The sequence below is a fragment of the Acinonyx jubatus genome, chromosome B3, assembly GCF_027475565.1.
Source record: "Acinonyx jubatus isolate Ajub_Pintada_27869175 chromosome B3, VMU_Ajub_asm_v1.0, whole genome shotgun sequence".
NCBI lineage: Eukaryota > Metazoa > Chordata > Mammalia > Carnivora > Felidae > Acinonyx > Acinonyx jubatus.
This window is the reverse complement of record NC_069386.1, coordinates 23,644,044-23,775,241: the sequence shown is the minus strand read 5'-3', so window position 1 is coordinate 23,775,241 and position 131,198 is coordinate 23,644,044. Positions and strand designations below refer to the sequence as shown.

General features: G+C 40.5%; 1 long non-coding RNA gene and 22 other non-coding genes across 24 annotated transcripts; all 23 read right to left on the bottom strand.

Annotated features, from left to right (window-relative positions):
* Nucleotides 1–62,060: 62,060 nt before the first annotated feature.
* On the bottom strand, nucleotides 62,061–97,957 carry LOC128315888 (uncharacterized). Of its 2 annotated transcripts, none has more exons than XR_008299019.1 (7): nucleotides 94,948–97,957; nucleotides 93,142–93,314; nucleotides 91,329–91,446; nucleotides 87,156–87,402; nucleotides 78,097–78,212; nucleotides 77,374–77,720; nucleotides 62,061–64,029 (listed from the first exon to the last, which is right to left on the bottom strand). It is a non-coding gene; the product is annotated as an uncharacterized LOC128315888 (long non-coding RNA). The 2 variants fall into 2 exon arrangements; XR_008299020.1 differs by having other exon boundaries at nucleotides 93,142–93,259.
* LOC113602117 (small nucleolar RNA SNORD109A) lies at nucleotides 63,292–63,358 on the bottom strand. The gene has a single exon (XR_003423492.1). It is a non-coding gene; the product is annotated as a small nucleolar RNA SNORD109A (small nucleolar RNA).
* LOC113602087 (small nucleolar RNA SNORD115) lies at nucleotides 77,960–78,039 on the bottom strand. The gene has a single exon (XR_003423464.1). It is a non-coding gene; the product is annotated as a small nucleolar RNA SNORD115 (small nucleolar RNA).
* Nucleotides 79,885–79,965, bottom strand: LOC113602091 (small nucleolar RNA SNORD115). Its single transcript, XR_003423468.1, has one exon. It is a non-coding gene; the product is annotated as a small nucleolar RNA SNORD115 (small nucleolar RNA).
* On the bottom strand, nucleotides 81,709–81,789 carry LOC113602086 (small nucleolar RNA SNORD115). Its single transcript, XR_003423463.2, has one exon. It is a non-coding gene; the product is annotated as a small nucleolar RNA SNORD115 (small nucleolar RNA).
* On the bottom strand, nucleotides 83,447–83,527 carry LOC113602093 (small nucleolar RNA SNORD115). The gene has a single exon (XR_003423470.1). It is a non-coding gene; the product is annotated as a small nucleolar RNA SNORD115 (small nucleolar RNA).
* On the bottom strand, nucleotides 85,256–85,336 carry LOC113602081 (small nucleolar RNA SNORD115). Its single transcript, XR_003423458.1, has one exon. It is a non-coding gene; the product is annotated as a small nucleolar RNA SNORD115 (small nucleolar RNA).
* Nucleotides 87,019–87,099, bottom strand: LOC113602089 (small nucleolar RNA SNORD115). Its single transcript, XR_003423466.1, has one exon. It is a non-coding gene; the product is annotated as a small nucleolar RNA SNORD115 (small nucleolar RNA).
* Nucleotides 88,830–88,910, bottom strand: LOC113602078 (small nucleolar RNA SNORD115). Its single transcript, XR_003423455.1, has one exon. It is a non-coding gene; the product is annotated as a small nucleolar RNA SNORD115 (small nucleolar RNA).
* Nucleotides 91,195–91,272, bottom strand: LOC113602092 (small nucleolar RNA SNORD115). Its single transcript, XR_003423469.1, has one exon. It is a non-coding gene; the product is annotated as a small nucleolar RNA SNORD115 (small nucleolar RNA).
* On the bottom strand, nucleotides 93,005–93,085 carry LOC113602076 (small nucleolar RNA SNORD115). Its single transcript, XR_003423453.1, has one exon. It is a non-coding gene; the product is annotated as a small nucleolar RNA SNORD115 (small nucleolar RNA).
* Nucleotides 94,814–94,891, bottom strand: LOC113602084 (small nucleolar RNA SNORD115). The gene has a single exon (XR_003423461.1). It is a non-coding gene; the product is annotated as a small nucleolar RNA SNORD115 (small nucleolar RNA).
* On the bottom strand, nucleotides 96,511–96,590 carry LOC113602085 (small nucleolar RNA SNORD115). The gene has a single exon (XR_003423462.1). It is a non-coding gene; the product is annotated as a small nucleolar RNA SNORD115 (small nucleolar RNA).
* A 494-nt stretch (nucleotides 97,958–98,451) lies between the features above and the next one.
* LOC113602090 (small nucleolar RNA SNORD115) lies at nucleotides 98,452–98,532 on the bottom strand. The gene has a single exon (XR_003423467.1). It is a non-coding gene; the product is annotated as a small nucleolar RNA SNORD115 (small nucleolar RNA).
* Nucleotides 98,533–100,262: 1,730 nt separating this feature from the next.
* On the bottom strand, nucleotides 100,263–100,343 carry LOC113602079 (small nucleolar RNA SNORD115). Its single transcript, XR_003423456.1, has one exon. It is a non-coding gene; the product is annotated as a small nucleolar RNA SNORD115 (small nucleolar RNA).
* Nucleotides 100,344–102,062: 1,719 nt separating this feature from the next.
* Nucleotides 102,063–102,143, bottom strand: LOC113602083 (small nucleolar RNA SNORD115). The gene has a single exon (XR_003423460.1). It is a non-coding gene; the product is annotated as a small nucleolar RNA SNORD115 (small nucleolar RNA).
* A 1,730-nt stretch (nucleotides 102,144–103,873) lies between these two features.
* Nucleotides 103,874–103,954, bottom strand: LOC113602082 (small nucleolar RNA SNORD115). The gene has a single exon (XR_003423459.1). It is a non-coding gene; the product is annotated as a small nucleolar RNA SNORD115 (small nucleolar RNA).
* A 1,672-nt stretch (nucleotides 103,955–105,626) lies between these two features.
* On the bottom strand, nucleotides 105,627–105,707 carry LOC113602080 (small nucleolar RNA SNORD115). Its single transcript, XR_003423457.1, has one exon. It is a non-coding gene; the product is annotated as a small nucleolar RNA SNORD115 (small nucleolar RNA).
* A 1,576-nt stretch (nucleotides 105,708–107,283) lies between these two features.
* LOC113602075 (small nucleolar RNA SNORD115) lies at nucleotides 107,284–107,364 on the bottom strand. Its single transcript, XR_003423452.1, has one exon. It is a non-coding gene; the product is annotated as a small nucleolar RNA SNORD115 (small nucleolar RNA).
* Nucleotides 107,365–108,496: 1,132 nt separating this feature from the next.
* On the bottom strand, nucleotides 108,497–108,576 carry LOC113602096 (small nucleolar RNA SNORD115). The gene has a single exon (XR_003423473.1). It is a non-coding gene; the product is annotated as a small nucleolar RNA SNORD115 (small nucleolar RNA).
* A 1,870-nt stretch (nucleotides 108,577–110,446) lies between these two features.
* Nucleotides 110,447–110,527, bottom strand: LOC113602094 (small nucleolar RNA SNORD115). Its single transcript, XR_003423471.1, has one exon. It is a non-coding gene; the product is annotated as a small nucleolar RNA SNORD115 (small nucleolar RNA).
* A 3,196-nt stretch (nucleotides 110,528–113,723) lies between these two features.
* On the bottom strand, nucleotides 113,724–113,804 carry LOC113602095 (small nucleolar RNA SNORD115). The gene has a single exon (XR_003423472.1). It is a non-coding gene; the product is annotated as a small nucleolar RNA SNORD115 (small nucleolar RNA).
* Nucleotides 113,805–115,482: 1,678 nt separating this feature from the next.
* Nucleotides 115,483–115,560, bottom strand: LOC113602097 (small nucleolar RNA SNORD115). Its single transcript, XR_003423474.1, has one exon. It is a non-coding gene; the product is annotated as a small nucleolar RNA SNORD115 (small nucleolar RNA).
* Nucleotides 115,561–131,198: the final 15,638 nt, after the last annotated feature.

Genomic DNA, 131,198 nt, shown 5'->3' with positions numbered 1-131,198 from the left:
TTAAGTTTTTGCTGAATGATAAATGGGTAGAAAGGGGAAGGGTACCTTTGGGAAAAAAAATGTTTGCTTTAATGAGGGAATTGCTTCCAATTTGTTTTCTGATCTCTTCAAGAATGATTTTCTGCTCTCTTCCTGCACCATGCATTCTGATTACTGGATCATGCAGTACTCCCTCACTTCCTGTTTCCAAGGGACTGCTAGAAGAATAATCTTGAAAAAGAAAATGTGTAGGCTGCAGCAGACTTTGGATTCTGTTCTCCAGAGACTTAGCTCTTTCATTCATCAGAAACTCTTGCCTTAAAAGGATTTGGATCTCGGTCAGCAGTGCTGACCACTTCTTGGCCATGAGGATTGTTCCTGGGTCTTGAAATTTTCTCATTGGGGTGTTCCACACTTCTGTCTCCATACACTATGTATTTAAGAAACTTGCCTTTTGATTTCCTGCCATTAGCTGGATCTTGGAGATGACTCTGCACAATGCTTGATGTCCTGCTGGAGAAGTCCCTCATCATTCCTTCCCCCTCCAGGGGTGGCCTGCTGTCTAAGGGAAGCTTTCTCTGCCTTGCTTCCTGCTGTGGGCTACCCAGAGACTCTAAAGATAAAACCAGAGCTGGCTTGCCCTCCTTTCTGGAAGGAGACCTACTGATTTTTACAGTTGCCCTTACACTCTCTTTCTTGGAGTCTGCCTTTAAAGTCACCCTGGAAGCTGGGTGGGCCTCCACCTTCTTCATCAGACTACTGCTGAGGGGTGGGTAGAGCATGTTTTTGTCCAGACTGAACCTGAAGAGCATCTTGTTCTTCTTCCACCCTCTCCTATTCTGGACTATTGCCTTCACTGCTGCCTCACTCTCATCCACCAAGGTAGAGGTGTAGTTGGACAACATATTCTTGGAGGTGAGCCGTTTGGCCAGGTCCTTGTTGCCCAGCAACTGGGCATGTGCCAGCTCTGACCTTTGGAGCTTCAAATGACATTGTTTATAAAAGACTTTCTGCTCCATTAGCTGGGCATTAGCTTCATATTTCTTCATGAACTCCAGAAAACTTAGTTTCTTTTTCAACAAATTCTCTTCTTTCCAGTTGAAAGACAGAATTGAGCAGGATTTCTCTCTTTCCATAAGTTTTATGTTCTCTCCAACTGTGGAATGGTGTTTGTTTCCCTGATTGCTGATGCTGTCCAACAAGTTATAACAGTCGCTCTGCTGGTGGTTTCTCCATAAGATACCCAGTTGGACTTGGGGATCAGACATTTCTCAGTCCATCGGGGACCTGGCAGCCAATATTCTGTCAGCAGATCTGTGAGGGTGCCTAGTGACAAGTGGGCACTATGATCAAAGGGTTCTATTCTGGGTTTTGGTGTTTGTTGTTAACTCCATAGATCATCAGGTTACACAGTCTGGTGGTCAACGCTCTTCCTAAGAACAGAGATTCTGGGAAACTTATTCATCAGCCTGTTTACTGCAAGCTCGGCTTCCACCTAAGAACTGTTCCTTTTCTAAGGGGGTGGGAGCTTGAAGGCCATCTGCTCTGTCTCTGTCTGATTGGACTGCATTGACAGGGACAGAGCTGAATGTGTTTACTTTTTAGTAATTTAAAGATGTTACAGATTGTTTAAATTTAGTTCCCTCTATCTCCCTGACAGGTAGGGAATGGCCAGTAGGGAAGTTTTTAATAAGATTATTAACAGAGATATGAGATTTAGAAGTATCATCTAATAGGAGAATGTTTATGTAAGTAAATGAAAAAGGTACTTTATATAGTCTTATTATGTGAACCTCTCAAGATGGAAGTGATCAGTTGGTTGAAATTGGACACCTTCATTAATTGTGATATAGAAGATTTTTTTTCAAAGATGAGACCTCCCAACAGCCAAACAAAAAAGGGGGGGGAAGTATGGGAGAAATGGAGAAGGAAGAAGAGAAAATATAAATGAGGATACTCTTCTTGAAGGCACATCAACTATTAACAGTCTGCACCTAGATGCTGAGCTCAAAAGATTTGGTCCTAACTGGATGTTAGACTTTCTCTAGACAGCCTCAGACAGGGTGACAGTAGGGTGGGCCACAGAATCCCCTAGATAGTGCTGGTGCCAGCTTGCAGAAGCCCTAAATTTTCAACCCCAGCTCTTATGCCTCAAACCATAGCCCCCTTTACATAAGTACCTTCAGATAAGCTGCTACATTTGTTCTACCAGGAATTTAATGTGTTTGTGACCCAGCCACTTTGCAACTCAAGACTGTTACTTATGAAGATTTCCTCCCTTCCTTCCTTCCTTCCTTCCTTCCTTCCTTCCTTCCTTCCTTCCTCCCTCCCTCCCTCCCTCCCTTCCTTCCTTCCTTCCTTCCCCTTCCCCCTTCCCTTTCCCTCTCCTCCTCCTCCTCCTCCTCCTCCTCCTCCTTCTTCTTCTTCTTCTTCTTCTTCTTCTTCTTCTTCTTCTTCTTCTTCATGACTGACCTTTTAACAACTATAATCCTCCTCTTCTTAGGTCCATTAATTGTCACCCATATAGTATGTAAATTATCTGTAAAAATATCCGTAAAATAATGTAAATTATTCTGTTTATTCCTATCCCTTTTATTCCTGTTTTCCAGGTCATTCTCAACTCTCCTCAAGAAATTAGACCCTGAGGTGCCCCGGGTGGCTCAGTCAGTTAAGCAACTGACTCTTGATTTTGGCTCAGGTCGTGGTTTCGAGTCCTGCATTGGGCCCCACACTGACAGTGCAAAGCCTGCTTGGTATTCTGTGTCTCTCCCTTTCTCTCTGCCCACCCACCCCCCATCTCTCAAAATTAATAAAAACTTTAAAAAAATGTAAAAAGCAGACACCAACTTCTTTTATCTAAACATTGTATTCCTAAAATAGTATGGAGTCTTCCTTTAGCCCAAGAAACCTTCTTGCAATCTTAAACTCTCCTGTTTGTTCTCCTTCTTTAACAGTTATTGATTTGCCAAACCCTACTGTGTAAAAGCACAAAGCTTTGATAGCTCCTTCACATACTTGGACCTCACCTTTTGCTTACATTTAGAGTAAAAGTGGTATTTATATTAGTAAAATGAAATATATAAAAGTGGCTTTTAAATTAGAAAATATTATATAAATCTAAATGAGTTTTTGCAAATCCAGATTGCTCTCAAACATCATACCACCTGTCTCCACTGAATGGCTACATGCAGTTTGGAGGCCTGACCCAAAAACTGTTTCCAGCCCAGAGGATAGGCAGGTTTGTCTCAGCCAATCAGGATAATGCAAAACCTGCCTTGCCACAGTGATTGATTTGAGTCTGGGCTGGCCAAAACCACTGTGAGACTGTAAGATATGGCAGGATGTTTAGTATGACTTGGGGGAAAGTATGCTTGCTCCTATAGGAGTTTTGGGATGCAACACTACCTAAACAAGGAAACTTGTTGCTCTAGTTTCTCTTGTCTCCACTTTCTACTGTCAGCCTTCTTACCACCAAGGGCATCCAGCCTTGGTATAATGCTGACTCATGGATAGCTTTGTGGAGGGACAGAACCCAGATTTTAAATCACATGTTTGAGTCATATCATCAAATTGTCCAAGAAGTTGTCAGCTAATAGTATCTTCACTGATAAATTCCTGTAACTGACATAAGAAAATTGTACTTATTAGCAAAGTATCAGAATTCCTTTGAAGGGAGAAGTGGCTTTGTGAAACTTCTATTGATCCCTGCACACTATACTGGAGGATCCTTCTTTGACCTCACCAACCTTAAATAGCAGGATAACCATCAGAATGGCTTGGGCAGTTTTGTTGTCTATACTGCAACTGGTAAAGGGGCTGAATTTACCCAGTTATGTCTTCCCCTCCCTCCTCATGGTAGTTTCTCTTAGTCTGATCCCATACAGGTCAGGTCAGAAATGCTAGTTTGTTTTACAGTCAATAGAGCCTAGCACTGCGCTTTAAAACATCCAAGGATAATCTCCAAAATTTGACAATGTGACATCAACAAACTGGAATAGATGCTAGATGTAAACAACCATAGCAGCAGAAAAACCATCTGCACCTGAAACCCTGCCTTTCATTATAGAGGTGTGCATATAATAATTTTACTATTGTAAGGGATCTAAGAGATTATTAGTTCAACATACTATTATATAAGGATTAGCTCTGCAATGATTTGCCAACTTTGGAAAAGAGAGGAAAGGGCCAAAAAGCCCTTCATGGAGGTCAGCACCAGCAAAATGTGGAACTGCACCAAGTTCTAGATGAATAACCAATAGTACTGTCCCACTGTGATTATGGTAGTAACATTTACACTTACCATTGACATAGCATGCCAATCTATGTTATTTTTTCCTAGAGTCATAGTATTGTTAGCTCAGAGAATCTGATCACTACACCCTTAAGGTCCATGAAGTATACACTTTGAAATTACAGTTTAGTTCAGTGACTACAGACACCTTAATCTCATGTTGATGTTTTCTTAAATAACATTAAGAAATATTACCTATGTTGAGAACCTCAAAGACATCTCCAACTCTTTGTTTCTGACTTTCCATATCTAGTTGTCCCCGAAGTCTTATACATATATAATATCTCAGAAATGATTTTCACATCATTTCTTCTCTTTGGCCACTACTCCAGTTATCTCTCACATAGACTAAGAGGGCTTTGTGACCCTATCCTGCTTCTGGGACCTAGGACCTGAGTGCCACAGGAAGACCACCCTTGATATTTCACCTCCATGTAGAATTTAGAAATATGGAAATGATATTACCTTAACAAGGGGTGCCTGGGTGGCTCAGTCAGTTAAGCATCTGACTTTGGGTCAGGTCATGATCTCACAGTTTGTGAGTTTGAGCCCTGCATCAGGTGAGCTTGAGCCCCTCTTCAGTTGAACACGAGTCCCACTTTGGGTGAGCCCTGCTTCTCTCTGTCTCTCGCTCTGTCTGCCCTTTGCTCACTTGCACCCTCTTTCCTTCTCTCAAAGCAAAACTTTACCTTAACAAGGCAGGATTCCCAGGCCTATAACCTGACACAATACCCTGACCCTTCTGTTAAAGCCTGTATCAATTAAAAGAATTGAGCAGTCTCAGAAATCTCTACAGAAGTACTGAAAAAGTCTAGTTCTGGGAGAATCCACTGACCAATAGGACAAGCTCATACCTATGAAGGACATAGCCCATCAATGCAGGAAATATATTCCTATATGGAACTGGTACTTTGAGTTAATAATACCTGATGACATCAGGCACTAGGATCTTCTGACTCACTCCTTTATACTCTAACTTCTTCAGTCTGTGGTATGTTTAACGTGAATTCTGATCCCATAAAAGTTGAGAACTTCCTTGTGGGTTACTCCTTACATTATTCAGTTTCTGAGATTACAGAATATAAAAATAGGAAAGGCTTCTGGGTGTCACAGAGCCCAAATGATGAGGAGTCTGAACGCCAGAGACGATATGGGAATTGTCAAGTTTTCATAGAGAGCTAAACCCAGGTATCAAATCTGGGACACCCATTCCAGGACTCTTTGTACTACACTGGGTTGCCTCTGCCTATTACCTTGGTGGGGTGATAGCTAACAAACGGCAAGTCTGAGGAGTGCTCTTTGTGAACACAACAGCAGAGAGCGTTCATGTCCCCTTCATTCAAACTGAATGGGCATGTTTTTTCCCTTTCACCATTTGCACAGGTGTTGCCTACTGTAGAGGGGAGTGGGCTTCTCCCCTGCTACCCCTTCTCTTGATGGACAAGTAGAGCCCTTTCTTTCAAACGACTTTTAGAGCATAAGCCAAATCAAAGTTTGTTTGAAAGCCATTTCAAAGACACAGGCAAGTCCTGTGTCTGAGGCTCTAAATGAGACCTGCAGCAATGCACAGGTCAAGACGGAAGGGTCATTGCTTATGGGGCTTTCTTTTCACAAGATGCAGTGTGGGTCCCCCCCCCCCACTCCATTTCTCTGGAGTATGCCTAGGAGTGGATTGTATGACATATGATAACTATGTTCAGCCTTACTGAAGTTGGAAAACTTATGTTTTCCAAAGTGCTGCACCATTTTAGAGTCCCACCAGTGGTATATGAATGTCTGATTTCTCCATATACATACTCACCAACACTTATTATTATCTGCCTTTTTGATGATAGTAAGAGCCAAGTGGTATCTCATGGCTTCAATTTTAATTTCCCAGGTGCCTAATAATGTCAAGCATCTTTTTATGTACTTATTTTTCATTAGTATAAAAAAGTGATGTAAGAATTAGCATACAAGGACATTTAAAACAGTTATTATAACTGTATTTCATATGTTCAAAAGTAAAGACATGGAAGATATTTTTAAAAGGACTTGAAACTTCTAGAGATTAAAACAATAATGTTTGAAATGAAAAATATGATTAACAGGATATTAGATATAGCAAAATAAAATATTGATAAATTTGAAGTTGTAGCAGTAGAAATTATCCAAAATGAAAGAAAGAAAGAAAGAAAGAAAGAAAGAAAGAAAGAAAGAAAGAAAGAGTGAGCTATGGAATAACTTCAATCAGCCTAGTATGGGTAGATGTAAATTAGAGTTCCCTAAGGACAGGAAAGGCAAAGGGAAAAGAAAAAAAAAATATTTAGAGAAATAATAGCCAGAGATTTCCAAATCTGATTTTTAAAAGCCCCTAAATTCACAGAATCAAAAATATCACTGAACTCTACATACAAGAAGGAAATAATACCAAAACACATAATAATGAAATGGCTCAAAAACAGTGATAAAGAGAAAAAATCTTATGCATAGCTTTCAGGCAGAAAGTACATATCAGGTAGGAATATGGATATACAACAGAATGAAGAGCATCAAAACTGACAAAATAAGATTTTTTCTTATTTAAATCTCTTTAAATGACTACTGACTTTTGAAACATAACTGATGTATTGAGGAGTTTATAACATAGGTGTAAATCAAATTATGCAAATTATAAACTAAAGGCCAGACAGAAGAAATGGAATATAGTATTATAAGGTTCTTAAACTGTACATATTCTTAAACCATACTGTGATAAAGATATATACTATAAACCCTAAAGCAACCATTAAATTAACAAAACAGAGTTGGAACTAATAAGCCAAGAAAGGACATAAAATAGAGTTGTATAAATCATTTATTACAGGTTGAATTGTATTCCCCAAAAGGATATGTTGAAGTCTTAATCCCTGATAATTGTGAAAGTGATTTTGGGGGAAATAAGATCTTTGCAGATGTAATCAACTTAAAGTGAGATTCATTAAGTTGGAACTGAATTCAATATGACTGGTATCCTTATTAGAAGAAGAAAACAGAGACACACAATGAGAAGATGGCCATGTAATGATGAAGGCAGAGATTGGAGAAATACATCTAAAAGCCAAAGAATGCCATGGATTCCTGAAAAACATCAGAAGCTAGAAGAGAAAAGGAAAATTCTCTCCTATAGGTTTCAGAGAGAACATGGCTTTGCTGACATTTTTATTTCATATGACTAGCCTCCAAAACTATGAGACAATGAATTTCTATTGTTTTAAGCTATTCTGCTTGCAGTATTTTCTTACCACAGCTCTAGGAAACTAATAAGCAATCCAAAAGAAAGTGAGAAAGGGGAAAAACAACTGATGAGACAAGTGGAAACCAAATAACTGGAGGATTGATTTAATATTAGACATGACAATAATCATATTAAATATAAATCATATAAAAACTACAATGAAAAGACAGAGAAGATCAGATTAGATTACAAAAAAAGGACCCAACCAACCATATGCATTCAACAAGAAATGAACTTTAAATCTAAAGACACAAATAGGTTAAAAGTAAAAAGATGGAAACAGATATACCATACTTAACACCAATCAAAGAAATCTAGAATGACTATTTTAATACCCACAAAGTATGTTTCAGAGCAAAAAATATTAGTAAAGATAATAAAGTTTACCTTGGAAATGTAAAGGAACCAATTTAACATGTGGCCTAACAATCTGAAGTGCTTTTTCACCAAACTGATCTTCGAAATATTTGAAGTGAAAATTGATAGAAATACAAGGAAAAATACAAATCCACATTTAAAGTCAGAAATTTTAATAAATCTCTTTCAATTATTGATAGACTAAATGGGCATAAAATCAGCAATTGAACAATACTATTAATCACCTTTACTTAAGTTAAATTGCTAAAACACTTCATACAACATCAGCAGAATACACATAATTTATTTTTTTTTAATTTTTAAATTTAAATTCTAGTTAGTTAACATATAGTGTAAAATTGTTTTCAGGAGTAGAATTTAGTGATTCATCACTTACATGTAACACCCCGTGCTTAACACAGTGCCCTCCTTAATACCCATCACCCATTTAGCCCATTCTCCACCCACCTCCCCTTCCAGCAACCCTCAGTTTGTTCTCTATAGGTAGGAGTCTTTTATGATTTACTTCCTTCTCTTTTTCCCCTTCCCCTATTTTCATCTGTTTTGTTTCTTAAATCCCACATGAGTGAAATAATAGGTTATTTATCTTTCTCTGACTGATTTATTTCACTTAATATTATACTCTAGCTCCATTCACATCATTGCAACTAGTAAGATTTCATTCCTTTTGATGGCTGAGTAATATTCCATTGTATGTGTATGTGTATATTCATTGCATTCATTAGCCAATGAACATTTAGGTTCTTTCCATAGTTTGGATACTGTTAATAATGCTGCTGTACCCATTGGGGTGCATGTACCCTTTCGAATCTGTATTTTTGTATCCTTTGGGTAAATACCTAGTACTGCAACTGCTGCATTGTAGGGTAGTTCTATTTTTCACTTTTTAAGGAACCTCCATACTATTTTCCAGAGTGGCTGCCACCCACCAAGAGCACAAGAGGGTTCCCCTTTCTCTGCATCCTTGCTGACACTTTTTGTTTCTTGTGTTGTTAATTTTAGCCATTCTGACAGGTGTGTGGTGGTATCTTGTGGTTTTGATTTGTATTTACCTGATGGTGAGTGACGTTGAGCATTTTTTCATGTGTGTCTTAGTCATCTGCATGTATTCTTTGGAAAAGTGTCTATTCATGTCTTTGGCCCATTTCTTAACTGGAGTATTTGGGCTTTGGGTGTTGAGTTTGATACGTTTTTATAGATTTTGGATACCCTTTATCAGCTATGTCATTTGCAAATATTTTCTCCTATTCCATAGCTTGTCTTTTAGTTTTGTTGATTGTTTTCTTCAACCGTGCAGAAGCTTTTTATCTTGCTGAAGTCCCAATAGTTCATTTTTTATTTTGTTTCCCTTGCCTCAGGAGACATATCTAGTAGCAAGTTGCTATGGCCAATGTCAAAGAGGTTACTGCCTGGATTTTGGTATTTTTCTGTCTCACATTTATGTCTTTCATCCATTTTGAATTTATTTTTATGTATGGAGTAAGACAGTGGCCTAGTTTCATTCTTTCTCATGTTGCAGTCCAGTTTTCTCAACACCATTTGTTGAAGAAACTGTCTTATTTTCATTGGATATTCTTTCTTCATTGTTGAAGATGAGTTCACCATATACTTGTGGGTCCATTTCTGGGTTTTCTATTTTGTTCCATTGATCTGTGTATCTGTTTTTGTATCAGTACCATACTGTCTTGATGATTACAGCTTTGTAATATAACTCAAAACCCAGAATTGTGATGCCTCCAGATTTACTTTTCATTCTCAGGATTGCTTTGGCTATTTAGGGCCTTTTGTGTTTCCATGCAAAGTTTAGGATTGTTTGTCCTAGCACTGTGAAAAACTCGTGGTATTGCATTAAATGTGTGGATTGCTTTGGGTAGTATAGATATTTTAACAATATTTGTTCTTCCAATCCATGAGAATGGACTGTTTTTCCATTTCTTTGTACCATCTTCAAGTTTTTCATCATTGTTTTATAGTTTTCATAGTACTGATTTTTTACCTTTTTGTTTAGGTTTATTTCTAAGTATCTTATGGGTTTTGGTACAATTGTAAATGGGATTGATTTCTTGATTTCTTTTTCTGTTGCTTCATTATTGGTGTATAGAAATGCAACAGATTTCTGTACATTGATTTTTATATCCTGTGACTTTGCTGAATTCATATATAGTTCTATCATTTCTTTTTGTGGTGTTCTTTGGGTTTTCTACATAGAGTGTCATGTCATATGCAAATAGTGAAAGTTTGACTTCCTTGCTGATTTGGATGCCTTTTATTTCTTTTTGTTGTCTGATTGCTTAGGCTAGGACTTCCAGGACTATGTTAAATAGTAATGATGAGAGTGGACATCCCTGTCTTGTTCCAGACCATAGAGGAAAAGCTTTCAGTTTTTTTTTTTTCCATTGAGGGTGATATTAACTATGGGTCTTTCATATATGGCCTTTATGGTGTACGAGGTATGTTCCATCTATTCCTACTTTCTTGAGGGTTTTTATCAAGAATTTATGGTGTATTTTCAGATGCTTTTTCTGCTCTGTTGACAGGATCATATTGTTCTTATCCTTTCTTTTATTAATGTGTTGTATCATGTTGATTGATCTGTGAATACTGAGCCACCTTTGCAGCCCAGGAATAAATCCCACTCGATCATGGTGAATAATTCTTTTAATGTATTGTTGGATTCAATTTGCTAGTATCTTGTTGAGAAGTTTTCATCCATGTTCACCAGGGATATTGGCCTGTAATTCTCCTTTTTGACGGGAACTTTGTCTGATTTTGGAATCAGGGTAATGCTGACCTTGTAGAATGAGTTTGGAAGTTTTCCTTCCATTGTTATTTTTTGGAAGAGTTTAAGAAGAACAGGTTTTAACTCTTCTTTAAATGTCCGGCAGAATTCCCCTGGGAAGCTATCTGGCCCTGGACTTTCGTTTGTTGGGAAATTTTTAATTACAGATTCAATTTCTTTACTGGTTATGAGTCTGTGTCAATTATCTATTTCTTCCTGTTTCAGTTTTGGTAGTTTGTATGTTTCTAGGGATTTGTTCATTTCTTCTAGATTGCCCAGTTTGTTAGCATATAATTTTTCATAATATTCTCTTATAATTGTTTTTATTTATGTGGTTAGTTGTGATTTCTCCTCTTTCATTTGTTATTTTATTTATTTGGTTCCTTTCTCTTTTCTTTTTGATTAGTCTGGCTAGATTTTTATCATTTATATTAATTCTTTCAAAGAACCAGCTCTTAGTTTCATTGATCTGTCCTAGTGTTTTTTGTATCTATATCATTTATTTCTGCTCTAATGTTATAATTTCCCCTATTCTTCTGCTTTCAACTTCATTTGGTCACACACAGGCAGAGTCAAGAAACACGCTCCGGAAAGATCTTGTTTTACCTCAGCTAACCCCTAAACTCAGAGCATCTCAGTAAATGACTCAGTAAATGACTTCTCTGACATAGAAACAGTCTACAAAGACTGGGAATGCTGAGTGTTTTTGCAATTGCCAATTTTCAGCAACAACAAAATCACAAGACATACATACAAAGAAACAGCAAAATATGGACAATTAAACAGAAGAAAGTAAATTTGGCAGAAACTATCTCTGAAGCAGCACAGACAATGGACATGCTAAATAAAGATTTTAAAAGAATTATCTTAAATATGTTCAAATAGTTCAAGGAAAACACAGACCAAAAAATAAACAAATAAAAGAAATCAGGAACATTATATATGAACAAAGTGAGAGTATCAACAGGGATAGAAATTATAAATAGGGACTAAACAGAAATTCTGGAGCTGAAAAATAAAATAAGTGAATTAAAAATTTTAATAGAGGGTTCAACAGCAGATTTGAGCAAGCATAAGAATAAATTAGAAAAAAATGAAGAGAGGACAAGTTAAATGATCAAACTGAGAGAAAAAGATTGAAAAAAAGTGAAGAGAGCCTAAAGGACATATGAGCCATTATCATGTAAACCAATATAGGCATTGTAGGGACCCCGATGGAGAAGGGAAATATTATTAAAAGATAATGTCTGAAAATTATCCAAACTTGTTGAAAGACATGAATGTATAAAATCTAAAAAACTCAACAAACTGTAAGCAAGATGCATCCAAAGAAAGAGACCAACATTAAGGCACATTATAATCTGTCAAAAAGCAGACAGAATTTTGAAAGCAGCAAGAGAGAAGCAACTTTTCATATACAACGGATCTTCAGTGAGATTATAAACTGAATTCTTTCAACAAAAATCTTGGTAACTAGATGGCAGTGGGATGATATATTTATAAATTTGAAAGAAAAATATCTGTCAACTAATATTTCTATAACCAGCAAAACTGCCCTTCAAAAATGGAGAGATTAAAGCATTCCCAAATAAACAAAAGCTCAGAGATTTTATTATCACTCAACTTGTCCTATAATAACTGCTAAAAGGAGTATGTCAGGTTGAAATAGAAGGACACAAGACTGTATTTTAAACTTTTATGAAGATAAAATATTTCTGGTAAAGGTAAATACATGCACAAATATAAAAATGTCTATTCAGAATATTAAAAAAAATTTAATAATTCTATAATAATGACAACTCAAATAATGACCAAAATATTTAAGTAGTTTTTTCCAAACAAAATATACAAATGGCCAATAGCCACATGAATGGATGCTCACCATCATTTTCATTAGGGGAATGCAAATCAAAACCACAATATTCCACTTCACACCCACAAGATGGCTATAATTGAAAAAATGGAAATTAACAAATATTGTTGGTGAAAATTTGGAGAAATTGGAACCCTCATTCATTATGGGTGGGAATGTAAAATGATACAGTCACTGTGGAAAACAGTTTGGCAGTTCTTAAACTAAATATAGAATTACCATATGACCCAACATTTCCTCTAATAGGTATATACACAAAAACATTGAAGTATTCAAGCAAAAACTTGCACACCAATGTTTATAGCAGCGCTATTCCCAATAGTCAAACTATAGAAAAAACCTAAATGTTTATCAATTTTGAATGGTTATACAAAACATTATCCATACAATGTGATATTCAATCATGAAAAAGAATGAAGTATGAATACATGCCACAATATGAATGGACCTTGAAAACATGCAACATGAAAGAAGCCGTATATAAAAGGCCATTTTATATTAATCCATTTCTATGAAATAGCCTGAATTGGTAAATCTACAGAGACAGAAAGAAGATTACTGGTTATCATATGCTGTGAGAAAGAGGAATGAGGATTGTCTATTTAATGGTTATGGGGTTTTCTTTTGGAGTGATAAAAATTTTTGGAAACTAGATAGAGGTAATGTTGCACAATTTTGTGAATATACTAAATGCCACTGAATTTATAATGTATAAATGTATAACCAATTATACATTTTAATTTGGTTAATTGTAGGTTAATGTGAATTTTACTGCAGAAATAAAAAATGACACTCAAGTCAAAGCATGTTCCCAGGCAAAAATGGAATTAAATTAGATATCAATAATATAAAAAATCTCTGGGAAACCATTGATATTTGAAATTAATTACCACACACACACATACAGCACAAAAGTTAAATTAGGATGAATTTTGAACTAAATGAAAATAAAAGCCAACATAAAAAATGTGTTGGATGTCACCAAAGCAATAATTAGGACAACATTTATAGAATTAAGTCATAAAAAAGGAATGAAATCTTGCCGTTTGCAACGACATGGATGAAGCTTGAGAGTATAATGCTAAGTGAAATAAGCCAGTCAGAGAAAGACAAGTACCTTATTATTTCACTCATATGAGTAATTTAAGAAACAAAACAAACAAGTTAAGGAAAAAAGAGACAGACAAACCAAGAAACAGACTCTTAACTACAGTGAACAAATTGGTACCAGAGGGAAGTTTGGTGGGCATAATAAGTAATGGGGATTGAGTGCACTTGTGATGGATGATGAGCACTGGGTGATGTATGGAATTGTTGAATCACTATATAGTACTCCTGAAACTAATATAACACTATGTGAATTATACTGAAACTCAGATAGATAGATGATGGATAGATAGATAGACAGATAGATATAGATGATAGATATAGATATAGATAAATGATAGAATACACTGTGTGGTTCCAATTATATAATATTCTATCTTAAAATATACAGACAGAAAGAAAGCCGGTGGTTTTCTTGGAAGCAGAGGGAAGAGAAAACTTAGTGGAAGAAAAAAGTTGAAAAAATGTAGTAGTGATGGATGTGCCCAGAATTAAATATGGGTAGTTTATGATCTGTCAATCATGCTTCAATTAAAAAAATACAGAGGTATACCTTGCACTATGGAACATCTGCATGTAGTACTCTTATGAGGCCCTCAGAACTTTATCCCTCAGTTTTTACCCCCAAATAGTAGGTAAGATGGCTACCAGTAACCCACATTTTACCCCAGGAGAGTTTCTTCCCTAATGGTTTTGAGAAAAAATCCCAGTGAAGACAACAAATGGTATACTTTGTGTTCTATGCCTATCTCTACACCAATTATCATGTCCACTGCAATGAGGAAGCTAAATAGCCTTCTAAATTCACTTTTAAGGCTGTGAACATAGGTTTTCCACTTTAATTCTGGTACACACCTATATACAACAAAATAACTATATTTGGAGATCAAGAAGAGGCACAGAACATATCAGAGGCAGCAGCATATCCTTCACCACACCCATTCCATCTAGAAGCTATGGACTCACTGCTACATGGCATGGAGTGCATTCTCTATATACTGTATTTGTTCATCACAAATGCTCCCTGTTTTAATGTTCAGTCTTGTAGGTGAACTGGACTGGATAATCCTCGAGCCAAAGACACCAGAAGCTCTTTTTTTCAATTATAGATGACTTTTGATTAAGTCACAATCAGAGATTACCTACATTCCCATTAGAGAATCTGTTTGCGTATTGACCATGTATATCAAATTTTATGTTAGTATACATAACTCAGTGAGGTATGAGTTTGAGAATTGTTTTGCCTATGAATATTTCTCCATTTAGAAAGTTTTTCAGGGATGTTTAATGCCTTGCTTGGCCTCTAGCAAAATAAATGAATGGCATTAATAAGTCATGACTATTTCTGGAGCTCAGCTTTATCTCCATTTCCTAAAGTGCCCATCCTCCAGAACGTGGTTGATTATATCACTTTTGGAGGCAGGTTCAGTGTCTGAAAATGAATGAGAACACTGTCAGTTCTCCCACATAGGGCCTTCAGTGGCATCTCTCTCTCTTGGCAACGAGAAGCATAAAAAGTAGGGGAGGAGGGATGGTGGCTGTCCTTGGAAATTCTGTGCCTTTTTCTCAGGATGCCCCTCTTTCCACCTTGTAACCAGAGGCCCTGACCTTGATGATCTATCCCGAGAATGGCTCTGAGGAACATTTACACAATAATGACACATGAACATCATGTGGTCATGGGAAGTGGGGTCAAGAATTATATTTATGTTTTAATTCCAGCTCCACTTTTCAGTTTGGCATGGCCTCTGTAAAGTTACTTATAGAATTTACAGAGCCTAACATATATCATCCATAAAGTACATTTTATTCGGCAGATGAATTTTTAGCAGATATTTATTGACCTCTTACCATTGCCTCATTGGGCTAGATGCTGTAGGCAAAGTATATTTGTCTTCAAGGAGCTTAGGTTTGAAGTTGAAGACAAATACGTCAGTTTAGAATTACACTTGAATGTGTCAAAGTGATTCAGAAGGTGTGTATATGTGGGACAATAAAAACATAAAAGCGGTGTTCAAATCTGCCTCAGGTAGTGGATGTTCAGGGGAAGCAATATCTGCCCTAGCTCTGATAGAATCAGAGGAACTGGAGAAAAGTTACTTCAGGTAGAGATCTGCATAGATGATCTTAGAAGAGCAATTGGTTCAAGGGTCCGGAAAAGATGCGTATGTCAGGAGGTATGGTGTATGAGAGGTACACAGAGACCAATTGTGAGCGGCTTCACATATTATTCTGCAGGATTCATATTTTATTTGAAGCAATGAAGAATCACAAAATGTTTTATTCGTTACCCTGGTTACAACACGTGGGACTACATCAGGAATGCAGAGATGGAATCAGGGATCAGAGGATGGGGTAGAGGGGAACCCTTGAAATTCTAAGAAAAGTTTCTTGTGAATGTTTATAAGCACAGTTTTCTGAGAGAGCATCTGGAGCCTCCATTAGATCCTACAGTGTCCTATCAGCTAATATTCGTTGGGCTAGAGGCAGGAGACCAGAGAAAATGCTTTTGTAATAACTCCAGTGAGACATGATGAAGCTGAGAATCAAAGCACTTTTACTGGGGTAGAAATATGCTCTGTGAACTGAAGAGTGTTATATGAATGTTAAGTGTTGTTAAACTGAATTATCTCATTATTTCAAACTTGTTGGGGAAAAGAAAAATTTAAATCTGTGCAAAATGCAAAATGAAAACAATTTCTCCACTTCTGTTGTGTGGGCATCCATTCAAACCTTTTAATTTTTCATGAGAAACTATTTGCTGGAATCTAACTTCTGCCCCAGTGAATAAGGAAGCATAAAACTTGACCATTGATTAGCAACAAAGAACAGCTGTGCTTTTTGTTGTTTGGTTTGGTTTGGTTTGGTTTGCCAGTTTATTTTGCCAGTAGTATAATCTTACTTTATCTGGTGTCTGTTTTTCTAAATCTTAATTTGGGGGATGGTAGTTAAGATTTTTTGAAGAAGAGAACATAGTCCAGTCACTCCACCAGTATCCTAAGTTTATCCTTAGATAAAACTAAACCAATAGAGAGTTTTGTGTTTGGTCCTTCATTGAAGTGTCCTTTTTACTGTGCTCTGAAATGATATAATTCATCTGCACTGAAAAAAAAATATGATAAGAAATGGGCATTTTAGCAGTACATAAGTAAAGATTTAGAGAGACCTAGAGAGCCAAATCCAAGGCCCAGGTCCAATGCCCAGGTGTAAGTTCCAAGGCCAAGACCAAAGCTTAATTCCAAGGTTTCAGTTTCCAAGGTCTATGGTCCAAACTTTATTTTTACAATCCAGATCCACATCAAAGATCTAAGCTTAAATCAAAGTTCCATATCCTGGTCCAAGTTTCATGTTAAAGATATGTCCAAGGAATTGGGCAAATCTAAGTGTAAGGTTCAAGTCCAAGGTTCATGTTCAGAAAGAAGGTCCATGTTTTACCTCTTTATTAAAATTCAGGTCCAGGCTTGGGACCTAGAACATAGAGCTGAACCTCAACATGACATTGGCCCTGGGAGTTGTTCTTGGACTTCATATCTAGACAGTAATGTTGGGACTTGACTTATAAGTTCTGGGTCTCAGACATGGACCTGGTCCTTGGCCTTGATTTATGGATATTGACCCTAGCCCTAAACCTACACTTGGACCCAGACATTGTACCTGGTTTTGGACATTGGATTTAAAACTTTCAACCAGATTTTTCTTAGACCTTTTACTTGGACTCCTGACAGGGACCTGGACCTTGGATCTTCAACCTGAAATTGGGTCTATATTTTGGATATTCTTCTCTTTTCCATCCCCAGTTCCCCATTCTGACATCTGCCAATTCATTTTCTCTCGAGTTCTTACCACTTCCTTCCCCTTATACCTGTGATTTTCCAAAATTTTTATCTTTTTCCTCTTCACCCTAATTCTATATTTGATGCCTCACAATTCTCCATAACTATCTCTGGCATTTCACATCCATCTCCCTTTTTTTTATTATTATTATTTATTTTTGGGACAGAGAGAGACAGAGCATGAACGGGGGAGGGGCAGAGAGAGAGGGAGACACAGAATCGGAAACAGGCTCCAGGCTCTGAGCCATCAGCCCAGAGCCTGACACGGGGCTCGAACTCACGGACCGCGAGATCGTGACCTGGCTGAAGTCGGACGCTTAACCGACTGCGCCACCCAGGCGCCCCCCATCTCCCTTTTCTAAACCATGCCAATTCTCTAAATTTTTTTCGAAAGTCAAGTTTCCAAATTTTTCTCCCTGCTTTTTCCACTTTAACTCTTTACCATTCCACTTCTATAAGATTTTATCATCATTTTTTCTTCTTTTCACTCTGGAAAATTCCCCATGATTTTCTCTCCCTTTGTCACTTTTCTCTAATCTCATCTCTGCCAGTCTCCATTATTTCTCCATTATGAAATATTCTGATTCTTGAAGATTTCAGGTAATATCCTCACTGGGAAAAACTGAGAGCTTTTTCTCTATGGTTAGGAGCAAGACAAAGATGTCCACTCTCACCACTGTTATTTAACATAGCCCTGGAAGTCCTAGCCTCAGAAATCAGACAACAAAAAGAAACAAAAGGCATCCAAATCACCAAGGGAGAAGTAAAATTTTCACTATTTGCAGATGAAAATCATTTCATCTATATAGAAAAGCTTAAAAATGTCACCAAAAAAACCCCTGCTAGTACTTAAACCCCAATTCAGTAAAGTTGCATGCTGAGAAATTAAGAAATCGATCACATTTACATTTGCACCAAAACCCATAAGATCCTTAAGAATAAAACTAACTAAAGTGGTGAAAGACCTGTACTCTGAAAACTATAAAATATTGATGAAAAAAGTTGAAAAGGACACAAAGAAATGAAAAGACATTCCATGCTCATGGATTGAAAGAAGAAATATTGTTAAAATGTCTATACTATCCAAATCAATCTATACATTTAATTCAATCCCTATCAAAATGCCAACAGCAGTTTTCACAGAGCTAGAACAAACAATTCTTAAATGTGTATGTAACAATAAAAGACCCAGAATAATCAAATAAAGCAATCTTTCTTTCTTTCTTTCTTTCTTTCTTTCTTTCTTTCTTTCTTTCTTTCTTTCTTCTTTCTTTTTCTTTCTTTCTTTCTTTTAAATTTTATAACGTTTATTTAGTTTTGAGTGACAGAGAGAGAGAGACAGAGCACGAGCAGGGGAGGAGCATAGAGAGAAAGAAACAAAATTTGAAGCAGGCTCCAGGCTCTGAGCTGTCAGCACAGAGCTGGATGTAGGGCTTGAACCCATTAACTGTGAGATCATGACCTGAGCTGAAGTTGGAGCCTTAACCGAACTGAGCCACTCAGATGCCCCACCGTCCCCCAAAGCAATCTTGAAAAAGAAAAGCTGGAGGTATCACAATTCCAGACTTCAAGCTATATTACAAAGCTATAGTCACCAAGACAGTATGGTACTGGCAAAAAGCAGACACACACAGATCAATGGAACAAAATAGAAATCCTATAAATGAACCCACAACTATATGGTTAATTAATCTTTGACAAAGCAGGTAATAATATACAATGGAAAAAAGACAGTCTCTTCAACAAATGCTGTTGGGAAAACTGGATAGCAAGGTGCAAAAGAATGAAACTGGATCACTTTCTTACACTTTATTAAAAAAAAAAAAGAAGAGAAAAGGAAAAAAACCCCTCAAAATTGATTAAAGAACTATTCTAGAGGAAAACACCGGCAGTAACTTCTTTGGCATCAACTGTAACAACTTCTTACTAGATATGGGTCCTGAAGCAAGGGAAACAAAAGCAAAAATAAACTATTGGGGCTTCACCAAATAAGCTTCTACACAGTGAAGGAAACAATCAGCAAAACTGAAAGGTAACCTATAAAATGAGAGAAGATATTTGCAAATGTCATATCTAATAAGGGATTTCCAAAGTATATAAAGAACTTATAAAACTCAATACCTGGGCAACTGGAAGACTTAGGCATCCCACTCTTGATTTTGGCTCAGGTCATGATCTCACAGTTGGTGGGATTGAGCCCTGTGTCAGGCTTCATGCTGGGCATGGAGCCTGCTTAGGATTATTTCTCTCCCTCTGACCCTCCCCTTCTCATGTGCTGTTTCAATAAATAAATAAATAAATAAATAAATAAATAAATAAATAGGGGCACCTGGTGGCTCAGTCAGTGAAGTGTCCGACTTTGGCTCAGGTCATGATTTTGTGGTCCGTGAGTTTGAGCCCCACGTCGGGGTCTGTGCTGACAGCTCAGAGCCTGGAGTCTGTTTCAGATTCTGTGTCTCCCTCTCTCTCTGACCCTCCCCCGTTCATGCTCTGTCTCTCTCTGTCTCAAAAATAAATAAACGTTAAAAAAATTAAAAAAAAAGAAATAAAACAAAAACCAAAAGCAAAAAACCTGAACAATCAAATAATCTCATTTAAAAATGGGCAGAAGACATTAATAGACATTTTTCTAAAGAAGACATCCAGATGGCCAGAAGACACATAAAAGGGTGCTCAATGTCACTCATCATCAAGGAAATACAAATCAAAATCACAATGAGATATTACCTCATAGCAGTCAAAAAGGCTAAAATTAATAACATAGGAAACAACAAATGCTGGCAAGGATGTGGAGAAAAGGAAACAGTCTCACACCATTGGTAGGAATGCAAACTGGTGCGGCCACTCTGCAAAACAGCATGGAGGTTCTTCAAAAAATTAAAAATAGAACTACCTTATGATCCAGCAATTTCACTACTATTTGCCAAAAGGATAAAAAAATACTAATTAAGAGAGATAGATGTATACATTTATAGCAACATTATCATTAATAGCCAAATTATAGGAAGAGCCCAAATTTCCATCAACCAATGAATGGATAAAGAAGAGATGGCATATATATAATGAAATATTACGCAGTCTTAGAATAAAATCTTGCCATTTGCAATGACATGGATGGGGCTGGGGAGTATTATCCTAAGTGAAATAAGTCAGCTAAAGAAAGGAAATGGGCACATGAGTGGCTGAGTAGGTTGAGTGTCAGTCTCTTGATTTCAGCTCAGGTCATGATCTTAGGGTCCTGAGATCGAGTCCCACATCATGCTTAGCATGGAGCCTGCTAAAGATTTTCTCTCTCTCTCTCTCTCTCTCTCTCAATTTCTCTCTCTCTCTGTGTCTCTCTCTCTATCTCTCTCTCTTTCTCTCTCTCCTCCAACCCCTCTCCCCAGCTTGCACAAGCACACACTCTCTTTTGCTCTCTAAAAACAAACAAACAAACAAAAAAGAAAGTAAGAACACTGGAGAATGAATAAGTGAACGTAAAACAAACACCTTCATTTTTCTTATCCTTAATTGATCTAAAGATTGCAGTTTGTTCAAAATAGTAGTAGCAACAAGGTATTTGATTATGCATGCTATGCTTATGTGTTTGTGTGTGTCTGTGCTTATGTATAAGTAAAATGAATAGCAGTAATTATATAAGGTACAGGAAGGAGGAATTAGAAATATTATAAAGTACTTACAATATCTGTAAAGTAGTATAGTGTTATTTGAAAGTGGACTTAGATCAATTCTAAATATATATTACAAACTCTAGGGCGATCACTAAAAAAATGTTTAGGAATAGGTTAAATGCCAAAAGGAGAAAAATAATTATATAAAATGCTCAGTTAAAACAATAAAAGGCATAAAAATTGTGGAAGGCAAGGATAGAAACAAATAACAAGGGCAAAAAGTAAAAATCAGTAACAAGTATGGTAGATATTAACACATCTTTGTAAATCACTTTAAACATAAATTATATAATCATATAGAGAAAATCCTCAAGATTCCACCAAAAACTGCTAGAAGTAATAAATGATTCAGTATAGTTGCAGGATACCAAATTAACACCAGAAATCAGTAGCATTTCCATGAGCTAATAATAAAGTTGAAGAAAGAGAAATTGAGAAAACAGCATCATTTACAATTTCACCAAAGAGAAAAAAATACCTAGGAATAAACTTAACCAAAGAGGTGAAAACTCTGTACTCTGAAAACTATGAAACATTGGTGAAAGAAATAGAAGATAACACAAAGAAATGGAAAGCTTTTCTATGCTCATGGATTGAAAGAATTAATATTGTTAAAGTGTCCATATTACCCCAATCTAAAGATTCAATGCAATCCCTATCAAAATACCTACATTTTTCATGAAACTAGAACAAATAATACTAAAATTTGCATGGAAAACAAAAGACTCCAAATAGCCAAAACAATCTTGAGAAAGAAGAATAAATGTGGAAGTATCACAATTCCAAATTTCAAGATACACTACAAAGCTGTAGTAATCAAACTTTATGGTTCTGGCACAAATGACACATAGATCAATGGAACAGAATAGAAAGCCCAGAAATTGATCCATGTGGTCAATTAATCTATGACAAAGGAAACATGAATATAGAGTGGAGAAAAAGACAATCTCTTCAATAAAAGATGTTGGGAAAATTGGACAGCTACAGGTTAAAAAAAATAAAACTGAACCACCTTTTAACAGCATACACAAAAAATAAACTCAAAATGGATTAAAGACCTGAAAACATAAAAATCCTAGAAGAGAACATGGGCAGTAATTTCTCTGGCATTGGATATAGCAGTATTTGTCTACCTATGTCTCCTAAGGCAAGGGAAACAAGAGCAAAAATTATTTTTTGGGACTACATCAAACTAAAAAGACTTGCACATCAAAGAAAACCATCAGCAAAACAAAAAGACACCCACTGAATGGGAGAGAATATTTACAAGTGATGTAGCTAATGAGTGGTTAATATCCAAAATATACAAAGAGCATACACCACTCAACACCAGAACAACAACAATCTGATTTTAAAAAAATGGGCAGAGGACCTAAATAGACATTTCTCCAAAGAAGACATACAGATAGCCAACAGACACATGAAAAGACAAATCATGATATATTCTTTTTTTCTTGTTGTTTCAAGTTTTTATTTAAATTTCAGTTAGGGGGTGCCTACGTGGTTCAGTCAGTTAAGTGTCTGACTCTTGATTTTGGCTCAGGTCATGATCTCGTGGTTCATGAGTTTGAGCCCTGCCTTGAGCCCTGCACTGACAGCATGGAGTCTGCTTGGACTTCTGTCTCTCTACCCCTTCCATGCTCTCTCTCTTTCTCTCTCAAAATAAATAAATAAACTTAAAAAAAAAAGTTGTTAAAAATAAATTAAATAAAGTAAATTTCAGTTAGTTAACATGCAATGTAATATTAGTTTCAGGAGTAGAATTTACTGATTTATCACTTACACAAAACACCCAGTGCTCATCACAAGAAGTGTCTATCACCCATTTAATTCATCCCCATGCCCACCCCACCTCTAACAACCCTCAGTTTGTTCTCTATAGTTGAGTCTGTTTTATGGTTTGCTTCTTTTTTCTCCCTATACTAACCTGTTTTGTTTCTTAAATTCCATATGAGTTCCATATGTTTCCAAATTCCATATAGTATTTGTGTTTCTCTGACCTATTTCACTTAGCATCATTTATTTTTTTTGGCTTTAAATCATTTATTGATTAGTAAAGCTTAACCAGTTTGCATAATATTTTCAGTACAATATCTGGGAATGATGATTGAGAAAAACCCAAGGCACTAGAGGAGAGCATCTGAACACAGAACGAGGTGGCAGAAGGTTAGTGAGGCATTGGAGAGTCTGGCTGGTGGGTACCAAGGAGGCCCTGAGCACCAGCCACCACCATATGTCCCATGGGTCTGAAGCCCCTGCCTTAGGAAGGGGACAGAGGTTGTGGGGCGGAGGAAGGGGTTGGAGAAGACATGAGGTCCCGGTGCCTGGGGACAGGGTTGCCAGGGTAGGGTTACTTCAGCTAGACCTTCACCCCCAGGGACAAGCCGCTGTGGAAGGAGGGTATCTGAGAAGGGAATTTTCAGGGTGAGGTGACTTGGTGACTTGGAAGCAGCAATGGCCAGGCCACAGCCTGACCCCAAATTCTCAGAGGGGCCACCTTATTTATACTCCAAGCTTTATTATTTCCCTTCTTCTGTTGCCTATAGGCTTCATTTGAAGTTTTTTTTTGTTTTTTTTTTTGTTTTTTTTTTTTTTGCTTATGTAGATAGAAGCTTAGGTTAGTTGACATTTTTCTTATTTATTGAAGTAGGCCTATATTGCTGTACACTTCCCTCCTATGACCATTTTTGCTGCATCCCAAAGGTTTTGGACAGTCATGTTGTCATTTTCATTAGTTTACATGTATTTTTTATTTCTTCTTTGATTCCTGGTTGATCCATTCACTATTTAGTAGTGTGATGTTTAACCTCCACGTATTTGTGGTCTCTCCAAATTATTTCTTGTGGTTGATTTCAAGTTTCATACCATTGTGGTCAGAAAATATGCATGGTATGATCTCAATCTTTTTGAACCTGTTGAGACCCTATTTGTGACCTACTATGTAATCTATTTTGGAGGATGTCCCACGTGCACTTGAAAAGAATGTGTATTCTGTTGCTTTAGGGTGAAATGTTCTGAATATATCTGTTAAGTTCATTTGGTCCAGTCTGTCAGTCAAAGGCATTGTTTTCTTGTTGATTTTCTGCTTAGACGATATGTCCATTGCAATAAATGGTGTGTTAAGTTTCCCTACTATTATTGTATTATTATCATTGAGTTTATTTAAGTTTGTTAGTAATTATTTTATATATTTGGGTGTTTCAAGTTGGGGGCATAAATATTTACAATTGTTAAATCTTCTGTTGGATAATCTCCTTTATTTTGATATATCACCCTTCTTCATCTCTTGTTACAGTCTGGTTTTAAAATTTAGCGTAAGTATTGCTACTCTGGCTTTCTTTTGACGTCCATTTGCATGACAAATATTTCTCCACCCCCTCACTTTCTACCTGCAGGTGTCTTTAGGTCTGAAATGAGTGTCTTGTTGGCAGCATATAGATAGGTCTTGTTTTTTTCTCCATTCTGTCACCCAATGTCTTGATTGGAGCTTTTCGTCCACATACATCAAAGTGATTATTGATAGATATGTATTTAATGCCATTTTATTACTTGTTTTATTGTTGTTTTTGGAGATTGTCTTTGTTCTTTTCTTGTGTTTGTCACTTTGGTCTTTCCTTCCTAAAGGGTCCTCTTCAATATTTCTTGCAGGGCTGGTTTAGTGGTTATGAACTTGTTTAATTTTTGTTTGGGAAACTATCTCTCCTTCTATTCTGAATGATAGCCTTCCTGGATAGAGTATTCTTGGTTGCCTATTTTTCCCATTCAGCACTTTGAATACATCATACCACTCCCTTCTGGCTTGCCTCGTTTCTGTTGAGAAATCTGCTTATAGCCTTACGGGTCTCTCCTTGTAAGTTAGGGATTTCTTTTATCTTGCTGCTTTTAGAATTTTTCTTTATCACTACATTTTGCAAATTTAATTACAATATGTCTTGGTGTCTTGGTGTTGGCATTCTTTTTAAAATTTTAATGGGAATTCCCTGTGCCTTCTCAACCAAGATGTCTGTTTCCTTCCCCAGTTAGGGAAATTTTCAGCTATAATTTCCTCAAATAAACTTGCCTCCTATTCTCTCTTCTTCTGGAATTCCTATGATATGAATGTCATTACATTTCATGGAGTCACTGAGTTAACTAATTCTACTCTCATGATCCACATTTTTTCTTTCTCTCTTTTGTTTAGCTTCATTATTTTACATAACTGTGTTCTATATCACTTATTTGTTCCTTTGCTTCCTCCTTGTAGTCATTACATCCACTCAATTTTCAATATCAGTTATTGCATTTTTCACTTCAGCTTGATTGTTTTTTTAGCTCTTTTATCCCTGTGGTAAGAATATCCCTTATGTCTTCCATGCTTTTCTTAAGCCCAGCTAGTATGCTTACGATTGTTGCTTTAAATTCTGGATTAGGTATATTACTTATATCTGTTATGATTAGAACACTGGCCATGGCCTTTTCTTGTTCTTTATTTTGGGATGAATTATTCTGTGTTGGCATATTGTCTAGATATCTGTCTTCTTCTCTGTTAGAAAAGCCTGTTATATTTCTTGCTCCTGAGAGTAATGGCTTTATTAAGAAGAGGTCATATAATGTCCAGGATGTGGAGCTTAACGGAATGTCTCTTGTGTGTTCTTGTGCACTCTGCTGCTATATTTTGGTGGTTTTATCCCCCAGGTCAGTCATCTGACAGAGGTATTCCTTGCCTGAGTGGGCAGTGTTTGGACAATGTCCAGAGTGTGGCAAGTTTTAAGTAGCTGTGTTCTGGTCTGCTTTTTAAGAGACTGAGAACTGAAGTTTTGCAGAACTCTATGGTCAGTAGATGTGGTGCATGTGGGTGGTTGTGAACCTTAACTGGGGAAGGGGCCTTCTGTGCTTGCCCTTAGGTACACTTGCCCAAGAAAAGCAATAACAGCAGAATGCAGGGAGACAAGACTTGGTGTAAGCAGGTTAGGCAGGCAGTGTCAGTGCTGTGTTGTTTACTGAAGTTGGTTTATGCTGAGGAGTGGAAAGGGAAATGGCATCAAGCCATTCCTTTGTATCCAGAAAGGGGAGTCCCTGCTTGCTACTCTCAGGGAAGCACTTTCAGAGAAGTGAATGATTTCCCTCATGAATCCCAGACACTTTTCATATTGCTATTTTCACACTATCTTCATGTTGCTTGCCTGCCTGGAGCAGCAAACCTTGAGCTCTATCCCAGTGAAGACTGATGACTTTTAAAATTCCAAACTTCAGAGACCTGATGTGGCAATGACCCAGGAAGTAGGGATAGAAGGAATATACTTCAACATGATAAAGGCCATATTTAAAAAAACACAGCTAATATCATCCTCAGTGGGAAAAAACTAGAGCTTTCCCTCTATGGTCAGGAATAAGACAGAAATGTCCACTCTCACCACTGTTATCTAACATAGTACCATAAATCTTAGCCTCAGCAATTAGACAACGAAAAGAAATAAAAGGTACCCAAATCAGCAAGGAAGAAGTCACTTTCACTATTTGCAGATGATATGATATACTATATTGAAAAACCTGAAAAATGCCACCAAAAAACTGTTAGAATTGATATATGAATCCAGTAAAGTTATGGGATACAAAATCAACATACAGAAATATGTTGCACTTCTATACACCAATAATGAAGCAGCATAAAGAGAAATCAAGGATTGGATCCCATTCACAACTGCATCAAAAACATAAGATATCTAGGAGTAAACCGAGTCAAAGAGGTAAAAGATCTAAACTCTGAAAACTGTAAACCACTGATGGAAGAAATTGAAGAAGAAATGGAAAAATATTCTATGCTAATGGATTGGAAGAGTAAATATTGTTAAAATGTCTACACCACTCAAAGAAATCTATACATTTAGTGCATCAAAATACCAACAGCTGTTTTCACAGAGCTAGAACAATCTTAAAATCCCCAAAGACTCTGAAGAGTCAAAGAAACCTTGAAAAAGAAAAGCAAAACTGGAGGCATAACAATTCTGGACTTCAAATATATTTCAAAGCTGTAGTGATCAAAACTATATGGTACTGGCACAAAAAACAAACACATAGATCAGTGGAACAGAAGAGAAAACCCAGAAATGAACCCACACCTATGTGGTGAACTAATATTCAAAAAATCAGGAAAGGATATCCAGTGGGAAAAATTTTCTTCAAAGAATGGTGTTGAGAGATGTCTGGGTGGCTCAGTTGGTTGAGCATTCGACTTTGGTTCAGGTCATAATCTCATCATTTGTGAATTTGAGCCCCGCATTTGGCTCTGTGCTGACAGCTCAGAGCCTGAAGCTTGCTTCAGATTCTGTTTCTCCCTCTCTCTTGGCCCCTCACTCACTCACAGTCTGTCTCTCTCTCCCCCCGCAAAATAAATAAACATTAAAAAATGGTGTTGAGAACACTGGGCAGTAACATGCAAAAGAATGAAACTGAACCACTTTCTTACACCATAAATATTTTTAAAATAAATTCAAAATGGATGAAAGACCTAACTTTGAAATGGGAAACCATAAATATCTTAGAGGAGAACACAGGCAATAACCTCTTTGACATTGGCTGTAGGAATTTCTTACTATGTTTCCTCAGATAAGGGAAACAAAAGCAAAAATAAACTATTGGGACTCCATCAAAATAAAAAGCTTCTATACAGCAAAGGAAACAATCAATAAAACTAAAAGACAACCTACAGAATGGGAGAAGATGTTTGCAAATGATATATCTGATAAAGGATTATTATCCAAAATCTATAAAAAACTTATCAATCTCAGCACCCAAAAAAGGAATAATCCAGTTAAAAAATGGGCAGAAGAGAAATATAGATATTTTTAAAGGAAGACATACAGATGGCTAAAAGACACATGAAAAGATGTTTAACATCACTCATCATCAGAGAAATACAAATCAAAACTACAATGAGATATCATCTCACACCTGTTGGAATGCCTAAAATTAACAACCCAGTGAACAACAGAAGTTGGTGACAATGTGGAGAAATTGGAATCCTCTTTCACTATTGGTGGGAATGCAAACTGGTGTATCCACTCTGGACAACAGTATGGAGGTTCCTCAAAAAGTTAAAAATAGAACTATGACCCAGAAATTGCACTACTAGGTATTTACCTGCAGGATACAAAAATACTGATTTGAAGGGATACATGCACCCTGATGTTTATAGCAGTAGTATTTCAATAGTCAAATTATGAAAAAAGCCCAGATGTCCATCAACTGATGAATGGTTAAAGATGTTGTATGTATATACAACAGAATATTACTCAGCCATCAAAAATAATGAAATCTTGCCATTTGCAATGATGTTGTTGTAACTAGAGAGTATTATGCTAAGTTAAACAAGTCAGTCAGAGAAAGACAAATACCATATGATTTCACTCACATGTGGAATTTAATAAACAAGAGAGATGAGCATAAGGGAAAGAAAAAAGAGAGAGAAGCAAACCTTAAAACAGACTCTTATTAAGAGAACAAACTGAGGGTGGTTGGAGGGAAGGTGGGTTGGAGGATAGGTTAAATTGATGAAGGGTATTAAGGAGGGCACTTCTTGTGATGAGCACTGGGTGTTGTATGTACATAGTGAATTACTAAATTCTACACCTAAAACTAATTATTACACAGTATGTAAACTAAGTGAAATTTAAATAAAAACTTGAAAAAAAGAATAGAAGGACAAATATCATATGATTTTACTTATTGCGAAATAGAAAAAAAATTAACAAGCAGAATTCGACCTATACATACAGATAACAAAATGATGGTTGCCACAGGTGAGGAGGGTGGAGGGTTACACAAAATAAGTAAAAGGGAGAGGAAAGTGTGAAGTACAGGTCTTCAGTTATGGAATAAATAAATCATGGGAATAAATGGCACAGCATAAGGAATACACTGAACAATATTGTAATAAAGAATGTATGGGGATAGATGGTAGCTCCATTAGTGGTGAACATAGAATAATGTATAAAATTGTTGAATTACTATGTTGTACACGTGAAACTAATGTAATATTTTGTGTCAACTACACTACAAAAAATCAATGATTTCAATACACCAATTAAAAGGCAGAGATTATCGGAGCAGGGGGAGGGCAGAGAGAGAGAGAGAGTGACAGAGACAATCCCAAGCAATCTCAGAGATGTCAGCATGGAGCTGATGTGGGGCTTAATGCAGAGCTTGATTCCAGGAATCGTGAGATCATGACCTGAGCCAAGATCAAGAGTCAGACATTTCACTGACTGAGCCACCCAGATGCCCTTATATCTTTCTTTAAAAATAAAAATAATAAGAACTTTTTTCTCTGACTGGAGAAGAAGCAGTCAGAGAAGTAGGGAGATCCTAATCTTGTCTCATCCCTTGAACATAGCTAGAGAGTTATCAAATCATTCTGAACACCAAAGAAATAAAGTGGAGGTATGAATGAACAAAAGCTGAAAGACTACATGTAGAAAAGGAACCATTCTTTGGAAGGTAGGAGGTGCAGAGAATTTACCAGGAGAGATATTTCTCTGGGCCCACACTGGGGCGGGGGGCGGGGAAGCTGGCTTAAAGAGTCTACTGCAAAGTAGTACAAGTAGCAGAGCAAAAAATCTGAACTTGTAGCAGTCCCCTACCATGGATAAAGAGCATAGCTGAAAGATGCTCAAGTGGTGAAGTGGGTAAGAATACCGGGAGTGACAGCATGGTCAGAGGATCCCTTGGGTTGAAATAGAGGTCACACAAAAGTTCTGTGCTCTTTCCAGGCATAAGAGAGAGGACTCATCCCAGCTGAGGGCTGCAAGGAGGTGTGCCTGCTTTCTGCTCTGTTTTCACATAAATTCTGAACAGCAGCAGAGTCTTACCACTGCCTTTTTAAACATGGGCTGGCAAAAGTACAGTGAGATCCTCCCCCGGGGGAACAGCATGGGTTCTCACAGTGGGAATCCCTAAAATTTGGAAGTTTGAAATTCAGTCGTGTACCTGAAATAAAGCTTGGACACAAGCTGAGTGAATGTGGGGTTCTAACAGAAACTAGAGACACAAGAGAAGTGATTAATTGTCCTGTGAGGTTTCCATGAAGAGTGGAGGGCAGGAACTTTCAGGTCCTGGGCTATAGAGCAGGGTGCATTCTACCCTTTACGGTTGAAAGTGTTCAGGGTGCAAAATAGCACCACCTAGTGGAGGCTGGAGCCACTTACAACAAGCTCTGCCCCTCTGCACACTTCAGGTGCACTTCCACTGAAACAAGTCAGGGCAGCAGGTCCCTCACCCAAGAAGACCAACACAACTCCTTTGCACCAAGTTAATAATTTTGGTGCTGCAAAGTTCCAGCTCTAGGAGAATTAGGCTCTAACTTCAGTTTTATTTAATTCGTTATTTTTTCTTTTATTTATTTTCTCATTTTTAATTCCTTTTTTTTACTTTTTACTACATTTTGTTTTTATATATACATATCCTTTTATTTTCTTAATGTTTTTATTTTTTTGTTTTGAGAAAGTGAGAGAGACAAGCATGAGCAGGGGAGAGGCAGAGAGAAAAGGAGACATGGAATCTGAGTAAGATCCAGGCTCTGAGCTGTCAACACAGAGCCTGATGGGTGGCTCAAACCTATGAACTTCGAGATCATGACCTGAGCTGAAGACATTTAACCTACTGAGCCATCCCCATGTCCCTTCTTTTATTTTTAATTTTTTATTTTATTGGTTTTGGGGTTTTATTTTATTATTTTATTTTATTTTATTTTATTTTATTTTATTTATTTTTGGATCTCGATACTTTTATCAAACAGATCAAAACATACCCAAGATCTTTTTTTTGTTGTTGTGTTTTGTTTGCTTTTTTGATTTTTGTTTCTCTCTTTGTGTGTTTTCTTTTCTTTTCTTTCTTTCCTCTTTTCTTTTTGGAAAAAAAAATGAGATAGAGAAACTCATCCCCAAAGAAAGAACAGGCAATAGAACTCATTCATGGATTTAATTGACACAAATATAAGTAAGATATCTGAACCAGACTTTAAAACCACAATTATAGGGGTGCCTGGGTGACTTAGTCAGTTAAGCATCCAGCTCTTGATTTCCACTCTAGTCATGATCTCACAGTTTGTAGGATTGAGCCCCTCATTGGGCTCTGTGCTGACAGCGCAGAGCTTGCTTGGGACTCTCTCTGTCTCTCTCTCTCTCTCTTTCTCTCTCTCTGTCTCTCTCTCTCCTATGCCCCCTCCCACTCATGCTCTCTTTCTTTTGCTCTCTCTCTCTCTCTCTCTCAGTGTAAATAAATAAACATAAAAAATAAATTTAATTAAAAACCCCCATGATTATAAGAATACTATCTGGGGTTGAAAAATAATAGAAGACACCAGAGAATCCCTTTCTGCAGGGATAAAAGAACTAAAGTTTAGTCAAATCAAAATTAAAAATGCTATAACTGATATGTAATCTCGAATGGATGCCATGATGGCAAGGATGGATGAAGTGGAGCAGTGAATCTGTGATGTAGAAGATAAAATTATGGAAAATAATGAAGCTGAAAAGAAGATGGATACAAAGTCCAAAGATGATGGTAAAAGACTTAAAGAATTCAGTGACCTATTAAAGAAGAATAACATTTGTATCATAAAAGTCCCAGAGATAAAGAGAGAAAAAGGGGAAGAAAGTTGAAGTGAACAAATTATAGCTGAAAACTTTCCTAATGTGAGAAGGGTCACAGACATGAAAACCCAAGAAGTACAGAAAGCTTTCATTAAATTTAAAAGAAGCCGACCATCACCAAGGCATATCATAGTGAAATTCACAAAATACTCAGGCAAAGGAAGAATCTTGAAAGCAGCAAGAAAAAAAGTCCTTAAACTACAAGGGAAAACATACCAGGTTTCAGCAGATGTGTCCACAGAAACTTGGCAGTCCAGAAAGGAGTTGCAAGATATTTTCAATGTACTGAATGGAGAAAATATGCAGGCAATAATTCTTTATCCAAAAAGGCTGTCATTCAGAATAGGAGAGATAAATAGATACCAAAACAAACAAAAACTAAAGGAGTTCATGACCACTAAACCAGCCCTACAAGAATTTTTAAGGGGACGTGTGTCTAGGTGGCTCAGTCAGTTAAGCATCTGACTTCGGCTCAGGTCATGATCTCACAGTTTGTGAGTTTGAACCCCACATCAGGCTGTCTGCTGTCAGTGCAGAGCCCACTTAAGATCCTTTGTCTCCCTCTTTCTGTCACTCCCCTGCTTGCACTCTCTCTGTCAAAAAGAAATAAACACTAAAAAAAAAAAAAAAAGAAATTTTAAAGGGGACTTTCTGAGTGGAGGGAAAAAAAAAACAAGACAGGACCAAAGGCAACAAAGACTAGAAAGGGCAAGAAAACATTACCAGAAACACCAAACTCTACAGGCAACATGATGGCACTAAATTCATATATGCTGATAATCACTCTGAATGTAAATAGATTAAATGTTCCAGTCAAAAGACATAACATAACAGAATGGTTAAAAAAAAAAGATCCATCTACATTCTGCCTATGAGAGACTCATTTTAGACTTAAAGACATCTGAAGATTGAAAGTGAAGTTATGGAGAACCATCTATCATGGTCTATGAGGTCAACAAAAGAAAACTGGAGTAGCCATACTTATATCAGACAATCTAGACTTTAAAATAAAGACTGTAACAAGGGATGAAGAAGGACATGACATTATAATTAAGGGGTCTATCCATCAAGAAGATCTAACAACTGTAAATACTTATTCTGCCAACTTGGGGGTCCCCAAATATATAAATCAATTAATAACCAACAGAAAGAAACTCACTGATAATGATACAATAATAGTAGGTGACTTTAACACCCCACTTACAGCAAGAGACAAATCATATAAAGCAGAAAATCAACAAGGAAACAATGTCTTTGAATACACAGATGGACTTAACAGATATATTCAGAACATTTCATCCTAAATCAGGAGAATACACATTATTCTCAAGTTCATATGGAATATTCTCCAGAATAGATCACATATTAGGTCACAAATCATGTCTCAGCAGGTACAAAAAGATTGAGAACATACCATGCATATTTTCAGATCACAATGCTATGAAACTGGAAGTCAACCACAAAAAAAATTGGAAAGCCCTCAAATACAGGGGGTTAAAGAATATCCTACTAAAGAATGAATGGGTTAACCAGGAAATTAAAGAAGAAATTCAAAAATACATGGAAGGCAATGAAAATGAAAGCACAACAGTCCAAAACCTTTGGGATGCAGGAAAGGCAGTCCTAAGATGAAAGTATATTGCAATTCAATATGAAAGTATATTGCCTCTCAAGAGGCAAGAAAGGTCCCAAATACACAACCTAACCTTATACCTAGAGGAGCTAGAAAAGGAACAACAAATAAAATCTATAGGTGTGGGGAATAAGTTTAGGAATTCCCTGAGCTTGCACTGATGAGTTAACAAGGTTTAGGATGAAAGCATCTGGGATTAGGTACACAAGGTGAAAACGTCCGCTAGTATAGAACAAGGCATAGAGGGATAGGAAGCCACAGGATGAAAACATCCAAGATTAGATATTCAGGGTGGGAGTGCCTCAACATAGTACAATAGCAGAAAGCTGCTTTCACAGGAGGGGAGGACCAGAATAGGTCAACTGGTAAACAGGGCTATACACCACAGCAGAATAGTTGCCCAGAGTGGAGCTAATTAGCAAAATAAAGGTGTCTTGTTGACCCTGAGGTATCATGCTCTATCTGTCTTATCCCCTAGGCAAGCTGAGATAAACAGAGGTGGTGCCTCCTGCTTGCCACATCATCTGCCTGGTGCCAGGTTGACCCAACCCCCTAACACCACATATCTTCAAAACCCCCTTTCTCTCACATACATGAGTTAATGTTCATGGTTCCATTGTCTCTTTCTGCACATCCATCATGCTTGTAAGCCTTCTGGTCCTAATAAAAATGGAGCAAGATCCACTCGGGGCTCTTGTCTCCTCCTGGACATTAGTCTCTCTCGCTTTTAATTCTGCATCTGCTCTCTTACTGGACAAGAGAGAACTCCAGACCCAGAGTCTACAACATATAGGCAGAAGAAGGGAAATAATAACTACTAGAGCATAAATAAATGATATAGAAGCAAAAAACACAGTAAAACATATCATTGAAACTAAGAGCTGGTTCTTTGAAAGAATAAACAAAATTGATAAACCCTTAGCCAGACCTATCAAAAAGAAAATAGAAAGGACCCAAATATATAAAATCACAAATGAAAGAGGAGAGATTACAGCCAACACCACAGGCATAATTATATGCCAACAAATTGGGCAATCTGGAATAAATGGACAAATTTCTAGAAACTCACAAACTACCAAAACTAAAACAGGAAGAAATAGAAAATTTGAACAGACCAATAAGCAATAAAGAAATTGACTCAGTAATTACAAATCTCCCAGAAAAAAGAGCCTTGGGCCAGATGGCTTCCCAGGGGAATTCTACCAGTGATTTAAAGAAAGTTAACACCTAATCTTCTCAAACTTTTTCCAAAAATAGAAATGGAAAGAAAACTTCAAAACTCATTCTAAGAACCAGCATTACTTTGATTCCAAAACCAGACAAAGACCCTACTAAAGAGGAGAATTACAGGCCAATATGCCTGATGAGCTGGGATGCAAAAATTCTCAACAAGATACTAGCAAATTGAAATCAACAGTACATTAAAATAATTACTCACCATTATCAAGTGGGATTTATTCCTGGGCTGAAGGGCAGGTTCAATATTTGAAAATCAACATGATATGCCACATTAATAAAATAAAGTATAAGAAACATACGATCCTGTCAATAGATGCAGAAAAAGCATTTTACAAAATACAGCATCCATTCTTGAGTAAAATCCTCCACAAATTAAGGATGGTTATATACACATAGCTAATATCATCCTCAATGGGGAAAAACTGAGAGCCTTCCCTTTATAGTCAGGAACAAGACAAGGATGTCCATTGTCACCATTACTATTTAATATAGTACTGAAAGTCTTAACCTCAGCAATCAGACAACAAAAGGAAATAAAGGGCATCCAACTTGGCAAGGAAAAGTCAAACTTTCACTATTTGCAGATGACTTGATACCCTATGTAGAAAACCAAAAAGACTCCACCAAAAAGTTGTTAGAAATAATACATGAATTCATCAAATTCTCAGGATATATAATTAATGTGTAGAAATCTGTTGCATTTTTATACACCAATAAGGAAGCAGTAGAAAAGGAAATCAAGAAATGAATCCCATTTACAATTGTACCAAAAACAATAAGGTGCTTAGTAATAAACCTAACTAAAGAGGTAAAAGATCTGTAAACTACAGACGATTTATGAAAAATATTGAAGATGACACAAAGAAATGGAAAAGCATTCCATATTCATGGATTGGAAGAACAAATATTGTTAAAATACCTATACTGCAATCTACGCAGTTAATGCAGTCCCTTTTAAAATACCGCCAGCATTCTTTATGAGCTAGAACAAACAATCCTAATATTTGTCTGGGATCACAAAAGACCCAGAAAAGCTAAAGGAATCTGGAAAAAGAAAAACAAAACTGGAGGCATCACAATTCCTGATTTTAAACTGTATTATAAAGCTGTAGTAATCAAGACAGTATGGTACTGGCATGAAAACAAACACATAAATCAATGGAACAGAATAGAAAACCCAGAAATGGACCCACAAGTATATGGTCAACTCATCTTTGACAAAGCAGAAAAGAATATCCAATGGAAAAAAGACAGCCTCTTCAACAAATGGTGTTGAGAAAACTGGACTGTAACATGTGGAACAATGAAACCGGACCACTGTCTTACTCCATACATAAAAATAAATTCAAAATGTATGAAAAACCTAAATGTCAGACAGAAATCCATCAAAGTTCTAGAGGAGAACACAGGCAGAAACCTCTTTGACCTTGGCTACAGCAACTTCTTTCTTGACATGTCACCACAGACAAGGAAAACAAAGGCAAACATGAACTACTGGGAATTCATCAAGGTAAAAAGCTTCTGCACAGCAAAGGAAACAACAAAACTAGCAGATAGCCTATGGAATGAGAGAAGATATTCATAAATGACATATCTGATAAAGAATTAGTATCCAAAATCTATAATTAACTAACCAAACTCAACACCCAAAAAACAAATAGCCTAGTTAGGAAACGGGCAGAAGACATGAATAAACACTTTTCCAAAGAAGACATCCAGATGACTAATAGACACATGAAAAGAGCTCAACACTCATTATCAGGGAAATGCAAATAAAAACCATGATGAAATATCCCCTAATACCTTTTAGAATGGATAAAATTAACAACACAAGCAACAACAGGTGTTGGCAAGGATGCAGAGAAAGGAGAAGTTTTTTGCACTGCTGATGGAAATGAAAACTGGTGCAGCCACTCTGGACAACAGTATGGAATTTCCTTTAAAAAGTTAAAAATATAACTACCTTACAATCCAGCAATTGCACTATTAGATATTTACCGAAAGGATACACAAATACAGATTTGAAGATGTCCATGCACCCTAATGTTTATAGCAGTTATGGCTATTATCAACAATAGTCAAACTATGGTGGGAGCCAAGTGAAATAAGTCAACCAAAGAAAGACAAATACCATATGATGTCACACATATGTGGAAATTAAGAAACAAGACAGATAAATATACGGGAATGGGGGAAAGAGAAAAGAGGAAAACAAACCACAGGAGACTCTTAACACAGAGAACAAACTCAGGGTTGGTGGAGTGAGGTGGGTGGGAGATGAGCTAGATGGGTGATGAGTATTAAAAAGGCCACTTGTTGAGATGAGCACTGGGTGCTGTATGTAAGTGATGACTCACTGAATTCTAGTCCTGAAACCCATATTACACTGTATGTTATGTTAACTAAAATTTAAATTAAAAAGACAGCTATTTTCAGAGTAGATAAAAAAGAAAAAAATGACCAATAATGTGTTCTTTATAGAAACCCATGCAACTCTAAATATACATATAGATTAAAAGTAAAGAAACAGGGGTGCTGGGTGGCTCAGTTACTTAAGCATCTGACTCTTGATCTTAGCTCATGTCTTGATCTTGGGGTTGTGAGCTCAAGCCTTGCATTTGGCTCCATGCTGTGCATGAAGCCTACTTATAAACAAACAAGCAAACAAAATAGAGAAGGGTGTACCAAACCAACACTAATCAAAACAAAGGTGTGCTTATGTTAATTTCATCAAATCAGATTTTAGATCAAGAAAAATGATCAGAGATAAAGAATGGCATTACAGAATGATAAATATATCAATATTGCTAGAAGACATAACAACTATTTTTTTAATGTTTATTTATTTTTAAGAGAGAGAGACAAAGAGAGAGAGAGAGAGACAAAGTGTGAGCAGGGGAGGGGCAGAGAGAGAGAGAGAGAGGGAGACACAGAATCCGAAGCAGGCTCCAGGCTCTGAGCTGTTGGCACAGAGCCTGATGTGGGGCTTGAACTCACGAACTGCAAGATCATGACCTGAGCCAAACTCAGACCTTAACTGACTGAGTCATCCAGGAATCCTAAAGACATAACAAGTCTTAATGTGCATGTACATAAAGTTAGAGGACACTAATATGTTAGGCAAAAATGATCAGAATTGCAATTAAAAATACATGAATCTACTATCATAGTAGATTTTACATTCATGTAATGGAAAAGGACAGATCCAGTAGGCAGAAAGTCAGAAAGCATCTAATGGACCTCAACAGAACCATCAACTAACTGGGTATTTTTGACATAGACTGCTTCATCCAACAACAGAAAATGACAGAGTCTTCTCAAGTCAGATAAAACACTCATCAAGATAGACCATATTCTGGGCCATAAAACACAACTTAACAAAATTTTATTATTTTTATTTGAAAAGCTTTTATTTTTTATTTTTGAGAGAGAGAGAGAGAGAGATCAGGGGAGGGGCGGAGGGGGGGGGCAGAGGATCTGAAGCAAGCTCTGCATTGACAGCAGACAGCCCAATGTGGGGCTCAGACTCACAAACTGTGAGATCATGAACTGAACCAGAGTCTGAGGCTTAACTGACTGATCCACCCAAGAGTCCCAACTTAATAAATTTTTATAAGTAGAAATAATACAGCATCTGCTGTGAAATTACAATGGATTTAACTTGAAATCAATTACAGAAAGATAGCTGAAAAAATACATGGATTTAACAACATACAAGCAACACATAGCTCAAAGAAGAAATTTTTTAAATATTTCAAAATATTTTAAACTAAATGAAAATAAAATACAACATATCAAAACTTGTGAAACACAGTGAAAGATTTGCTTAGAGGGAAGTTTAGAGTCTTGAATGCATATATCACATAAGAAGAAAGATCTAAAATCAGTAATCAAAGATTCCACTTCAGAAAAGTAGAAAAAGATGGGAGCACTTGAGTGGTCCAGTTGGTTGAGTGTTAGGTTTCAGCTTGTCATGATCTCACGGCTCCTGAGTTCGAGCCCCATGTCAGGCTCTGTGCTGACAGCTCAGAGCCTGGAGCCTGTTTCAGATTCTGTGTCTCTCTCCCTCTCTCTCTGCCTCTCCCCGGCTGTCTCTCAAAAATAAATAAACATTAAAAAAAGAAAAATAGAAAAAGAAGACCAAATTAAGTACAAAGTCAGCAGAAATAAAGTAGTAATAACTAAAGCAGAAATCAATAAAATTGGAAAAAGAAAATCAATTAAAAAATCAACAAAATAAAAAACCGGTTGTTTGACTACTGCAATACTTATTTCAAAACATATGTAAACTAAACCATATGCTGTGCACCTTAAACTTACGCAGTGACAAATATCAATTGTTTTCCAATAAAACTGGAATAAAGTGCTCTTTCGTTAAAAATATCAATAAACTTGAAAATCTTCAGGCAAACTAACAAAAGAGAGGACACAATTTACTAACATCAGAAATGAAAGGGAGGGCATCACCACAGATCCCATGGGCATTCAAAGGATAATAAAGATATGAACATCTCTATATCTACACGTATGAAAACTTAGATATAATTAATTCTATGAAAGACAGAATATGCCTGTCTTTAAATTAATCTTTAATAATTAATAGATATAGATCTATTAATTAAAGAAATTGAATCACTAGATAATAACTTTCCAAAAAAGAAAGCACCAGAACCAGATGGGTTTACTGGTGAATTCTACCAGACATTTAAGAAAGAAATTATATCAGTTCTCTATCATCTTAAGAAGATAGAAATAGAGAAAGTACTTAATACTTCCTAATTCATTCTAAAAGGCTAGGCTCATCCTAACACTAACACCAGACAAAGTTACTACAAAGAGAATAAAACTAAAACCCAAATCTCTCATAACCATAAAAGAAAAAATTCCTCAACAACATACTAGCAAATTGAATTAAAAATGTTTAAAAGTAATTGCATATCACAGCCTAGAGGAATTTATTCCACATATGCAAGGCTAGTTCAATATTTAAAAATTAGCAAACGTAATTCATCATGTCAACAAAAAAAAATTCATGATCGTATCAATAGATGCAGAAGAAAAAAACATATGACAAAATCCAATATTTATTCATGCTAAAAACTCAACAAACTATGGCTAGTGGAGAACTTTCTCAACTTGATAAAGAATACAAAAAATCTACAGCAAGCATCATACTTAATGGTGAGAAACCTGGTTTCCCAGTAAGACTGGGTACAAGGAAAGGATGTATACAAGATGCACTATGTAATGCAACAAAACCAGAAAAGTAAATAAAAGGTATACATATTTTTAAGGAAGAAACAAAACTGTCTTTGTTCATAGGTAACATGATTTTCTGTGTAAATAATATGAAAGGATTGATAAAAAATTACTAAATTACAGGAAAATTGAAGGATACAAAATTAATATACAAAGTCAATTATTTCCCAGCATACCAGCAATGAACATGTGGAATATTTAATTAAAAACACATCAGCATTTACAAGAGTATCCTCCTAAAATTAAATATCTAGATATAATTATTTAAAAAAAATTTTTTTTAACGTTTATTTATTTTTGAGACAGAGAGAGACAGAGCATGAACGGGGGAGGGTCAGAGAGAGGGAGACACAGAATCCGAAACAGGCTCCAGGTTCCGAGCTGTCAGCACAGAGCCCAACGCGGGGCTTGAACTCACGGACCGTGAGATCATGACCTGAGCCGAAGTCCGCTGCTCAACCGAGTGAGCCACCCAGGCGCCCCAATATAATTCTAATAAAATATGTGAAAGTTCTGTATGAAGAAAACTGTGAAATTCTAAAATATTGAAAAAGGAATTAAATAAATGGAGAGATATTTTATGTTCATTGATAGGAAGATTCAACATTGTCAAGATGTCAGTTCTTCCCAACTTGATCTATAGATTCAATGTAATCCGGCCCAAATACCAGCAAGTTATTTTGCGGATATAACTACATATAGTTTTTATGTAGAGGCAAAAGACCCAGAATAGCAAAGTCAATATTGAAGGAGAAGAATGCCATAGAAAGTTTCATATTAACTGTATCAAGACTTACTACAGGGTGCCTGGGTGGCTCAGTAGGTTAAGCATCCAACTCTTGATTTCAACTCAGGTCATGATCTCATGGTTTGTGAGATCAAACCCCATATCAGGCTTTGTGCTGGCAACATGGAGCCTGCTGGGGATTGTCTCTCCCTGTCTCTCTCTGGTTCCCCCCCTTCCCTCAAAATGAATAAATAAACTTTAAAAAAAGACTACAAAGCTACAATAATCAAGGTATCAGTGAAACAATAAAGGAATAGAGCCATGGGACAGAATAGGGAGCCCAGAGATAAACCCAAATAAATACAGACAACTGATATTTGATAAAAGAGAAAAAGCAATATAATACAGCAAAGATAGTATCTGCAACAAATAATTCTGGAACAACTGGACATGGACATCCATATGCAAAAAAATGAATCTATACACAGACCTTACACCTTTCATAAAAATTAATCCTCGAGTTAAAGATCTAAGTGTGAAATTCAAAGCTGTAAAATTCCTTCCAGATAATATAGGAGAAAATATGGCAAAAACTTTTGAAACAACACCAAGTGTACAACTGATGAAAGAGACCATTGATGTGCTTCATTAAAATTAAAAACTTCTCCTTTAAAAAGGACAATGTCAAGAGAGGGAGGACACAATCCACAGGCTGGGAAACAGCATTTCAAAAACCACCTCTAGTAAAGGACTGTTATCCAAAACATACAAACACTTAAAAATCAAGAAAAGAAAATGAACAACCCAATTTAAAAAAATGGGTCAAAGACCTTAACAGACATCTGACAAAACATATATACAAATGAAAAATAAGCATATGAAAAGATCATATGTTATCAGGGAATTGCAAATTAAACCATAAATGAATTACCACTACACACCTATTTGAGCAGCCAAAATCTAAATCACTGGCAATATCAAATTAGCTATTGATATTGGTGAGAATGTGGAACAATAGGACTCTCATTCATTGCTAGTGGGAATGAAAAATGAACAGCCACCTTGGGAGACAGTTTGGCAGCTTCTTATAATACTAAACATGCTCCTACCATACAATTCAGGTATTGTACTCCTTGATATTTAATCAGATGATTTGAAAACTTATGTCCACATGAATGCTTTTATAGAAGCTTATTCATAATTGCACATTTTGAAGCAATTAATATGTCCTTTAGTAGGTGAATTAATAAGCAGTGGTGCCTCTAGAAAATGCAATATTATTTATGACTAACAAAAGGAATCATAAAACCGTGAGTAGACCTGTAGGAAAATTAAATACATATCACTAAGTGAAAGAAACAAATGTGAGAAAGTTAAATGCATGGTCAGAGGATTATCGATTCAAACCATATGATATTTTGGAAAAAGCAAAACTATGGAGTTAGTAAAAAGATTGGTAGTTGTCAGGGGCTAGGGGGGGACATAGGAATGAATAGGCAGGGTATGGAGAATTTTTAGGGAAGTGAAAGTTTTATGTAATATACAATGGGACATATTTGTCATTGTACATTTGTCAAAACCAATAAGATATACAAACCAGGGGTGAATATAAACTATGGACTTTGAGTGGTAATGATGTCAATGTAGGTTCATTTTAAGAAATGTACTACTCTGGTAAAGGATGTTGATAGTAGGGAAGGTTGTGCATGTATGGAAACAGGGGATATATGGGAAACTCCTCTACTTTCCATTTAGTTTTTTTTTATTTTTTAAAATATTTATTTATTTTTGAGAGACACAGAGACAAAGCACGAACAGGGGAGGGGCAAAGAGAGAAAGAGACACAGAATCCAAAACAGGCTCCAGGCTCTGAGCTGTCAGCACAGAGCCCGACGCAGGGCTCAAACCCACAAACCAGGAGATCATGACTTGAGCCGAAGTTGGAAACTCAACTGACTGAGCCAGACGCCCCTCCATTTAGTCTTTATGATTTAAAAATAAAGTTTTTAAATTAAAAATGGTCATAATCAACTTGAGTGGAAATCTGGATTTCAGTAAAAAACAGAACACTCAGGAGAAGTCTTGTTGAAGATGAAATAACTGCTTTGGGGAGAAAGAGTGTCATGAAATTTCATTTGCCTATATATCATTATAACATTATGCCAGACTTTTAATGCTGTTATGGACTGAATTTTCCCAAAATATGTTGAAGCTCTAAGGCCCAGTTCCTCAGAATGTGACTTTATTTGCATATAGCTTTCAAATATGCAATTAGAGTTAAATGAAGTAATATGGATGGCCCCTGATCCAATATGACTTGTATCCATGTAAGAAGAGGAAATTTGGACATGTAAAAAACACCAGGGATGTGCACACGCAGAGAAATAGCCATGTGAGACCACGGTAAGAAGGTGACCATCTGCAAGCCAAGAGGAGATTTCTCAAAAGAAACCAAGCCACTTCCTTGATGACCTGAATGCCTTTTATTACTTTTTGTTGTCTGCTGTGGCTAGAACTTCCAATATTATGTTAAATAACAGTGATAAGAGTGGACATCGCTGTCTTGTTCCTGACCATAGAAGAAAAGCACTCAGTTTTTCCCCATTGAGGATGGCATTAACTGTGGATTTCACTATTTGCAGATGACATAGTATTATATTGCTAGAACTGATACATGAATTCAGGAAAGTCACAGTATACAAAATAAACGTACAGAGATCTGTTGCCTTTCTATACACCTATAATAAAACAGCTGAAAGAGAAACTAAGGAATCAACCTCATATACAATGGCAAAAAAAAAAAAAAAAAAAAGTAAGATACTTGGGAATAAACCTAACCGAAGTGGTGAAAGACCTGTGCCCTAAAAACTATAAAACAGTGATGAAAGAAATTGAGATGATACAAAGAAACGGAAAGACTTTCTGTGCTTATGATTGGAAGAACAAATATTGTTAAAGTGTCTATACTATCCAAAGCAACCAACACATTTAATGCAATCCCTATCAAAATGCCAACAGTGGTTTTCAAGAAGTAGAACAAACAATCCTAAAATTGTATGAGACCACAAAAGACTCCAAATAACCAAAGCAATCTTAAAAAAGCAAAGCAAAGCTGGAGGCATCACAATTCTGAACTTCAAGTCATATTACACAGCTGCAGTGATAAAGACAGTATGGTACTGGCACGAAAACAGACACATAGGTCAATGGATCAGAATAGAAAAGCCAGAAATAAACGCACAACTTTATGGTCAATTAATCTTTGATGAAGCAGGAAAGAGTATCCAGTGGAAAATAAGACAGTCTTTTCAGGAAATGCTGTTGGGAAAACTGGACAGCAACGTGCAAAAGAATGAATCTGAACCACTTTCTTTTACCTTACCCAAAAATTAACTCAAAGTGGATGAAAGACCTAAATGTGAGACCTGAAACTATAAATATCCTAGTGGAGAAGACAGGCAGTAACCTCTTTGACATCAGCCGTAGCAACTTTTACAAGATATGTCTCCTGAGGTAAGGGAAACTAAAACAAAAATAAACTATTGGGACTTCCTCAAAATAAAAATCTTCTGCACAGTGAAGGAAATACTCAACAAAACTAAAAGACAACCTGTGGAATGGGAGAAGATATTTCAGGTGAAATTTCTGGTAAAGAGCTAGTTCTCAAAATATATAAAGAACTTAACACTCAAAAAACAAATAATCAAATTTAAAAATGTGCAGACGACATGAATAGACATTTTCCAAAGAAAATATACAAATGGCTAACAGATACATGAAAAGATGCTCAACATTGCTCATCATCAGGGAAATGCAAATCAAAACTATAATGAGATATCACTTCACAGCAGTCAGAAAAGCTAAAATTAACAACTCAGGAAACAAAAGGTGTTGACAAGGATGTGGAGAAAGGGGTACTCCCTTATACTGTTGGTGGGAATGCAAACTGGCACATCCATTCTGGAAGCAGTATGGAGGTTCCTCAACAAGTTAAAAATAGAACTACCCTATGATTCAGTAATTGCACTGCTAGGTATTTACCTAAAGAATATGAGAAGTAATTCAAAGGGATACATGCACCGTGATATTTATAGCAGCATTATCTACAATAGCCAAACTATGGAAAGAGCCCAAGTGTCTACGGACTATTGAATGAACAAAGAAGAGGTGGTATATATGTACAATGGAATATTACTCAGCCATAAATCTTGCCATTTGCAATGACGTGGATGGAGATAGACAGTATTATGCTAAGTGAAATAAGTCAGTCAGAGAAAGACAAATATCATATGATTTGAATCATATGTGGAATTTAAGAAACCAAACAAATGAGCATAGGGAAATAGAGGCAAAGCAAGAGAATTTTAACTATAGAGAACAAACTGATGGTTATTAGAGGAGAGGCATGTGTGTGTGGGGGGATGGGTTAAATAGGTGATGGGTATTAAGGAGGGCACTTATTGTGATGAACACCAGGTGTTGTATGGAATTGCTGAATCACTAAATTGTACACCTGAAACTAATATAACACTGTATGTTCACTAACAGGAATTTGAATAAAAACTAATAATAATAATAATGGGAGGAACTAAACCTTCCAATACCTTGTTCATGGACTTCTAGCCTCCATAATGTAAGAAAATAAATTTGTGTTAAGCTATTCAGTTTCTGGTATTTTGTTATGGCAGCTCTATCAGAATAATACAAATTTTGGTGCAATTAAATGAGGTGCTATTATAACAAGTACTTAAAAATGTAGAAGTTACTTTGGAACTGGATTGTGCATAGAAGCTGGAAGAGCTTTGAGGTGCATGATAGAAAAAAAAACCTAGATTGTCTTGAAAAGACTTGGTAGGAATATGGACACTAAAGGTGATTATACTGAGATCTCAAATAAAAATGAATATATTATTCAATAACATTTCAAAATAGGAAGAAAGGTGTTCTCTGTTATTTTTTTTAATGTTTATTTATTTTTGAGAGAGACAGAGACAGAATGTGAGTGGGTTAGGGGCAGAGAGAGAGGAAGACACAGAATCGGAAGCAGGCTCCAAGCTCTGAGCTGTCAGCACAGAGCCTGACGCAGGGCTCAAACCCACAAACCAGGATATCATGACCTGAGCTGAAGTTGGAAACTCAACTGACTGAGCCACCCAGGAGCTCCAAGGTGTTCTCTGTTATAACATGGGAAATAATTTGGCCAAATTGCGTTGTAGTGTCTTGTGGAAAGTTGAAATTGTAGTGATGGTCATGGATATTTAAGGAGATTTCTAAGCAAAGTATTGAAAGCACATCCTGGTTTATCTTTGCTGGTTATAGTAAAATGTGAGAGCAGAATAATAAGTTGAAGAAATTGTTAAGGGAAAAAGAACCATAACTTGAATATTTGGAAAATTCTTAACTTATCCATATTGTGAAATACAAGAAAGCTTGCTCTGGAAAGAATACCAAAGTGTGGCTGGAAAACAGCTGCATAAAGAGATTACAGGTGTAACTCATTGACTTAACCAGCCATCTTAGCAGAAGCCAAGAATAGAGATGGAATTATATCAGAAGAAAAACTGCCAGGTTGAATTAAAGGGAATAGGGATGGGGCAAAATCAAGGAAAGCTGTTAGATTTCTGGGATTTGACAGGATGGGTCAATAGAACTATCCAGTTGTGAATATGAAGTTTTCTTCAAGAAAAGAGAATGACCTCCCAAATGACTGAATGATCAACAAGGCTGACACTCGGAGCTCAGAGCAATCACCATGATGAGTTGGAAGACAGAGAATTTAGCCAAAGAAGATTACTTTCTTTTAAGTTTTTATTTTAATTCCATTTAGTTAACAAAGGGTATTATATTAGTTTCAGGTGTACACTTGTAGTGATTGAACATTTCTATACATCACGTGCTCATCACAAGTGCACTCCTTAATCCCCATCACCTATTTCACCCATCTGTCCACTCACCTCCCTTCTGAAAACCATCAATTTGTTTTGTTTGGTTTGTTCTCTATGATTAAGAGTCTACTTCTTGATTAACTCTCTTATTTTTCTCTTTGCTTGTTTGCTTTGTTTCTCTCTGTTTGTTTTGTTTCTTAATTCCACATATGAGTGAAACCATATGCTATTTGTCCTTCTCTGAGTGTCTTATTTCACTTAGCATAATGCTCTCTAGGTCCATCAATGTCATCACAAATGGCAAGATTTCATTCTTATTTTTTATATATTCCACTTTATATATATACCACATCCTCTTTATACATTCATCAAATAATGGACACTTGGGCTCCTTCCATATCTTGGCTATTGCAAATAATCCTCCAATAAATGTAGGGGTGCATGTATCACTTTGAATTAGTGTTTTTGTATTCTTCAGGTAAATACCCAGGAGTGTGATAGATGGGTAATCAGGTAGTTATATTTTTAAGTTTTTTGGGGAAAATCTATACTTTTTTCTAGAGGCTGCACCAGTTTGCATTCTACCAACAGTGCAGGAGTATTCCTTTTTCTCCACATCCTCACCAACACCTGTTGTTTCTTGTGTTATTAATTGTAGCCATTCTGACAGGTGTGAGGTGTAGTTTTGATTTGCATTTCCCTGATGATGAGTGTTGTTAAACATCTTTTCATGTATCTGTTAGTCATCTGGGTGTATTCTTTGGAAAAATGTCTATTCATGCATTCTGCCTATTTTTAAACTGAATTATTTGTTTTTTGGGTGTTGAGTTTTATAAGTTTTTTATATATTGTGGAGATGAAACCTTTATCAGATATGTTATTTACAAATATCATCTCCCATGTAGGTGCCTTGTAGTTTTTTATTTTGCTGTGCAGAGCTTTTAATCTTGATGAAGTCCCAATTGTTTATTTTTGATTTTGTTTCCTTGCCTCAGGAGACTTATCTAGAAAAAAAAGTTGTTATGGCTTATATCATAAGTTGTTATGCCTGTAGAATATGCCTGAATTTTTATGGTTTCAGGTCTATTGAGGCTTTTTTTTGTAGGCTAACATGTTATCTATTCTGTAGAATGTTCCATGTACACTTGAAAAGAATATGTATTCTGCTGGGTTTTTTGGATGGAATATTCTGAACAAATCTGTTAAATTCATCTGGTACAATGTGTCATTCAAAGTAGTTTTCTTGTTGATTTTCTTTTTTTTTTAAGTTTATTTATTTATTTTGAGAGAGAGCGAAAGAGCACAAGTGGGGGAGGACCATACAGAGAGAGGGAGAGAGAGAGAATCCCAAGCATGCTCTGCCCTGTCATGCCCCAGTGGGGTCGAACTAATGAACCATGAGATAATGACTTGAGCTGAAACCAAGAGTGGGAAGCTTAGCTGACTGAGCCACCCAGGCTCACCCTGTTGATTTTCTATTTGGATGTTCTGTTCACTGATGTAAGTGTAGCATTAAAGTCCCCTACTATTATTGTATTACTATCAATTAGTTACTTTATGTTTGATATTAACTGTTATATGTATTTGGGTACTCTCACGTTGGGTGCATAAATATTTGCAATTGTTGTATTTTCTTGATGTATTATCTCCTTTATTATATACAGTGTCCTTCTTTGTTCCTTGTTACAATCTTTGTTTTGAAGTCTATTTTTCCAATATAACTATTGCTACTCTGGGTTTCTTTTAACATCCATTTGCATGCATGAGCAATATTTCTGCATCCCCTCACTCTCAATACACAGGTATCTTTAGGTCTAAAATGAGTCCCTTGCAGGCAGTATATATAGATAGGTTTGTTTTTGTTTTTTGTTTTTTGTTTTTAATTTAAATCCAAATTAGTTAGCATATAGGGCAACAATGATTTCAGGAGTAGGTTCCTTAGTGCCTCTTACCCATTTAGCCCATCCCCCCTCCCACAACCCCTCCAATAACCCTCAGTTTGTTCTCCATATTTGTGAGTCTCTTGTGTTTTGTTCCCATCCCTGTTTTTATATTATTTTTGTTTCCCTTCCCTTATGTTCATCTGTTTTGTCTCTTAAAGTCCTCATATGAGTGAAATCATAGGATTTTTGTCTTTCTCTGACTAATTTCACTTAGCATAATACCCTCCAGTTCCATCCATGTAGTTGCAAATGGCAAGATTTCATTCTTTTTGATTGCCGAGTAATACTCCATTGTGTATATATGTGTGTGTATATATATATGTGTGTATATATATATATATATATATATATATATATATATATATCACATCTTCTTTATTCATTCATCCATTAATGGACATTTTGGCTCTTTCCATACTTTGGCTATTGTTGATAGTGCTGCTATAAACATGGGGGTGCATGTGTCCCTTCGAAACTGCACACTTGTATCCCATGGATAAATACCTAGTAGTGCAATTGCTGTGTCGTAGGGTAGTTCTATTTTTAGTTTTTTGAGGAACCTCCAATCTGTTTTCCAGAGTGGCTTCACCAGCTTGCATTCCCACCAACAATGCAAAAGAGATCCTCTTTTTCTGCATCCTTACCAACATCTGTTGTTGCCTGAGTTGTTAATGTTAGCCACTCTGCCAGGTGTCAGGTGGTATCTCATTGTGGTTTTGATTTGCATTTCCCCAATGATGAGTGATGTTGAGCATTTTTTCATGTGTTGGTTGGCCATCTGGATGTCTTCTTTGGAGAAGTGTCTTTTGCCCATTTCTTCACTGGATTATTTGTTTTTTTGAGTGTTGAGTTTGGTAAGTTCTTTATATATTTTGGATACTAACCCTTTATCTGGTACGTCATTTGCAAATATCTTCTCCCATTCTGTCATTTGCCTTTTAGTTTTGCTTATTGTTTCCTTCACTGTGCAGAAGCTTTTTATTTTGATGAAGTCCCAGTAGTTCATTTTTGACTTGTAAGGTTTTTAGGAGTGTATTGTTTAATTTCCACCTCATTATGAATTCCCCAAATTTCTTTCTGTTATCCATTTATGATACAATATCTTAGTGGTCACAGATTATGAATTGAATGATTTCAATTCTTTTAAATATAGTGATGTGGATTTTATGGCTTAACAAATAATCTTTCTGGAGAATGCTCCATGGCATTTGGGCAATATGTATATTCTATTATTGTTGTATCTGTATTTCTACAGATGCCTGTTAGGTGTTAAGTTTTTTATTTCTTAATTAATCTTGCCTAATTGATCTATTTTTTAAGAGTTTATGGAGGTAAAATTGACAAATAAAAATTTTACATATTTAAGGTTTAAAACACAATGATTTCATAGAAGTATGCACTGTGAAATGATTACCACAATCAAGTTAATTAATACATCCCTCACCTCATATAGTTACCTTTTTTTTTTTTTACTATGGTGAGAATATTTAAGACATCTGTTTGCAAATTTTGAGTATACAATACAGTATTAACTACAGTCATTATGCTTTACATTAGATTCTTAGAAACTATTTTTAAAAATTTTTTTTTAACGTTTATTTATTTTTGAGACAGAGAGAGACAGAGCATGAACGGGGGAGGGGCAGAGAGAGAGAGGGAGACACAGAATCGGAAGCAGGCTCCAGGCTCTGAGCCATCAGCCCAGAGCCTGACGCGGGGCTCGAACTCACAGACCGCGAGATCGTGACCTGAGCTGAAGTCGGATGCTTAACCGACTGAGCCACCCAGGCGCCCCTAGATTCTCAGAAACTATTAATCTTAAAACTGAAGTTATTACCCTGTGACCAAAATCTGCTCACTTTCCTCACCCCTTAGCCCCTGAAAAGTACCATTCCACTGATTTTATGAATTTGACTTTTTAAGATTTAATATATAAGTAAATAGTACAGTTGGCATTTGAACAACATGGGTTGTAACTGTGCAGGTCCACTTATACATGGACTTTTTTTTTACAGTATAGTATTGTAAATGTATTTTTTCCTTATAATTTTTAAAGTTTTCATTTTAGTTCCAATTAGTTAACATACACTGTTATGTTGGTTTCAGGTATACAATATAGTGATTCAGCACTTCCATACATCACCCTGTGCTCATTGCAAGTGAACTCCTTAACCCTTATCACCTATTTAACTATCCCCCCATTTATAATCATCCCACTGGTAAACATCAGATTTTTACTTATAATTGAGGGACTGTTTCTTCTCTCTCTCTCTCTCTCTCTTACCTTTTCCTTTTCTTTGTTTTGTTTCTTAACTTCCACATATGAGTCAAATCATACTGTATTTGTCTTTCTCTGGTTTATTTTGCTTAACATTATACTTTTTAGATCCATCCACATCACTGCAAATGGCAATATTTCATTTTTCTTTTTTTATATATTCCATTGCGTGTGTGTGTGTGTGTGTGTGTGTGTGTGTGTGTGTGTATTCAAATTATGGATGCTATAACAATGATGCTATAAACATCAGGGAGCATGTGCCCCTTCAAATCAGTATATTTATATTGTTTGGTTAAGTACTTAGTAGTGCAATTACTGGATCCTAAGGTAGTTCTATTTTTAACTTTTTAAACATCCATGCTGTTTTTCAGAGTGGCTGCACCAGTTTGTATTCACCCCTACAGTGTAAGAGGGTGCTCCTTTCTCCACATCTTTGCCAACATCTCGTTTCCTAAGTTGATAATTTTAGCCATTCTGACAGGTGTGAGGTGGTATCTCATTGCGGTTTTGATTTGTATTTCCCTGATGATGAGTGACGTTTAGCATCTTTTCATGTGTCTGTTAGCCATCTGGATGTCTTCTTTGGAAAAATGTCTATTCATGTCTTTTGCCTATTTCTTCACTGGATTACTTGTTTTGTTTTGTTTTTGACGGGGCTTGTTGACTTTGGTAATTCTTTATAGATGTTGGATACTAACCCTTTATAGATATGTAATTTGCAAATACCTTCTCCCATTCTGTCAGTTGCCTTATAGTTTTGTTGATTGTTTCCCATGCTGTGCAGGATCATTTTATCTTCTTTTACAAATATTTTTAACATTTATTTATTTGAGAGAGAGAGAGAGAGAGAGAGAGAGCACTAGTGGGGGAGGGGCAGAGAGAGAGAGGGAGACAGAATCTGAAGCAGGCTCTAGGCTCCAAGCTGTCAGCACAGAGCCTGATGTGGGGCCTGAACCCACGAACTGTGAGATCATGACCTAAGCTGAAGTCAGACATTCAACCGACTGAGCCACCCAGGTGCCCTCAGAAGCATTTTATCTTGATGAGGTCACAATAGTTCATTTTTGCTTTTATTTCTCTTGCCTCCAGAGACACATCAAGTAATAAGTTGCTGCAGCCTGAATCAAAGAGGTTGCTGTTTTATCTTCTAGGATTGTGATGGTTCCCTGTATCACATTTAGGTCTTTTGTCTATTTTGACTTTATTTTTGTGTATGGTGTACGAAAGTGGTCCAATTTCATTCTTCTTAATGTTGCTGTCGAGTCTTCCCAGCACCCTTCATTGAAGACACTGTCTTTTTTCCGTTAGATATTCGTTCCTGCTTTTCAAAAGATTATTTGACCATATACTTGTGGGCCCATTTCTGGGTGTTCTGTTCAATTGATCTATGTATCTGTTTTTGTATCAGTACCATACTGTCTTGATTACTACAGCTTTGTAATATAACGTGAAGGCTGGAATTGTGATGTCTTCAGCTTTGCTTTTCTTTTTCAAGATTTCTTTGGCTATTCTGGGTCTTTTGTGGTTCTATGCAAATTTTAGGATTGTTTGTTCTAGCTCTGTGAAAACTGCTGATGTTTGTTTGATAGGTATTACACCAAAGGTGTAGATTGCTTTTGTATTATAGACATTTTAACAATGTTTGTTCTTCCAATCCATGACCGTGGAACGTTTTTCCATTTTTTTGTATCCTCACCAGCTTCTTTCATTAGTGTTGTATCATTTTCCGAGTACAGATCTTTTATCTCTTGGGCTATGTTTACTCCTAGGTATCTTATGGTTTTTAGTGCAATTGTGAATGGGGTTGATTCCTTGTTTTCCCTTTATGCTGCTTCATTATTGGTGTATAGGAATGCAACAAATTTATGCACATTGATTTTTTTTATCCTGTGGCTTTATTGAATTCATTTAGTAGTTCTAATATTTTTGGTGGAATCTTTAGCATTTTCTGTATAGAGTATTATGTTATCTGCAAATAGTAAATTTTTTACTTTTTCCTTACCACTTTGAATGTGCTTTATTTCCTTTTGTTGTCTAGTTTCTGTGAATAGGAATTCAAGTACTATGTTGAATTAAGGTGATGAGAGTGAACATGCGTGTCTTGTCCCTGACCTTACAGGGAACACTCTCAGTTTTTCCCCATTGAGGGTAATATTTGCTGTGGGTTTTTTTTGTATGTGGCCTTTATTATGTTGAGGTATGTTCCCTCTAAACTTAATTTGTTGAGGGTTGTATTTTTTCAAATGCTTTTCCTGAATATATTAAGATAATCATGTTTTTATACTTTCTCTTATTGATGTGATGTATCACATTGATTGATTTGAGAATTTTGAACCACCCTTGAAGCCCAGGGATAAATCCCACTTGATCATGATGAATGTTTTTTTTTAAATGTATTGGATTTTGTTTGCTGGTTTTGCATCAAAGTTCATCAGTTATTGGTCTGCTGTTACCTTTTTTTTAATGATGTCTATCTGACTTTGGTATAGAGTGATACTCACCTTAGAGAATGAATTTGGAAGTTTTCCTCCTCCTTCTATTTTTTGGGAGTTTGAGAATAATAGGTATTAGCTCTTCTTTAAATGTTTTGTGGAATTTCATTGTGAAGCCATCTGGTCCTGGGCTTTTGTTTGTTGAGATTTTTTTAAATTACCGATTCAATCTCCTTGATGGTAACCAGCCTGTTCAAATTTCTATTCCTTTCTGCTTCAGTTTTGGTAGGTTATGTGTTTCTAGGAATTTATTAATTTCTTCCCAGTTGTCAAATTTGTTGGCATAGTTTTTCATAATATTGTCTTACCATGGTTTGCATTTTTGTTGTGGTGGTTTTTATTTTTTCCTCTTTTATTCTTGATATTGTTTATTTTAATTCTCTTTCTCTTTCTCCTTGATGAATTTATCATGTTTTTTATCTTTTCAAAGAACTAGTTCTTAGTTTCCTTGATCTGCTGTATTGTGTTTTTAGTTTCTATACAATTTATTTCTACCCTAATATTATTTCTTTCCTTCTGCTGGCTTTGGGTGTTGTTTTTCTTTTCCTACCTTCCTTAGGTGTAAGTTTAGGTTATTTTCTGAACTTCTTTTTGCTTCTTGAGTTAGGCCAATGTGGTTACAAACTTCCCTCTTAGAACTGCTTTTGCTACATTCCAAAAGTTATGGACTGTTTTGTTTTCATTTTCATTTGTTTCCATGTATTTTTTAAATGTTTTTAAAAATTTATATCTAAATTAGTTAGCATATAGTGCAACAATGATTTCAGGAGTAGATTGCTTAGTGCCCCTTACCCATTTAGCCCCTTCCCCCTCCCACAACCCCTCCAGTAACCCTCAGTTTATTTTCCATATTTATGAGTCTCTTCTGTTTTGTCCCCCTCCCTGTTTTTATATTATTTTTGTTTCCCTTCCCTTATGTTCATGTTTTGTCTCTTAAAGTCCTCATATGAGTGAAAAAGAAAACCAAAGCAGGAGGCATCACAATCCGAAACTTTAAGCTATACTACAAAGCTGTAATCATCAAGACAGTATGGTACTGGCACAAGAACAGACACTCAGATCAATGGAACAGAATAGAGAACCCAGAAATGGACCTACAAACGTATGGCCAATGAATCTTTGACAAAGCAGGAAAGAATATCCAGTGGAATAAAGACAGTCCCTTCAGCAAGTGGTGCTGGGAAAACTGGACAGCGACATGCAGAAGAATGAACCTGGACCACTTGTTTTCCATGCATTTTTAATTTATTTCTTGATTTCTTCGTTTACCCATTCATCATTTATTAGTATGTTATTTAACCTAAATGTGTTTGTAGTCTCTCCAGATTTTTTCCTGTAGTTGGTTTTTAGTTTCATAGTGTTGTGATCAGAAAAGACACATGGTATGACTTTGAACTTGCATTTGTTGAGGCTAGTTTTGTGGGCTACTGTGTGATCTATTCTAGAGAATGTTCCATGTGAACTTGAAAAGAATGTGTATTTTTCTGTTTTAGAATGAAATGTTCTGAATATATCTGTTAAATCCATCTAGTCCAGTTTGTAATTCAAAGATATTGCTCCTTATTTTCTGTTCAGGTTATCTGTCCATTGATGTAAATGTGCGTGTTAATTTCCCCTACTATTATTATATTATTATATATTATTTCCTTTAGTTTATTATTAATTGTTTATGTATTAACTGCTCCTATTTTGGGTGCATAGATATTTACAATTGTTACATCTTCTGGTTGGATCATCTCCTTTAATATCACATAGTGCCCTTCTTAGTTTCTTGTTACAGACTTTGTTTTAAAGCCTATTTTGTGTGACATATGTTTGCTACTTTGGCTTTCCTTTGACATCCATTTGCATGATCAATGTTTCTCCATTTCCTAACTTTCTATCTGCGGGTGTCTTTAGGCCTAAAATGAATCTTTTGTAGGCAGAATATAGATGGGTCTTGTTTTCATGTTCACTCTATTATCCTATGTCTTTTGATTTTAGTATTTGGTTCATTTACATTGAAAGTAATTATTGATAAATATGCACTTATTGCCATGTTATTATTACTTATTTTGTGGTTGTTTTGTAGTTTTTCTCTTATCCTTTCTTCATTTGCTCTTTTATGGTTTGCTGTGTGTCTTTAGCATTATACTTGGATTTCCAACTATTTATTCTTTTTCCTATTATTGTTTTTTGATTTGCAGTTATCGTTCTGTTTATATCTAACATTTTCTGCATATAGCAGCCTATGTTAAACTCATGTCTGCTTAATTTTGTACTAATTTATTCCTCTCCATCCACATTTCAGATATTTGGCATCATATTTTATATCCTTTTGTTTTGTGCTTGTATTGAGTGATTTTTATAAGTATACTTAATATTTTTTTTGCTTTTGTACTTTCTATTTTTCTTACTCTTACTTATGATTTTTGTTTCCCACTGAGAGGTTTTTAATCTTTTTTGTTGGGCTGGTTTAGTGGTCATGAATTCTTTTAACGTTTGTTTTCTAAGAAACTATTCAGCTTTCCTTATATTCTGAATGATAGCCCTGCTAGAAAAGTATTCTTGGCTATAGATTTTTCCCTTTCAACACTTTGAATGCATAATGCTATTTCCTTTGGGCCTGCAAAGTTTTTGTTGAAAAATCATCTGATATACTTATGGGGTTTCCTTTGTATGTAATTGTCTTCTTTTCTCTTACAGCTTTTAATATTCTTTCAGAATCATTATATTTTGCCATTTTAATTACTATGTGTCTTGGTGTGGACCTCCTAGGGTTGAATTTGTTGGGGAACTTTATGTGTGTTGAATCTGGATCTGTTCCCCTCCCCCGATTCAGGAAATTTTCAGCCATTATTTCTTCAAATATATTTTGTGCCCTCCTTTCTCTCTCTTCTCCTGGAGTCCCTATAATGTGAATTTTATTACACGTGATGAGGTCAATGAGTTCTTTAGGTCTATTCTCATTGTGCAGTATTTGTTTGTCTCTCACCTATTCATCTTGATTGCTTTCTACTATTCTCTCTTCCAGGTCACTGATACTGTCCTCTGCTTCCTGTAGCCTATTCTTTATTCATCTGTTGTATTTTTTTATTTCATTTATTGAGTTCTTTATCTCTGATGTTATTTTTATCTGTTTGTCAAATTCTCACTGATATCCTCCATCCTTTTCTGAAATCCAGTGGGTATCTTTATGATTGTTACTTTAAATTATGTATCAGACATATTACTTATTTCTCTTTCACTTAGATCTCTTGCTGTGATTTTTCTCGTGTTCTTCCATTTGGCACATATTCCTCTCTCTCCTCATTTTGTCTACCTCTCTGTGTTTGTTTTTCTGTGTCAGGAAAGTCTGTTATATCTTCTACTCTTGAAAGTAGTGACTTTGTGAAGAAAAGGTCATGTAGTGCTCTGCAGTGCAGTGTCTTCCGTTCACTAGAACCTGGCACCCATGTATGTTGCTTGCATCCTGATATCGTGTCTGAGTCACTTTTCCTTTCATTTCAGACATCTATACTGACTTCTTGCCTGTTGTGGGTTTTTCTTACTGTCTTTAACGTTAGTGAGAACCAGGGAGGCCAGCTGAGGTGGTGTCACACCAGAAGGGCTCAGGGGTGTGGTGTTAGTGTTAGAAAATTTTGCACTGAGTCTATAGTCCTTGAACAGATCCCCAGAAGCATGTTGGCTGCTTGGCCATGGCACAGAGAGTCAGTGACTAGGCAGGGTGTGTGTGGCCTTAATAAAATGCATGCTGAGCTAAAGGCTGAGGCAAATAGGCTTGGAGTGGATGAGTTCTTGGGAGAACTTGTGGGTGGGGTGCACTGCTAGCAGATTATGTAACAATTGTCTGTGCAGTGCTATATCCTGCAGGTGTCTCTATGTTTATGTTGGGGGGTGGGGGAGAAAAAGGCATCCACCAGCTCCTTTGTTTCTAGAGCAGTCCCCCAGCACATTCTGAAATCAATATAAACAGACCTCCCTCACTTTATGCAAGCTGTCACTTCTATGTTGTCTCCCTTTGAGTTACTGTCTTTTTAATAGATAGAGATAGATAGAGACCAAGCTATCAATGGCCTTACCAGTTTACCCAGTGCTGAGTTGGCTGACTTTTAAAGTTACAGGCTCAAAGTCCTATTGGCTATACAAACTCATGGAATTCAGCCCCTCTGGTTTTCAAATCCAGACATTTTGGGGATTTGTTTTCCCCATGTGGGATCCCCGGTGCTTTTCCCTGTCTGCTATTGCGGCTCCCTCCTTTCTGTGAGCAACTCTTTTCTGCCCTTTCTACCCTTCTAACTTCTACTTTTTCTAACTTCTCTGATGTGCCTTTTTCCACACCTTTAGTTGTGGAGTTTGTTCTGCTAGTCTTTGGATAACTCTCTAGTTTATTTACTCAGATGTGAGTGATATCTAGTTGTAATCATGGAATGACGTGAGTTTAAGGTCTTCCTACTTTGCCATCTTCCCATGCCTCCTTCATAACTGAGTTACTTTCTTACAGGGTTGTTATTTATACTATATTAAGACAGTGAACATTTCAGCTTTAGTTTATTGAAGCTGACAGTATGGTAATTTCACAAGCTTCTTCATATCCACTTCTGTATGGTGATGGTTTAGCTAGGGATATGGCAATGTTGACACATACACACACACACACAGACATTATAACAGAGTAAATAATGTTGCAAAAATTGATTTTCAAAATTTACCACTTAGGTTATTCAAGCAAGAATTAATCCACACCAAAACAACACTTTATATAAACTTGATTTCAGAAACTTTGTCTCCCTTCTCTATCCTAAGCAACATTTTCCCACATTAGAACAATAATATTACTACTAAGTTCTCATCTACTGATTTAATCCCTAGATATAACTTCATATTTTTACCTGATCTGCACTTACAGTTCCTTCTTTAATTTTTTGTCTCCGTTAATACTAAAAACTAAAATTTTTCTATTTAGCGACATTATTTCTATTACAATTTCTATTACACACACGCACACACACACACACACACAGCTAAACTCTCTAGATAAAGGAGTCATATCAACACTTTCTCTATGTGTTTTTCCAATTTTCTCTTAAGTCATCTTAAGCCAAACCAACAGCATGATTACTAACACTTCAGTATCTATTCCATAATGCCAACTTTGTTATAATCTCTCAATGTGATTACAATTTTTTATAAATAAGACAGTAGGTAATAAGTTCACCACATACTTAGGCTGGCCTGGAGAAAAGACCTTGGATTTATTTTCACACAGTCTATTTAGAAAATACTGACAGAAAATAATTGTGAAATGTTATGTGCAAAGAGACTTTAACCTGCTAACCCTACTTGGAATACATGACCTGTAGCCTCACTCGAGTTGAATAAGGCATGTTTGATATGTAAATCTTACTCAACATTACTCTATCTGTATATATACAAAGTGCACTGACAAATAGATATTTTTGTTTCTCCGTATCAGGCGCACACACACACACACACACACACACACACCTAGGCTTCTATATGAATTAAGTCATAAAATATTTATAGGGTGGTTAGTGCAAAATAAAACTGTGCATGAGTAACTATTAGATCTCTCAATGATATGACATTAGTCCATTTTGCATATTACAGACTTCTATAAAGCTAAGTAAACATCATGCTAGATTAAAATTCTCTATATCCTGTGTGCTTAATTTACCACCTAACTCAGGTACCATAACTATACCTTTATATTTATTTTCTTATTCTTTCACTCTCAATTATGAATTGCCAGCACTAAAGACAAACACATGAAAAGAAAAATCCATACAACAAACATAAATCTGCTCAAATTCATCTGGAAAGAAACAAATAGAATGCCAGAATCTTAAAAATTCCTATTATAATCAGGAAGCTATCCTGATTATTTTTTATGGGAACACTTTTTTTATCAGTGTAATAAATTTTGTCCTCCATTGTCATTCTTGCATATATTATCAGAATGTAGCTTATTATAAATAAATATTTTATTAAAGCTGTAATTTATTCAATGGCTTTTTCAGAACATCTAAATCTTAGAATACTAATTTTGCTTTGCAATTAATAATAATATTTAAGTGATTAGTAATGAAAGTCTATCTTGGTATGACTGTCAGTGTAATGTTACAATTTACTGAAAATGTATGTGGCTTTTTATAAATATAATTTATTGTCAAATTGGCTTACATACAACACCCATTGCTCATCCCAACAAGTGTCCCCCTCAATGCCCATCACCCAATTTCCCTCTCCCCCACCCCTCCATCCACCTTTAGTTTGTTTTTTGTATTTAATAGTCTCTTGTGGTTTGCCTCCCACCCTCTCTGTTTAGAAGACCATGGGGGAAGCGGAGGGGAAAAATAGATGAAAATATATGTGTTTAAAAGAGAACACTCAACCTATCCTGAAAACATCAATCTTTAGGTACCAAGTAACACATTTACAAATATTAGACGATATTCCTAAGAAATGTGTTAGCTAATATTTGGGTTAGTTTGATGAGATATTTCATTTTATTTTGTTTCATTTTATTTTCATTTTTAAATGAAGTTTAAAAAATTTAAAAATGTCATTTTTAAATGTTTATTCATTTTGAGAGACAGAGAGAACAGGGAAGGGGCAGGGAGACAGAGAGAGAGAGGAAGAGAATACCAAGTATTTTCTGCACTGTTAGTTAGCACAGAGCCTGATGCAGGACTTGATCCCATAAACCGTGAGATAATGCTCTGAGCCAAAAATCAAAAGTTGGATGCTTAACCTACTGAGCCACCCAGGTACCCCTGAGATATTTTAAACTTTCTATTAAAATATAATATATGTGTAGAAAAGTGCATATATGAAAATTGTTTACATTAGGACTTTACATTAGGGACTTTAAGGACATTAAGGACTTTAAGTAATAATATATCAATGTAGGTTCAGTATACTACTCTAATGTAGTATACTGTAGTAAATGTAACTTCTAAAATTTGCACCATCCAAACCAATTAATCAAGACAGAAAAATCACAAATATTCCAAACATTGCAGAAACCACCCAGTTATCTTATTTCCATGACTATCTCCCATATGACTTTCCATGAGTAACTCATTTTCAGATCATAGATTAGTAAATATTCAAGAGATATAGATAAGATAATTTCAAAATAGAACTACCTGGCATGTAGAGAACACTGCATCCACAATGATATAATTACATGCTAGTGTAATTATAACTGTAATATTTATTAAATTGTGCCATACCCGGGGCCATGACAGAGATAAAAAATTATTCTAAAGTAATAACATCAAAGTATGTTTTTTATCATATGAAATTAGGTTAGGAATGAGTAATAAAAGTCAAAAGAAAAAGCCTAACTTCTTGGAAATTAACCAATGCCTTTATAAATAATCCATAATTCAAAAATAAATCAACATAGAAACTAGAAAATATATTTATATGAGTAATAGTAAGGATGTAAATGCTAAACTTGTGCTCATGAAACTAGAAAGTGCTTACAGGGAAATTTAGAGTGAAAAAAATATATTAGAATCAGGGAAGGCTAAAAAATCAATCAATTCTATTTTACAAGAATCTAGATAAAGATAAATAATAATCCAGAAGAGTATAAGGAAAACTTAAAGAGGTTGAGAGCAGAAATAAGCAAAATAAAAAGCATGCTTATAAAAGGAAAAAATAGCAAAAAATAATTTGAAATAATTAATATGATTGAAATCCTCCTAGCAAGATTAATCAAGAATGATAGATAACAGATATGAATGTCTGTAAGAAATACAAAATAAGAAGATATTACTAAAAAATTTACTGTAATGAATTTGATGTTTCAAATAAAATGTTCATCTAACTAGTAAGAATCTTGAGCAAATGATGCAGTCACAAAGAAAGCAAAATTATATAATCACATTTTTATAAACAAAAAAATAACAAAAAAATAAAAAAAGTGAAATACATTTTTAGAAGAATTGCATTTGGGGCTATGAGGCTGGATCTGGTCATAGGGAAGATTCTATTGCGTTATATTTTTCTTGTATGTCTGAGTTCTGTACTATTATAGCATACTAATATGGACAATTTACTGCATAGATATTATGCATCAATATGCTATTATACTGTTTGGATTGAGTTAGTAGCACCAATTCCATGAACCTGTGAATCTACTAATGGTAAAAAATAGACAAGTAGGGGCTTGCGAGAATACGCTTTTAAATAAAAACATGTCCTGGGGCGCCTGGGTGGCTCAGTCGGTTGAGCGGCCGACTTCGGCTCAGGTCATGATCTCATGGTCCGTGGGTTCAGGCCCCCTGTCGGGCTCTGTGCTGACAGCTCAGAGCCTGGAGCCTGTTTCAGATTCTGTGTCTCACTCTCTCTGACCCTCCCCTGTTCATGCTTTGTCTCTCTCTGTCTCAAAAAATAAATAAACGTTAAAAAAAATTAAAAAAAAAACAAAAAAACATGTCCTATTGGTCCTGATATCTGTATGCCTGTTCAAAGGTTTGTTAATGATTGAGGTTCTAGAGTCATTTCAATACCTGGCAGAAATAATTCCCTCTTTGATCTATGACTGAGTCCTTTAGAATTACCTCCTATTATTCTAGAGAATAAATATAAATAAAAAATCCATAATAAATTAATACAAAAATAAGTAGTACTTGATAGGAGTTGTGACAGAACTTTGTTAAGAAAAAATTGCCTTTTTTTTCAATATATGAAATTTATTGTCAAATTGGTTTCCATACAACACCCAGTGCTCATCCCAAAAGGTGCCCTCCTCAATACTCATCACGCACCCACCCCTCCCTCCCACCCCCCAAAAATTGCCTATTCATAAAGCATTAACCACTAGGTCCCAAGTAACACAAAATCCTCAACAAGGCATGCCAGGAAATATAGAAACCATTTTTCTTAAGGATGCATATTTCAAGTTTTAGTAAGAAATCATAATGATATGATATTTCCATATCTCTCCATTTGATGCTTTTAACATCATATCTTTTTAAGTACAGAATAGTATTGCAAATTGAACCATTTTGTGTTTCAAAATAATTATTGAGAATTTAATCATATAAAAATTTTATGGTCTTAAAGAGATCTAACAAAATTTCACATACGGCTTCTCATGTTGTAAAACTGAGAAACAATTCAAGTCAATCCTCAAAAATTAAGGTAGAAGCAGAAATGTAATGCAGTGTGACCACAAAAGCTTTGTGAATCATGGAGTCTCTCTTCTGAAATTTCAATAATTAAACAAATACAGAAAATCTGATAATATTTGGATTTCACTATAACAATTTTTTATCTGATCTGAAACTGCCAAAAAAATTCTCTTAAATTCTACATGTTTCCATCAAAGCAGAAAATAATTACAATGAAAAAACAAATTATAACGATAAAATAATGTAGATAACCCTGATAAGAGTCTCAATGAGGAAAATGACACATTATAAAAATATTCATAAATAAGCTTCTTAAAAGATGAACACAGAGACCTCAGGACCTGGCACACAGAATATGACATATGAACTTCAAAAGATCTTTGTTGTTACTCACCTCTATTCTTTGAAGTGGAAAACCTGGTTCCAATCCTATCTCAGCAAAAATTGACAGAAAGAAAAGCAAAAACAAGGTATCAAAAAATATTCAACAGCAAAATTAACAAAAAACTAAAATTGGTTCCATTGTCATTATTTAATATAGGCATACATTTTTTTCTTCTTTTAGTCCAAATGGGAATTTCAGTACCCACTACTATTGCTTCTCTCCTTATTAATTCATTCATTTTTATTCTCTTATTTGTTGGTTAAGAACATATTTTCTATATACAAGTATCTCTCTACAACTGTGTGTTCAAAGTGAGAAAATGGAGCAAGTCTTGGATTACTGATCATATCTAAATGTGCATAGTGCCTTATAAAATAGGACACAAATGCTCTTTTCTTAGAAAAATATAAATCATGCTAACAGTGGTATTGTGTTGGCACTGAGAGGTCACCAAAGAGAGCCAGGCCTTGAAAGTCTTTTTTGTTCTAGTAAAGGGCAATTCATCTGGACCTCAGATTGACATCTGGAATCAATCCCTCAGGATCTTCAGACAATTGTGCTCATCATTGATCTAGGCAGGCACCCTCCCAACAAATAATCATTTCCATAACCAGGATGATTTTGTGTAGGTTTGATTAAAGAACAGTAAACATGTAGTAGACATTTTATTTAGTATCTTAATAATATGATTCATATATATACCATTAAAATGCTACCTTTGTTCTAATAAATTAGATAAGATATATTGGGGACATATAAAACCCTTTAATCAGCTAAAATTTTAAGGAGCAAATGAGGTACCAAAAATAATATGATTATAGTATAAATATAAGTAGAAGCATCTATATTATGAATATTTCAGATAAATATAAAAAATCAGTATTTATCACAGTTGAATTTCACTACAAGATTATTTTTATTCAATACAAAATTGTGAAAAAAAGAAATATGGAAATGATTCCCCAAAGTTATTCAAGTTATTTTGAAAAGATATATTAAAAAGTGAAGAAACAATAATGAGGATTCCTTGATCCACGTAGGTATATTCATTGGGAAAAATATCTATCATTAAGATATTTTTCCTTGAACTTTTGAAAGAACTAACTCACAGATTTTGAAATACTGATATCACTGGCCAAAAACACATAAGAATTTCAAAAGTACCAGGATAGCAACTAACCTTTCTTTCTTGAAAGTAACTTGTTCACTTGAAAAAAAAATAGTAACCTGTTCTAGCTTTTGACCTGAAAAACATTACCAAAAAAGAAAATATGAGACAATGCATCAAATTAATTAAAAATAAGACATAACATTTGTTCTGTTTTAATCATACAGACACCCCTTGCCACAAACATCATAGTTGCTTGGTCCTTTGTTACTTCGTCATATCATTTATTCACTTATTTCCTTCCAGAGTTATTTACTTTCCAAATGGCCAATAATTTTCTTCAATGAGCTATTCAAATATGTACACAGCAGTTTCTCTAAAATGGGAAATTCTAAAGCTGTATTCCACCCAATATAGACTAAAAATACATTGTGATGTTAAAAATGCCCTGTGATGTGAAAAACTAAAAGCACATAGTAGGAGTATTATGAGATTATTTAGGAGTATTATGAGAGGGTATTATAAGGGGTATTCTGAAGATTATTGATGACCTCGTCAATTGAACAATACTAAAATTGTTACTTGTCTTATTAGAAGACCACTCAGCTGGACCTCAGCAACCCCAAGTACTTATGCTTATTAATGATCCAGACAGGACAAGTACCAACCAATAAAATTTCCTCACACCACATTAATGTTTTTAACAAGTTAACACATGCATTTGCCTTACAGTGAAAAACAGCACAGGTAGACATTTAACTTGACTTTAGTATATCTGGTTTTAATGGCAATTCCAGAAGCTTCCCAGAATCCTTCTCTTTAGAGTGATACATAAAGTGATATTGCAGTGGGTGAGTTTTCAATTCTGATATATTTATTCAATAAGATAGAACCAGAATCAAAAGTTATCTGTGAAGTTGGATTATATCACTTAAAATATTATTAAGTTATGTTAAGACCTGAAAACAGTATACAATGTGATACTACTTTCATTTGATAGGTCTATAGTCCCTGGCCAGAGAAGATACATGTTCATATTGAAAGCATAGTATCATTGTCCCCACACCATTCTGTTTTATTTCACTAGGAGCAACTTTATTTCAGTACACAACACACACAAGCCAAATGTATTCCATGACTTGCCCTCATTAATCTGGAAGTGCTTCCAAACATATGGATTTTTAAACACAAAATCCAGTTCTCCTTACTAATGTACAATATGCATTTCCTTTCAGAAGTCACAGAAAACATCCTACAAGAAGGATATTTTTGTCATTTTCCTGATATTGCTGATTTTCCAGCATCTGAATTAGGTTTAATGCACTATTATTTGCAAGAGCATCAAATATTAATAGCAAATAACTGAAAATAAGAAATAGATATAATAAATATATCTGATTAACACATGTACGATATATATTTTTAAATTTTTAGTTTAACATACAGCACAATAGTGGTTTCAGGAATAGAATTCAATGATTCATAACTTACATTCAACACCCAGTGCTCATCACAACACGTGCCTTCCTCAGTATCCACTACCCATCTAGCCCATCACCCACCCACTTCCCTCCATCAACCCTCAGTTTGTTCTCTATCATTAGTCTTCTGTGGTTTGTTTCCTTCTCTGCCCTTCCCATATTTCTCATGGATTCATCTATTTCATTTCTTAACTTCCACATATGAGTGAAATCATACGGTATTTATCTTCCACTGACTGACTTATGCTCAGCATAATACATTTTAGCTTAATCCACATCACTGCAAAAGGCAAGATTACGTTCTTTTTGATGGCTTAGTAATATTCCACTGTATGCAAAATTATTAATTCCATTGTTATCAATATTGGGCTGCATGTACCCCTTTGAATCTATAATTTGTATCCTTTCAGTGAATATCTAATAGTGCAATTGCTGGATTGTACAGTTCTATTTTTAGTTTTTTGAGGAACCTCCATACTGTTCTCTAGAATAGCTACACCAGTTTGCATTCCCACCACAGTGCAAGAAGGTTGTGCTTTCTCCATATCTTCACCAACTCCTGTTGTTTCTTGTGTTGTTAATTTTAGCCATTCTTACGTGTAAGGTGCTATCTCATTGTGGTTTTGATTTGTATTTCCCTGATGACGAGTGATGTTGAGCATCTTTTCATGTGTCTGTTGGCCATCTGGATGTCTTCTTTGGAAAAGTATCTATTCATGTCTTCTACTCAATTCTTACCTGGGTTACTTGTTTTTTGGTTGTTGAATTTGATATAGATTTTTGATACTAACCCTTAATCAGTTTTGTCATTTGTAAATATTTTCTCTCATTGGATAGACTGCCTTTTAATTTGTTGATTGTTTCTTTCACTGTGCAGAGGCTTTTTATCTTGATGATATTTCATGATTGCCTTTGTTTCCCTTTCCCATGGCGATGACATGTCTAGTAAGAGGTTGCTGTGGCCAAGGTCAAAAGGTTTTTGCCTATGTTCTCTTCTGGGATTTTTATGGTTTTCTGTCTCACATTTAGGCCTCTCATCCATTTGGAATTTATTTTTCGTATGGTGAAAGAAAGTGGTCCAGTTTCATTCTTCTGCATGTTGCCATCCAGTTTTCCCAGCACCATTTGTTGAAGAGACTATTCTTTCCATATGATATTCTTTCCTGTGATAATATTAGTTGATCATATACTTGTGGGTCCATTTATCAGTTTTTTATTCTGTTGCATTGAACTATGTGTCTATTTTTGTGCCAGTAATATACTGTCTAGATGACTACAGCTTTGTAGTACAGATTGAAAACTGGAATCGTGATGCCTCCAGTTTCATTTTCATTTTTCAGGATTGCTTTTGCTATTGAGGGTCTTTTGTGGTTCCATACAAACTTTAGGACTGTTTTTTTCTATCTCTGCAAAAAATATCAGTGGTGTTTTTATTGGAATTGAATTAAATGTATACCGTGCTTTGAGTAGTATAGACATTTTAAAAATGTTTGTTTGTCTAATCCATAAGCATGGAATGCTTTTCCATTTCTTTGTGTCATCTTCAATTTCTTTCATAAGTGTTCTTTTGTTTTCAGAGTACAGGTCTTTTACCTCTTTAGTTAAGTTTATTCCTAGGTAGCTTAGTGTTCTTGGTGTGATTGTAAATGGGATCGATTCCTTGTTTTCTTTTTCTGCTGCTTCATTATTGGTGTATAGAAATTCAACAGATTTCTGTACTTGATTTTAATTTTTTTAATGTTTATTTTTTTTTTGAGAGAGAGAGAGTGAGTGGAGGAGGGGCAGAGAGAGAGAGAGAAGGAGACACAGAATTCTGAAGCAGGCTCCAGGCTCTGAGCTGTCAGCACAGAGCCTGATGCGGGGCTCGAACTCACAAGCTGTGAGGTCATGACCTGAGCAGAAGTCAGATGCTCAACTGACTGAGCCACCCAGGCGCCCCTGTACATTGATTTTATACCCTGTGACTTTGCTGAATTCATGTATTATTTCTACCCATTTTTTAGTGGGATCTTTCAGGTTTTCTACATAGTTTATCATATCGCCTGCAAATAGTGAAAGTTTGACTTTTTCTTGCTGATCTGGATGATTTTTATTTCTTCTTGTCTGATTGCTGAGGCTAAGACTTCCAGGACTATGTTAAATACTAATGGTAAGACGTGGGAAATAGGTTCAAGAATTCCTTACACTTACATAAATGGGTTAAAAAGGCTTAGGGTGAAAAGCTGCCACAGGGCAAAAGCGCCCAAGTTTTGTCATTAAATAGAGCAAGGCATAGAGCAGAAAGTGCGGCAGGGTGAAAGCACCCAAGGTTAGATAGCAAAATGAGTAACTTGCTATACTTAAAGCTGTATGCTCCATCAATTTTAAAATTTAAAGAAAACAGCTAATTAGTTGTATCACCTACAGGAAACTACTTTCCATCTGGAACCAGTGTAGTATTATGCTTTGATCACAACTTCAAAGGCCACTTGCCCCCCCAGACCCTTTGCTTCTTATACACACGAGTTAATGACTACTACCTGATTGTTTTCTTCTGCACATTCACCATGTATGTAAGATCTTGAAAGCTTGGTAAATATGGGGACGAAATCCCTGTCTGGGGCTCTTGTCGCCTCCCAGACATTAGACTGTCTCATTTTTATTTCTGCATTTTCTCTCTTGTCAGATAACAAAGAACTTAGGATTCCTGATCTGTGACAGTAAGAGTGGGTATCCTCATCTTGTTTCTGACCATAGGAGAAAGACTCTTTTTTTCCCCATTGAGGATCATATTAGCTATGGGTCTTTCATAGATGGCTTTTATGATGTTGAGATATGTTACATCTATCCTTATTTTGTGTAGGGTTTTTATCAAGAATGGATGCTGTATTTTGTCAAATGCTTTTTCTTCATTTATTGACAGGATCAAATACTTGTTATCTCTTCTTTTATTAGTGATGTATCACATTGACAGATTTGTGAATATTGAACCTGTCATGCAGCCCAGGAATAAATCCCACTTGATAATGGTGAATAATATTTTTAATGTACTGTTGAATTACATTTGCTAGTATCTTCTTGAGAATTTTTGCATCCAGGGTCATCAGGGATATTGGCCTGTAAGTCTCATATTTAGTGGGGTCTTTGGTTTTGGAATCAAGGTAATATGGCTTCATAGAATGAGTTTGGAGGTTTTCTTTTTATTTCCATTTTTTTGGAATGGTTTGAGAAGAATAGGTATTAACTCTTTTTTAAATGTCTAGTATAATTCCCTTGAGAATCCATCTGCCCCAGGATGCTTAGTTGTTGGGAAATTTTTTATTATTGATTCAATTTCTTTGCAGGTTATGAGTCTGTTCAAATTTTCTATTTCTTCCTGTTTCAGTTTTTGTAGTTTGTGAGTTTCTTTTTTTTAATATGAAATTTATTGTGAAATTGATTTCCATACAACACCCAGTGCTCATCCGAACAGGTGCCCTCCTCAATACCCATCACCCACCCTCCCCTCCCACCCCCCATCATCCCTCAGTTCGTTCTCAGTTTTTAGGAGTCTCATGTTTTGGCTCCCTCCATCTCTAACCATTTTTTTTCCTTCCCCTCCCCCATGGTCTTCTGTTAAGTTTCTCAGGATCTACACAGGACTGAAAACATATGGAGTCTGTAATTCTCTGTATGACTTATTTCACTTAGCATAACACTCTCCAGTTCCATCCACATTGCTACAAAAGGCCATATTTCATTCTTTCTCATTGCCATGTAGTATTCCATTGTGTATATAAACCACAATTTCTTTATCCATTCATCAGTTGATGGACATTTAGGCTCTTTCCATAATTTGGCTATTGTTGAGAGTTTTGCTATAAACATTGGGGTTCAAGTGCCCTTATGCATCAGTACTCCTGTATCCCTTGGGTAAATTCCTAGCAGTGCTACTACTGGGTCATAGGGTAGGTCTCTTTTTAATTTTTTGAGGAACCTCCACACTGTTGTCCAGAGCGGCTGCACCAGTTGCATTCCCACCAACAGTGCAAGAGGGTTCCCATTTCTCCACATCCTCTCCAGCATCTATAGTCTCCTGTTTTGTTCATTTTAGCTACTCTGACTGGCGTGAGGCAATGATATCTGAGTGTGGTTTTGATTTGTATTTCCCTGATGAGGAACGACATTAAGCATCTTTGCATGTGCCTGTTGGCCATCTGGATATCTTCTTTAGGGTTAGGGTTAGGGTTAGGGTTAAGAAGTGTCTATTCATGTTTTCTGCCCATTTCTTCACTGGATTCTTTGTTTTCTGGGTGTGGAGTTGGTGAGCTCTTTATAGATTTTGGATACTAGCCCTTTGTCAGATTTGCAAATATCTTTTCCCATTCCGTTGGTTGCCTTTTAGTTTTGTTGATTGTTTCCTTTGCAGTGCAGAAGCTTTTTATCTTCATAAAGTCCCAATAGTTCATTTTTGCTTTTAATTACCTTGCCTTTAGGGATGTTTCAAGTAAGAAATTGCTGTGGCTGAGGTCAGAGAGATTTTTCCCTGCTTTCTCCTCTAGGTTTTGATGGTTTCCTGTCTCACATTCAGGTCCTTCATTGATTTTGAGTTTGTTTTTGTGAATGGTGTAAGAAAGTGGTCTAGTTTCATCCTTCTGCATGTTGCTGTCCAGTTCTCCCAGCACCATTTGTGAAAGAGACTGTGTTTTTTCCATTAGATGTTCTTTCCTGCTTTGTCAAAGATGAGTTTGCCATACTTTTGTGGGTCTAGTCCTGGGGTTTCTATTCTATTCCATTGGTCTATGTGTCTGTTTTTGTGCCAATACCATGCTGTCTTGATGATTACAGCTTTGTAGTAGAGGCTAAAGTCTGGGATTGTGATACCTCCCGATTTGGTCTTCTTTTTCAAAATTACTTTGGCTATTCAGGGCCTTTTGTGGTTCCATACAAATTTTAGGATTGCTTGTTCTAGCTTCAAGAAGAATACTGGTGCAATTTTGATTGGGATTGCATTGAATGGGTAGATAGCTTTGGGTAGTATTGACATTTTAAAAATATTTATTCTTCCAATCCATGAGCATGGAATGTTTTTCCATTTCTTTGTATCTTCTTCAATTTGCTTCATAAGCTTTCTATAGTTTTCAGCATACAGATCTTGTACATGTTTGGTTACGTTTATTGCTAGGTATTTTATGCTTCTTGGTGCAATTGTGAATGGGATCAGTTTCTTTATTTGTATTTCCTTTGCTTCGTTATTAGTGTATAAGAATGCAACTGATTTCTGTACATTGATTTTGTATCCTGCGACTTTGCTGAATTCATGTATCAGTTCTAGCAGACTTTTGGTGGAGTCTATCGGATTTTCCATGTATAATGTCATGGCATCTGCAAAAAGCGAAAGCTTGACTTCATCTTTGCCAATTTTGATGCCTTTGATTTCCTTTTGTAGTCTGATTGCTGATGCTAGAATTTCCAACACTGTGTTAAACAACAGCAGTGAGAGTGGACACCCCTGTCATGTTCCTGATCTCAGAGAGAAAGCTCTCAGTTTTTCCCCATTGAGGATGATATTAGCTGTGGGCTTTTCAAAAATTGCTTTTATGATGTTTAAGTATGTTCCTTCTATCCTGACTTTCTTGAGGGTTTTTATCAAGAAAGGATGCTGAATTTTGTCAAATGCTTTTTTCTGCATCGATTGACAGGATTATATGGTTCTTTTCTTTTCTTGTATTAATGTGATGTATCACATTGGTTGATTTACGAATGTTGAACCAGGCCTGCAGCCCAGGAATGAATCCTACTTGATCATGGTGAATAATTCTTTTATATGCTGTTGAATTCGATTTGCTAGTATCGTATTGAGAATTTTTGCATCCATATTCATCAGAGATATTGGCCTGTAGTTCTCTTTTTTACTGAGTCTCTGTCTGGTGTAGGAATCAAAGTAATGCTGGCTTCATAGAATGAGTCAGGACGTTTTCCTTCCCTTTCTATTTATTGGAACAGCTTGAAAAGGATAGGTATTATCTCTGCTTTAAATTTCTGGTAGAATTCCCCAGGGAAGCTATCTGGTCCTGAACTCTTATTTGTTGGGAGGTTTTTGATAACTGATTCAATTTCTTTGCTGGTTATGGGTCTGTTCAAGCTTTCTATTTCTTCCTGTTTGAGTTTTGGAAGTGTGTGGGTGTTTATGCAGTTTGTGAGTTTCTAGTAACTTCTCCATTTCCTCCAGATTTCTCACTTTGTTGGCATATAATTTTTCATCATATTTTCTTATAATTGTATTTCTGTGGTGTTGTTTGTGATCTGTCCTCTTTCATTCATGAGTTTTGGATCCTTTCTCTTTTATTTTTGATAAGTCTGGCTAGGGTGTTATCAATTTTGTTAATTCTTTCAAAGAACCAGTTCTTAGTTTTGTTAATCTTTTCTACTGGTTTTTCTGCTTCTATATCAGTTATTTCTACTTGAATATTTATTATTTCGCTTCTTCTGCTGGCTTTAGGCTTTATTTGCTCTTCCTTTCCTAGATACTGTAGATGTAAGGTTAGGTTGTGTGTTTGGGACCTTTCTTTCCTCTTGAGGTAGGCCTGAATTGCAATATACTTCCCTCTTAGGAATGCCTTTGCTTCATCCCAAAGGTTTTGGACTGCCATCTTTTCATATATATATATATATATATATATATATATATATATATATAATATAAACATATATTATATAAATATATATATCTTATATATATATTTATATATATCTTTTCATATATATATAATATAAACATATATTATATAAATATATATCTTATATATATATATTTATATATATCTTCTTCAGTCCTGTTAATTTCAGACTGATTATTGAAAGATATGAATTTAGTGCCATTGTGTTACATGTACAGTTGGCATTTATGGTGATATCTCTGTTCCTTTCTAGTCTTTGTTGATTTTAGACTTTTTTTCTTCCACTCAAAGAGTTCTTCTTAAAATTTCTTGTTACAGATGGTGTAGTGGTCACAAACCACTTTAAGTTTTGTTTGTATGGGAAACTATATCTCCTATTTTGAATGACAGCCTTTCTAGATAGAGTATTCTTGCTTGTGTAACTTTCCCATTCAGCACATTTATTATATCCTGACTCATGGTCTTCCAAGTTTTTGTGGACTGATCTGCTATGAATTTAATGTATCTTCCATTGTAGGTTAAGGACTCTTTTCCCTTGCTGCTTTCAAGATCCTTTCCTTATTTGTGTATTTTGTGAATTTGACTATGATATATGTTGGCAATGGCCATCTTTTGTTGAATTTAATGTGGGTTCTCTGTTTCTTGGATTTTGATGTTGTGTCCTTCCCACAGATTAAGGAAGTTTTCAGCTACAATTTGCTCACATAAACCTTCTGCCCCTTTTTTTCTGTCTTCAACTTCTGGGATCCCTATAATATGAATGTTATTACTTTGTAATAGATCACTGAGTTCCCTAAGTATGCCCTCATGATCTCTGATGTTTGTTTCCTTCTTGTTTTCAGCTTCATTATTTTCCGTAATTTTATCTTCTGTACCACTAATTTGCTCCTCTCCCTTATCCAGTCTCATTTTTTACAACCTTCATTTAGGTTTTCATCTTGGCTATAACATTTTTAATTTTGGCCTGACTAGATTTTATTTCTTTTATCTCTGCAGAAAGGGATTCTCTGGTGTCTTCTAGCTTTTTTCAAGCCAGTTAATATCCTTATAATCATTATTTTATTTCATTTTATTATTATTATTTTAATCCTTATTTATTTTTATGAGAGAGAGAGAGTGCAAGTGGGGAGCAAAAGAGAGAGAAAGAAACACAGGATATGGAGCAGGCTACAGGCTCTGAGCTGTTAGCACAGAGCCCAATATGGGGTTTGAACCCATGATCAGCAAGTTCATGACCTGAGCCGAAGTCAGACACTCAACTGGCTGAGCCACCGTGGTGTCCCAATATAATTATTATTTTAAATTCTAGTTCAGACATCTTATATCTGCATTGACTAAATCCCTGGCCATCATATCTTCCTGTTCTTTCTTTGGAGGTGAACCTTCCATCTTGTCAGTTTGGAGGAAGAAAATAAATAATAATAATAGAATGAAATAAAAAATGTTTAAATCAAATAAAGTAAGATAGATCTTAGGTGTGTTTTGGTCTGCTTGTTAAGAGACACTTAATAGAAAAAAAGAGAAAAGAGGAAGAGAGAAAAATTAAAAATTAAAAAAATTAAAAAATAAAATAATAAGTAGATAAAGTAAAATTTGCTCTTTTCTGTATCCAAGAAACAAAAGAAAAATAAACAACAAGAAAAAATTGAAATAGAAGCAACAATAAAATGAACACATGAACAACAAAAAAACTGAAATGAAGCTAGATCCAGTTTCCCCTAGAGCTGAAACTTTGCAGCAGTCTATGTTTAGTAGAAGTTCATGGAAGGGATTTGTGCTGGTCTTTTGGGTGAGGGGTCTGCTGCTCTGATTCTAGTGGAGATGTGCCTGGAGGGCAAAGGCAGGCAGGGTTTAGTGTAATGACTCATTCTCCACTTGGTGGCGCTGGTTAGCTCCCTAAGGTATATCAGCGTTGGTGGACTACTGGTGAAAATGGACTCTAGTCTCCAGAGTGGAAAGTTTGCACGTTGACAGTCACCCCTCCTGGGTCTCTCACTTCCATCAGCTCCCCACCTACCTCCTGTCTGTGTCTGAGCTGTCTGCCTACAAGGTGGTGCCTCTATCCAGAGTTTTATCTTAGGTGCAGCTGTGTTTCAAAGCTCCATGCTTCATACTACTCCCCCCCCCCCCCCCGCCATGGTTCGGACCAGCACTGATCTTCTGGGGAAGGGTCTCACCATGCTGTGGCCAGGGCTGGCTTGTCCTAAGAAAGTCACACAACTGTGTAGTGGCAGTGGCTCAGAGTTTATGGTAAATTGCAACACACAACCACCACCAGGGTTTGATGACTTCAGCTGGCATCTTTGTTCCTATAAATGTGAAGGTCGTGCTTGACGAGGACATTTGGGTCTTTTTCTTACAGAGAGGTCATATCACCTCTACCAGATTCACTCCAATCAGGGGAACCACTTCTCCCCATGTGACCAGGGGTTATTCAGACCATGCTGTCTGCTTCAGGGGTCCTCCCTGATTCCTCACCAGAGCACTACCAGGAGCTGACCTCTGAAACTTCAGTATCTGCTTTGCTATTTATAAAGACCTGGTGGTATTGAAACCTTTTCCTTTTTCCCCCTTCAATTTTTTGGGGGAACATTTTTCTTGTGCAGTCCCCTGTGTGTGTTTTCTCTCTAACTGCTTTCAGGGGGAATGCATTCATGCACAAATATGATGTGCTATTCTCCCTCCCCCTCTGTCTTTCTTCTTTCCACGAAAATGACTCTTTTCCCTCTGTGCCACCACAGCTCTTCTCTCCTCCAATTCACCTCTCTGCACCATATACCTGCTGTGTTCCCTCCCACAAATTTTGCATATTGCTCTGTTAATCTTCAGATCAATTCCCAAGGTATTCAAAATGGTTTGATGTTGATCTAGTTTTGTTCAACAGATGAGAAAATCCCAGGGTTTCCTTACTATTCCACCATCTTAACTACTCATCCAGGAACTTCTTAAGTTTTGCCACTTTTAAGACTTTTCTTTATCACTATAATTTGCAAATTTAATTATAATATTTCTTAAGGTTGGCCTGCTTTTGTTGCTTTTAATGAGAGTTCTCTGAGCCTCGTGGATTTGGATTTTCTTTTGTTCCTCAGATTAGGAACGTTTCCAGCTATTATTTTCTCAAATAAATTTTATGCCCTCTTTATCTTTCTTTTTCTTCTGAGACTCCTATAACACAAATGTTATTGTGTTTGATGGAGTCACTGAGTTGACTAAGTCTACTCTTGTGTTCCATAATCATTCTTTCTCTCTCTTTTTTTTTCAGCTTTATTATTTTTCATTATATTATCTTCTTTATCACTTATCCATTCCTCTGCTTCTTCCATCCTTGTGGTCATTATATTTAGTCAGTTTTGAATGTCAGTTATCACATTTTTCATTTTTGGTTTTTAATTCTTTATATCTGTAGTAAGGGTCTCCCTGATGTCTCATATGCTTTTCTCAAGACCAGTGAGTATCCCCATGGTTGTTGCTTTAAATTCACCATCAGACATATTTCTTATATCTGTTTTGATTACATCTCTGGCTGTCACCTTCTCTTGTTTTATCTTATGGGATGAATTCCTCTGTCTTGGCATTTTGCCTAAGTATCTGTCTTCTTCTCTGTGTTAGGAAATCCTATTAAGTCCTGCTCATTAATGTAATGACTTTATGAATAAGAGATCACATACTGTCCAGGGCCTGGCACTTCAAGGAGAGTCTCTGATGTATGCTGTATGCACTCTGCTGCTGTCATTTGACTTCTCTATCCTTCAGACCAGTCAGCTGCAGAGGCTCTCCTTGGCTGGAGTGGGCAGTGTTTGGACCATGAACAGAGTGTGGTGAGTTTTCCCTAGGTGTGCTCTGTTTTGCATGTTAAATAAGACCTGATGCTACCTCCACTAGAACAGAACACACAGAACTCTCTAGTCAGTAAACGTAATGTGGACAGAGGTTTATGCTGGTCTTCTGAATAAGAGACCCACCAGGCTGGGACCGAGGCAAATTTTACCTATAAGTGCAGTACTGGCATACCACATGGGTGGGTGACCTGGTGTAAGCAGGTTAGGCAGTCAGTGTTGGTGCCGTGTTATTTACAGAAGGTTGTACTATGTTTATGCTAAGGGGCAGGGAAGGGAAATGGCACCAGCCAGCTCCCATGTACCTGGAAAAGGGTCTCCATTCTTGCAGTTTTCAGGGAGGCATTCTAAGAAAAGTAAATAATCTCCAACTTGTGTGTATCAGGTATTTTTTCAGTCACTGTTTTCACGTTATCTGACTGTGGGTTGTTTGTCTGCCTTCTCTTCAGAAGCAGCACAGTGCTCTCCATATTCAATCCCAGCCATGCCTGCTGACTTTTAAAACTCCAGGATTTAGACACAAGGCATGGGCAGGGACCTGTGATGGTCTTCTGGGGGAGGGAATCACTGCACTGAAACAGGAAATATTACCAAGAAGTATAGTCTCATAAGGGCACAGGGGTGTAGGACTTGGAGTAAGCACACTAGGCAGCCAATGTTGGAGCCAAGCTGCCCTTGGCAGGTAGCTCTGCACTTACGCCTAAGGGTGGGAAACAAAAATGTGTCCCCTGGATCCTTTGTCCCTGGAGAGCCCTCTCTATAAACCTTGCCTCTCATGGCATGCTCCAAGAAAGCAAATAATCTTATTGTGTGCCCCAGGAGATCCTGAGATCCTGATGAATACCCTGGGATTATTTGAAAGCCTTCTGTCTAGAAATAGGGCAGAGTCACAACGCAAGCTTGCAAAGGTTAAAACTCCAGTCTTCAAGCCCCACTTTTTACAAAACTGCACAAAATCAGCTGCTCTCGTTTTCTCAACCAATGGCTTCAGTGATGTGTTTGTATATGTGTTCCCATATGTGCACCATTCTCTCTTGAATTTCTCCATAACCAGGGCTCCTTCCCCTTGACAGCAATTGTCAATGTTTTTCCATCAATGATGACTCCATATATTCTACCTTTCTCAAACTGGCTTCTTCACAACCTCTAGTGTGGAGATAAATCTGAAAGATTTACTCTGAAAGTTTTACTCTGAAAGATTTTTTTGGGTAAATAGAATTATTTGATATATCTAAAAGTGTTTCAAATGAAGAAAAGCATTGTGTGCTCCCAAAACACAGCATCTGTGTTCCAGAGGAAACGATAAGCATTCCTAAAGAACTACACTTATGTTTTCAGAATGTTGTCTAAAATCATTCAGGTAAGAAGTCCCACACTCGAACCATGCTTCCACATTCTCCTTTAAACAATGTCATTAAAGATATGTGCTGCCCTAAAGCTAGCTTCCTCATCCACCCCAGTTTAGAGATGTCCAAGTAAAAACCACAAAAATAAGCCAAATCGAAGACCCAAGCACTTAGCATACCTCCAAATACTGCAGTAGTTTGAGCCTCCAGTTGGGCATTCTCTCACACCAGTAAAACTGTTCCATGGACCAGCGAGGAAGAGGGCCATCCATTGTCATTTGCATACTTTCCAGATGCCAAGATGATCTGTTGCTTTACTGACAGCCAATTGCACAAGGCTGATGTTCACAGAAAGGACGGACCTCTGTGGCCATAACAGGCCCCAGTTCAACACACAGGCCGGCATTGCCATGAGACAGGCCTCAAAATCCACACCATGTCCTCTAGGGCCTCCACTACAAGCAGTGGCATCTTTCACCTGGCATGGTGGGGGAAATGGTGAAACCCTGGCCAAGATGACGTCCCACTGAAAGACACAAGGACACCAAGGAGCTAAACAACAGATTCACATGAGGCGTCAGGAGGGGAATTTGGGAAGGAAACAAAAAGCCCAAGTACAAGAGCCTTCCAGGGCACGTGGAGACCCACAAACAGAGGAGAGACACATGTGGAACCATCGAGGTTTTATTAAATTCAAGCCCAAGGGCCGAAACCAGATGGCTAAATAGGTCCCCAAGACTCCACCCCACAATGGTCCCCTCCATTGGTCCTCAGCATAATCCTATTGAGCAAGATTTTTATGTCATCATCTCTCTTTGAGACCATATGAGTTCTCATCATTGACCTAACCAAGGCAGTCCCCACGCACCTGTGCTTCCCAATCCCATGCACAACATGCTTACCAAAGAGGGTGTCTTGAATGCGAGATGGCTGGGGTGGCACCTTAGTGTGGGCGTATTCCAGAAGCTGGGCCAATTGATTATGTGGGCCAGGTGGGATCTTCATTTGGGCAGGGGATCTGTGGACAGAGTGTAACACAGATTTGACAATGGCCTTCCCCATTGCTCTTGACCTTCTGGGCAATGGGCATGAGCCCTGAAGTTGTAGCACCATGACTCCACCTATGACATAAGCAAGACTTGAGGGATGGCAGGAAGGCTCCAGAGCAGCATGCAAGGTCCTCAGTGCATATGTGTCCACCTGACACAAAGGAAACCTAGGCCCCCACAGGGAGATGAGAATGGGAAAAGAGCCACCAAGAGGCAGGACTGCAACACAGGTCACCAAGTGAGTGAGACAACACTTGGAGAAAATGTGGCAGGCAGAATCATGGACCATCGCTGGTAGGGCCCTGCCCTTGGCTTCAGGAAGAGTGGGCAGAGATGGAAGCCAGGGATGGGCCCAGGGCTGTTGAAGACATGGGTGTCCAAGCTCATTGATCAGTGGAAACGAATACCTCCTTGGCAGAAAGTGTATATGGAGACCTGAGGAGCTACACAACGGCCACTTGGCAGGTAAATCCCTGCTCTGAATGCAGCGCTCAGAGACTTATGGAAAGATTCCTGGGGTGCTCATGGGACTGCTGTGCATCCCACCAGCATCCACATCCATTCCCAAAGAGTGCTGCTATGAGTCCTCTGTAGGAACACCTCGTCCTTTCCTATTTTTGCACATTGGGCTAGAAAAAGGAGGTCCAGCACAGTTATAAAACCATGTCAACGTCATTGGTAACAGAAAAACAAGCATGCCCTGGGTTGGAGCACCATCCCAAGGGGCGATGGCAGGCAAGCCCATTCCAGGTATGGGAAGATGCCTGGACCCATAAGGCAATGCATCCAACATAAGAGGGCTGATTGGGAAGACCTGGGAGCCAAGAGGGAATACCTACATTCAGGGTCCCTGAGAGCAGCAAGCACTCTTCAGGGAAGGTCTCCCCACTATCCCAGAGTGCTCTAAAGTCATCCAGCTGAAAGTCCTGTTCCTGCCACCCTCCCCCTGTGCCCATTCTAGAAAATGTGGGCGGGAGCCCTTTCCTTCAGGAGTTTGCCATAGGCTCCAAAGCCCACGGCAGGACCTCACGTCCCTCCCAAAACCTTAGCAATTCTGACATCAAGATGAAAAACATGCTAAACCAGTGAAGGGAGACCATAGGCCCTTGAGAAAGAGGAGCTTTCCAGGGAACTTGGAATCATTGCAGGAGACACAGATTACATATGGTGTCAGGAAAGCACATGGCACAGGCGTGATATTCAGGGACATGCCAGGCCTCTGTGTCAATGATGGGGCCCAGGTACCACACACTGGCTGGTGTTGCCCTGAGGCAAGCCTCCCCATCAGGAATTGCCACATCCTTTGGGAATTCCATGTACTCATACTGTAATCCACACACTTCACATGATGGGGGCAATGGCAAGACCCTGGCCACAAAGAAATCATCCCACTGAAAGACACAAGGACACCTAGGGAGCTTATCCAAGGATCCAAGTGAGGCATTCCAGGACACAATATGGATGGGCACACAAAGCCCCAGAGTGGGAGCCCGTCTTAGTCACATGAAGGCCCATAGACCAGGGAGAGCCACACTGGGTTGCCTCAAGGGATCAGTCGACTGGAGCCTCATGTGACAGCACTTTTCCAGGGCTACAGGGGTGGGATCCTGAGGCAGAATCCTCAGGATGGTGGCCTCCAGTGAGCCTCAGCATAATCCCATTGTGCATGATATTTAGGTCATCATCTCTCTTCGAGACCATATGAGTTCTCATCATTGACAAAACCAAGCAGTCCCCTCCCACCTGCATCCTTCTCCTGCCAGCTCAACATGCATACCAGAGATGGTTTCAAAGAGCAGGGTGACTAGTTGGGTATATGGCTTAGGGCCTATTCCCCAAGCTGGGTCGAATTAGGCCTCCATGTGCCCAGCAGGATCTTGGTCTGGGCAAGGGCTCTGTGCAGAGAGAGGCAGCTCAACCATGAGAATGACTTTCCTAATGGACTTCACCTTGTGGACATGGGCACAAGCCCCGAATGCATGAGGACATGACACCATAATTGACACCAGCAAAAATCCAGCGATGGCAGGAAGGAAGGCTCCAGTGTGGCACTAAGGCCCTCAGCCTGTGTGGTTCCACTGGACACCAGGGAAGGCAGGGCCCCCACAGGGAGCTGAGCATGGAGACTGCACTGGAAGTCAGCAGGCCAGCCACACGGGTCCACCCACCGTGTGATTGGGACACCCCTTGGTGAGCCAGTGGCATGCAGATTCCCGGGCCATGTCTGACAGGGCCTGGCCCTGGGCTTTGCCCGAAATGGGCAGGCATGGTGGCCTAGAATGGGCCATGGATGCTGCACGCAGAGGATGCACACAAAGATTCCTGGGGTTATCAGGGCCCTGGCATACCTCCCACCAGTGTCCACCTCCATCCCAAAACATCACTGCTTCATGTCTTCCATGGGACAACTCGTTCCTTCCGATCTATGCACTTAGGATTAGTGCAGGGAGAGGGGTTAGCATGATTCCCAAGTGACTTAAACCTCATTGGGAAGAGCATGCACAAGACAAGAATGTCGGCGTGCCCTGCCTCAGGGCACCACCGAATGGCAATTGTCAGGCAAAGCTCCATCCAGTTGAGGAAGACCCAGGAGCCCCATAAGGACATGTGTCCACCAGGAATGGGCCCATAATGAAGATCTGGGAGCCAGGAGTCCCACGTTGCCAACTGGGGTCCCAGCCAAGCTCCCAGCAGTCCTCAGGGACTGTCACTACCCGCTATGCCAAAGCTGTCCAGGATCCAGCCATGTAGCCCCTGGTCCGGCTTCTTCCTCCAATGCCCATTTCGGGAAATTTGGGTGGGAACTCTTTCCCGTGGGAGGTCACGGGGGGCCCCAATGCCCACTACAGCACCTTGCGTGCCTCCAGGGGCCTCGGCGATTCTGATATCAACCTGAGCTCCCTCCCACACTGCAGAAAGCGGACCATGGCCAGACAAGAAAGAGGATCCCTCTGGGGCCGTGGAAACACTTGCAGGAGTCATACCACTTGCAGGAGACCTATTATTTCCCAACAGCCCACTGCACAGGGCAGACTTTCAGGGCGTGCCAGCCCTCTGAGGGGATGATGGGGCCCCAGTCCCACAGGCTGGCTTGCATTGCCCTGAGGCCAGCCTCCCCATAGGGCCCATGTGCCCTGGGGCCCCTGTCTGCTTGCATAGGCATCCACTCACCTCACATGGTGGGGTCAATGGGGAAACCCTGATCACAAAGATGATGTCCCACTGAAATACACAAGGACACTGAGGGAGCTTAGCCAGGCCTCTGAGTGTGGGCTCCTGGGATGCACTAAGGATGGCCACACAAAGTGCAAGAGTGGGAGCAGTTTTAGGCACATGGAAGTTGATAGACCAGTGAGAGCCACACTGGGAAGCCACAAGGGATCAGAAGCCTCGAGCCCCAGGTGCCAGCACTATGCCAGGGCCACAAGGGTCCACAGGTCCCACCTCAGGACGTTGCTCTCCATTTGGCCTCAGCGTAATCCTATTTAGCATAATTTTTAGGTCATCATCTCTCTTTGAGTCCATATGAGTTCTCATCATTGACCCAACCCAGGCATTCCCCACACACCTGTGCCTTTGCCCCACAGGCTCAACATGCTTACCAGAGATGTTGGGTGAAGCGCAGGATGGCCATTTAGACTCCTGGCTTGGGGCCTATTTCTGAAGTGGGGCCAAACTGTACACTATGCAACAGGTGGGATCTCAGTCTGGGCATGGCCTCTGTGCAGAGACAGGCAGCTCAGGCATGACAACACTCTTCCTCATCGGACCTCACCTTGTGGCCATGGGACTGAGCCCTGAATGTGTGGGGCCATTCCCGCATTCAGGATGCCAGCAAAAATCCAGGGATGGCTGGAAGGATGTGTCCAGCCCAGTTCCAGGTACAATGTACACCAGGGAAAGCAGGGCCCCTATAAGGAGCTGAGCATAGAGGCTGCAACAGCAGGCAGCAGGCCAGCAGTACAGGTCCCCCCACCGTGTGATTGGCACACCACTTGTTGATCTGGTGGCATGCAGAATCCCAGCAATGGCTGGCAAGGCATGGCCTTGGGCTTTGCCAGGAATGGGCAGGCATGGTGGCCTGGAACAGGACATGGATGCTGCACTGGTGGACCTCTGCAAAGATTCCTGGGGTGCTCAGGGGCTAGGCATGCATCCCACCAGCATCCACATCCATCCCCAAACAGTGCTCTCCCATGTCTCCCATGGGGACAACTCGTCCCTTTCTGTCTTTGTGCTTAGGTTTAGCACAGGAGGGTGCACAAGACAAGAACCCTGTCCTGTCCTGGGACACCAGCCAAAAGGCCATTGGCAGGCAAATCCCCAATCAGTCTGGGGAACACTACATGGCCCTATGAGGCCACGTGTCCACTAAGAGTGGGCCCATCAAGAGGACTTGTGAGTCAGCAGCAAAGCAGGACACTAGGGGTCACAGCCAAGCTGCGGGCATGCCTCAGGGACCATCTATCTGCTATCACAAAGCTGTCTAGTATCCAACTAAGTAGTCTCGGGTCTGCCCTCTTCCTCCAATGCCCATTGTGGGAAATTTGAATGGAAACTCTAACCTGCGGGAGGTTGAGGGGGGTTCCAATGCTGAGTGCAGCACCACGCCTCCTCCAAGGGCCTCAGTGTTTCTGAAAACGCCCTGAGTGCCCTCCCACACTGGAGAATTCAGCCCATGAGCCAGCAAGAAAGAGGATCCCACTGGGCACCATGGAATCACTTGTAGAGCACAAGTGACCTATCCTTTCCTGACAGCCCACTGCATAGGGCAGACGATCAGGGACACGCCAGCCTTTTGGGGTGATGACAGAGCCCCAGTCCACAGATGGCTGGCGTTGCCCTGTGGCCAGGCTCCCCAATTGGCCCAAGTGCACTTGCCCTCTCGCTACTCACACAGGCATCCACTCTCCTCCCATGGTTAGGGCAATGGTGAGACCCTGGCCACATGTCAACGTCCCACTGAAAGACCCTAGGACACTGAGGGAACTTAGTTGGGCTTCCAGGGAGGTGTCCCAGGATGCACTAGAAATGAGCATACAAGCACCATGGTGGGAGGCTGACTGGGCAAGTAGAGGCCCATAGATCAGGGAGAGCTGCCCTGGGGAGCCTCGAGGGATCTGTTGCCTCCAGTCCCAAGTTCCAGGGCTTTGACAGGGCCACAGGGTCGCCAGAATACTGCCTCAGGTCGGTGCACTACATTGGACCTCAGCATAATCTTACTGAGTGTAATTCTTAGATCATCATCTCTCTTTGAGACCATATGAGTTCTAATCATTGGCCCAACCAAGGCAGTTCCCACATGACTCTGTCTTCACTCCTTCAAATCCACATGCTTACCAGAAAGGGTTTGTGAAGTGTGGATTGGTCATTTGGACCCCTAGTTCCAGGCCTATTCCAGATGCTGGAAAATCTTCCCTCCATGTGCCAGGTGGGATTTCAGTCCAGGTACAGGATCTGTGCAGAGAATGGCAGCTCAAGAATGACAACCCCCTTCCCCATCAGACCTCACCTTGTGGCAATCAGAAAAGCTCAGAATCCGTGGGGCTGGGACTGCATCCATGATGCCAGACAAAACTGTGGAATGGCGGTAGGGAAGGGTGCAGAGTGGGGCCAAGGCCCTCAGCCTCTGTGGTTCCACTGGACACCAGGGAAATCAGGGCCACACAGGAGTCTGAGCATAGAGTCTGCAACATCAGGCACAAGGCCAGCCACACAGGTGTACTCCTAAGCATGATTGGGACACCACTTGGTGGGCTGTTGGCAGGCATAATACCGGGCATTGGATTGCAGAGACTGGCCATGGGCTTTTCCAGGAATGGGCAGGCATAGTGTCCTGGAAAGGGCCATGGCCACTACCCCAGGGACCCAAGAAATAGATTCCTTGGGTGCTCAGGGGCCTGGCATGCATTCCACAACCCTCCACCACCTTCCCCAAACAGCGCTGCTCCATGTATCCCATTGGGACACCTAATCTCTTCCGGTATTTGAGCTTAGGGTTAGTGCAGGGAAAGGGGCTTCCACAGTTCCCAAGCAATGTCAACATAATTGGGAATTAAATGCACAAGACAACAACCTGACATTGACATGTCTCGAGGCACCCATTGAAGTGCGGCTGTCATGCAAAGCCCCAACAGAGTGGGGGAAGTCCTAAGGGCCTCACAAGGATAGAAATTCAGAAGATGGGGCCAAGGTGAAGACCCTGGGGCCAAGAGCCCCATGCCACTCGGGGTCTGGACCAAGCTGCAGGCATTTTTCTAATACCATCCACCCGTTATGCCAAAGCTGTCTAGTGTCCAGCCAAGTAGCCCCAGCCAGGGCCCCTTCCTCCAACGCCCACTGCATGATATTTGGGCGGACTCCTTCAATGCAGGAGATCACACTGGCCATCAGCAATGAACACCACAGCACCTCGCAGTGCCTTCTAATGCCTCAGTGATTCTGCCATCCACCAGAGTGCTATCCCACACTGGAAAACGTGGCCCATAGGCCGTCAAGTAAGAGGATCCTGCAGGGGACCGTGGCATCCCTTGCAGGTGTCACGGGTGACCTGTTTTTTCCAGACAGCCTACTGCACAGGGCAGACATTCAGGGACACACTCTCTGGGACGATGACAGAGCCCCAGTCCCACAAGATGGCTGGCATTGCTCTGAGGGCAGCCTCATGAATTGGCAGAAGGGCACTGGGTCTCTGAGTACTCACACAGGCATCCACTCTCCTCCCATGGTGGGCTCAATGGCGAGACCCTAATCACCAAGATGACTTCCCACTGAAAGACACCAGGACACCGAAGGGGCTTAGTTGGGTTCCCAGGGATGAGTCCCGGGAAGCACTAATAATGGGCACACAACGCCCCAGGGTGGGAGCACGTCTTAGTAATACGGAGGCCCAGACCGGGGAGAGCCCCACTGGGGAGCCTCAAGGAATCAGTCACCTCGAGCCCCAGGCTCCAGCGCTACGCCAGGGCCACAGGGGTCCCCAGGATCCCGCCTAAGTGGGGTGCCCTCCAGTGGGCCTTAGTGTAATCCTATTGAGCATAATTTTTAGGTCATTATCTGTCTTCAAGGCCATATGAGTTCTCATCATTGACCCAACCAAGGCAGTCCCCAAATGCCTCTGCCTCCTAACCACAGCTCATCATGCTTACTAGAGAGGGTTTGTGATGGGCAGAGTGGCCATGAAGGCCCATGGCTCGGGGCCATTTCCAAAAGACAGGTTAAACTTCCCTCTGTGCACCAGGTGGGATCTCAGTCAGGGTGCAGGATCTGCGTAGAGAAGCAGCCCAGCAATGACAAATGCCTTCCCCATCAGACCTCACCTTGAGGCAATGGGAGGGATCTCAGAATGCACAGGGCTGGGACTGCATTCATGATGCAATCGTGCAATCCTGGCCTGGCAGGAAAGAAGGCTGCAGCATATCCACAAGGCCTTAGGAATCTGAGCATGGAGGCTGCCACAGCAGGCACCAGGACACAATCACAGGTCTTCCCGCAGCATGATTGGGACAGATATTTGTGGGTCAGTAGCAGGCAGAATCCCGGGCCTTGGCTGGCAGGGACCGGCCCTGCATTTTTCCAGGAATGGGCAGACATGGGGCCCCAGAAGATCCCACAAACGCTACCACACAGATGCAACACCAAGACCCCTTGGGGGAACAGGGCCCTGATAGGCATCCCAGCAGCATCCAACACTGTCTCCATCAGCGCTGTTGCATGGCTCCCATGGGAACACCTCATCCCTTCACGTCTTTGAGATTACGGTGAGGGAAAGGTGAGGGGCCAGCACGGCTCCCCAGCGTCTTCAAACTCACTTGTACGTGGGGTCACAAGTGAAAAACCGCAGCATGCCCTGGCTTGTAGCACCGACCAAAGGGCCATAGTCAGACAAAACACCATCGATCTGTGGGACAACCCACAGAACCCATAAGGACACACGACCACCAGACGGTGCCAATGGTAAAGAACCCAGGGGCAGGAGCCCGCATGCCACTAGGGTCTTGACCATGCTGAGAGCATCTTTCAGATTCCGTCTACCCGTTATGCCAAAGCTGTCTAGTGCTACTCAAGTAACCCCGGGTTCGGCTCCTGCCTCTAAAGCCCATTGCATGAAATTTCGGCACACTGCTTCCACGCAGGAGGTCACAGTGGCTGTCTGCAATGCCCACCGCAGCACGTCGCGTGCCTACTAAGGCATCAGTGATTCTGACATCAACCGGACCACCCTCCCACACTGGGAAACATGGCCCATGGTCCGTCAAGTAAGAGGATCCCACAGGGAACCATGACATCCCTTACAGGTGTTGCGGGTGATATATTTTTCCAGACAGCCTAGTGCACAGTGGAGACGTTCAGGGACACGCCAGCCCTCTGGTGCCAGGAGGAAGCCCCAGTCCCACAAGATGGCTGGCTTTTCCCTGAGTGTTCCCTGGCCAATCAGCCCAAAGGCACTGGATCCTGGGTACTCACACAGGCACCCATTCTCCTCCCACAGTGGGTTCCATGGCGAGACCCTGGTCACCAAGACGACATCCCACTGAAAGAAACCAGGACACCGAAGGAGCTTACTTGTTTTCCCAGGGATGAGTCTCAGGAAGCACTAGTAATGGGCACACAATGCCCCAGGGTGGGAGCACATCTTAGGTGCTCGGAGGCCCAGACCAGGGAGAGCACCACTGGGGAACCTCGAGGAATCAGTCGCCACGAGCCCCAGGATCCAGCGCTATGCCAGGGTCACAGGGGTCCCCAGGATCCTGCCTCAGTGCGGTGCCCTCCACTGGGACTCAGCATAATCCTAATGAGCATAATTTTTAGGTCATCATCTGTCTTCGAGACCATGTGAGTTCTCATCATTGACTCAACCAAGGTAATCCCCTCCCACCTCTGCCTTCTACCCTCTAGCTCAACATGCTTACCAGAGAGGTTTTGTGATGTGCAGAGTGGACATGGGGGCCCCTGGCTTGAGGTTTGTTCCCAATGATGGGCCAAACTCCCCTCCGTGCACCAGGTGGGATCTCAGTCGGGGCGCAGGATCTGCGAGGAGAGAGGCAGCTCAGCAATGACAAACACCCTCCCCATGAGACCTCACCTTGTGGCAATGGGAGGGATCTCAGAATGCGTGGGGCTGGGACTGCATTCATGACACAATCCTGCAATCCTGGCCTGGAGGAAAGGAAGGCTGCAGTGTGTCCACAAGGCCCTCAGCCTCTGTGGCTCAACTAGAAACAAGGGAATTCAGGGCCCCAGAGGAGTCTGAGCATGGAAGCTGCAACAGCAGTCACCAGGCCACACTCACATGTTCTCCTGCAGCATGATTGGGACAGACCTTGGTGGGTCGGTGGCAGGCAGAATCCCGGATTTTGGCTGGAATGGACCGGCCCTGCATTTTGCCAGGATGGGCAGGCATGGAGACACGGAAGGAACCATGAACCCTACCACACAGACGCAACACCAAGATCCCTTGGGAGAACAGGGCCCTGACGGGCATCCCACCAGCATCCAACATTGTCTCCATCAGCGCTGCTCCATGGCTCCTGTGGGGACACCTCATCCCTTCCCATCTTTGAAATTACGTTGAGGGAAGGGTGAGGCACCAGCATGGTTCCCCAGCACCTTCAAAATCACTGGGTCTCCGGGTCACATCAAGAACCCCACCATGCCCTGCTTTGTGGCACTGACCAAAGGGCCATTGTCAGACAAAACCCCATTCAGCGGTGGGGCAGCCCCTAGGGCCCATAAGGACACACGGCCACCAGATGGTGTCAATGGTGAAGAACCTGGGGGCAGGAGCCCGCATGCCACTCGGGGTCTTGACCATGCTAAGAGCATCTTTCAGATACCGTCTACCCATTATGCCAAAGCTGTCTACTGTCCTTCCAGGTAATCCCGGGCCCAGCCCTTGCCTCCAAAGCCCATTTCATGAAATTTGGGTGCACTGCTTTCAAGCAGGTGGTCACATTGGTCGCCTGCAATGCCCACCGCAGCACATTGTGTGCCTACTAATGCATCAGTGATTCTGACATCAACTGGAGTGCCCTCCCACACTGGGAAACGTGTCCCATGGTCCGTCAAGTAAGAGGATCCCGTGGGGGACCATGGCTTCCCTCACCGGTGTCGTGGGTGACCTGTTTTTTCACACAGCCAAGTACACAGGTCAGACTTTCAGGGACACACCAGCCCTCTGGGGTGAGGACGAAGCCCCAGTCCCACAAGATGGCTGGTGTTGCCCTGAAGGCTGCCTCACCTATTGGCCAAAGGTCACTGGGTGTCCGGGTTCTCACACAGGCATTTGCTCAGGTCCCATGGTGGGCTCAATAGAAAGACCACGGTCACCCAGACGACGTCCACTAAAAGACACCAGGACACCAAGGGAGCTTAGTTGAGTTCCTCAGGGATGAGTCCCAGGAAGTACTAGTAATGGGCACACAGCACCCCAGTGTGGGAGCACGACTTTTGCGCATGGAGGCCTAGATACTGGGGAGAACCCACAAGGGAGCCTCAAGGGATCGGTCGCCTCGAGCCCCAGGTGCCATTCTCCGCAAGTGCCACAGGGGTCCCCAGGATCCCGCCTCAGTGCCATGCCTTCCACTGGGCCTCAGTGTAATCCTATTGAGCATAATTTTTAGGTCATCATCTGTCTTTGAGACCATATGAGTTCTCATCATTGACCCAACCAAGGCAGTCCCCACCCACCTCTGCCTTCTACCTGCCAGCTCAACATGCTTATCAGAGAGGGTTTGTGATGTGCAGAGAGGCCATGGGGGCCCTGGCTCTGGGCCTGTTCCGAAGATGGGCCAAATTCCCCTCCGTGTGCCAGGTGGGATCTCCGTCGGGGTGCGTGATCTGTGCAGAGTGAGGCAGGTAAGCAATGACAAATGCCTTTCCCATCAGACCTCACCTTTTGCCATGGAAGGGACCTCAGAATGCATGGGTCTGGGACTGCATTCATGACATAATCCTGTAATCCTGGCCTGGCGAGAAGGTAGGCTGCAGCATATCCACAAGGCCCTCAGCCTCTGTGGCTCCACTGGAAACAAGGGAATTCAAGCCCCACAGGAGTCTGAGCATGGAGGCTGCCACAGCAGGCACTAGGCCACACGCACAGGTCCTCCCACAGTGTGATTGGGACAGACTTTGGCGGGTTGGTGGCAGGCAGAATCCCCGGACTGGGCTGGCAGGAACCAGACTTGCGTTTTGCCAGGAATGAGTTGTCATGGGTCCACAGAAGGGCCCACGAACGCTACCACGCAGACGCAATGCCAACATCCCTTGGGGGATCAGAGCCCTGATGGGCATCCCACCTGCATCCAACACTGTCTCCATCAACGCTGTTCCATGGCTCCCATGGGGACACCTCATCCCTTCCCGTCTTTGAGTTTATGGTGAGGGAATGGTGAGGGGCCAGCACGGTTTTCAGGTGCCTTCAAACTCACTGGGACTCAGGGTCACAGGTAGAGAACCCCAGCGTGCCCTGGCCTGAGGCACTGACCAAAGGACCATTGTCAGAGAAGGCCCCATACAGCTGCGGGATGACCCCTGGGGCCCATAAGGACACATGACCACCAGACGGTGCCAATGGTGAAGAACCAAGAGGCAGGAACCCGCATGCCACTCGGGGTTGGGCCACGCTGCCAGCATTTTTCAGATAGCATCTACCCGTTATTCCAAAGTTGTGTATTGTCCATTCAGGTCAATGCGGGTCGATGGCAGGCAGAATCCTGGGCCTTGGCTGGCAGGGACCGGCCCTGTGTTTTGGCAAGAATGGGCAGGCATAGGGCCCCAGAAGGGCCCATGAGTGCTACCACGCAGACGCAATGCCAAGATCCCTTGGGGGAACAGGGCCCTGATGGACATCCCACCAGTATCCAACACTGTCTCCATCAGCACAGCACCATGGTTCTGGTGGGGACACCTAATCCCTTACCATCTTTGAGATTATGGTGAGGGAATGGTGAGGGGCCAGCACGGTTCCCCAGTGCTTTCAAACTCACTAGGTCTCAGGGTTACAAGTCAAGAACCCAGGCCTTCCCTGGCTTGTGGCACCAACCAAAGGGCCATTGTCAGACAAAACCCCATACAGCTGTGGGACGACCCCGGATGCCCATAAGGACACGCGAGAACCAGACGGTGCCAATGGTGAAGAACCTGGTGGCAGGCGCCTGTATACAACGTGGGGTCTGGGCCACGTTGCCAGCATTTTTCGGATACCGTCTACCTGTTGTGCCAAAACTGTCTAGTCTCCATCCAAGTAACCCCCGCCAGGCCCCTGCCTCCAAATCCCATTTGTGAAATTTGGGAACACCGCTTCCATGCAGGTGGTCACACTGTTCATCTGCAATGCCCACCGCAGCATGTTGTGTGCCTACTAAGGCATCAGTGATTCTGACATCAACTGGAGTGCCCTCCCACACTGGGAAACGTGTCCCATGGTCCGTCAAGTAAGAGGATCCCGTGGGGGACCATGGCATCCCTTACAAGTGTCGCAGGTGACCTGTTTTTTCCAGACAACCAAGTGTACAGGTCAGACTTTCAGGGACACACCTGCCCTCTGGGGCGAGGACGAAGCCCCAGTCCCACAAGATGGCTGGAGTTTCCCTGAGGTCTGCCTCGCCTGTAGGCCAAAGGTCAGTGGGTCTCTGGGGTCTGACACAGGCATCCACTCTCCTCCCTTGGTCAGCTCAATAGCAAGACCACGGTCACCAAGACGACATCCCACTGAAAGACACCAGGACACCAAGGGAGTTTAGGTTCCCAGGGATGAGTCCTGGGAAGTACTAGTAATGGGCACGCAGCTCCCCAGGGTGGGAGCACGTCTTATGCGTGTAGAGGCCTAGAAACTGGGGAGAGCCCCACTGGGGAGGCTTGAGGGATCTGTCGCCTCAAGCCCCAGGTGCCAGTGCTCCACAAGGCCCAAAGGGATCCCCAGGATCCCGCCTCAGTGCCATGCCTTCCACTGGTCCTCAGCATAATCCTATTGAGCATAATTTGTAGGTCATCATCTGTCTTCGAGACCATATGAGTTCTCATTGACCCAACCAAGGCAGTCCCCACCTGCCTCTGCCTTCTACACGCCAGCTAAACATGCTTACCAGAGAAGTTTTTTGATGTGTGGCATGGCCATGGGGGCCCCTGGCTTGAGGCTTGTTCCTGACGGTGGGCCAAATGTTCCTCCATGCACCAGGTGGGATCTCGGTGGGGGCGCGGTATCTGCATGGAGAGAGGCAGCTCAGCAATGACAAAACTCCTTCCCCTTCTGACCTCACCTTGTGGCAATGGAAGGGATCTCAGAATCCATGGGGCTGGGAGGGCATTCATGACACAATCCTTCATTCCTGGCTTGGTGGGAAGGAAGGCAGCAGCATATCCACAAGGCCCTTAGCCTCTGAGGCTCCACTGGAAACAAGGGAATTCAAGCACCATAGGCACCTGAGCATGGAGGCTGCCACAGCAGGCACCAGGCCACACGCACATGTCTTCCTGCAGCGTGATTGGGACAGACCTTGGCAGGTTGGTGGCAGGCAGAATCCAGGCCTTGGGTGGCAGGGACCAGCCCCGAGTTTTGCCAGGAATGGGCGTGCATGGGGCCCCAGAAGGGCCCACAAACGCTACCACGCAGACGCAATAGCAAGATCCCTTGGGGAAACAAGGCCTTGACGGGTATCCCACCAGCATCGAACACTGTCTCCATCACCACTGCACCATGGTTCCAGTGGGGACACCTCATCCCTTCCCGTCTTTGAGATTATGGTGAGGGAATGGTGAGGGGCAAGCACAGTTCCCCAGGGCCTTCAAACTCACTGGGTCCTGGTGTCACAAGTCAAGAACCCTGCGTGCCCTGGCTTGTGGCACCGTTCAAAGGGCCATTGTCAGACAAAGCCCCATACAGCTGCAGGACGACCCCTGGGGCCCATAAGGACACGTGACTACCAGGCAGTGACAATGGTGAAGAACCCAGACGCAGGAGCCCACATGCCACTCGGAGTCGGGAACACCTTGCCAGCATTTTTCAGATACCGTCTACCCGTTATGCCAAAGCTGTCTAGTGTCCATCCAGGTAACCCCGGGTCTGGTCCCTGTCTCCAAAGGCCATTGTGTGAGAGTTGGGCGCATCGCTTTCAGTCAGGAGATCACTTTGGCCGTCTGCAATGCCCACCGCAGCACATCGCGTGCCTACTAAGGCATCAGTGATTCTGACATCAACTGGAGTTCCCACCCACACTCGGAAAGGGGCCCATGGGCAGTCAAGTATGAGGATCTCGCGGGGGTTCATGGCATCTCTTGCAGGTGTCGCGGGTGACCTTTTTTTCCAGATACCCTAGTGCACAGGGGAGATGTTCAAGGACACGCCTGCCCTCTGGGGTGAGGAGGAAGCCCCAGTCCCACAAGATGGCTGGCGTTGTCCTGAGGGCTCCTTTGACAATCTGCCCAAGGACACTATATCTCTGGGTACTCACACAGGCATCCACTCTCCTACCACGGAGGACCCAATGGTGAGACCCTGGTCACCAAGACGACATCCCACTGAAAGACACTGGGACACCAAGGGAGCTTAGTTGGGTTCCCAGGGATGAGTCCCGGGAAGCACTAGTAATGGGCACACAACGCCCCAGGGCGGGAGCACGTCTTAGACACAAGGAGGCCCAGAGACTGGGAAGAGTCCCAATGGGGAGCCTCGAGGGATCAGTGGCCTCGAGCCCCAGGTGTCAGTGTTACGCCAGGGCCACAGGGGTCCCTAGGATACCGCCTCTGTTTGGCGCCCCCCACTGGGCCTCAGTGTAATCCTATTGAGCATAATTTTTAGGTCATCATCTGTCTTCGAGACCATATGAGTTCTCATCATTGACCCAACCAAGGCAGTCCCCACACGCCTCTGTGTTCTACCTGCCCGCTCAACATGCTTACCAGAGAGGGGTTGTGATGCGCAGGGTGGCCTTGAGGGCCCGTGGCTTGGGGCCTGTTCCCGAAGATGGGCCAAACTCCCCTCTGTGTGCCAGGTGGGATCTCAGTCGGGGTGTGTGATCTGCGCAGAGTGAGGCAGGTCAGCAATGACAAACGCCTTCCCCATCAGACCTCACCTGTGGCAGTGGAAGGGATCTCAGAATGCGCGGGGCTGGGACTGCATTCATGACACAATCCTGCAATCCTGGCCTGGTGGGAAGGAAGGCTGCAGTGTGTCCACAAGGTTCTCAGCCTCTGTGGCTCCACTGGAAACAAGGAAATTCAAGACCCACTGGCGTCTGAGCATGGAGGCTGCCACATCATGCACCAGGCCACATGCACAGGTCTTCCCGCAGCATGATTGGGACAGACCTTGGCAGGTCGGTGGCAGGCAGAATCCCGGGCCTTTGCTGGCAGGGAGGCGGCCCTGCATTTTGGCAGGAATGGGTGGACATGGGGCCCCAGAAGGGCCCACGAATGCTACCATGCAGACACAATGCCAAGATCCCTTGGGGGAACATGGCCCTGACGGGCACCCAACCATCATCCAACACTGTCTCCATCAGTGCTGCTCCATGGCTCCTGTGGGGATACCTCATCCCTTCCCATGTTTGAGATTACGGTGAGGGAAGGGTGAGAGGCCAGCACGGTTCCCCAGCGCCCTCAAACACACTGAGACTCAGGGTCACAAGTCAAGAACCCCAGCATGCCCAGTCTCATGGCACTGACTAAAGGGCCATTGTCAGACAAAGCCCCATACAGCTGCGGGACGACTCGGGCCCATAAGGACATGCAACCACCAGAAGGTGCCAACGGTGAAGAACACGGAGGCAGGAGCCCGCATGCCACTTGGGGTCTGGGCCACGCTACCTGAATTTTTCGGGCATCGTCTACCCGTTATGCCAAAACTGTCTAGTGTCCATCCAGGTAACTCCGGGCCCAGCCCCTGCCTCCAAAGCCCATTGCATGAAATTTGGACGCACCACTTCCAAGCAGGAGGTCACATTGGCTGTCTGCAATGCCCACGGCAGCACGTCGCTTGCCTACTAAGGCATCAGTCATTCTTACATCAACTGGAATGCCCTCCTACACTGGGAAACATGGCCCATGGGCCAACAAGTAAGAGGATACTGCAGGTGACCGTGGCACCCTTGCAGTGTTGTGGGTGACCTGTTTTTTTGCAGACACCCCAGTGCACAATGGAGATGTTCAGGGATACTCCAGCCCTCTGGGGTGAGGATGAAGCCCCAGTCCCACAAGATGGTTGGCATTTCCCTGTGGGCTTCCTCACCAATTGGCCCAAGGGTACTGGATCTTTGGGTACTCATAGACATCTACTCTCCTCCCATGGTGGGCTCAATGGCATGACCCTGGTCACCAAGACGACATCCCACTGAAAGACACCAGGACACCAAGGGAGCTGAGTTGGGTTCCCAGGGATGAGTCCCGGGAAGCACTACTAATGGGCACAAATGCCCCAGGGTGGGAGCACGTCTTAGGTGCATGGAGACCTAGAGACCAGGGAGAGCCCCACTGGGGACACTCAAGGGATTGGTTGCATTGAGCCCCAGATGCCAGCGCTATGCCAAGGTCACAGGGGTCACCAGGATCCCGGCTCAGTGTGGTGCCCTCCACTGGGCCTCAGTGTAATCCTATTGAACATAATTTTTAGGTCATCATCTGTCGAGACCATATGAGTTCTCATCATTGACCCAACCAAGGCAGTCCCCACATGCCTCTGTGTTCTACCTGCCCGCTCAACATGCTTACCAGAGAGGGATTGTGATGTGCAGGGTGGCCATTAGGGCCCCTGGCTTGGGGCCAATTCCCGAAGATAGGCCAAACTCCCCTCCGTGCGCCAGGTGGGATAAAGAACGGGGCGCGGGATCTGCACAGAGAGAGGCAGCTCAGCAACGACAAACACCTTTCCCATCAGACCTCACCTTGTGGCAATGGGAAGGATCTCAGAATGCGCAGGGCTGGAACTGCATTCATGATGCAATCTTGCAATCCTGGCCTGGCAGGAAGGAAGGCTGCAGTGTGTCCACAAGGTTCTCAGCCTCTGTGGCTCCACAGAAAACAAGGGAATTCAAGATCCACAGAAGTCTGAGCATGGAGGCTGCCACAGCAGGCACCAGGCCATATGCACAGGTCTTCCTGCAGTGTGATTGGGACAGACCTTGGTGGGTCTGTGGCAGGCACAATCCCGGGATTTTGCTGGCAGGGACCTGTCCTGTGTTTTGCCAGGTATAGGCAGGCATAGGCCCCAGAAGGGCCCACGAATGCTACCACGCAGACGCAATGCCAAGATCCCTTGGGGGAACAGGGCCCTGATGGGCATCCCACCAACATCTAACACTGTCTCCATCACCACTGCTCCATGTCTCCTGTGGGGGGCACCTCATCCCTACTCATCTTTGAGATTATGGTGAGGGAAGGGTGAGGAGCCAGCACAGTTCCCTTGTGCCTTCACACTCACTGGGACTCAGGGTCACAAGTCAAGAAGCACAGCGTGTCCTGGCATGTGGCACCAACCAAAGGGCCAATGTCAGACAAAACCCCATCGAGCTGCGGAATGACCCATGGGCCCCATAAAGACACGTGACCACCAGACGGTACCAATTGTGAAGAAACTGGGGGCAGGAGCCGGCATGCCACTTGGGGTCTGGGCCATGCTGCCAGGTTTTTTCAGATACCATCTACCCATTATACCAAAGCTATCTAGTGTCCATTTTGGTAACCCCAGGTCTGGTCCCTGCCTCCAAAGCCCATTGCGTGAAATTTAGGTGCACTGCTTCCAGGCAGGAGGTCACATTGGCCATCAGCAATGCCCACCGCAGCACATCACGTGCCTGCTAAGGCATCAGTGATTGTGACATCAACCAGAGTTGATGGGAAATGTGGCCCATGGTCCTTCAAGTAATAGGATCTCCTGGGGTTCGTGGCATCCCTTGCAGGTTTCGAGGGTGTCCTGTGTTTTCCAGATAGCCTAGTGCAGAGGCGAGATGTTCAGGGACATGCCAACCCTCTGGGGAGAGGACGAAGCCCCAGTCCCACAAGATGGTGACCCTGGTCACCAAGACGACATTCCACTGAAAGACATCAGGACACCGAGGGAGCTTAGTTGGGTTCCCAGGGATGAATCCCGGGAAGGACTAGTAATGGGCACACAACACTCCCGGGCGGGAGCACATCCTACGTGTGCAGAGGCTCAGAGACTGGAGAGCCCACTGGGGAGCCTCGAGTGATCGGTCGCCTCGAGCCCCAGGTACCAGCACTACACGAGAGCCACAGGGGTCCACAGGATTCTGCCTCAGTGAGGTGCCCTCCAATGGGCCTCAGGTAATCCTATTGAGCATAATCTTTAGGTCATCATCTGTCTTCCAGACCATATGAGTTCTCATCATTGACCCAACAGAAGCAGTCCCCTCCCGCCGCTGCCTTCTATCCTTGAGCTCAACATGCTTACCAGAGAGTGTTTGTGATGCTCTGGGTGGCCATTAGGGCCCCTGGCTTGGGGCCTATTCCTGAAGATAGGCCAAACTCCTCTCAGTGTGCCAGGTGGGATCTCAGTTGGGGCCCGGGATGTGCACAGAGAGAGGCAGCTCAGCAATGACAAACGCCTTCCCCATCAGACCTCCCTGTGGCAATGGGAGGGATCTCAGAATGGGCGGGGCTGGGAGTGCATTCATGACTCAAACCTGCAATCCTGGTCTGGCGAGAAGGAAGGCTGCAGCGTGTCCACAAGGCCTTCAATATCTGTGGCTCCACTGGAAACAAGGGAATTCAAGCCCTACAGGCATCTGAAAATGGCTGCCACAGCAGGCACCAGGCTACATGCACAGGTCTTCCCACAGCGTGATTGCGACAGGCCCTTGGTGGGTCGGTTGCAGGCAGAAACCCGGGTCTTGGCTGGCAGGGCCCGGCCATGTGTTCCCCATGAATGTGTGGGCATGGGGCCCCAGAAGGGCCCATGAATGCTACCACACAGACGCAATACCAAGATCCCTTTGGGGAACAGGGCCCTGATGGGCAGCCCACCAGCATCTAACACTGTCTCCATCACCACTGCTCCATGGCTCCTGTGGGGACACCTCATCCCTTCCCATCTTTGAGAGCATGGTGTGGGTAGGGTGAGGGGCCTGCACGGTTCCCCAGCGCCTTCAAACTCAGTAGGACTCGGGGTCAGAAGTCAAGAACCACAGCGTGCCTTTGATTGTGGCATCATCCAAAGGGCCATTGTCAGACAAAACCCCATCTAGCTACGGGACCACCCATGGGCCCCATATGGACATGCCACCACCAGAGGGTGTCAATGGTGAAGAACCTGGGTGCAGGAGCCTGCATGCCACTTGGGTCTGGGCCACGCTGCCAGCATTTTTCAGATACTGTCTACCAGTTATGCCAAAGCTCTAGTGTCCATCCAGGTATCCCCAAGTCCGGCCCCTGCCTCAAAGCCCATTGCGTGAAATTTGGGCACACCACTTCCACGCAGGAGGTCACGTTGGCCATCTGCAATGCCCACTCTAGCAGGTCGAGTGTCTACTAAGGCATCAGTGATTCTGAAATCAACTGGAGTGCTCTCCCACACTGGGAAAAGTGTCCCATGGGCCGTCAAGTAAGGGATCCTGCAGAGGACTGTGGCATCCCTTACATGTGTTGTGGGTGACCTGTTTTTTCCAGACAGCCAAGTTTACAGGTCAGACATTCAGGGACATGCCAGCCCTCTGGGGCAAGGATGAAGCCCCAGTCCCAGAAGATGGCTGGCATTGCACTGAGGGCTTCCCTTGCTGGTGTCATGGGTGACCTGTATTTTCCAGACAGTCTACTGCAAAAGGCAGACGTTCAGGGAGACGTCAGCCCTCTGGGGCAATGATGAATCCCCAGTCCCACAAGATGGCTGGAGTTGCCCTGAGGGCATCCTCACCAATAGGCCCAAGGGCACTGGGTCTCTGGGTACTCACACGGGCATCCACTCTCCTCCCATGGTGGGCACAGTGGCAAGTCCCTGGTCACCAAGACGACGTCCCACTGAACGACACCCAAAACCTAGGGATCTTAGTTGGGTTCCCAGGGATGAATTCCGGGAAGCACTAGTAATGGACACACAATGTCCCAGGGCAGGAGCATGTCTTCGGTGCACGGAGGGTCAGAGACTGGGGAGAGCGCCACTGGGGAGACTTGAGGGATTGGTCGAGTTGAGCCCCATGTGCCAGCAGTACGCCAGGGCCACAGGGGTCCCCAGGATCCCGCCTCAGTGAGGTGGCCTCCATTGGGCCACAGCATAATCCTATTGAGCATAATTTTTAGGTCATCATCTGTCTTCGAGACCATATGAGTTCTCATCATTTACTCAACCAAGGCAGTCCCCTACCGCCTCTGCCTTCTACCCATCAGCTCAACATGCTTACCAGGGAGGATCTGTGATTCACAGTGTGGCCTGAGGGCTCCTGGCTCAGGGTCTGTTCCAGAAGATGGGCCAAACTCCCCTCCTGGTGCCAGGTGGGATCTTGGTTGGGGCGGGGGATCTGCACAGAAACAGGCAGTTAAGCAATGACACATGCCTTCCCCATCAGACCTCACCTGTGGCAATGGGAGGGATCTCAGAATGGGTGGGGCTGAGACTGCATTCATGACATAATCCTGCAATCCTGGCCTGGCAGGAAGGAAGGCAGCAGCATGTCCACAAGGCCCTTAGCCTCTGTGGATCCATTGGAAACAAGGGAATTCGGGCCCAACAGGAATATGAGCATGGAGGCCTCCACAGCAGGCACCAGGCCACATGCACAGGTCCTCCCACAGTGTGATTGGGACAGACCTTGGTGGGTCGATGGCAGACAGCATCCCAGTCATTGACTGGCAGGGAACGGCCCTGTGTTTTGCCAGGAATGGGCGGGCATGGGGCACTGGAAGGTCACACGAACTCTACCACGCAGACGGAATGCCAAGATCTCTTTGGGGATCAGACCCTGATGGACATCCCATCAGTATCCAACTCTGTCTCCATCAGCATTGCTCCATGGCTCCCATGGGGACACCTCATCCTTTCCTGTCATTGAGATTATGGTGAGGGAAGGGTGAGGGGCCAGCACGGTTCTTCAGTGCCTTCAAACTCACTGGGACTCGGGGTCAAAATCAAGAACCACAGCGTGCTCTGACTGGTGGCACCGACCAAAGGGCCATTGTCAGGCAAAGCCCCATCCAGCTGCGGGATGACCCCTGAGGCCCATAAGGACACGAGACCACCAGACCGTGCCAATGGTGAAGAACCCAGGGGCAGGAGACTGGATGGCACTCAGGTCTGGGCCACACTGCCAGCATTTTTCAGATACCATCTACCCGTTATGCCAAAGCTGTCTAGTGCCCTTCCAGGTAACCCTGGGTCCAGCCCTTGCCTCCAAAGCCCATTGCATGAAATTTGGACACACTGCTTCCATGAAGGCGGTCACATTGGCCGTCTGCAATGCCCACCACAGCACATCGCATGCCTACTAAGGCTTCAGTGATTCTGACATCACCCAGAGTGCCCTCCCACACTGGGAAACGTGGCCCATGTACTGTCAAGTAAGAGGATCATGCAGAGGACCGTGGCATCTCTTGCAGGTGTCGTGGTTGACCTTTTTTTTCCAGACAGCTTAGTGTACAGTGCACACGTTCAGGGACACACCAGCCCTCTGGGTTGAGGACGAAGCCCCAGTACCACAAGATGGCTGGCGTTGACCTAAGTGCAGCCTCGCCAATCGGCCCAAGGGCACTGGGTCTCTGGGTTCTCACACAAGCATCCACTCTCCTCCCATGTTGGGCTCAATGGGGAGACCCTGGTCACCAAGACGACATCCCACTGAAAGACACCAGGACACCGAGGGAGCTTAGTTGGGTTCCCAGGGATGAGTCCCGGGAAGCACTAGTAATGGGCACACAACGCCCCAGGGTGGGAGCACGTGTTAGGCACACGGAGGCCCAGAGACACGGGAGAGCCCCACTGGGGAGCCTCGAGGGGTGGGTTGCTATGTGCCCCAGGTGCCAGCTCTATGCCAGGGCCACAAGGGTCCCCAGGATGCCGCCTCAGTGCTGTGCCCTCCACTGGGACTCAGGGTAATCCTGTTGAGCATAATTTTTAGGTCATCATCTGTCTTCAAGACCATATAAGTTCTCATCATTGACCCAACCAAGGCAGTCTCCACCCGTCTCTGCCTTCTATTCACAAGCTCAACATTCTTACCAGAGAGGGATTGTGATGTGCAGGGTGGCCATGATGGTCCCTGGCTCGGGGCCTGTTCCTGATGCTGAGCCAAACTCCCCTCGGTGCGCCAGGTGCAATCTCGGTTGGGGCGCTGATCTGCACAGAAAGAGGTAGCTCAGCAATGACAAACCTCTTCTCCATCCGACCTCACCTTGTGGCATTAGGTGGGATCTCAGAATGCGTGGAACTGGGACTGCATTCATGATGCCAGCAAAAATCCTGGCCTAGCAGGAAGGAAGGCTGCAGCGTGTCCACAAGTCTCTCAGCCTCTGTGACTCAACTGGAAACAAGAGAATTCGGGCCCCACAGGAATCTGAGCATGGAGGCTGCTACAGCAGGCATCAGGCCACGCACAGGTCCTCCCGCAGTGGGATTGGGACAGACCTTGGCTGGTCGGTTGCAGGCAGGATCCCGGGCCTTGGCTGGCAGGGACTGGTCCTGCATTTTGCCAGGAATGGGCGGGCATGGGGTGCCAGAAGGGCCCAAGGATGCTACCACGCAGAAAGAATCCCTTGGGGGATCAGGACCCTGATGGGTATCCCACCAGCATCCAAAGCTGTCTCCATCAGCGCTGCTCCATGGCTCCCGGGGGGACACCTCACCCCTTCCTGTCTTTGAGATTATGGTGAGGGAAGGGTGAGGGGCCAGCCTGGTTCCCCATCGACTTCAAAGTCACTGGGAGTCGGGGTCACAAATCAAATAACAAAACGTGCCCTGGCTAGTGGCACGAACCAAAGGGCCATTATCAGGCAAAGCCCCATTCAGCTGTGGAACGACCCACTGACCCCATAAGGACACACAACCACCAGACGGTGCCAATGTTGAAGATCCCGGAGGCAGGAGCCTGCATGCCACTCGGGGTCTGGGACCCTTAGCCAGCATTTTTCAGATACAATCTACCTGTTATGCCAATGCTGTTTAGTGTCCAGGCAGGTAGCCCCAGACCCACCCCCTTCCTCCAAAGCCCATTGCATGAAATTTGGGTGTACCGCTTCCATGCAGGAGGTCACATTGGCCATCTGCAATGCCCACCACAACACCTCGCATACCTACTAATGCATTAGTGATTCTGACATCAACCAGAGCACCCTCCCACACTGGGAAATGTGGTCCATGGTCCCTCAAGAAGAGGATCCCGCTGGGGAACATGGCATCCCTTTCAGGTGTCTGGGTGACTAGTTTTTTCTAGGCAGACTACTGCACAAGGCAGACTTTCAGGGACACGTCAGCCCTCTGCTGTAGTGACGTAGCCCAGGTCCCACAACATGGGTGATGTTGCCCAGAGGGCATCCTCGCCAATCGGCCCAAGGTCACTGGGTCTCCAGGTACTCACACAGGCATCCACTCTCCTCCCATGGTGGGCTCAATGGTGAGCCCATGATCACCAAGACAATGTCCCACTGAAAGTCACCTGAAAAAGGGAGGGAGCTTAGATGGGTTCCCAGAGATGAGTCCCGGGAAGCACTAGTAATGGGCACACAACGCCCCAGGGCGGGAGCACGTCTTAGGCGTGTGGAGGCCCAGTGACCCAGGAGAGCCCCACGGGGAGCCTCGGGATATCGGTGGCCTCAAGCCCCAGGTGCCATCGCTATGCCAAGGCCACAGGGTCCCAGGATCCCGCCTCAGTGCAGTGCCCTCCACTGGGCCTTAGCATAATCCTATTGAGCATAATTTTTAGGTCATCATTTGTCTTTGGGACCATATGAGTTCTCATCATTGACCCAACCAAGGTAGTCCCCTCCCACCTCTGCCTTCTACCTGCAGCTCAACATGCTTACTAGAGAGGGTCTGTGATGAGCAGGGTGGCCATGAGGACCCCTGGCTCGGGGCCTGTTCCCAAAGGTGGGCCAAAATCCCCTCCGTGCACCATGTGGGTTCTTGGTTGGGCTGCGGGATCTGCGCAGAGAGGCAAGTCAGCAATGACAACTGCCTTCCCCATCAGACCTCACCTTGTGACAATGGGAGGGATATCAGAATGGGCAGGGCTGGGTCTGCATTCATGATGCCAGAAAAATCCTGGTCTGTCGTGAAGGAAGGCTGCAGTGTGTCCACAAAGCTTTCAGCCTCTGTGGCTCCACTGGAAACAAGGGAATTCAGGGCCCAACAGGAATCTGAGCATGGAGGCCTCCACAGCAGGCACCAGGCCACACGCACAGGTCCTCCCGTAGTGTGATTGGGATAGACCTTGGTGGTTCTTTGGTAGGTAGAATCCCGGGTCTTGGGTGGCAGGGACCAGCCCTGCGTTTTGCCAGGAATGGGCGGGCATGAGGCGCCGGAAAGTCCCACGAACGCTACCACGCAAATGCAATGACAAGATCCCTTGGGGGATCAGGGCCTTGTCCAGCATCCCACTAGCATCCAAGACTGTCTCCATCAGCGCTGCTCCATGGCTTCTGTGGGGACACCTCATCCTTACTCGTCTTTGAGATTATGGTGAGGTAAGGGTGATGGGCCAGCACGGTTCCCCAGTGACTACAAAGTCACTGGCACACGGGGTCACAAGTCAAGAACCCCAGTGTGCCTTGGCTTGTGGCACCAACCAAAGGGCCATTGTCAGGCAAAACCCCATCCAGCTGTGGGATGATTCATGGGCCCCATAAGGACACGTGACCACCAGACGGTGCCAATGTTGAACAATCCAGAGGCAGAAGCCCACATGCTACTTGGTGTCTGGGCCATGCTGCCAACATTTTTCATATACCATCTAACCTTTATGCCAAAGCTGTCTAGTGTCCAGCCAGGTAGCCCCAGCCCCGGCCCCTTCCTCCAAAGCCCGTAATGTGAAATTTGGGTGCATCACTTACCCGCAGGTTGTCACATTGGCCATATGCATTGCCCACCGCATCACCTCGCATGCCTACTAAGGCATTAGTGATTCTGACATCAACCGGAGCACCACCCACACTGGGAAATGTGGCCCATGGGCTTTCAAGTAAGAGTATCCCATGGGGGACCATGGCATCCCTTGCAGGTGTCTCTGGTGACCTGTGTTTTCCAGACAGCCCACAGCACAGGGCAGACTTTCAGGGACACACCAGCCCTCCGGGGTGAGGACAAAGCCCCAGTCCCACAAGATGGCTGGAGTTGCCCTGAGGGCAGCCTCGCCAATCCGCCAAAGGGCACTGGGTCTCCGGGTACTCACACAGACATTCACTTTCCTCCCATGGTGGGCTCAATGGTGAGACCCTGGTCGCCAAGACGACGTCCCACTGAAAGACACCAGGACACCGAGGGAGCTTAGTTGGGTTCCCAGGGATGAGTCCTGGGAAGCACTAGTAATGGGCACACAATGCCCCAGGGTGGGAGCACGTCTTAGGTGTGCCGAGTTTCAGAGTCCTGGGTGTGCAGCACTGAGGAACCTCGAGGGATCAGTTGCCTCGAGCCCCAGGTGCCAGTGCTATGCCAGGGCCACAGGGTTCCCCAGGATCCCGCCTCAGTGCAGTGCCCTCCATTGGGCCTCAGCTTAATCCTATTGAGCATAATTTGTAGGTCATCATCTGTCTTCGAGACCTTATGAGTTCTCATCATTGACCCAACAAAGGCAGTCCCCACCCGCCTCTGCTTTCTACCCACCTGCTCAACATGCTTACCAGAAATGGATTGTGATGTCCTTGGTGGCCATGAGAGCCCCTGGCTCGGGGTCTGTTACAGATGATTGGCCAAATTCCCCTCCATGCGCCAGGTGGGATCTCGGTCGGGGTGTGGGATCTGTGCAGAGAGAGGCAGGTCAGCAATGACAAACACCTTCCCCCTCAGACCTCACCTGTGGCAATGGGAGGGATCTCAGAATGTGCGGGACTGGAATTGCATTCATGACACAATTCTGCAATCCTGGCCTGGCAGGAAAGAAGGCTGCAGCGTGTCCACAAGGCCCTCAGACTCTGTGGCTCCACTGGAAAAAAGGTAATTCAGAACCCCACAGGAATCTGAGCATGGAGGCTGCTACAGCAGGCACAGGTCCTCCTGCAACGTGGTTGGGACAGACCTTGGCGAGTAGGTGGCAGGCAGAAACCTGGGCCTTCCTTTCATGGAGTGGCCCTGAGTTTTGCCAGGAATGGGCGGGCATGGGGCCCGCCACGCAAACGCAGTGCCAACATCCCTTGGGGCATCAAGGCCTGATGGGCATCCCACTAGCGTCCAACACTGTCTCCATCAGCGCTGCTCCATGACTTCTGTGTGGAAACCCCATCCCTTCCTGTCTTTGAGATTACAGTGAGGGAAGGGTGGGGGGCCAGCACGTTTCCCCAGCGACTTCAACCTCACTGGGACTCGGGGGCACCAGTCCAGATATCCAGCCTGCCCTGACTCGTGGTACCGACCCAAGGGCCATTGTCAGGCAAAGCCCCATCCAGCTGTGAGATGACCCATGGGCCCCTTAAGGACACACGACCATTGGACTGGGCCAATGGTGAAGAACCTGGAGCCAGAAGCCTACGTGACACTCTGGGTCCAGGCAAGCAGATACATTCTACCCCTTATTCCAAAAGTTCTAGTGTCCAGCCAAGAAGCCCTGGGCCCGGCCCCTTCCTCCAATGCCCATTGTGAGGAAAATCGGCGGAATCCCCACAGTCGGTTGCCTTGGCTGTCTGCAATGCCCACCACAGCAACTCTGGTGCCTCCCAGGGAGACAGTGATTCTGACATTAACCTGAGAGCCATCCCACACTGGAAAACATAGCCTATGGTCTGTCAATTAAGAGGATCCCACGGGGGACTGTGGCATCCCTTTCAGGTGTTGCAGGTGACCAGTTTTTTCCAGACAGCCTACTGTCCAGGGTAGAGTTTCAAGGACACGCCACCTCTCTGGGGCGATGTTTGAGCCCCAGTCCCACAAGATGGCTCGCCTTGCCCTGAGGTCAGCTTCACCATGCCCATGTACACTGGGTCTCCGGGTACTCACACAGGCATCCACTCTCCTCCCATGGTGGGGTCAATGGCGAGAAAGTGGTCACAAAGCGATGTCCCACTGAAAGACACAAGGATGCTGAGGGAGCTTAGTTGGATTCCCAGGGATGAGTCAAGAAGCACTAGTGATGGACACACAACACCCCAGGGCCAGAACAGGTCTTAGGCATGTGGAGGTCCATAGACCAAGGAGAACCCCCTCGGTAACCTGGAGGGATTTGTCACCTCGAGCCCCTGGGTCCAGTGGTAATCCAGGGCCACAGGATTCTCCAGGATCGTACCTCAGTGCAATGGCCTCCATTGGGCTTCTGCAGAATCCTATTGAGCATAATTTTTAAGTCATCATCTCTGTTCATGACCATATGAATTCTCATTATTGACCCAACTAAGGCAGTCCCTACGTGCCTCTGTCTTCAGCCCTCCGGCTCAACATGGTTAACATAGATTGTTTGTGAAGCGCAGGGTGGCAATTTTTCTTCTGGCTTGCGACCTATTCCTGAAGCTGGGCCAATCTACCCTCCCTGAACCAGGTGGGTTCTATGTCCTGTCACGGGCTCTGTGCAGAAAGATGCAATTCAGCCATGAGAATGCACTTCCCCATTGTACTTCACCTTTTGCCATTGGGAGAGAGCTCAGAATGGGTGGTGGTGGCCTGCATTCATGACACCAGCAAAAATCCTGGGATGGCAGGAAGGAAGGCTCCAGCGTGGCACCAAGTCCCTCAGCCTCAGCCCAGTGGCTCCACTGGACACCAGGGAAATCAGAGCCCCACAGGAAACTGATCATGGAGGCTGCAGCATCAGGCACATGGGCAGCCACACATGACCCCTCACAGTGCAATTGGGACACCCCTTTGTGGGCCTGGGGCATGCAGAATCCTGGGACATCATTGGCGGGGCCAGCCTTGGGCTTTGCCATGGATGGGCAGGCATGGTGTCCTGGAACAGGTCACAGATGCTGCCTGGGGGACCCAACACAAAAATTAGTTGGGTGTCCTGGGGCATGGCATGCATCCCGCCAGTGTCCATCGCCATCCCCAACCAGCGCTCCTCCATGTCTCCCATTTGGACACCTCATCCCTTCCTGTCTTTGCACTTAAGGTTATTGCTAGGAGAGGGGCTACCATGGTTCCCCAGCGACTTCAACCTCATTGGGAATTGGGCCACAAGTCAAGAACCCCAGCATGCCCTGGCTCATGGCACCAACCAAAAGGCTATCATCAGGCCAAGTGCCATCCAGTTTGGGGAATTCCCACAGGCCCCATAAGGACATGAATCCATAAGTCATGGCCAATGGTGAAGATCTAGGAGTCAGGAGCCTGAATGCCACCTGAGGTCCAGTCCATGTTTCCAGCAATTTTTGGACACCATCTACGCGCTATGCCAAAGCTATCTAGTGTCCAGCCAGGTAGCCCCAGTCCCAGCATCTTCCTCCATCGCCCATTGCGTGAAATTTTGGTGGGAACTTTTCCCCATAGGAGGTCATGGGTGGGGGGCTCCAATGCCCACTGTCGCACCTTGCATTCCTCCAAGGGCCTCAGTGATTCTGACATCAACCTGACAGCCTTCCTACAGTGGAGAACACAGCTTACAGGCTGGCAGGAAAGAGGATCCCTTGGAGGACCACGCAATCCCTTGCCTCAGTGTATGAGCGCAGGGATGCACTCACCTCTTCTTATTGGTGCTGCCTCGAGACCCTGTCACAATGATGTTCCACTGAAAGACACACGGACATCAAGGGAGCTAATCCAAGGCTGCAAATGAGGTGTATCCAGAGTAACTAATTACGAGCACACAAATCACCATTGCACGAGCCCAACTTGGTCACATTCAAGCCCCCAAGCCTGGGGAGAGCCACACTGGGAGCCTCGAGGGATTGGTCACCTCAAGCCCAATTTGCCTGCAATTTCCAAGTGCCCCATGGTCTCCTGGATCCCACCCCATGATTGTCTCTTTGATTGGGCCTCAGTGTAATCTTATTGAGCATGATTTTTATGTCATCATCTCTGTTCAAGACCATATGAGTTCTCATCATTGACCCAACCAAGGCAGTCCCCACGAGCCTCTGTCTTCTTTCCGCCAGCTCAACTTGCTTACAAGAGATCATTTATGAAGCACAGGTTGGCCATTTGGGCACCTGGCTCAGGGCCTATTCCCATATTGGGCCAATTTCCCACTATATGCCAGGTGGAATCTTTGTTTGGGCATGGGGTCTGTATCGAGAAAGGTAGGGAAGCTATGACAATACCCTTCCCCTTTGGCCCTGACCTGGTGGGCCATGTGCATGATACTCGAATTCATGGGGCCTGACTCATGATTCCAGCAAGGATTGAGGGGTGGCGGGAGTGCTGCAGCCTGGCACCCAAAGCCCTCAGCCTGTATGTGTATATACTATCTTGGGAAAACTGGCCCCAACATGTGTCTGAGCATTGCACATGCACCACTAGGCAGCATTCTTGCTACACATTCTCTCCAAATGAATGGGTCAGTTTTTTTCGATCATGTTGCATATAGCATCATAAGCAATGGCTGGTAGGCTTGGCCTTTGGCTTTTGAGGAACGGGTGGGCTTGGCATCCTGGGATTGGCCAGGTCTGTATAAGACATGGTAATCAAAGCCCATTGAACCATGGAATATAATTCCTCCTCAGCAAGAATTTTAGTGGACCTCTGGGGAGCTGACCAACAGTTACCTGGCAGGCAAAACTCCTCTCCAGATGCTTCCATATGGAGACCCACAGAAAATACCTGGCATGTTCAATGGCCTGGTGTGCATTACATCAACATCACCATCTCCTAACAAGGATATATAGATGTCCTCTGCAGTGTCCACTCATTTCTTCCTGACCATCAGTCCAGTGGGGCCTTATGGAGAGATGCTTCCTGGTTTCCAAAGATGTGAACTTTATTGGCAAGAGTGTGTATGGAAGAGGAGCTCTGATCTTCTTTGGGCAAGGCACCATCTAAATTGTCTATTGCATGAAAAGGCCAAGGAGTTATGGTTCAGCATACAAAGCCCCACATCATGAGCATGTCTGGACATTTGGTTGCCTAAGGACATTGAAGAGCCAAACCCAGGAGTCAAATGATCAGTCACCTCAAGTCATAAATCCATCACTCTCCATTGGCCACATGAATCCCCTGGATCCTGCCACAGGATTTTCCATTCCATTTGGCCTCAGCATAATCTTATTTAGGATGACTTTTATGTTATAATGTCTTTTCTAGGCATTATGAGTTCTCATAATTGACACAACTGAGGCAGTCACCACTTGTCTGGGTCCCCCATTCTGAACATGCTTACAAGAGATAGTTTCTGAAGGGTAGGATGTGTGGCATGTCTTGAGTTTGGGATTATTCTTGAAGCTGGGACAAACTCATATATATTTTGCTGTGACATCTTCATATAGGTATGTGGTTTGTGTTCAAAAGACACTTCAGCTTTTAAAACACCTTATGCATTCCTTCTGCCCTTCTGGCCCACATCTGCTAGTTCCAGTTGCAGAATGCTATGTCTCAACACATGAATCTATTATGCAATGATTGAAGACAGGAAGTATCCAGCACATTGCAGAAGGATATCTACCCATATAGCTGAACCCACAGCAATGAAATTCTGAGTTTTCACACAGGGGGGTGAGCATCATTTATGTACAACTGAGGAGCAGTCCCGGCACACTGCTTTCCTGAATGTGGCATGCAAATTTGAGGGCCATGGTATGTAGAGCACAGCATTAATTATTGCTAGGAATGAGCTCTATGTTGAATCCTGGCCTGGGCACAGGGCTTCTGGGGACATAGGGAGCCAGGATATAAAGCACCATGAAATGCTTTCTTAGGAATTCATGTACAAGGAGTTCTAAAAGCTGCCCACTGTCCTCCATTCAGGCAAAGTGTTGCCCTAGACCCTGCCTGACAGATGTCTTTCTGAGGTATAGAGTGCCCTGCTGTGCATCCTATCACAATCCACATCTTCAAAGAGCAATGTCTATATGTCCCTGCTGAGACCAACTTCTCTCTTCATGATTTGGTGGTGAATGTGATTCAGGGAGAGATGCTGGTATGGTTTGTAATCACACCCTTCCTCTTTGGTGGAAGGGTGCATATAGAAAGGGATCTCATGGGGGAGTCATGACCATCCTATTCAAAATTCTCAACCTCACTTGTAGTAACATACATGCTAGAGTGGTTTTGCTCTTCCCAGGGTCCTGGCTACCCACATAGATGGCATCTGCAGGAACTGCTCCACATCAATTGGTAAGAGACCAGTGGACCCATTATACCTAGAAGCCACCACCAGTGAGCAGATGGGGAACACCACACAGGACCTAGTCTATACAGCTATGTCTCTAGACCTGGGGAAGAATTAAGCACTTCTCAGGTGCCATCTTTCTGCTATTAGAATTCTGTCTAATGTCCAGCTAAGAAGACCCCCCCCCCCAGTTATATTCCTGCACCACTGTCTCTGGATGCCCTGGGCTGGTCCCTTGCCCTGCTGGATGCTGCATGAGGCTTCATCGCCCACCTAGTACTTAGTGTCCCTGAAGTGCATTAGCAATATTGGCCTCACGCTGAGTACAAACTGATACAAATTAATGTGGCCTGTGTTCCAATGGAGGAGAATTGTCCTCCCTGGACATTAAGATCCCTTTCAGGTGCAATGATAATGTTTCACTTTCTTGACCTCCTACTGTGTAGGGCTGATGGTCACAAAGAATGTGATGGCTATGAATGTCTCCATCCTGACTAAAAGTCAAGCATTGCCTTGAAGAGAGCCTCCCCACGCACCCTATATCCTCTGCAGCCTCTGTCTCTGGTCAGATGCATTCACTCACCTCACATGGTGGAGTCAACGATGAGATCCTGGTCATGAAATCCCGCTGAAAGACACAAGAAGACCAATGGTGCTAAGGAATAGCTCCAAATGAGGTGTCTTGGGAGGAACTATGTGTTTGCATACAAAGCCTACAGCATGAGCATATCTTGGGAATGTGGAATCCCACTGACAGTGGATGGACACAGGGGGATACCTCTGGGGATTGGTAATCTCAAGCCTCAAATTCTATCACTCTCTGAGTGCTACATGGCATCCTGGGATTCTTACCCATGATTGTGCTCTCTACTGAGTCTCAGTGTGATTTTATTGCATATGATTTTTAGGTCATCATCTGTCTTAAAGACAATATAAGTTCTTATCATCGACCTGACTAAGGCACTCCCCACATGTCCATGTGCTCCCACCTGAACATGCTTACCAGAGATGGTTTCTGGAAAGCAGGAAGCCCGGGTGCCACATGAGTTTGTGCCTATTCCTGGAGCCAAGCTGACATATGTGCATGTGGGGACGGGGAATCTTCATCTGAGGATGTGTTCTGTGTAGAGAGAAGTAGAACAGTTGTCAAAGCCACCTTCCCATATGTGCCATTTTTGTTTTATATTTCTTACACTTTCATTAATTACATAATAAATGAATGTATTTAGACTAAATCAATAAATTCATGTATAATTATAATGCTTTAGCAAATCCATATGTATCTTCATTCATAAATAAATGTTAAATATGAAAATAGTCTTCATTTATATATATAGATTTACACTCATTCAAAGGCCCAGACTTTGAATTCTTTATTTGTAAACTCTCTATGTTTTTCATAATTTTACTTTTATGGCTCATTAATTTTTCTTGCTTATATTTGATTTTCTTGGAGCAGTAATTTAATATTGTTCAGGAACACTCTTGAAATGATGATATTAATTGATATGGAATTGGTTTTCTGGAAAACCTACATCTGAAGTTTTTAAAAGATACTTGCTCCCTATCATCTAGGGAGATCCCTGCACTAGAACTTCCAGTTCATGTTTCAAAAGCCATGTATGTTTTGTTTATATTGTCTTCCATATCCTGCTAACACTGTTTAAAGTGTGATGCTTACACTTCATAATCCAGGTGTATGGTTCCAGTTATTTTATAAAAGAAACATGATCTCATGAAGGAGTTGATTTAATGATTCTGAAGAATTTTTCTAATTTATATCTATGAAAGTATTTTTGACAGAGCTTTTGTATTCTTGATTGTCCATTCTTTAAGACATAATTTTCCCCAAATAAATTCTTCAAATGGTATGAAAACTAGTGCCCTCTTGGGTGAAACTTAGCTGGTCAGAGTTCTCATCATGAACAGCTAGCAATAACAATAACCCACAATTTGTTAAATTGTCATTGGAAGTTTTATCAATCTATGGAGTCACAAGTTAGCTATCTGAATCCTCTTCAGTATCCTGCAACTAAGATCCATGGGTGTGGTAAAGTTTTGCATCTTACCCTCTGAACACCATGGTTGGAACCTTTTCTAGGGGAAGTGTTCTGAGATTCAAATGCATACTCCAACTGTTATCATCTTTGAAGTGTATTTGAGATATTTTCTTCAACCTGAACACCTACTTACTTGTGCCATGTTTCCCAGTGGCCATGAAAGAATGATATCCTCCACTGCCACGTTACCTATTTCTTTGAAAATGACAAAGTTATGCTTTCTAGAGATTCTATCCTGTAGGGTTTCACTCAGGAAGAAAATCAACTCTCTACTATTTAGTTTTCCAAAATGAGTCAAACATTTATTGCCTTTAGGTGAGCCTCTCCTTTTGTCCATGTTCTTTGTGGCCTGTATCTATCATCAAAGGCATCATCTCACCTCATATCATTAAGTTAACCATTGACAAAACGTTCACCTGAAGACGCAAGGAGGGAAAAAGCTATAGAATTATCCAAAATAAAGGCTCCTTTGTATCATGGATCATGGATCATGAAACAAAGCCTAAAATATGAGCAAGTGTGAGGTACATGGAATCTTATAGACATTGTACACCACAAGGGATTGCCTTGAGGGGATTGTTATCTTAAGTCTGAAATTCCATGATTCACCTAGTATTAATGGATAAAATAATGAATGAATCAATACAAAATAAAGTTGTTAATTAATTAATTAATTAATTTCTAAGAAATACATTTAAATTTAGCTTATGAAAATGCTAAGCACCATTGATTCAACATCGAAGAGAAGTCCTTGTAAATAAGTTTCTAGATTGGAAAAGAGTTCAGGACATGTCTGATAAAATCAAATTTATGGCTCTTTTTTTGTCTAGACAGCAGTACTCGTATGTGGATAATTGGGCGTGACTATTGGCCATGAACACCCATAAAATGACCCTGTAAAATCATGTAGAATTAGTTTTATTGAGACAGATAGCCAGTGGCTTGAAAATGTCCTCAATACCCATCACTGAGACAAACCCTTGCATAAGGCTTTTTAGGCCATGATCTGAATAACATATTCTTTTTGTTCAGACTCCTCTTTCATGTTGTTATCAAGATCTTCCAATCAGTAATGCAAAAGGTTTTCTTTGTAATATATATCTTTATTTCTCTTCTTTGAACAAAGCTTCAAAGATCTCAATATCATATATATATATGATAAATTTTTCTTCCTAATTTTTTTTAATCTTTTTCCTTTATGGTGCCAGCTTCTAAAGGATTTGTGTCTTGAGAAGAATGTCAAATGTGAAGCTTGTGTTTCATTTGGCAAAATCAAACAGATTAAAGGGCCAATTAGGAAAAACTGTCATCACCAATAACCCACAATTCCTTAAATTGAAATTTTAAAGCCCTAATACTCAGGGGTCACAATGTAGTTATCTGAATACTTAACAGTTTTTTTTTTAGCCAATACCAATTGGCAGATTAATTCTTGCATTTCACTCTTTGGATGTCATGGCCATGATCCTTCCTTTTGGGATTTTCTTTTGAGTATGCAGTGAAGATCCCAGAAGTTATTATCTCTTCAGTGTATCAATGTATTACGGTTAGTTTTCAATCTGGGCACAGACGGTAATGTTTCTGTGGTGGAGGGGTAGTGGAGGAAATATTTCATCCATTTGGAATCTTATCCATTTTAGGTATAACTAAAAGGTTTGCAGGGGTACTATTCCAATGGGCTGATTTCCAGGCATAAATCAACCCTTTACAGTATTTACATTTTTGAAAAGAGTCACTTATTTATCTCCTTAAGTCAGGCTTTTTGTATCATCCAATTTTCTGTGTCACCTATATCTATGACCAAACATATTCAATCACTTCAGATTTTAATGAAACAGCACAATTATTTCCAAAATTTCTAACTGAATAACACAATGATAAAAATATAACTAAGGGATGCTCTGAAGAACAGTTTTTTGTGATGAAATATAGTTCACCAAATATAGCTTAAACTTGAGGATGTGTTGTTGACATGAAACCTATATAAGAGATTCCCTGAAGGGACTGGTTGCCTGAAGAACCAAATTGCATTACTCTACAAGGGAAATATGGAACTTCAACGTTTTGCTTTGGCATTATTGACTACATTGGGCTTCATTGTAATTTTATTGAGCATGATTTTTAGGTCATAATTTCTCTTCAAGACAATATGAATTCTCAACTTTGATCTAGCTATGGCATTACCTACCCATGTATATGCTTTGACCTGTATATGTTTATCAGATATAGATTTTGTAATTTGTGATGCCAAAATAGATATGACTTTTGTCATATATCATCATGGACACCTGACTCACATAGCTTCATTCTGTGGCAGCAAACAGTGCTCTTTTTCAAAGTCATTATCTGTGTAGTTAGTTGTAAGATAGATTGCAAAACATATTGTTACATCTGTCCCGGGTTGTGATTTATCCATGCTCTATGTTAAGGAAGTCTTATGACCATATCTGCAAAAAATGACCTCTTACAGATTTCATGCATCTTTCATTTACCAAGCATAAAAAAGACTATACAGGTTTCTTAATTTGGGGTAAACTTTCATGTGGTGGTTGTGAACATGGGAGATATCCATTGGCCAATAATATTCTATCCAGTCAAGAGTTCATGTCAGAGTATTTGCCATGGTTCATTGCATATAAATTCACATAAAATCATACTCTTTCAGCCACATGAAAACCTAATAAGAGGTCAGGATGATTGAAATTGTGACCATTTTATGAATTCTTTGGAACTATATAAGTGGGTTTTCAGATCATGACCAATAAGCCATTGTATTATGTTGTTAGTTCTCTTAAATGTCACAATTTTGACAAAAGCAGAACAAGGAAAATACAATAATTAGTGTACATATGTTTACTTGTATATTTAGGCCAAAGAAAATTGCAAAATGGAGTGAGAACCAGAGCACAAAAAAGTCTCATATCCTTTCAATAAATTTTCAGTAAAAAAGTAGTTTTCTTCCTGAGAGTGCTTCAAGTAATATAGTCACTAAATTGAGAATAATAATTTATAATGCTGGTTTGGTGACACTAGCCAATTCAGAGTGTAAATTAGAACTTTGAGCATCATTTGTTGCATATCCTTATTATATGTAATAATGGAATCATATCAGGATCTGGAATTCTTATATGTGTTTCTTCATGGATACACACAATTTTAAGTTTCATATTTTAGTCCTATAACCAGTAGAACTACTTAATAGTAGTTTAGATACAGAAAAATTTTCAATGACTCCAAAGTAACCCAAAGCAGTTAAAATCCCATAAAATTACAGAGATTGATTTTATCTTGTATGTAGAATGAGAATATTAAACATTGTACTGAGAACCAGTGGATCTATTTTTTTCTCAATTTCAATATAAATTTCAAGTTCAAACAAAAGATTTTGTAATAAAATCACATTGCATTTATCAGTCACTTATTCAGAAAAAATCCATATCTCTATCCAAGTTACCTAATGTGTAAACTTGTATGCCCTAGAAGAGCATCTTCTCCAGTCAATTGCTTTTTGACATATATCTGTGACCAAAGAAAACCAGAAATATACTATCAATGCAGTGTTTCAACCCTTGGTAAGATGTCTTACTCAAAGACACATTAAGAGAAAAACAGGGAAGGACTGAATCTTGAATGTTCCCAGCTCTTAAGAATTATAAATCCCTGAAACAAAGTTTATAGAAGGAATATTTATTTTTCACTTTTGAGCGCATAGACAGGATTGGTTAACATGAGTTTCTTTCAAGAATTCCTTGTCTCAAGCCCCAAATAAAATGCCTAGAGAAAAGTAATGAGTTCCAACATGTTCCGACAATCCTACCCCAGAATTTCACCTTCACCTATGATGAGTTTGTCTTTACCATAATCCTCTTGATCATGACTTTCAGTCATCATCACTCTTGAAGACAATAAGTTCTCACTTTTGACCCTAGCTATGACATTCCAAATGCATACATACACTCATACCTGAAGATGTTTACCAGACAATTGTGGTACTGATTCAGACAAGAGTTTTGATATATTCAGTGCTAGGCACCTGACTTATATTAATTCCCCCAAGTTTAAGGCCAAACTGTGCTCTTTCTCTGAAATGATGATTTTAGGTGTACAGGAACAGGACAGGTATCAACACATAAACCTAAGTCTCTCTTGGAGTATGGTTCTTGAAAGCTTTTCCTTAATGATACAATTTGGTCAGTACTCAAAATAATGACCTATTACAGAGGTTGTAGACTACTGATCACCTTACACATGAATTACACAATACAGGTTTTTTTGGAAAGCCACTCAGATAGTGTCAGAAAAACACAGCATTCCACTTATCATTACATATATATACATATATATGTAATTTAATATATATACATATATAAATTCAAAGGATGTTATAACAATATCATTTGGCATGGTCCATTGCACATGAACTCTTCTAAAATGACACACTTGAAGCCACATGAAACAGTATTTACAAAAAAGTATTAGGTCACTGGGAATAGTACTCATTTCCAAGAAGTTTCCATAATTCATAGCATACAACTTACTATACTGAAAATATGACATTAACATAATATTTAAGAGCTGAAATTCATCTATGTTTCTCATTAGTAGAATCAATTTTAGGTTTAATACAAATAGAAAATTACTTAATTTCACATTGTTATCATTGTTGACAGGATCCTTTATTAAAAGTTCGTCAGTGACTTTAAAACAGCATGCCACTATTAGAATATCATTTAAGCTTAAAAATATATTGCTTTAGTCACATAGACACCCAGATAAGTATCAAATATATATCTGGATACCAATGAGTCAAAATTTTCTTCACTATTAATCACATCAAATTCAGGTAATAAGTAAAAACTTTGTCATAGTATCACATTAAGTAGACCAGTAATTCAATAAGAACACCCCAATATCCAGATTGACTAATGAATAAACCCTGCTTGAGGATGAATCTTTACTAGTCCAGTGACTTATGTGGAATTAATCTGTCACCAAAGTATGCCATTCACCTCTTATAATAGAAAGATCTAACTCTTAGAAGTATGTCTTGCTATAAGACACCAAAAAAGCCAAGCATGGAACCTAAATGTGTGAAACTATTAGGAATTATATTTATATATTTACATAATATTTATATAAATATATATTTATATATTTAGTTTTTTGATGTTTATTTTTTAGAGAGAGAGAGACAGAATATGAGTTGGGGAGGGACAGAGAGGGAGACACACAATCTGAAGTAGGCTGCAGGCTCTGAGCTGTCAGCACAGAGCCTGATGTGAGGCTTGAATACACGGACTGGGAGATCATGACCTGAGCTGAAGTCGGAAGCTTAACAGACTCAGCCACCAAGGCATCTCTGGAATTATTGGTAATTTAAATAAATCATTACCCACTTATAAGCACGTAGACTGTTTCAGCCAAGTAAGTTGATTTCAATGTTTCATTGCTTCATTTGAAGTTTAGGCACCCATCTAGCATATCAGATTCACATACATATAGAAGAAATTTATGTTTCTTTGTAAAATTAATTTTATTAGTTTGGTTTTCAGGAGTTTCAATCTTTAGTCGCCAAATTTCACCTTTTTCTATAACATGATTACTCTTTTTACAACACTATTTATCAATCCAGAGGTAGTATCATGCCAAACATCTGGTTTTCCTAAGTAGGTAAAATCTTGTAGTTCAGTACTATTAAGTATATACTGTAGTTATTGAATAACTAGTTGTTCAGTTATACAAGTGAAGGCTTATGAAAATTCCTTAGCTATTTTTTTGAAGCAGGATTTCATTTCTGGATGGCCAGTTCCAAATTCTTTCCCAACTCCATTCTCCATTTTCTCTATTGTTGTATCCTGCATTAGGTTTTTATTTCATCTTGTTTGCATCTTAATTACATGTTTCTGCAATTGTCCCAAAGCACTAAATATGTTCTTCAGCATTTCATCATTTCTATACAAATAAGGTTTGCAATTTGGTCAATTTTATATTTACTTATAAATATAGTATTTAATAAATCTCTTTTAGTTTCATAATGGCACCATTTTAATCTTCACATAAGAACTTTTTATAATGGTAAAACCTAAGGCATAGAAATAGAATTGAATTAATCCACATTTTCACTAGTAAAATTTGAAGGTATTCATTTAATAATCATATAAATTTTTTAATGTTTATTTATTTGCGACAGAGAGAGAGAGAGAGATCACGAGTGGGGAAGGAGCAGAGAGAGAGGGAGACACAGAATCTGAAACAGGCTCCAGGTCTGAGCTATCAGCACAGAGCCTGACACAGGGCTGGAACTCACAAACTGACATCATGACCTGAGCCAACGCTCAACCAACTGAACCACCCAGGTGCCCCATAATTTAATAATCATATAAATCTAAAGTATGGAAACTGGGGATTGCTAAGTCCTAAACGCTGTAGGTTCATTTTTATGTAATGATATATTTGGGGACTTCCGAAGTAACTAACTCTTAATATTTGGGTAGGAATGTTTCTTCCTCATTTGCACATCTATTTCAGTATGGTTAAATGGGCCCCCTATGGCTATATAAGACAGAAAGAAGTTGGATTTTGTGTCATTGCTCAGGAATTGTCAGTTTGAATATAATTGTATTAAACTTGATTATGTAAATTCTTTCCCATCAGTATATTCAATAACATTGAAGATTATTTTTTAAGATTGCTTTTTTTGGTAATATTGATCACTTTATGACACTTTAAATTTTCTGTTTATTCTAAATTTAAATGATAAAATTCGTGGATCTGATGTACTATGACAAAAATAGAGGATTCTTGAAGTGCTCAACCCATATTCGAGACAACTGATAATTAATTTAAAATTCCTTGAAGTTAAGCGACACAATTTCAAAACTAAAAGGTGAATACTCTAAGTTTCATGCACAAGTAATATTAACTAGAATAAATATCAAAATTATAATGGTCAAGATAATATAAGAAGACATTAACAAAGCAACTTATCTATCCTGTCTATTAAATATTTCTCTTCAGCTTTCATGTTATTGTAAGTAACTAAAGAATTTATCCTTAAAGTTCTTGATTTCAGAAAGCTGAGATTTCTCTTCAGCTTTCATGTTATTATAAGTAACTGTCTAAATAATTTATCCTTAAAATGTCTTAATTATCCTTAATAATTAAAACTTGCTCAATCGTAGGTGTTGGTCTCATATGTGAAGCATGCATTCACTTGGGTTCTTCTTTACCTTGATGGTAGTACGTTATCAACATCACCTGGTAGGATTCTGTCTAGTGTGATGATCACCAGTCTGTCATTGTTACACTTTAATGCAGACCAAGCCTCCTGTTCCATAATGATAATACACTTCCTCAGGGGGATATTTTTCAGCACCTGGTCACATAATGGCATAATTAGCCCAGGGAAACCCACAAACTCTTTATTATATCTGATTATGACTATTTTTTCATTGTACCAGGTAAAGGGTTAGGCTTAAACCCTAAATTTATAAGTTTTCCAAATTCAAAGAAAGAAGTACATACTTACAACAGAGAGTTAATATTATTTTTAATAAAATCAGTGGAATTTGGGTCACTGTGAGTCAGCAGCTTGATTTAATTTAGTCAAATACTTTCTTATGGAATGGTTTATTCATTCCACTTGCCTATCAGATTACACACGACTAACAGTTATCAAATTTTGAGTCCTTATAAGATATTACAGAGCTTGTGAATTACCACAGATACAAAATGACTTCTTTTATTGAATTATACATGTTTAGGAATTCCAAAAGTTGAGATGGTATAATTTAGTCAGGCACTGTTCACAATGTAAGCATCAGCTTTAGCTTACAGACATATGTGTGGTCATATAGACATCATGTACAACGTTACTAAAAATATGTAAAACCTTCTAAAGTTTGAATCTAAATAAAGTCCAATTGCCATCATATCTCAGGTAACATTGACCTTAGACTTATATGTTTCTTATAAAGATTTTTTTCCTGACAAACAGCACATATTTGTGTAATTTCCTAAATTATTTAATCCTATACAAATGTTACACAATTCCCAAATTTTCCCCATATTCCTTCTGTATGAATGAGTTTGCTGCTTGTTTGAAAAAGCCACCCACATATATGATTGAGGTAAAAGAAAAGTCCTATAATATAATTCACATTTTCCAATGGTATTCTTCTTAGCTCCTCTTGATATCTAATTTTCTAATTTTTAAAGAAGTAAATATTTCTAAAGTCATGGTTAGAAGTTCCTGGATATGAGTAATGGACATTTCACTTTATCAGTCCAAAACTTAGTAACTCTTTTCACAGCTTGGTCTAAAAATTCCCTTTTCAAAAATATTTTATCTTGTCTTCCACTATAATTTTATAATAAATAATATAAATCTTTTAGAGAAATTTCCATGATTCTTGTTAATCAGCATGTCATATTTTAGTTGTTATCAGTGTTCAAAAACCTCTATTCTTTCAAAGTCGGATGGTTGCATAATCAATCACAAACACAAATTTGTTATCAGTATACATATTTAAGACTTAAGGCTAATGTGGAGTGACATCAGCAAGATGACAGAAAAGGAGGTCTCTGGCCTTAATTCCCTCACAGGAAAATCAATTTAGCAAATATACAAACAAAAATGCCTTTCTGAGAATCACAGGCCTCACAGGTAATGTTTTAGCAGACTTGGGGAGTACAAAAATTGATTAAAAAAATTAAAAAGGGTCAGAGTAAAGGTTTCATTTTATTCTTGTCACCTTCCCCCACGCTGGCACAGTACCAGATCTTCCTCAGGAACTATCTCCTTGGCCCATGATTTCTCCACTGGGGGAAAGTGGAGAATACATCCAACTTCTCCAGTGTTTTGGGATACTGAGATGCCCACTTCTCTCTTGTCTTATATGGAACAGGAGGAATTAGAATTGGCAGACCACATGGGGACTGTTAGAAACAGGGAAAAGGGACATGGGTACACAGGGAAATGGGTTCATGAGTGATGCAAATCTTAGCAGAAGGCCTGTGCTCCCACTAGCAGTTTGGAAAATCGGATATCTTGCCAGTAACATTGCTACAACAAGGAATGCCTCCAACCAGCCTTACCCAACCAGGGAGTCCAACTTGCATCCCAGCTATAGAGCCCAACCAGGTCCTCTGCCTACCTGGAGAGGTAAGCTAGCAGCCCAACCATCAGTAATGCCTATGCAGGAAACCCCAGTGAAACTTAGAGCCCAACCAGTAGTCCTGTCAAATTGCAGAGCCCATCGAGAGGACCCAACTAATGAAGAAGTTCAGCCAGATCACCATCTTAATGAACAGTCCATTCAATGTCCCTACCTGAAGACAAAGTCCATCCAAGGGCACCTGCAATTTCAGGGCACAGCTAATGTTCCCACTGAAACTAACAGCACTGGTAGCTTTCCCTGCTGGTCCATGTATGCTAAGAGCTGGTCTACCCAGAATCTTAGGCTGGACTTATTGGTAAAGGACTTTTCATTCTTAAGCCAAGCTGTAAATACTATAAGATGTGACTACTTTCTCAAGTGTGCAGATACCAATACAAGGACACAAGGACTAGAGGAGATTAGGGAAATATAACACTATCAAGGGAAACCAATAAAGCTACAATAACCATTTTTAAATAAACAAATCTACAAACAGCTTGATAAAGAACACAAAAAACTTGTCTAAAAGAAACTCAGGGAACTAGAAAAGAACATACATAGGCAGCTGAATGAAATCAGGAGAATGATACATGAACCAAAAAAATTTAACCAAAAAAATTAAAACCATAAAAAATCAAACAGAAATCTTAGAAATAAACAATACAATAACACAGTAAAAATTTTTAATAGACAACTTCAACAGCATATTCAATCTAACAGAAGAAAGAATTAATGAACTTGAAGACTAGTCATTTGAGATTACCCAGTCAGAGGGACAAAAATATAAAAGAATTAAAGTGGGTAAATAAAGCCTACAGAAGTATGGAATTCTATGAAGTAACACAATATTTACATTATGGGAGTCCCAGAAGAAGAGAGACAAAAAGGGGCAGAAATTCTATTTAAAGAAATATTGGCTGAAAATTCCCAAATTTGGGAAGGGAAATGAAATTAATGGGGGTGCCTGTGTGGCTCGGTCAGGTAAGTGTCCGACTTTAACTCAGGTCATGATCTCACCATTCGTGAGTTTGAGCCCCATATCAAAATCTGTGCTAACAACTTGGAGCCTGGAGGCTGCTTTGGATTCTGTGTCTCCCTCTCTCTGTCTCCCTTCCTCTCAAAAATAAATAAACATTAAAAAAGAAATTAATGAAGCCCAAAAGTCACCAACAGATTTGACCAAATAAGCATATACTAGAACACATCATAATTAAATTGTCAAGTTCAAAGACAGAGTTTCAAAAGCAGCAATATGTAAGCAACCTAGCTATACAAGGGAACTCCCATAAGACTATAAGTAGTTTCTCAGTAGAAACCAAGCATGCCAGGAGATAAAGGGATGGTGTATTTAAAAGACTAAAAGAATAAAATTGCTAACCAAGAATATTAATCCTGGAAAAAAATTTTAAATTTTTAATATTTTAAATTTGTTTACATTTTAACATGTATCATTTGCAAGATTTATTTAAAAAGAATAAACTTTTTTTCCCTTTTTCATTTGGGTATAGTTGGCACACAGTTAGTTTCAGGTATACAACAGAATGCTACCACATCTCTATATATTATGCTATTCTTACCATAAGTGTAGCTACAATTTGTCTTCATACAACAGTATTATAATTTAATGGACTATATTCCTCTTGCTCTACTTTTATTCCCATGGCTTATTTACTTCCTAACTGGTAGCCTGTATCTCCTATAAAACATTGTTTTTAATAAAGAAGAGATACTTTCCCAATTAAACAAAACAATGAGGGAATTTGTCACCACTTTAAGTGGTGGATTCAACTTAATCTTCAAGTTAAAAACTGAACACTCAACAGAAACAAAAAAGCATATGAAAATACAAGTCTCACTAGTGAAGGTAAGTATACAGACAAATAGAATATTATAATACTGTACAATGGCACATATATTACTTTAACCCTAGTAATAAAAGTGTAGATATTTAGTGTACCATTGAGGTTGTTATCAGATTAAATCAGACCATTATAACTATAAGTAGTTTAATGTGAATCCCATGGTGACCACAAAGAAAGCTTATGGTAAATATACAAAAACTGAAGAGTAAATAAACCATATATAGACAAAAAAATCATGAAACCACAAAGAAAGGTAGCAAGAACAAAAGAACTACAAATAAAACAGAATAATTAACAAAATGGCAATATTAATTGCTTACCTGTCAATAATTACCTTCAATGTGAATTAATTAAACTAATGAGTTAAAAGACATAGAGTGAAAAACTCCTGGGAAGATGTCAGAATAGGAGGTCCCTGAGCCCATCACATCCCACATTTTCAACTAGATATCATCCACATCCAAGTCAACAAACCAGAGAGCAATCTGAGGGCTGGAAGAACAAACTTCGCAACTAAATATAGACAGGAAGCCGAAGCTTAAAATTTAGGAAGATCAGAAAGGTAGAAGGAGGCTGACCACAGGAAAGAGGGAGCTGTGCATGTTGAGGGGGAAGAGAAATGGGCCTTTGCACCAGGCAGTTCACACAGGGAAGACAAATTCTCATAATGCTTTGCTTTAAAAACCAGAGCCTTTTATAAATTCCATGAGTTCATAAAACCAGTGATACTTGGAGCCTAGAGCCTTAAAAGTTTGCTGACTCAGCACTGGGTGAACAGGGAGGGTGAGTTATAGCTGGGTCACTGCCTTTAATGAGACAGCAGCCTGCATGGAGAGGCAACCAAAAAATGGCAGTTTGCACAATGCTGAGGAAAAACAGAAGACAGATCTACTCATACAGATTTTGGAGCATGTTGAAGAACTTTTATGAAAACAAGGGAGTTGGCGGATGCCATTTTCCTCCCTTTCCCACAACATAAACACAGAGCCACCTGCCAGAGGCAGGGATACACAGACATTTGCTGCCTGATTCAGTGGCAGTGCACCATTTCCCTGAGTTCTCCTGAGGACAAGGCCACTCCAAGCCGGCTGTTCTTGCTGTGAAAATGTTTGTAAAAGCCATGTATGCACTCTGTTCAGCCACACAGCTGCCACACTTGCTACACACATACACCAGGCTGCACCAGGACATGGGCCCCAGCAGCCGTCATGTGTTGTGCCCAGCCACCAGCTGCACAGCTGCCACTGCATGTGGCCCCTGGCCACCTCACTGAGACCAGCCATTGCTTCATGCCCAGCTGTGAACCCTGGAAGCCGTGGAGCTCCCAAAGCAATTCTAGGGATCTGGCATAGGATTAGTGGCCCACAACAACAACAAATTTTGCTAATACCACCAAGTCACCCCCAAGTTCCCCAGTGGGCACACCCCCTCAGACCTGGCCTGATTGGGTCCTACTAACACCACAGAGAGAAATCACAGCTTAAAATAGGAGGAGAGGAAGTGCAGATGACTACACTCACTGAAAGTAAAAGCGACCCAGACACAACAGCAGGATGTAAGCAACACACGTAGGTAACCTCCTGAAGTTCCAACATGTGGTGAGGAGACATTGTAGTGCATGGCACCCCAAGACCTCTTCTTCATAAAGTCACTATTTTCAAAAGCAAAAGACATAGCTGACTTTCTTAACACACAGAAACAGACACAGAGAGGAAGACAAAATGAGGAGATAGAAAAATGTTTTACAAATGAAAGAACAGAACAAGGCCACAGCCAGAGATCTGGGTAAAACAGATATAAGTAACATTTCTGATAGACAATTTAAAGTAATGATAACAAAGATACTCACTGGACTTGAGGAAGGAGTAGAATGCATCAGTGATGACCCTAACACAGATAAGGAATAACATAGCAGAGATAAAAGGTTAAGTAAATAAAATGAGAAACACACTTGATGAAATGGATAGCAATATGGAAGAAGCAGAGGATAAGAAAGTAATGGAAGGTAACCAAGCTGAACAAAAGAGAGAAAAAAAATAGTTGCACAAAACGAGAATAGATTCAGGGAACTCAGTGACTCAAATGTAATAACATTTGTATTGTATGAGTTCCAGAGGAAGAATAGTGAGAAAAAGGAGCAGAAAATTTATTTGAAGAACTAATAGCAGAAAACTTTTTGAATATAGTGAAGGAAACAGATATCCAGATCCAGGAGATACAGAGAACTTCCATCAAAATCAACCAAAGCAGACCCACACCAAGACATATTGTAATTAAACTCACAAAATATAGTGATAAACAAAAAACCTCAAAAGCAACAAGATTAAATATGTCATTAACTTACAAGGGGAAACTTATAAGACTAGCAGGATATTTTCATCAGAAAATTTTCAAGCAAGAAGGGATTAACATGATGTATTTAAATGGGAAAAAGCTGCATCCAGGAATACATTATCCAGCAACGCTGTCATTCAGAATAGAAGGAGAGATAAAGAGTTTCTTAAACAAAAGCTAAAGTAGTTTGTGAGCACTAAACCAGCCTGCAAGAAATACTAAAGGTGACTCTTGGAATGGAAAGGAGAGAACAAAAGTGACAGTGTGAAGGTAGGAAACAAAACCAGTGAAAATGAATATTTCTGTTAAAAATAGGTTAAGGAACTAAAAAAAAGATATAAAATATAATAACATATACCTAAAATGTGGGGAGTAGAGGTGAAAAGAATGAGTTCAAACTTAAATGACAATCAACTTAATATAGACTTCTACATGCACATTATATACAAACCTAATGGTAACCATATATTAAAACCACTTATAAACATGCAAAGAGTAAAGAGAAAAAATCAAAATATATCACTAAAGAAAATCAGGAAAACATGAACGACAGAAAACAATACAGGATATAAGAGAAAATCTTCAGAAACAATCATGAAACAAATAATAAAATGGCAATAAATATATATCTATCAATAATTAGTTTGAATGTAAGTAGGCTAAATGCTCCAATCAAAAGACATAGGGTGACTGTGGCACCTGGGTGGCTCAGTCAGGTAAGTGTCTTACTCTTGGAGTTAGCTCAGGTCATGATCTCATGGTTTGTGATTTCAAGCCCTGCATTGGGCTTTGGGCTGACAGTGCAGAGCCTGCTTTGGATTTTCTCCCTTCTATTTCTCTCTGTTCCTCCCCTGCTCTCTCTCTCAAAATAAACTTAAAAAAGAAACATAGAATGACAGAATAGATTTAAAAAACACCCATCTATAAGTTGCCTACAAGAGACTCATTTGAGACCCAAAGACACCTGAAAATTGAAAGTGAGGGAATGGAGAAACATCTATCATGCAAATATTTGTCGAAAGAAAGCTGGAGTAGCAGTACTTATTTTAGACAAAATAAACTTTAAAACTTTTATATAATAGGAGACAAAGAAGGACATTAAATAATAACAAAGAAGACAATCCAACAAGAAGATATAATAATTGTAAATATTTATATACCCAACCTAGAACACCCAAATATATAAAGCAGTTAATAACAAACATGAAGGAATTAATTGCTAACAATACAATAATAGTTGGGGACTTTAAATCCCCACTTATATCAATGGGTAGATCATCTAAACAGAAAATAAATAAGGAAACAACTTTGAGTGGCACACTGGAAGAGCTAGATTTAACAGATATATTCAGAACATTTCATCCTAAAACAGCAGAATAGATCTTTTCAATTGCACATGCAAAATTCTAAAGAATAGATCACATATTAGCCAAACAATACCAGCCTCAAAATCTCGAGACAATCAGAGTCAAACCATGCATCTTTTCTGACTATAATGATATGAAGAAAAAATCTTGAAGGACCACAAATACATGGAGGTTAAGTGACATGCTACTAAATAATGAATGATTTTTAACCAGGAAATAAAAAAAGAAACTAAAAAGTGCATGAAAGCAGGCGTGCCAGGGTGGCTCAGTTGCTTAAGCGTCCAACTTCAGCTCAAGTCATGATCTCACGATTCGTGAGTTTGGGCCCCGCATCAGACTCTGTGTGGACAGCTCAGAGCCTGGAGCCTGCTTCGGATTCTGTGTTTCCTTCTCTCTCTAACCCTCCCCCACTTTCGCTCTATCTCTCTATCAAAACTAAATAGTAAAAATTAAAACAATTTTTAAAAAGTACATGGAAACAAATTAAAGTGGAAACACAATGGTCCAAAACCTCTGGGAGGCACAAAAGCAGTTCCAAGAGAGAAGTTTATAGCAATACAGGTCTACTTCCAGAAGCAAGAAAAATCTCAAATAAACAACCTAATCTTTCACCTAAAGGACTAGAAAAAGAACAATAAACAAGGCCCAAAGCCAGAAGAATATAGGAAATAATAAAGATTAGAGGAGAAGTAAATGATATAGAAACAAACAAACAAACAAAAAAAGATAGAATAAATCAAGGGAACCAGGATGTGGTTCTTTGAAAAAATTTCTAACATTGATAAACTCCTAGGCAGACTTATCAAAAAGAAAAAAGAAAAAAAACCCAAATAAATAAATTTATAAACATTAGAGTAGAAATAACAAACAGCACATAAATACAAACAATTATAAGAGAATATTTTGAAAAACAATAACTTGGAAGAACAACTTGGAAGAAATGCATAAGTACCTAGAAACATGTACACTACCAAAACTGAAAAAGGAAGAAATAGAAAAATTGAGCAGACTGATAACCAGCTGTTTCTTGGTTTTCCTCTCTCTTTTTTTCATTTATGATCCTTTATCATCATTTGTTTTGTATCTTAAATTCCACATATGAGTGAAATCATATGGTATTTGTCATTGTCTGACTGATTTATTTCACTTAGTATAATACACTTTAGCTTGGAATTTAAGAAAGAAAGCAAACAAGAAAAGGGAGTTTATACATACACACACACACACACTATATATATATATATATGGTACACATCATATATATATATAGTATATGTAGTGTAGTATATGTATATAATATAGTATATGTATATATATAGTATATATATATATACATAGTATATGTAGTATTGTATAGTATATATATATATAATACCACTTCTTTATCTTCTTTATTAATTCATCAGTCAATGGACGTTTGGGCTATTTCCATAATTTGGTGATTGTAAATTGTAGATAATGCTGTGATTGTAGATAATGATGCATCAAAGTACATGTATTCTTTGAATTAGTATTTTTGTATTCTTTGGGTAAGTGCCTAATACCGCAATTGATGGATAATAAGGTAGTTCTATTTTTAACTTCTTGAGGAACCTCCATACTGCTTTCCATATTGGCTGCACCATTTTACATTCCCAACAACAGTGTAAGGGAATTCCCCTTTCTCTACATCCTCATCAACACTTGTTTCTTATGTTGTTAACTTTAGCCATTCTAACTAGTGTTAAGTGATACCTCCTTATGGCTGCAATTTGTATTTTCCTGATAGTGAGTGATCATAAGCATCTTTTCATGTGTCTGTTGACCATCTGTATGTTTGGAAAAATATCTGTTCATGTCTTTTGCCCATTTTTAAACTGGATTGTTTGTTTTTTGGATGTTGAATTTTATAAGTTCTTTATAGATTTGGATACTAACCCTTTATAGGATATGTCATTTGCAAATATTTGCAAATATCCCCTTTGGAAGGTTCTCTATTAGTTCTGTTGATTGTTTCCTTTGCTGTGCAGAAGAATTTTATTCTGATGTAGTCCCAATAGTTGTGTTTTTTTTTGTTTTGCTTTTTTTTTTTTTGTTTTGTTTTGTTTTGTTTTTGCTTTTGTGTTCCTTGCCTTAGGAGACATATCTAGAAAGAAGTTACTATGTCCTCTGTCGAAGAGATTATTGCCTGTGTTCTTCTCTAGGATTTTAATGGTTTCCTGTATCACATTTAGTTCTTTAATCCATTTTTATTTGTTTTTGTGTATGGTGTAAGAAAATGGTCCAGATTCATTCTTTTGCATGCTTCTACCCACTTTTCCCAACACAACTTGTTGAAAAGACAGTATATTTGTTGGATATTATTTCCCACTTTGTCAAAGATTAATTGACCATACCATATAGATACCAAATTCAGTAAAGTTGCAGGATAAAAAATCAGTGTACAGAAATCTGTTGTATTTCTATATACCAATGATGGGGCAACATAAAGGGAAATCAAGGAATCAATCCCATTTACAATTGCATCAGAAATCATAAGATACCTAGGAATAAACCTTACCAAAGAGATGAAAGATCCATAATTCTGAAAACTATAAAACACAGATTAAAGAAATTGAGGATGACACAAAGAAATGGAGAAACCTTCCATGATCATTAATTGGATTAACAAATATTGTTAAAATGTCTATATTTACCCAAAGCAATTTACACATTTAATGCAATTCTTATCAAAATACCAGGAACATTTTTCACAGAACTAGAACAAAGAATAGTAAAATTGGTATGGAACTACAAAAGATCCCAAATAACCAAAGCAATTTTGAAAAAGAAAAACAAAACGGGAGACATCACAATTCCAGATTTCACATTATATTGTAAAGCTACTGTGGTCAAAACAGTATGATAGTACCACAAAAATAGACACATAGATCAATAGAACAGAATAGAAAATCCAGAAACAAACCCACAATATATGGTCCATTAATCTTTGACAATGCAGGAAAGAATATCCAATGGATAAAATAACAGTTTCTTCAACCAATAATGTTGGGAAAACTGGACAGTGACATGCAGAAGAATGAATTTGGACCACTTTCTTACACCATACACATAAAATAAATTCAAAATGGATTAAAGACCTAAATGTGAAACCATAAATGTCCTAGAAGATAACACGGGCGGTAACCTCTTTGACAGAAGCCATATCAAGTTCTTTCTAAATATGCCTCCTGAAGTAAGGGAAACAAAAGCAAAAATAAATTATTGGGACCACATCAAAACAAAAAGCTTCTGCACAATGAAGGAAATATCAACAAAACTAAGAGGGAACCGATGGACCGAGAGAAGGTCTATCAAATGGTCCATCAAATGATATATCTAATAAATGGTTACTTTATAAAATATATAAAGACCTTATTAAACTCAATACCTAAAAACCAAATAATCCAATTAAAAATGGGAAGACGATATGAAAATACATTTCTTCAAAGAAGACATAAAGATGGTCAACTGACACATGAAGATATGCTAATGACCACTTATCATTAGGGAAATGCAAATCACAACTACAATGAGATATCACACACCAGTCAGAATGGCTAAAATCAATACCACAATACCACGATAATCACCTTGCCAATACCACCTTGCCACAGGTGTTGGCAAGGATGTGGAGAAAAAGAAACACTCGTACTGTTGATAGGAATGCAAACAGGTGCATCCACTGCAGAAAACAATATGGAAGCTCCTCAAAAAGTTAAAAATAAAATTCCTTCTGGTCCAGGAATTGCACTACTGTATATTTTCACAAAGAACACAAAAAGGCTAATTCAAAGGGATACATGCACACTTCTGTTTATAGCCACGTTATTTACAATAGCTAAGATATGGATAGTCCAAGTGCTCATCTATTGATGAATGGATAAAGAAGATGTGGTATATCTATATATCTATATCTATATCATCTATATCTATATCCATATCCATATCTATATATCTATATACCTATATCTATATCATCTATATCTATATCTATATCTATCTATATCTTTATCTACCTATCTATATATTAGTCATAAAAATGAAATCTTGCTATTTGCAATAACATGGATGGAACTAGAGAGTATGTTAAAAGATAAGTTGGTCAGAAATATGAGTCCCATATGATTTTACTCATACATGGAATTTAAAAAACAAAACAAACAAACAAAGGGAAAATATGAGAAAGACATGTTAAGAAAAAAAAAAAACAACTCTTAATTATAGAGAACAGACTGATGATTACCAGAGGGGAGGTATGTTTGGGGATGGGTTAAATAAGTGATGGGGATTAAGGAAGACACTTGTTACGAGCACAGGATGATGTATGAAAGGGTTGAATTAGTATATTGTACAACTGAAACTAATATAAATTTGTGTGTTGACTAAATGGAATTAAAATCAAAACCTCATAAAAAGGAATAGACTACCTGAATGAATAAAATAACAAGACCCAAACAGATGTTGTCCACAAGAGATTCACCTTAGATTTAATAATATACATAAGATGAAAGTGAAGAAATGATAAAAGATATTTTATGGAAATGATAACCAAAGAGAATAGGAATGGCTCTATTTATATCAGACAAGATGGACTTTTAGACAACAAGAAAAAAAGTGTAATAAGAGATAAATAAATAAATAGATAAATAAATAAATGCAAGCAAGCCAGCAAGCCATGGCGTAATTTGTGTCAAAGACTTAGAATAGTGCCTAACACATTATTTGTACTTATAAAGTTTAGCTATTCTTCTATTTGTTCTTGTTATACCATTTTCTGTTCAGATAAACCAGCATTTCCTAATTGCTGGTCCATGAACTCAAA